General features: G+C 40.8%; 2 protein-coding genes across 6 annotated transcripts; one reads left to right on the top strand and one right to left on the bottom strand.

The window, feature by feature from the left end:
• The first annotated feature begins 54,650 nt into the window (after nucleotides 1-54,650).
• Nucleotides 54,651-128,584, top strand: KIAA0930 (KIAA0930 ortholog). 4 transcript variants are annotated; one of them, XR_010999174.1, is made up of 11 exons: nucleotides 54,655-54,952; nucleotides 80,479-80,627; nucleotides 98,518-98,625; nucleotides 100,581-100,658; nucleotides 107,148-107,249; nucleotides 107,678-107,818; nucleotides 109,900-110,094; nucleotides 112,190-112,352; nucleotides 115,017-115,172; nucleotides 116,842-117,785; nucleotides 117,823-128,584. XR_010999174.1 is itself a non-coding variant. In XM_068190444.1 (10 exons), the coding sequence occupies exons 1-10, from the start codon at nucleotides 54,829-54,831 to the stop codon at nucleotides 116,880-116,882; spliced, it is 1,254 nt and encodes a 417-aa protein (XP_068046545.1). In that variant the 5' UTR covers nucleotides 54,651-54,828; the 3' UTR covers nucleotides 116,883-128,584. The 4 variants fall into 4 exon arrangements, 2 of the variants coding, with proteins under 2 accessions (XP_068046545.1, XP_068046543.1); XR_010999173.1 differs by having other exon boundaries at nucleotides 116,842-123,760; nucleotides 124,415-128,584; XM_068190444.1 differs by having other exon boundaries at nucleotides 54,651-54,952; nucleotides 98,521-98,625; nucleotides 116,842-128,584.
• Nucleotides 126,803-142,767, bottom strand: NUP50 (nucleoporin 50). Of its 2 annotated transcripts, none has more exons than XM_068190440.1 (8): nucleotides 142,546-142,767; nucleotides 139,890-139,968; nucleotides 138,745-138,828; nucleotides 135,908-136,100; nucleotides 133,786-134,445; nucleotides 132,484-132,562; nucleotides 131,343-131,461; nucleotides 126,803-130,626 (listed from the first exon to the last, which is right to left on the bottom strand). In XM_068190440.1, exons 2-8 carry the CDS (start codon nucleotides 139,956-139,958, stop codon nucleotides 130,424-130,426), a joined length of 1,407 nt encoding a protein of 468 aa, XP_068046541.1. In that variant the 5' UTR covers nucleotides 139,959-139,968; nucleotides 142,546-142,767; the 3' UTR covers nucleotides 126,803-130,423. The 2 variants fall into 2 exon arrangements, with proteins under 2 accessions (XP_068046541.1, XP_068046542.1); XM_068190441.1 differs by having other exon boundaries at nucleotides 142,554-142,767.
• Nucleotides 142,768-144,179: the final 1,412 nt, after the last annotated feature.

The following is a 144,179-nucleotide window of genomic DNA, read 5'->3' as shown; positions in this document are numbered from 1 at the left end:
TCTTTATTTCACATTAGAATGTGAAATAAATTCAAAAGAAATGTGAGAGGAAATTTTTGTGAAGAAAGGCTTTTGAAAGCATTTCCATTTTTCAGTCTGAATCAATTAATCTGGTGTTATTACCTTTTCCTGTAAGCCTTGCTCCTTTCATATCTTTAAACTACACTATTATTTTAAAACCCCAACAATACTCACAACAACAGTACATTTCATAAGCTCTGGATTCCCCTGCAAGGAGTTGGAAAGTTATTAAGGACAGAGAATACCAATACTTTCCAACCAAACACAGTACAAAAGTAACTACATAAAGTAAAATAAAAGGGGCTTAGATACTTTTCCAAATGTACAATAAGAAGTAACAATGTATTATTATCCATTAATTTCCATGTTATTATTTTAAAATGGGAGCAATTAAATATGACATTGACAGGCCAACGCCATTATGAGAAAAGTGGCAGAAAGTTCAGGAGCAAAATTCACAGTGAAAAAAGAATTTTGAAGTGAATTGAAACCTGTGAACTTTGAAAAATAAAGGAATTTATTTCAAGAAGCAACAAAGAAAGGCAATCAAGGATGTCTGAGAGGTAAAACACACTTAAAAGAAACAACTACACCAGTTCAACACTTGATTCAACCTCAGGTTTATCTCTCATAGTAAATCTGTTTGTCTAAGTGCACTAAACTACACATTAAGTCAGTTGCTTATTTGGGGGTTTGTTGCCAACTTTGGAAATAACACTTGAAAGTATGTAATCAGGCTAAGAAATGCAGATGGCTGTTTTTGGCTGCAAGAAGCAATGCATCTGATTATTCAGCAGTGGTTCTATGAACTGAGATGTAGTGTTGATTACATGACATGTTTGACATCTTGCTCTTTGAGAAGTTACAATAAAGTAAATTCAAGCCTACATTATGCCAGAACCTGCTGGTTTGGAAGAAACCACGCAAAACTCACAATGAAAGCTTATTGAGCTTGCTAAAAAGTACCTTTAAGACACCAACTAACTTGTGCCTTATGTTTTCCACAGCAGGAATCCAATCTGTCCCTGTTGATTGAGATAAAATTCCTTGCACAATGGAACTGCCAGTTCCTCCTCATTAGGGGATTACTCTTTCCTAACTTGGAGCTGACTGGATTTTACTAGAATAGTAAAATAGTAAATTCTAGGTTTTTTAGAATAGTTTATAAAATACTGTGAAGAAGAAAAATACTTTCAGAAATTCAAAGTATGTTTTCAAAAGCCAGTGTCAGTTCAGTTAGTTTACCCATGTCTGAATGTAAAGATTAATTTTCAAAGATAACCTTTGACTTGCAGCACTATCTGTGTGTATGCCCTGCAGCGTGATCTGTAAAATAACTCTGGATGTAACTGCAGGTATATTTTTAAATCTGCCAAGTGTTAAGCACATCTGCACCAACCAGGTCTCCCTACAGTAAACCCTTACATAACAGAGTGTAATTGCCATCAAGTTTTGAGTTACTTTGTGCCTGCCTCTCTCACACCTGCCTTCTTTTAGCAACGCTGAAAGTGTGATCTTTTCAGTACAGTCACATGCAAAAAAAAATACATGTTAAAAGAGTAAATGAGAGGGGAAACATGCTCCTTAACTGCCCTCTTTCTGACCTTGACTTTAGTTTGAACTTGTTTATAAAAAAGTTTGAATACACAAGTTTGCTTTGAAAAACTAGTAAGTGTAACTAAGTGGGGTGTCCTTCGATTAAAGAGTTTGTATTGTGCATTTTCTGACCAAAAAAAAAACCCAAAACAAAACAACAAATAAGCTCTGTCACAAGATCCTAATGTGTTCTGAACACATTGCTGAGCAGCAATGTGTGCAGCAGTAGGAAAGAAAGGAAAACCATTCTGGAGAGGCAGAACTGTAATGGAAAAAGGGAACAAAAAAAAAAAAAAAAAAAAAAAAAAAAAAAAAAAAAAAAACCAAAGAGAAAGAGGGGGAGAGAGAGAGAGAAGGTAAAAGGAAATAAAACATTCAGAAGCCTGGAAGGAATGTATTTAAACCAAACATACTACTGTTAAGAATGGGGAGCGAGAAAGCCAGACAGCAAGTTGCAAATACTCAAATTCTGCTTGAAAAAGTTGCTGTTGTTAAAGAACTTAACTAGGTCAGGGAAATGAACCTTGGGAATATTATTATATGAACTTGCTGGTGAACTGGCAAAAAGCTCTTTTTTGTTTGTCAGAAATCAGAAATTTTAAATGCTGGCCAAAATAATTCCATAAATAAAATCTGTATAAATGAGGGACAAAAGCAGAGACGTTACTCTGTTCTGTTAGAACAGATCAGCTGTTGTATTAAATAATATGATGGATTTTTTCCTGCTTGGTGGGTTTTTGTGGTGCAGTGACTCCTTCTTCTACCTAGGCATGAATTTAACAAGCTTAGAACACAGCTACAGATCAGCACACGGAGAGCTTATAGGGGTGGGAACCAGCACATGAGTGCAGAATGCAGTGCAGAGACAGAGGTTAAAATCTTGGAAATCTCTGAAACTGCAGCCCAAGGAAGCCCTGAGAACAGGAACCTGTGACCCTACTCAGTGATGGTCAGTCAGTCTGGCTGTGTGACTCAGTGTGTCGATGGTCACTGTGCAACTGCAGAATAAAGCTATCGAAGGCCAAGTCTCATCCGTTTTCCAGTAAACAAACCTTTTTTTGCCAAAACACAGTTTGCTAATGTGAGTTCTCCTGTAGCTTAAATAGATCTGCAAACTCCTGATCTGGGGTGTAGCTGTCTTTGTAATTCCTGTGAAGTCAGCATCTAGCCTACCAGGGAAGCTGTGAGTGTAACCCTGGAGCCCAGGGATGTTATTCAAAAGAAATTTTACTTCAGAAGGAAACTTCTCTGTATCCAGCCAGCTGCTGTGCCCTGTGCCTCCTAGCATGCATTAAGAGAAATGAAGCATTGTACCATGTTTACATCATGCTTGCTTGGATTAACATTACCAACAGCTGAGAACCAGAATATGTATTGTTCATGATTTTTGGTGTGAGATCTCGGTTACAATCTCTCTTTTAATGCATGTTGTAACAAAGTGGTTTGCTGTAACATATCCTGTCATTCCAATAAATATTACAGATTCCTGCCCAGACATAATTGGACACCCGCCTTCTGTTTTACATTTAAAAATCTGGGCCTTCATTCTGAACCATCTATATCTTGTATCACTGAAAGAAGGTTTTGGACAAAATTATCACGGCAATGTCTTCAGACCTCAGCTTTAACTACTTTAACACTATGTAACCCATAAAAACTAAAACAGTTATAATATGAAGGTCTTGCATTCTACAAAAGAAAGAAAATAGTCGTAAGGATATTTTTAAATTTTAATGTTTTTCTAGAATATATGACAATAAGAAATTTCTGTGAGAAATTTTTAGTCTGTTATTTCATTAACTGTCTCTAAGTCTTTTGAACTAGATAAAGTATAAAAGGCTTTGTAATCTCCAGTTTTACTGTATTTATTGAGCAAGTTATCTACTCCAATATTGACTCATATTGCAATATGGGTCTCTCCAGTATTCCCCATTCCTGATAAGAAACAATAAAAATAAAATTTGATTTATTCTACTAATGCAATCTTGTTTATAGAAAATGCTAGTGAGTTTGTGGGTAGCTTTTTAAAAGTTAGCTTTCTAATACATTGCTGCCTCCTCCTGCTATATCCCTTACAGTGACTCATAGCAGCAGAGATGAAACCAAGTAAAAAAAAAAACAACCAATTTTGTAACACACTGTGGCCTGGGTGAAAAATTTCCTTTGAAGAAAATTCAGATACCTATAGGTAGTTTCACCTAAGTGTTAGTCCTGATTTTTGTGGAAAGATAGGATAGTAAAATGGTTTGACTAACAGGTATTTCCAAGGTTTCAATCTCTTTGTAGCTAATTGTTCCTTTTCATTCAGTTTCTCCTCACCTGTTAGCTGTAACACATACAAGCACTGCCACCACAGGATGCCAGAGTCAGAAGAATTCCTGTGCAGGTTAAGAAAGAATCCCTTGTATTTACAAGTCCAGTTCTATATTTTAGCTATACTGTTAAACAGCAAGGAGCTGAATTTAATATATCAGTCACTATCTGATTTAAATGCCTCTGAATGAGAGCATTTATGTAAATATACTCAAGATTAATATAAAAAAGGTAATTTATTGTAAGTTACTGAATGGGAGTGAGAATAAATGGTTTAACTAGAGGATGAAGAACACAGACTGTCTTGGAGAAATCTACTGCAAGGTTTCTATCTTAATGTAAGTAAATTTAAATAAATCCATTGCAAGGTTTACAAGAACATTACAGTGAGGCTCCAGCTCAGATACTAAGAAGACAGGAAATATAAAAGTCAGCATTATCTGTTCATCCCTGATTTGCTTCACCACAGATTTGCACTATGATATGACTTTATAGGAACATATATGGCAATAAACTCTCTCAGCACGACCTGTGCTTGCAGATGTGTCCTAAATTAGGACCAGATTTCATCCTTACTTACATTTGTGTAAATCCACATAAACTCCACAGAAGTCAAGGGAGCTTGTCTGGATTTAAAGGATGTGAACAAACATATAATCAGTGTAATTACAGTGTTCCTGAAGAAAGTGCAAGAGAAGAGATCAGTGTCAATTCCTGTATCTTCAGTTAAGTAACAAGGACAATTTTCTTGCTCTGTGTTGCCTCGTGGGCAATCTGTGGTAATTTATAGAAGCCTCTAGAGTCAGTTTGGATTTATTGCTCCATGAGAACAAAACTTGCCTATAGCCTTGGCTTTCCAGGCCTGTGAGAAGCCCATGAGTGTTTGGGAAGGATAAGGTCTGAAGTCACAAAAGGTTGTGAAATGTGGAGCTTTCCAGGGCCTAAAGTCCAACCCTTCTCTCCATTCTCATCTGGAGACATAATGAACACAGCTGTCCATGCCCTGCTGTAGTCCATCTTTTCAGTACACTGTATGGGCTAAAATGTACGGCCCTTGCAAGCCCAACTCCATGTTGGTTATGCATATTAAACACCTAAAATGTACAGCCCTTGCAAGCCCAGCTCCGTGTTGGTTATGCATATTAAACACCCTAAAGTGTTTAATATAGAGATTAAAAAGCAAGTTGATGACATCTGCCAGTGAGAGATAATCTAATCCGAAGAGTGAGCACAGAATCCATTTTAAAGTATTTGGAAGATCCTCACTAGTTTTTTGCATAGCCATGTTCTAATTCACTTAACTGAAAGTTCTTGTAATAAAATTCCTCTTAACCTTTGCAACAGTTAATCAACTGCAAGTTCTTTTAATAACATTCAAACAGGGTGCCTCATTTCTAAAATACAGCCATTTCCAAAGTTTCTGTTGGGGGCAGTTCAAAACTTTAACTTTCAAGCCTCAGTCTCTGAAGAGGCAATGCAGAAACATTCCTTGTATTTTGCTCATTCACTCGTTTGCTCATCACAAGATATGATTAGCTTGTAAGTTCCTGCAGATATCCTGGTAGATGTAGGCCTTGGGGAATACACTGAAAGAGGACTAATGCCTTTGTGAATTAATTTTCTAAAAAGTATCCATGAATATGGAAGTGAAAGCAGATATATTTTTTAAAAGTGAAATCAAACAGGCAATCAAGGTTTGGGAGAGTGGTGGAAAGCAGGGACAGCTAAAAGTAGTGAAGGACAGAGTTGCAGCATTATAATATTGTGAAAGTGGCCAAGGTGTTATGTCAAACAGTGGAAAAGTTTTCTCTTCTGTCCAGTCAGCATTCTTCAGACATAGTTCCCTGATGGGAACTACAGCCACCTCTGCTGCTCAGTCTCCTGTACCATCTGTTCTGAAGAGGTTAATGGGAAAGGAAGCAGGTCTTGTGCTGCTGTTGGTGTGAAAACATTTGACCATTTGAGAGCAGCACTGAAACCAATGGGTTTATTCAAAGAGGTTATCAATCAGCTACTATAGATTTCAGAAGGGCTTGTCCTGGTGGCTGGTATTAGTAATACAGTGTCACAAGGCAGTGTCTGTAAGTCTGAGCAGTGGAGCTTTTCATTTAGTGGTGAATAACTCTCAGTCACTATTGCACTGTATTTATATCATAAGGCTGCAGGAATTATTTTCAGGGTATTTTTTCCTCCCTTCGTGATGAAGTCCCTTTGTGTGTTCTCATTACGACAGTGCACAAGAGCTTTGCAAACCACTCTGTTCCCAAGGGATTGATGTCATGGGAATAACCTCCATCCTCCATTCCCTCAGCACACGAACACCTGTGTGCTGAGTGTGGCGGTCCCAGCTGTGTATGGGTTGGAGCATCATGACTCACTGAGCCATTGATCTCCTTACATTAGAGATTTTTTATGTGTCCATATGGAAACACAAAGGCTCAGGAAAATGAGAACTTCAAACTTACTTTATCATCTGGTTACAATCAATTTTCTGCAAAACTGAAAGAACAAGCAGTGGAAACATCAGGATGGGGAAAAACAACTTTCTGCTTAAGAAATCAGGGCCACATCATTGCTTAATATAAATTGGCCTAGCTCCATTGAGGTATATTTCTTACAGACACAAGAACTGGTTCCTTCCTTCCTTCCTTCCTTCCTTCCTTCCTTCCTTCCTTCCTTCCTTCCTTCCTTCCTTCCTTCCTTCCTTCCTTCCTTCCTTCCTTCCTTCCTTCCTTCCTTCCTTCCTTCCTTCCTTCCTTCCTTCCTTCCTTCCTTCCTTCCTTCCTTCCTCTTTTACTATTAAATAAAATATATTATTTTTTTGCACCAACATGTAACCTCATTTGGTTTTAATCTCATTTTTGGGTATATTTTGAACCTTCAAAGTTCTTTCCGGTTCATACGCAGAGGACTTAGCTTTCTTTGCTCTTCTGGTTTTAAACTGGATCCTAACAGCAGGATAAAGAACTGCTGACTACAAATGATGTTCTAATTAATTTGTAAGAACAGGAAATTTAAACTATGTTGCTATTGCATGAGGAATGATGCAACATAATTTTAATAGAATAAATTGCTAGTGATGACTAAGTGCTTTTGGTGTGCTATTTATCATTTCATTGATCCAGACTCCCCCCACCACACTTGGTCTTACCACAAACTAAACTACAGTCAACTTTGAACAGTTTGTTTGAGCAAAAGCTAAGGAAATGGAGCTGTGTGTTTTGCTGTCCACCCTATAGCAAAGCTTTCTTTGTATCACAGAATATACACAGGGACATTAGGATGGAATTTTGGAAGTGGAATCCAAATTTTGGCCATGGGCTTTTGGACAACAAAGAGAGCTCTTTCCCATCTAAAGGAAAACACACAGCCCCAGTGTTTCAGGTGCAGATGACAGATGACCCAGGACAGGTAAAGTCCAGAAATACCTGTTTTGTGTCTTACAGCAGTCTTTGGATGGACTGATTGCAACATCATCCTCTCCTGGCAGTTCTGTGAGTTATGTTTTTGTCAGATGTTTTAAAATTTGAATCTGGACTCTTTTTATTAGCACATATAATTGAGAAGGAGTTTGAATGTGGTGCAAATAGGAGTTTGTACAGAGAACGGGATGGTCAGCAAAACCTTTCTGTCCTGACACAAGTTTTTTGAGGACAGTGACTAGACATCTCCACCTTTGGAGCCACACTTAGGGGTTTTTGGTGTGTACACAGCACTGTCTAGTGGAGCTGTTGAATGGTGACAGTGAGAAGGTCCACTTGATGGTGGTGTGTACTTGGCAGAGACGTAAATGCACCATGGTTAACTCCAAACCATCAAATGTGAAAATCCTAAGTCCATTTCTCTCAATGAAAATATGCCAGAATAGAAAGATTTCAATTACTTTCCTTTCTATTTGAAAACATGTATTCACAGTTACTTTTCCTTGCTGCCTGTCAACCACAAACACAAGTGTGATGGACTGCACTTCCAGGCTCAACTATATGTAGCATCACACAGTTTCAGTCTCTGAAGAGTCAGAAATGTCGATCTACTTCTTGCTGAGGAAATGCATCAGTACTGAATTGGTCCATCAAATTGCTTCTGACAAAACATGCTGATGTTATGCACTTTCCTTCTCAGCTACTTCTACAGCTATTCTGTCACTCTTGCAGTCTGAATCTAAACTAAAAAGTTTCCATCTGCATCTTACATAGACAAATATGCCAGTGTATTGGGTTTGCATGGCCAGGCTTTGGTAGTGGGGGGATTACAGGGGTGGTTTCTGTGAGAAACTGCTGGAATCTTCCTCCACATCCCGCAGAGCCAATCCCTGGCAGCTCCAAAGATGGACATGCTTCAGGATAGGCTGGGACAATTAGAAATGGTGGTAATGCCTCTGTGAGAATGTATTTCAGGAAAAAATGTGAAGGTGTTTGCACAGTTGTAATTGTGGCCAGAGAAGAGTGGGGTGAGAATATGTGAGACAAACAACTCTGCAGAAACCAAGGTCAGTGAAGAAGCAGGGGAGGAGGTGTTCCAGGCACTGGAGCTGGGATTCCTCTGCAGCCCATGGCACAGCGCATGGTGAGGCAGCTGTGCCCCTGCAGCCCATGGAGATCCATGGGGGATGCAAAGATCCACCTGCAGCCTGTGGAGGAGACCCCTGCCAGAGCAGGGGGATGCCTGAGAGGAGGCTGTGACCCTGTGGGAGACCCTTGGAGAGAGCAGCCCATGCTGGAGCAGCCTGTCCCTCAAGGACTGCACCTCATGGAAGAGTGGCCCACACTGCTGCAGTTAGAGGGGGACTGTTGCCCATGGGATAGACTCACACTGCAGCAGTTCACAGGGATCTGTTGCCTGTGAGATGGACTCATGCTGGAGAAGTTCATGGAGAACGGTCTCCTGTGGGAGGGACCCCATGGTGCAGCAGGGGAATGACTCCTTTCCTTGAGTAGCAGGAGAAACAGTGGGTGATGAACTGAGCATAATCCCCACTGCCTGTCTCCTTGTGCCACTGGGGTAGGAGGTAACGCTGGGAAGGAGGGAGGTGGCACAAAGGTGTTTTTAAGGTTTTATTTTGCTGTCATTATTCCACTCTGATTTTGTTAGTAATACATTTATGTTATATCTCTAATTTCAAGCCTGTTTTGCCTGTGAAGGTATTTGATGAGGGATCTTTCCTGGTCCTTATCTCAACTCATGAATCCTTCATTATATTTTCTCTCCCCTGTCCAGCTGTGGAAGCGAGTGAGAGAGGAGCTTTGGTGGGTGCCTGGCATCCAGCCAGGGTCAACCCACTATACAGAAAAAAAAGTTATTTCAGGCCTTGCCCCCTACATTTGGAAACCTGTATTCAATCCACAATCAAATGACAGTTTTCTTCCCTTTACAAGCTGTAAACCTCACACACACCATGGTGATCTCTGCACAGCTTTCTCAGTTATGTACCAACACTTTCAGTGTCGCAGTCTGACACACTTCTCACACAGAAAAATGTGCCAGCATACACAGTTGCTCAGTTTCCCCTTTGACTTGCAGCCTTTCATGAGCACACCACACACTGGAGCGCTATGCACCTTCTTTCTCAGCTGTGTGTACCATCACATTTTTTCACTGTCAGATCCCAGTTTCAAACCATACAACATCCCTGCAAGTGTTCTCATTAAAAAAGAGGTACTACAACAAAAAACCTTCTTTTTCCTTCCCCTGCTGCTATGAACTACATGAAACACACTGCTGCTTTGCACTTCCCTTCTCAGGTTCTCATGCAGTAAGACTTTTGCAGTCTGAATCTAAGCTGCAAAGTTTTCATCTATAACTCACACAGATAAAAGCACCTGGAGAGAGAGGTCACTTGGACCTTGCACCTTAGGTTGAGAAGTTTTTATTCACATCACAATAAAGTGACAGTCACTTTCTCTTTGCAGCTAGTGGAATTGCCCTTACACTACGTTGCTCTGCACTTTCCTACTCATCAATATGCACCATCATCACTTTCAGTTAAGCAGAGATCAACATTTTAATGTAACTGAACAAAAAATTGTGCCACAATAGAAGCAATAGCAGGATAATTCCTTCTCAAGGCAGCAATTCACACACATAACACACTCTGGGCCTATGCACATTCCTCCTCAGCTATAGGTACTGTCTCGTCTTTTCACCCTTGCAGAGCCCAGTTTCAAACCTTAAAACATCCAGCTGCTGCTCCCATGGGAATAGTCTAAGAACAAAATCCCAGAGCTGGCCTGCACATTCCCCTCATAGCATATAAACACCAACAAAACTGCTGTTACGTATTTTTCTTCTCAGCAATCACATCATGGTCAATCACATAGATTTAAAGCTAAACTGAATTGTTTCCTGTTAGAGCTCTATTAGGAAAATGTGCCAGCACAGAAAGCTTTGCTGGTCTTACCCCTTACAATGCCATTGTGCATTTGGACTGCATTCAGGGGACAGTCATGCTCCTCTTGCAGCCTGAACTGTGTACAGCCCATGATGTTCTGCATGTTCTTTGTCACCTCTAAGTACCACCTCATTTTCAGTCAACCAGAGTTTAAAGTGTCAGTGTCTTGCAGACAAATGTGCCAGGACAAAAGCACTTACTGGATTACCCCTTCTCATGGCAGCATTTCAACTGCACATTTGGGGCTAGGTATGTTCCCTTTGAGCTGTATGTACCATCACATTTTTCACTCTCATGGAGCCAAATTTCAAACGTTAAAGCCTCCAGCAGCTGCTCCCATACAACAGGGCTAAGAACAGGAGCTCACTGATGGCATTCACCTTTCCCTTTGTAGTGTGTATTCTGCACTCACCCCAATGTGTTCTTCTCTTTTTCCTCAGCTATGTGTGCCATAATACACTTTCACAGAGTCCAAAGTGTTCAGCTACCTGTTGCTCTGAGAAAAGTGTCAGGACAGAAGCAGTTGCTGGATTATTGCTTCTATCTCCAAGCTTTTCAAAATACCACCACAAGTTGAACCTGTGCAAGATTGAAAGTGCATAAAAGTGCAGGCCATCACAGTGTATGTGCAGTGTACAGGTTGTAAGGAGAAAGTGAATGGCACATGATTGTGGTGAAAAGGAAGTTTTTAAATGTCAGGAGGAAGAAGGTCAGTGTGAGCTGTAGCTGGATCCTTGATTTAGATTCAGACATCCGAACATGATAGTGTCAGAAAGTGATAGTACATGGAGCTGAGAAGAAAATAACATAGCACCAGTGTGTTTGCTGTGGTTTTATCCTAGGGTAACCCAAAATGTAATTGTATTCCATATGTATCATTGCCCAAGAAATGCTATTGTCTCTTTAAGACTGAAACGAGGAAGCTCCGGAGAGGCAGGGTGCTGTCATTTCGGCTCTTTGTTTTTATTTGGCGTTGGTTTCACTGGCTGCTTGGTCTTTGCTTAAGCAGAAGCTTTTTTCCCTGTTTGAGTTCTCTTTCCGTTGGTTTTTTTTGGTTTTGGTTGGGGTTTTTTTTTTTGTTTTTTTTTGGGGGGGGGGGGGTTTTGTGGTTTGGTTTTTTTTTTTTTTTTTTTTTTTTGGTTTGGGGTTTTTTTTGTTTTGTTTGTTTGTTTGTTTGTTTGTTTTTCCCTGTCTCAGAGAGACTGCAGTCAGCAATTTTGAGCTGCCTTAGGGTGAATTGCTCAGGTGCCTGTCTGTTGCCACAGGCGGCCCCACTCCCGAGAGCCAGCTCAGGTCTCTCCCTGCACCAGGAGAGAAGACCAGGGAAGCAGAAGTTTTCCTTTTCCTGGCCACTTTCGCTGAGGGCAGGAGCTCAGCTTCGAAGGTGGTTGTTTTGGGTTTGCAACTGTAGCCACACATAATGACTGGCGCTTGCAGTTAGAAACCGTTCCAAGCGAAATTTGCAAACTGTGAGAAACAACCACTCCCTTTAAAAGTGTTAAAAGGTTTATTAAACCTTAACAAAAAATACAACAAAAGGACTAAACAAGGAAAAATGGCAGCACTGGATGCTTCCCTCGTGGCAGCCTACCACATGGCTGGCTCATCTCCAGGATGGATGCTTCACCTTTTATACACTGTGGGGGGGGTTGCATCAGCCAACCCTGGGCCCACCCAAAGTCAGTCAACTCTTCTTGCTGTTTATATGTAGAGTCGGCTTTCTTGCAACTTGATTGGAGGGTCAGGTGTTGCCAAGCTGCACCACCCTAGCAACAAGCTTTTCCATTCCCAATTGCCCCATGTAAGGGGCACCTGGACACACCTTCTTTCTACCTGTCCTAGACAACCCAGGCTGTCTGATGGCAACAATGCAGAGAGGGGGGAAAGGGAACTATGGGAAGAACAGAGGACATTTAAACTACAATAATGTAGTAGGCCACATGGAAGATGGAGAGGCAGGAATGCCCTGGGAAGATATATTTGTTTAAGTTATGTTGAGGACTTGAAACCTTTTCCCATGATTCACTGTTCTTTATGTAAAACTGTGATGCCATTCAATTGTGGTCCACTCCCCCATTCTAGAAAGTTCAGTGTTCTGTGTTTCCCCATTGGTTCCTATTATATGTCACTCCTCTGTGTCCCCATTGGTCATCATCCCATCACTCCATCCTCACCCCTCCTCTTGTCCTCTCTCCCATTGGTTCCCTGGTTTCCATGCCCTGCCTACCCTGCCCCTGTTATATACCCTGGATCCTCACCAGTTTGGGGCTCTCTGTCACTGAGACCCTTTGACTTGCTGCCCTGAGCCTCGCTCCTACCCTTGTATCCTGCTATCCCTGGAGCCTCCTACCCTTCAGAGAATAAACAGCAGTTGGAACCTTATACAGAGAGTCTCTCTCATTCCTCTGGGTCATGCTACTACACTACACCTGGCTGCCTGAGCCTCTGGTGGTTCATGGAGCTATCTGTCCTTTCCAGTAGACGCTCTTGGGAAGGCGGCCACCTCCATCGACATCTGCCGGAGCAGCCACACAATAACATAATTATACATCTATAAAGCTTCTCTTAATGTTCATACAGGATTCATCCCTTAATTGCAAGAGCCAATCATCTCATTATCCGTCTATAACAGAACTTTCCCTGCAGGGACAGAAAAAGGGAGTGAGTTTGGGGGGGGCTAGGCCATCCTGTGCCAGTGCCCACAGGCCGGTCCTTTCCCCCACCCCACAGCCAGGTGCAGAGCCCACCAACAGCAGGAGGAAGAGGCTGCAGCAGCATGGACCCCACACAGGCCGGTGAGTTTCCAACTGCCTCTAAAACTGCTCTGTGGGCTCCTGCGTTCCTCGTAGGGGTTGCCACTGTCTTCTCACTTTGTTCCTGTGGGGTTCATGAGATCTGGCAAGCTTATGTCTGCCAATTATTTACCCGATGCTGTCGCATTTGTTAGTAAACTTATTTTTTCACTTATCTCTACTTGTCTTTCATTCCTTGTTAGTGGATAAGGGGTTGGTGGAAATCAAGAGGAGGTTATTGATTTCAGAGTACCCACCTCTTTAAAATGCCTCAAACCAAGAAAGGTTTTTATGCTCCAAGTAGAACGTTAAGGCAGGAGCTGGGCTTTAGTTCTATGACCTTTTGTATGGGATCGGCTCCTGGAGACACAAATGTTTGAAACTGGGATCTATGAGAGCAAAAACCATAATGTTTCATGTACCTTTAAAAGGAAGGTGCATAGCCCCAGGGTGTATTGTGTACTTGAAAGGCTACAAGAAGGGCTAATCCAGCAACTGCTTTTGTCCTGGCATTTTTGTTTGTTTGTTTGGGGGTTTTTGTGGTGGTTTTTTTGGTTGGTTGGTTAGAGGTTTTATGTTTGGATGTTTTGGTTTTTCTTGCAAAAAAATATCAGGCTCTTCAGACATTGTGAGGCTGACAGTATGCAATGGTACTTAAGTCTGAGAAAGAGTGTGCAGAGAACCACAGTGTTAAAAGTGAGTAATGTAGTAATTGGGTCTCACAATTAAGAGATAGATATCATGTAGATGTTAAAATGTATAGTAATGTTTGTTGCACTACAACACGAAATAACTTACACACTCTAAGATTTGAAAGAAGAAACAGAGGAAGTTTTATTTTTGACTTTGCAATATATAGAATTCTAAAAGTGACAGTGGATTGGAGGATTAAATTGTCACTTCTCCAACCACACTGCCCAAACCAACAGTTTATCAATTTTCTCTTCTCACAAAGAAGAATGTAAAACAGTCATTATTTACATGAATAGTGCGTGAGAAACTTTAGTAGAAATATGTAAACATCAGATGGCATAGAACACTTTTAAAAGAACTTTAAAACTTTTAAAAGAACAGGGTGACAAATGTTATGGCAATATGTCCTGCCATAGTCATCTTTTGCCTCCCCCTTGTAATAACCTTAGCAGTCAGAGCATTTGGAGAAGTCCAGATTATTACCAGGAGGCGCAGCATTAAGAACGCCTGACCTCCAATCAGGATGTAAGAAAGTGATCTCCACCAATGGATGGCAGAGAAGGAGCTGACTGACAAAACTTTGGGAGGGACTAAGGGTACAAAAGGCAGAGCATCTGTTTTGTAAATGAGCACATGGCTGATACTCACGGGGCCTCCCAGTGCTGCAATTTTTCCTTATTTAGTATTTTTGTTGTATTTTTTTCAGATTTAATAAACCTTTAAAATTTAAAAGTGAGCAGTCATTTCTCACAGTAGTGTGACTGCAGTTTACATGCTGAAAAGGCAAGAGGACTGTCACATGATTGTGGTACAAATAGAAATTTCTAAATACAGGGGGCACAGTAAGAGGAAGATTTTTGTTTTGGGGCCCATACCCACAGTGACTCAGGTGCAGATGAGACATGGCCCAGAAGCCAGAAAGACTCCTCTGTCCTGGCCACTTTCTTCTGGGAGCAATCCTTGGATATATTGAATTTTGGAGGTGGAATGCAAATTTAGGCCATTGGCTCCTGGACCAGAATGAGAGTTCTTTTCCATAGGAAAGAAAGCATATAGACCTGGTGTTTCAACTGCAGATGAGACGCAGCCCAGGGGAGGTCAAGGCCATCCAGACCCATTTGTCCTAGTATTGTCTGGGAGCAGTCTGTTGATGTATTAAATTTTAGAGGTCCAATCCAAACATCAGCTGTTAGGTTTTGGAAGTACAAGGCAGCTCTTTTCCATTGGAAGGAAAGTTTGTCCCAGGTGTTTCGGGTGCAGATGCGAGGTGGCCCACAGGAGGTCAAGACCAGCCAGACTTGTCTGTCCTGGATGCTTTTGTGTGGGAGCAATCTTGGATGTATAGAATTTTGGAAGTAGATTCTAAATTTCCTCCATGAGCTGCTGGAAAAGAGTGACAGGTCTTTTCCATATGAAGGAAAGCAAATAGCCCCAGTGTTTCAGATGCACATGTTTCCACAGGGAGGAAAACTTTCCACCCCAGTGTCCTGGGAGCTGCCTGGGAAGCCAAGGCGAGCCAGAGCCATGAGTGTTATCAGAGAGCAATAACATCAGTGGTATCATCAGACATTTGCAATTTTAGGAGACAGAATCTCACTTTTGAGCAGGGGTTCCTGGCTGCAAAGGACGTCTCTCTTCCACAGGAAGGAAAGCCCAGCACCTCAGTGTCTCAAAGGCAGCTGAGAGGTTGCCCTCGAAGAGGACATGGCCAGCCAGACCTGCCAGTCCTGACAATGTCCCATGCCTGCGTAATGTGAAACAATGTTCCTGTCTCTCATTAGGCTCAGCAGAACACTTTTTTAGCTGTTAGGTTCCTGATAGGAACTGAGTTTTCTTTCACTTTCATATTTCTCAAAGTGAATTTAATTATTTTTACTGTATTTTAGCCAATTCTAACTATGCGTGACTACATTAAGTACTCCAAATGTGGAAAGACCTTGTGCTCATTCTTTCTTTGTGCCGGGAAAGAGTATCTGGGCTGTTTGTGGCGTTCTTGTCCCTGCCCTGCAATATCTGAATAGAGTGTCAGGCTTCCAATGGCATTGCTAAACTGGGGAGCTCAGCTCAGTAAATGGTCAGTAGGATGACAGGAGCATCCTTTCTCCTGGTTCAGGGTGAGGAGTGGAACAGGACTGGTGCCAAGGAAATTGCCTCCTTAGAAACATGGGTGTGATGATTTGATTATTACTGAGCTCAAATTTGATGTCATGATCTAAAAGAAAGGCTAATTTTTACACTTGTAAGTATTTCAGGGTAGAATTTTTACATGAAATAGGGCTGGAAAAATTAGGTCTTTTTCATGCAAAAGCTGATTAGGATTATACTGATATTCTGTAGACCTGCTATGCCATGTAAGCTATCACTTCATTGTGGACGTATTACAAATTCACATTACTATGCATGCTTTAAAGAGGTCTTATCACTGTGACTTTTAATATTTCTTATGTATGCCACTGTGAAAAAGCAACAATGATGTCTAAATCTGTATAAAAATTACCAAACCATAGAGTGTGGGAAATCAGATCAATTTTCCCTATATATGTTTTGCGTAACTGTTTTATGTGTTACACACAGTGCACAACTTATCCTCAGAACTGCTTGCTTACATGTTGTAGCCATTTATGTATCTGTTAATTAATGTAGGCTATAACTCCACTACCCTTGAGTTGCTTAGTTTATAGGTCTCTAGAATAAAAATTAATAAAGTAGAACTTTTTATAGTGTCAATAATATTTTTTCCTTACATCGTTCCAATGTTTACATTTCATGCTGCTAAGTTAGAAGATCTTTATCTTGGTTTATCTGCAAGAAAGAAAATTAGGTCAGTGCAAAAATGTGTGACACAGGGTCATAAATACAAATGTGTTGACCTCCTGAAAAAATGCAAGACTTGCATAAAATCTTCCATAAAATAGTGCTTCTAAATTTTCACAACAGCAAAGTGTCTGTAACTTCAGGCCCTTCAGTGGTAAGCTGCAATTGGGAGTCTTCATTTGGGAAGCCCTAAAAAAGTGAAAGTACTAAACAGGGAAGTCTGTGTTTACATGAGGAGATAAAGCCTTTCTTGTTGTCTATGTATATACACTATACTTAAAGTGTGTCTGTGATGGAACCCCTGATCCTCAAAGCAATCCCTTCATCTTGAAGTTCTCAAGTGTGAGAAAGTGTTTGCAGAGGAAAATATCCATCACTTGGCTGCTGGTAAGAACTGACATCTAAAAAGGCAGCTGAGCAGCAATGGGCAGGGGATTCAAGGTTAAAAGAGCACAGAGCTCTCTCAGGCTTCAGAGAAAAGCTGAAGAATGAAGAGCAACCAAACAGTTCTTGTCTGATAATAGTAGATTCTTTTGACATGGACCTTCCAAAAACATGAGAATTGGCAATTTATTATGTTGTGCTACAGGTCACTGTTTAATAGTCATATAGAATTACAGGGAACTGATACAGATTTCAGATGGTAGTGGTGGATCCAACTTGATTTTCTTTTTACCTTTACTGCTGAGAAAATGAGCAATACCAAAAATTGTTCCTCCACCCAGGAGGTAAGTTATTCTTTCCTGTACTTTTACCCATAATGATTCCCTAGACTGTAGAGGTGCAGATCCTCTTATGGAGGTCCTGGTTATATAAGCTGTGCCTGGGCCCATCTGCATTTTAACAATTTTGAACCTGTAAAATCTACCAGGTTGTGTTTATTCTCCTGCTAATAAACTTACATGTGTGGAATTCCAGGGAATTGCATTGGTCTTCTGAACAGTATTTCATAGTGACAGAGTTTTTTCATTTGTTGAGGTCTTTGCCAATATTCATTAACGTTAAAGGTAGTGCATGCTGGATGCAGATTTATTTGGCTGTGGCAAAAATTCCTGGTGCAAACCAATTCTTCAGCATTGTCTCCTCCTAAGGTGCTGATAGTGATTCAGGATGACAGCCTTCCTTCCTCTCCTTCCACACAGATCTGGATCTTATAGAAGCCGATGATGTACAGCATGCTCAGTCATCCCACTCTGCCAACAGACCAGCTCTCCCTGTGAAATACTTGGGGCAAAGAGAGGTGGACTACACAGAGGCCAGGAAACTAACCCTAGACAGCCAGAGCCCTGAAGAAAAGCAAGACAAACCCATTCTAGAGAGGCTGACAAGGATCTTCCATCCAGAAGACAACTGACAGCCCAACAATGTGACTAGACAGGCTGGATGACCCAAAGAGTCTTTTCCAACCTAACTGATTCTGTTCTGTTCTTTGTAGCTCTCTAGTTTTGCCCTTTTAGCAACTGACACTGAAAGGCAGACTGAGGGACAGAGTTTCAGAATTTTAATACTGCATTTCTAGGATTCTCCTTTCAATTTGTAAGCTTGAGAAGTACAAGACAAAGCCAAATTGTGTCTGCCTCTGCCTCCCAAACCTTGTAAGTTGTAGCTGTTATACCTGAGAGAATGATGAATGACTGTGTTTGCCTTCAACTGGTTTTCAATGCTGGACTCATCTGTGTAGGGTAGAAACAGTTTTATCTTGTTTGTTTAACATGCAATTAAGTGTCTACATGCATGTGTGCATCCTGTGGAAGGAAATCCAAAGAGAAGGTGGTGGTTGTGTATGAAAATAGAGAACACTGCTGTTGTTTTTTTGTTTGTTTTGTTGCTCTTGCTGTTGTTGGTGATCTTTTTGTTTTTGGTGGTTTTTTTTGTTTGTTTGTTTTTTGTTTGTTTGGTTTTTTTTGCAGAGCACTGTGTGTTAATGGAAGCAATAAGAAAAATTGCTGCCTGGGAGAGACAGTGATAAACTGCCACATGAACAAGTTTCTAATATTAAATTGCTGAAGTCCAACTGCACTCAAAATACGAAGACTGAGGACTGCACAAGGAAGACTAAAAACTTATTTTCTGGCTCATATTTTTCATGTAGGTAGCACATCTGCCCAGCAAAGGAACCAGAAAACCAAATGCACTGGGGAGAAACAAACTGGAGGCACTGTGGCCTTATGTGTCAGAAAAAGAAATTTCCCTAACAGAGCAGGAAGTGTGATTCTCGATGTAGCTGAGGTTTGTTAACAGGCCAAACTTGTACCCATACCACAGCCTTCCCTGTGCCTCAATGAGCATGCAAAAAATACCCATTCATCTCTGAGAGACTGATGACACACTTGCTAAAATTAAATTAATTTAATATCTTAAAAATGTATACACAATGTAAGCTCCACCTGTGCTCACAGGATGTTCTGATCCTTTCACTTTTGTTTATTTATCAATTATGTCAGTAGCTTACGTAGAAAAATAAGATAAAAAATAATTAACCAGCCAAGCCACAAACACTATATCTTTCTGCCTGGTAATAAGAGCTAATTCCAGCAGTAGTTACTAATTTTCACTCAACTTACTGATTCCTTTTAGGCATTTTTCTGTCTGTTTTTCGGTAAATACTGCATCCTTCACCTGCTGGAATCAAAGAAGGGTAGGCAGCATCATGTGGCATGTCAGATTATTAAAGCCTTCAACCAAACTTTAAAAAATTAATGATGGAAGGTAACATCTTTTTTGCAAAACTTGTGTTCTTCTTAGGCAAGTTAAAAAATAAATTTAGTAATTGAAACATCAATTTAAAAAAAAAAATCCCTCAATTTTAGGATTAATTATGTCAGTCTTCATGAAAATTTACCACAACCTGAAGAACATACACAACAGGAACAAATTGTAATGTACATTTACAATTCACAAATTTCAGTGTTTTCTGCTGAAATTGAACTGCTGGAATGGTGTGTAACAACTTTTTACAAGTACAGTAATGAGAGAGGAAACTGAAAATATTATGCTGAAAAGAAATTTAAAAGTAGAAGAGGAAATTCTTGTTAAAAGGGTAGGGGTTTACGTGTGTGAGAATGTGCCTATCAAAGAGAACATGATATGTAGAATCTGGTAAAAGACTATTGGAAATTGCCATACAGCTATGATCTCTAAAAAATAATCTCAGTCCACCTAAACAAATTTGATAAGTTGTCACTGAAAATAATCTTTTGTGAACTATTTATTAATATAAGCTGCAGCCATACATACACACACACACACACACACACTCTCACACACACATATATATATATATGTATATATTATAAAATTACTTTTGTTTACAGGTCTCCTGAAAAGCCACAGAGGGATGAAGTGTAAAACATGTCCCTCTACTATTACCTGAATAAGATACTTTAAAAACTGCTGGGATTGATTTCTGAATAAGCAGCTGCTGCTTGAAATCCAGACTAATATAAAAACACCTAAAATTGTTTTATGCAGTTAGGACCTGTTTCATGTGTTAGGATTAGATAAGGTTGATCCTCACTTTTCCTGTGGGAATTGACAGTTCTATTGTTGGAAGATGCACTGGAGAAATCTTTCATCGGGCATTCTCAAACCAAGCCAGTATCAAATTTGGTGTTCTTATGGGTCATATGAAGCAAGGATAGCTCCAAGAAATCATCTTTTACTGAAGAAATGTGCTGTGACTGCGGAAACATAAGACAATCCCACCTTCTACATGTAGTAAGAGTGCTTTACATGGTAAATTCCATTGGAAAAATTACTCAGATGGCAGTTTCCTAGTGTAATCACTGTAACTTGCATGAGTATGGAGGATGCACAAGGTCTAGTGGTTGGAACAGGAGACCAGAGAGTTCCTTATCTTGCTTGGTATGTGAACCTGAGATGTTGTTTTTACAACCTTTACAGTTTAGGTATCCCTGCCAAGTGAGAGTAAGGCTGTTTATGCACAGCCAAACAAAATTACTGACTTACTGTAGAAAAGCTGTGCTGGGTATATTGCCTTACCTCTTATCTCTTGTTTTCCCTCATTCTCATAGCACATGAGAAAATCTTCCAGAAAGGAACAAAAATGACATTGTTAATTTAAGCGATTAACGCTTTTACACACACACACACACACACACACACGCACACTAGAGTTCTTATAAAATATAGTTGTTACAGTTGTTATCATCTCAATTCACATGTAATCTTTTGAAGCTCAATATAAGGCTGTTGTAAAATGTGATGCAGAAATGTTACAAAGGAAAAGAACAAATTTCAAAAATAACAAAGCCTAAGTACTACTGCTGGAAGGAAAGGAGGTAAGGAGTCCTATTCTGTTTTTCTGCTGAGACAGAATAGAAATGGAAATATACCAAGATAAAGAGGTGGCAGCATATGGCACTTGGCAGAGACTCTTGTCCCTGCCCAGGGTGACTCAGAAGCCAAGCAGGTGGCTACTTCAGCAGAGGGCACCAGAGCAACAAGGATGAGGATTGGTACTGGCTCTGCCTTGCTCAGCCTAGTGCATATAAAGACTTGCTATTCTGTGAATTCTTGTACTTTATATTGCTTCAACATTTTTTCACACCATGGGAGAGGTGCTGAGTAACACTGGAAACTCTGGGATGGAAGCGAAGCAGTCAATGACACGTAAGCAAAAAGGCAGTAAGGAGCACCATGAGAATCTGGGGCACATGCACCTGAGTCAGCATTCTGCATCTCACATCACCAATAAGACCAGGAGGATGATGAGATGTGACCATTTAGTAAGCAAAACTTCTAATGAGAAACCATCAAAGCAAAGTTTCTTATCTTCCTTATATTTTTTTCTTTTTTCACATCAGATGCAGCCAAAGAATATATTTACTCAGATCTTTTGCATTCCAAGTAGCCTGAAAACACAAACATGAATAACTGGTCTGATATTCTGCAACTTCATTATATACAGCATCAAAGAACTGCAGAAGGTTTTTAAACAAATCTGATGTTTGATGGGTTATATAGTATTATTTGCAGAAATTGAATGGTTGGGAGAGAAGCATTCATGGTGGAACATTGATTTTACACATATGCACTTCACATTCCCTTAGATCCTTCGGGCATTTCTTGCACAAATAAAATCTAAACCTTGTGTATTATGGTGGAGGTACTGAGCATGTCCTTCCACAGTGGAAGGCTCTATTCTGCTGTCATCCTTCTATTATTTTAAAAGAAGCATATATTACTAGCTCTAATAGTTGCCTCTGTATCCCATGGGCTTGGATCATATTCAACACACTCTTTAATGAATACTGGAAGTTTTTGCAATGATTATTTTGGATTGATACAGTCTTCTGCTTTTGTCAGTGGAATTTTATAAAAGGAAATTAGGTTTTATTAGTATGATGGTCAAGCACATACAGGTACTAAAGTTTTTATTTTTTACTATCTGACATTTACATGAAAGAATCTTGGTGGTATTAAATAACAAGATTTTTTTACACATGTTTGCAGCCACCTGGAAAAATATTTAATTCTGATATCACAGGTTTCAAAACAGATTTTTTCAATTATTATCAGTTTTACAGGTCATGTTGATAGCTAAAATATCAAACTGAAGCACTGCCTACACATTTGAATATATATATATATATATATATATATATATATATATATATATATATAATGATGGCTATTCTGGTACCTTGGTTTTATATCAGTTGTGTATGGAAAGTGGGATATAAAAATTGAATGGTGAGATAATGCCATTTGACATTTACTATGGTATTTTACCTATTTCTCTCAGTCATACAAGCTAAAATGGGGAGACAGTTTTAATGTATAATCTGAGAAACATTGTTAAGGTGGCCACAAATGTCAAATCCTAGAATCATGCCTACATATTATCCCCTCTTGGACGGAAAAAGAAAATAAAAAAGGAATTGAAAATTGAGACTATATGTGGTAGAATCAAAAGTAATTATTGTGGGTTTTTAAGAAGATAAAGAAAGAGCAATGTGAACAAGTGGAGATAAATTATAGCAGATTTAATGATAAACTGAAAATTAGATCTGAAAACAGTAATCATAAAGGCAGATACTGTTTTCTGTTTCAAATGCTGAAGCAGTGTGTCATGCAGGAAGAAATGCTGTGTAACTGGGGAAAGCAGATATTAAAAGCAATCGGATTCTACTATTATCTAGTAGGATCAGTTCCCAAGGAGAAAAGGAGTTCATCTACCAATTTTTGAACTTTTAAAAAACAGAATTAAAAATAAGCATTATAAAAGTGACTCTGATGGAAGTCTAAAGTGGGGTTTGAGAATTTAAGGGCTCATCTTTGCTGTCTTATATAATAAGAACCATAGGTCATTTCAGATCCCACTTCTTTAAATTTCATCAATGTAGTACTGTAGCAATCTATGTTATAATATTCAAAATCGGTGTTAGTATGTTACTACTGGTAATGGAATTAGATTCTGAGGGAAAGCACAAGCTACCTGAACACAATACAGGAACCTAGGAAAACTAGGAAGTACAAGGACATCCTCAGGCCCTGACCATTTCCAGCTTCTGTGAGTTTAAACCAAGGTTGCAAAGAACATCTACCGTTTTAGCTCCTAGTACCATGTTCTGCTTCTGATCAGGACACTGAGAACTCCAACAATGTCCACATTTCTAGTGTGACATTTAGGAGAGGATTCTGCAAAAGATGGCAATTGCTGATTGAAATTTTTCTGTGGTATAGAATCCCAGAATGGTTTGGGTTGAAAGAACTGTAAAGCTCATCCAGCCCACCTACTGCCATGGGCAGGGACACCAACTAGATCAAGTTGCTCCAAGCGCTGTCCAACCTGGCCTAAAATACTTCCAAATTACACTTCTTTTGCAATTCATAGTAAGGCTCTTGCTAAGTTAAAGGTGAATGTTGTAGACCTCTTAGTCTTCTGTGTTTCTACAATCTTAAAGGTCTGTGACTACAACAAGGAAACCCTGCTTCAGAAATTAATTACTGTTCCTAATATTATTCTGTTCCTAATATTGTTCTGTTTAACCACTGATCCTTGATAAGCATTAAACTTGTTTTGGTGGAAAAGTATAAATAATAGAGATTATTTCTTTAATAAAATGGATAGAAATGACACTTATTTACTACCACTACATTTCTTGTAAAGGCAATGTTACTTCATATTTATGTAAATGAAATGTTATTCTTTCTAAAACAAGAATTATTTTTCTAAAACTGAAAAGGTCTCAGAGGGATGTCTGGGTACTCTAACTTAAGTTTTTGTACATGGTGTTAGGAATCTTCATCAGTATTGTTAAGATGTTAAATAATTTAAAGTTTTATTAATAGTCATTATTGCATTTTAATGTCTTCTCAGTATGTATATAAATTTTATGTTGTTGCAAGCAAGGATTTGGGATGTTTGTGTTTTCTTTATGTTTGCCACAGCAGATGGAAAAGGTTCCTCCCTGAACTTAGTTTTGGAGCTTGCACAGGATTTCATATGATTATGAAATCAGATCTGTTACTGTGCTGAAGGAAGAGGATGTAGTAATAGCAAGTGATGTGTAAAGCATGATTGTGCAGAAGGGGATAACAGAGGAGGTGGCAGCTGGAGAGTTTTCTCTGGCTGTAGGCGCAAGAAGGCAAGGCATAAGTTAAATTGACAGAACAGAAGAGAACATTTCATGTTTGGAAAACAAATAAAGAGTTTAGTGAAGTATTTGGTCCCAACTGTTACAATCCGCTTTAATCACAGAGGAGCAAGTGAGCTGTCTGTGGATTAACAAATCCTGAGGTTTGAATATTCCCCAGAACATGACTGAAACCAAACAAGGTTAAATGTCAATACCAAAAAATATTTTTTTTAACACAAAAAGAAGCAAAGAGAAAGAAAGAGAAAATAGGAAAAAAAAAAGGGGGGGTGCGAGGAAGGGAGAGTGACAGAGACAGATTAAGTAGAAACATGTCATCACTCTGTGGGTCCCAATGTCTTGTTGCTTCCCTCCATCTGGTCTTCTTGGTGGTGAGGGTCCCCCGCCAAAAAATATAGACTCCAATGGATTAATATACATTTGGGCAGGTGGGAATGCCAAGGTGCCTCCCCTGGGGAGGGCAAGTTTGATATTGTCTCTTGCAAGGGTCTGTGTCATTTGCATCATTTTGCATCACATGCAGTGCTCTGATGCAGGGTCTGGGGACCTCTTTGGGGGGCCTTTGATGGGCCATGTCACCCCCTTGCTGCCCCCCATGTGGTTGTCCCATGGTTGTGACTTGCCCAGGGTGGGAGGCCCTACAGCTGGGCCAGTCTGAGCAAGGGAGGATGGGCGTTCACTGCACATGGCCAGAGGCTGTGCCACACACCCAAAACCTCTCCTCCTCCTGCCTATGGTGGTGTGGGTGTCTGTGCAAGCCTGGCAGCTGATAAGCCTGGGGCTGTAGCCTCCACTCCGAAGGTGCTGGGCTTAATCCTCCTGTGGAAATACTCTTCTTTTCTTCTATTCTTTTCAGGGTGCCATGGTCTTCTGTGCAGCTTTTGTAGCACAGTTTTGCTATAGTAGGCAAAACTCCTTCATAAAAATGTTTAAGCTACAAACCATAACATTTCAGTCTCCAACATCTGACTGGAATAATATGTGAGTTTTGTTATATCTTTGCTCCCCCTGAGGCAACTAGACTCATAATATGTAGTAGAATTTTTACTGAATGGCACTTTCCCATGGTATATCCTGACATTCCCCCTTTCTCTGGATGTGTCTATACCATTGTAATAAGGCCCATTGGATTCATGGGGTGGGCAACATCCTGATTTACTTGTTTGGATGGTTCCCAGCCTCAGCAGAAATTCTGAATTTAATGTTATAACCCATTCTTATAATATTGGTGCCACTGTGTGTATATATGTATAATGGTGTGGTACCTAACACAACAAACAAGGATACTAACCTTTCCAGACATACATAAATGGAAATATTAGCAATTTTTCTTTCCAGAATCAATACCCAATTCAATATTATGCTCTGTTTAATATTGTTAACTAAATTCTGACTGATTTTTATAACAATTTTGTACATAAAAGTATAATGTATGATTGTAATATAGCTAACACTTTTTCAAATTCTAGAAGTTAAGTTAAAATAGTAAAACCTGGGAGATTGATGTATCTGAACATATTTAAGGGTAATGTATGTGAGTTTGTGGGCCCCAAGTTGGGCAACTCCCTGGGGGCTCCCCTGGCAGGGGAGACCCTCCCGGAGCAGTTCTGTGTCAGGAACGAGAGACACATTGCCTTTTTTGTTCCTCAGCTTCTGTTTATTGTTATCTTATCAAAACTTCAGCACGCTGCCTGCACCAGACTCTGTGTGCAGGAAAAACAGCACAAAAATGGCTAATGACCTCGTGTTGCAAGGCCTTTTAAGTCTAATCAAAAACTAAGCTACCCAATTAAGAAGTGACACCTAAATTATTTTCCTTTCTAACCCAATAACTGACCCCTAAAGACCGGCAATGCAGATTTTTCTACCCAATTACAAGATCCCATCTAAACCCAAGAAAAAAGAGGAAGAAGAAGAAAGAAGAAGGGAACTCAAGACAACACCCAGTATCCTCCATCTTGAACCCATCTATAACATATAAAAATTCTAAAACCTAAATTTCTCACCCATGTGACATACTACACTACTCCCTACAATCTCTACAATCTATTTCACACTTTTGTGGTTTCTCGTTTACCGTGAGGCTTTGGAAGTTTTCTCCATGAATGAGGGTCAAAGTCAGTGCTCCCCTGGGGGTCAGGACACCCCACAGCAGACAGAGAAATATTCCCGGTGCCCTGGGTTTCCACAAGGTACACCTATGCAGTGGATGCTTTAATAGCATGGAGACACAAGGTACCTGCTTCACCGCTTCATGACATAAAGATGGTTGACTGCTCTCCTGGGTGGAGTATAGCAGGATGCTCTGCCCTAGCACGTGGTAAAGCAACTCCAACAATGCCGTACTTGCAAGGTTATCAGTAGTAGACATGAGAGGGGAATCCTGTGCTGGTTTTTGGTGTCTAATTACACTGAAACCTGTCTGGCACACAAACCTCAAATCAACCTCCTGATAGTGAGGCAAAGATTTGGCAGATAAGCTGCTAAACTGACCCAGAGGCATATGACTGGCAGTCAACCCCTTTACACTATCAAACTCCTGCCCACTTTCCACAGGGTAGGTTCTTCAAATATATTCCTTCTTTGAGGATGACTGCCTTTGGTTTTGGCGACAGCCAACAAGGATATACCATGAGGTTAAGAAAAAGAGATTTGCCCACAGTCATTGGTATGGGTGAATTAAATCAATTTCTAATAATTGCTTCTTTTTGCTAGCTTTAATGTAATTGCTTTAATATTGCTTTGATATAGTGCACTATGTTATACCGTAATAGTAGTTTTAGCTTTTATACTGTATAGTAAATGATCTTGATTGAGTTATTTTTTGTCTAATTTTTATTGTCTAATATTCAGCATAATAAATCATTAACTTTTATATAAGTATATCTGATTTGATATCATTAAAATGTATGGAACAAAATTCTAAAACTTAAAGCATTTACGAAGTTCAGGGCTAGGACTGGATCCTGGTCTTCTCTTTCTGAGTAGGAGTTTAGAAAGCAAGGGCGTCCTTTTACCCATCTTGTGACTCAACAGGAGGGCTTTTTGAATAAACTTTTTTTGGTGCTTCCTCTCCACCCTTGACAATGTCTGTAAGGGTCATGGGGGCAGAATGGGCTCTGGGGGCTGTGAAGGCTGTGAGTTCTGTTAGGGCTCTGGAGGCTGTGAAGGTTCTGAAGTCCATGAGTACCCTGGGGGGTGTTAGGTCTTTGAAGGTTATGAGTGCCCCAGCTGTGCAGAGCAAGACCTGCGCACTCAAGGGAACGTCAGGCATGGCCAACATGGCCACAGCAGCACAGTGGTGGCACCTGCGGGCAAGTGAGGTGCCAGTCTGGGCTCTGGCTCACAAGAACGTCCCCAGTTTAAGGAGGCTGAGAGGTCTGTGAGGGTTGTGGAGGCTGTAAAGGGCTGAAGAGGCTGGGAGAGTCATACAGTCTCCCAGGGCTGTGATGGCCAAGAAATGAACATGAGTTAATGTATGTAATGAATTGTTAGTAAGTGTGGAGTGTCACATAACTCACCAGCTTTCTCTGGAGGTGGGTGACTATATGAGACACAAAGAAGCAAAGCCCGAGTACCTGCTGTGACAATCATGTCTCTGAGCAGTCTAAGCATCAAAAGAAAAAAGTCAGTCAAAAGAATCCCACTGTTGAACAATACTGAGGAAGGGAAACTGTATTGATTTAATCTGGAAAATATCTAAAGCATGGCCTAGGAGTAATGATGACGGAATAATTTTGATTTTGAATTAAGACTTCATTATCTTGGAAATAATTTTCCAGTAGGAATGACTAGAGGTAATATAGTTTGAGGAAGACTAGCTGTTCATTAAGATTCATCTTCGAAGTAATCTTGAATGCTTTCTCTAGAGCTTGCTGGTGCAGTTCATCCTGCAAAAAGCAGCAGCTCAAACCATTTCCACAGTAGGCAGTGCCAGAGGAAATTATTAATGGCTGTATTGCTTTTGCAAAGAGCTGTGCACAGCTTGGTTGCTCCTGGATGAACAGTTATGGACGTAGGTGTTTTGCACATGAGAAAAATTTCACATATATTCATCTTCTGTAGCCTAAGCAGTTGTAGTTTTTGACTAGCGCTTTAGCTGATGCAACTATATCAAGTTTTACAACCAAAACTGTTTGTAATATGGTTGACTTGCAGATCATGGTGAATTTTTGGTCATTATTGTATTACTTTGCATTTTATTTCTTTGTGATTAAGAAGACGGAGTATTTTTTTCTTATTTGTGAGTGTTTTCTATTTTTTTTTCCCTCCTAGTTTTCTTCCTCTTCTGCTTTATTTTTAGCCCTTTGTTTTCACATATTCTTACTCTGCCCTGACACTTACCAAGCCGTTTCTCCCAGAAGTCACATGATAATGTGAAGCATCTGGGTTAGGACAAAATACACATTTTACTGTAATTTCACCTAATGAAATGATCAGGAGTATTTCAGAAAAATGCAAAAAGACTGTTCAATTATGTCTGAAAAGTTGTAGTCCTATTTCTGACATCAAGAAATTTTTTAATAGCAAAACACAGAATAAACTAACAGAAGTGAATACAGTGTCCAGATTTTTTCCCCATGACAAGCAAAATCTATTAATGCAAGTCAAGCTTGGTAGATTTCTGAAACAAATCATCTATTTGTGTGTGCCATGGTTGCTTGGAGGGCTGAAGAAGAAACAGAACAGTCAGATTTTACATGGTGATGTTTTGTAGTCCTGGTTATGCTCTCCTAACTTTCTGTGTATGTGAAGATAATTTTTGCCCTTCACTTTCCAAGAACCTATTTTAATTATCATCTCTTTCAAGATGAAGAATCTGTTTTAATGCACAGTTTGAACTGAGATTGCAGAGAGAAGGTGGTGGAAGAAAGTGTCTCAGTAAGACCTAAAAAGTAAAACAAAATCCCAACAGACAAAGGAAGTCAGTAGAAGAGTCAAATCCTGGAATTGCAGGCCCTCCAGCAAAGTATCCTCTGCGCTGCACTACTCTGGATAGCTTTTAAAAATGGAATATTTTGTCCTATTTTCATATAGAAAGCAAATATAATTAATGAAAAAAAAAACAGGAAATGGCTTTTGCTAAGTGATCTGCCCTAGGGAATTGTACTCTGGCAGACAGAGAAAAGGTTCATCTTCCAAGTTGTATTTGTCACTTTGTAGTTTACAGAGAATTTAGGAAGATGTACTGGAGAACAGTAGAATGATAGTATTGTGCAATACCACAGGGATATCACTCATGGCTTTCAACCCTCAGACTGAATACATAAATGAAGACATAATTTGAAGTATCAGTCAAAACCTAACAGCTAGTGCTTTGCAGGTCTCAAAAAACCCCCATATATACCTCTTAAAATAGCTCTAATAGCTTCTAGAACAGGTAGGCATGTGTCAAAGTATGCCATGATTTCAGGTGAATAAAGAATAGGTATTGAGGAATTGAATAACAAACTAAAACATCACATTTCTAATGATTTCTCAAAGCTTAATTGGGATGCATACCAATAAACATGAAATATTTCTCAATGGTAATGGCACATTCAGAAGATTCAGTGCATGTCTATGAAACATCACATGGTTCAACAGTTAAACACATATGTTGAACACAGGAAGAGCTCAAAGATATTGCTGTGTACACTGTATATGTTCTCATGTACAAAAACCTGTAATAAGCAGCTAAGGGATATTTTGAAAAGGGAGATTTCTAATATGTTCGATATGAAGAGACTGTTTTGTCAGGCTACAAATTCTATTCTTTTTCCCCCCTCTCAAACTGTACAGTGAAACTGCAGCAGCTGTTGAGAGGTGAAAGATACAAAGTGATCCTTAACTAGCTGATTTAGAGAGAAAGTCTTACAATTGACAGGGTTTTTTGTAATTTTTTCAATGGGCTTTTCTCAGTTCTTTCAGGCTCATCCAGTAAAGCCAGACTAAATAACTAAGGTGACTCATGGTGTGAACTGAGTGGACAATTCCAGTTAAGTGAGTTCATAACCACAGTGAGCTAGCTACAAAAAGAAGAGGTCACATGCCTAGATTTCTAGGAAAATGCAAATTAAAAGATTTTGCTGCTGGTATGTAAGAAATATCTTTATGTGTGTTAATTGTTGTTAGTCTTGGCTTTGATGGGTAAATCACTGTGAATTCTCAACACACAAGTGACTGACAAAAAAGAGAGAAGCAAAAATAGAAATTAAATTATGTATGTCAACCAGCTCTTGATCAGCTTCTCTGGATGCATCTTCTGAATTGGCTCATCCGCAGGCTGCCGCAAGTGCATAGCTGAGAACATGCTTGAAATGATTACTAGTCTGGCATTTAAATTTAAAGACTGTTGATTGAATCAGCTTAAGTATTAACCTATTTTGTCCCCATTTTAAGCTAGTTGGAATCTCAGTTATGGACCATCCCAGCCCTTTAATGTCTTGTTGTGGAGACATTGGTCATGGCACAGACCAAAATATCTGTGTGGTGGCAAGGTCAGTGCTCAGGGGTACACCTGTCTGTCTCCAGATCCTGACTGCCAGTGCTGCCTAGACGACCATCTCCTCACACTGGAGCTCCACAAACATTCCAGGCTGGCCTGCACAAGTGCTGTAACTTGGAGAGGTGTTCCCACTCTCTGTGATGCTGCTTCTGTCCCTTGTCACTTCTGTCACTTGTCGTTTCTTGGGACTACACAAGCAGCTGTGAAGGTGAACAGCCAATTGCTTCATATTAAAGTCAGCCCCCTGAAAACAGACAGCTGTAATTAAACCAGAGAACTTCACTGAAGTTTCACTACAGAAGATCTCCAGGAATGTTTAAGCATATACAAGGGCTGAGGAGAAAGCAGAACTCATTAATGTATTGTAATTTTGAGATTAAATATAAAAAAATACATAAATCCTCAAAGCTCAAATATTTTACAGAGGGCTAAAAAGTTAACAAAGAAGCATAACAAAAGGAGTATAAAGTTGAACCAAAGAATAACTTTGGAGATGGTTAGCTCAGTCCAATTAATAGGCAATTAGCCTTGGATTTTTGTTGTGTTCATACTGAGGAAGCTTTAAGAATTGCAACATTTTTATGGAAAAACAAATCTGAAGTTTGATGAGTGAAGGCAGAGAAAGTTCTGTGGAAGAAGAGGTGCAAGCTGAACCTAATATCCAACTCTCAAAAATATTTTCTGGGAAAATAAGCAATAAAACATATATCACATATATGGTATACATATGTGTGTGTATATATATATATATATATATATATATATATATATATATATATTTATATATGTATAACATATATTGGGGGAAAAATTGTGAGGAAACAAGTAAATACATGAGTCAGCCCTATCACAGAAACTGAAAAGGCTTCTGAAAACCACAATAAAAATCACTTAATTGAGAAAAGCAAAATTCTGAGGGACAAGTTTATATCAACAAATAAACAGAAGAAAAATTTAGAAATAAAAAAAAAAAGCCTGTGGACAAATCATGCTTAAGAGATGGAACAATAGCAAGCAGCATGGAAAACCAGTAATGCTGTCAGTCAGCAGTTGTAGTCAAAGCCCAAATAATTTCACATTACTAACAGAGCTATGAAAAAGCTTTGTACAATGTAAAATCACTGTCGTTTCAGGCAAAGAGGAAAAGCTCTAAAAAAAAACAGTCACAAAAAGCTGGAATTGGTGAGATTATCAGTAAAATCACAGACCTTATGAGGTTGAAAACCCTATGAGACAGGGAAGGTTTCTCATCAACCTGAAAGCAGCACTTCATTCAAAATGATAAGGATGACCTAGGCATGTGCACAAGCTATGAAGGCTTTGGGATCCCTTCAATCTTCTCCAAAGACAGAACTGACTTAAAAAGAATTAATGAACTAAGGCAAAAGTAAAGAAAGATCCAGAAAACCAAGGCCCCACACAGATTTTTACTCTAAGAATAGTCATCAAAGAGATAATTGAATAGCAAAAGCCACCAAATTTCACATATTTAAAGAAAGCTTTTGACAGCCTTTAGTATCAATGTCATCTTGAAGTATTATGAAATCCAAGAAAAATAATAGACATGAAAACTCTTCTAGCAAGGCATAGTTTCATATTTTAGGTAAACATAGCTTCAAGGAACAGTTCAACAGAACTGAGTGTCAAATGAAAAAGTCTTGTTTCACCTTTATGTCACTGCCTGCTTCATTATGAGAAGGGATAATGAGAATTATATGAGAAAGTATTTATCATTTGGCTTATATAGCACAAGACAGCTTAACAACAGCAAGCATGATTTGGATTTTGTTAATGATACTGTGATTACCCTACCAACAGGATTATGAAATACCTTCTCCAATATGAACCAAAAAGCTTTAATATTTAGCAATTACCAAAATCAAGACAGAACTCACCAACTTGCAGTTCAAATTGTCTGCAAAATATCAAGAGTAATAAAGGTGAAACCAGAAGAGGCTTGATTAGGCAACACAACAAGAGCTTTCCCCAGCTTAAACACTTGCAGTTTTTCACTGCTTGGACTTGCAGGCATATTAAAGGCTGTATCCAGTCAGAGCTCTATCTGCTCATAAATCCTGTTAATCCCTGGGCAACACTTAGGATACATTGTGTCCTGCATGATGAACTTGTATTTCATATTCATCACAGTGAAATAATTATTACAGGCTTGAGAAACACAATCCACCTCAAGAGTCATCCCTTGATTAAATAATCTGAGCTAAATGTAACTGAGAAATGGCTAGAGGAGGACCTGGGTGGTGAGGTTGTTTTGCATCTGATTACCTTAGGAATGTCCTTTAATTTGGTGAGCAACTATTATTCACTTGCTTAATAATGCATTCTATACACACTGCCATAGGTAAATCTACAATATACATGAAAAACAAGATTTTAGCTGTTCCCTTGATATTTCTATGAATTTACAAACACAACTGTTGAGACTACGAGAAGGAGAGATTAAACCCCCAGGAGGAGCTAAACATCCTTGGACTCCTCCTTGCAAACAGTATGGGTAACAGGAGAGTTGGATTAAGTACAGCTTTGGGCTTCACGTTTAAGTGTCAGACTCATGGTACTCTCCACTTCTTCTGATTTTAACACATAATAAACATGGACTACTATTTTTTCTAGGTCAACATCACTATGTGATGAGTGTAGACTTCAGTTTTGCAGCAGTAGAAAGTAAGCAAAAGACTTGATTTCATCTTTCAATAAAGGTTTTCCCCTTGTTTCTCCCTGGAATACAAACTCAGAATGATTTCTAATCCTGCTTGCCATCCAAGGTGAAGTCAGCCAGTTCATGAAGAGGGAATGGGTTTGGGGGATCCGTGGAACTGATTCATCACTATCAGTCAGGGAGCTGGAAGTGCAAAAGTATACATTTTAAAACTTTATCTTCAACACTAACCCAGACTCAGGAAATGGTTGAAGTGGCAGGGACGTCTGGAAATAATTTTTTCCAGTACCTCTGCTCAAGACAGGTCACCTGGAGCTGGTTACCCAGGATTGTACCCATTTGGGTTTTTTTAATGTCTCCAAGGATGGAGATTCCACAGCTCCTCTGGGCAACCTGTGCCCACTGCTCAGTCACTCACACAGCAAAAAAACATTTCCTGATGTTCAGAGGGACCCTCTTTTGTTTCAGTGTGTGCCCCTGGCCTCTGCTGGGCACTGCTGAGAAGAGCCTGCTTCCATCCTGTTTTCACTCTCCCTTCAGGTATTTAAACACATTGGTGAGATCCCCCCAAGCCATCTCTTCTCTAGGATGAACAGTCCCAGCTCTCAGCCTTTCCACACATGTGAGGGGCTCTGGTGTCTTCATCAGCCTTGTGGCCCTTCACTGAACTTGTCCATTATGTTCATGTCTCTCCTGTACCAAGGAGCCTGGAACTGGACACAGTGCTCCATGTGTGGACTCACCAGCACTGAGAAAGAGGCAAGATCCAGGATCACCTCCCTCTGCCTGCTGGCTATGTTCTGTCTAATGCAGTCCAGGATGCCACTGGCCTACTCTGCAGGAAGAGCACAGTGCAGGCACAGGTTCAGCATGGTGCTCACAGGGATACACAGGGGGTCCTTGTCTAGAAGGTGTCCTTCTTCATGTCAGCTGCTTTGTGCACATAATGTTGCCTAGGGGTGTCCCTCCCCAGGGGCAGAATTTTGCATTTTTTGTTGAACTTCCTGAGGTTCCTGTTGGTACATTTCTCCAGCCTGTCGAGGTCCCTCTGGAAGGCAGCATGAGACTCTGGTGCATCGCCACTCCTGCCAGTTTGGTGTCATCTACAAACCTGCCAAGCATTCACTCTTTCCCCTATGCTGAGCATTAATGCATTAAACATTAAAGAGCATTAAGCATTAAACAGAAAGACACTAGACTTACCGCTGTAATGAATGTATTCTTTTATTTGTCAAATTTCTGACTGTAGTCTACTTTCATAAAATCAAAACAAAATATTTGCAAATGCCATTTTTATAATGGTGTCCTTGGGTGATGCTTGTATCCCCATTTGTCTGTTTATCCCAGAAATAAGTTTTACACCTTTAAGACTGGTTCTGAGAGCAAAGGGGGAGAGAAGAAGCGTGCGGTTTGTTTTCAGAAGCTGCACTCACTCCTCCACATTCTGCTCCTGGACTCTGTTGCCTGCAGCACAGACAGACAGCAGGACAGGGCTCTCCTTTTCTTTTAGTTAGTTTTTAGCTATCTGAGGCAGAGAAGTTCCCTGGGCGGTGGTTTTTCTTTTTCTTGGACCTGTTCAAACCTGCTCGGGGCTGAACACCAGCAGAGCACTGGCAGCTCACACCTGTGGCCCACCGGGCTGAGCCTGGGCCGTGGCATTTCCAGCACTGGAGGGACTGAGAACAGACTGGGTGAGCTGAGCTACAGCCCACCAAGGGGACTTTCTGAGTTTGTCATCTCTTCAGATTGGCAAGAGGTTGTATTGTTTAATATTGTGGTGGTCTTTTGTGCTGGTGAATGCTTTGCCTGTTAAATAAACAGTTTTTTGCACTTTTCTCCAAGGAAATATTTTCCCAAACCAGATGGGGAAGGGACTACTTGAATTTGCTTTCTAGAGGAACCTCTTTGGAGGTTTTCTTCCAAATGTGCCCTAAACCATGATAAATTGATTGCTTTTGATAAGCACAAGAAGGCTAAGAACTAATTCCTGGAAGTGTGGGGTATTTTCAGTTAATATAAGTGAGAGCTCATGACCACTTAAAACTGCACTCCTCATGGATACTAAACAGCTCTTTCTCTTTAAAATTCAGGTGTCCTTTACACCATTTCATGCATCCCTGACCATTTCATGCTCAATGTAACAATGTATTCTAGAGATTCTGCAATTAGAGAAAACTGCTGTCACTAAAGTGTCATTTGAATAGCTCTGTATTGGTGTCTTTTACTTCATTTCATTGATCCTTAGGCTGTGTACTTAAGGAGTCTCAGGGATTCTGACTTACTAGCTAATAACAACTTTCAAAATGCATCATTGATGTAATTCTTACTTTATGATAAAGGAGGAAAAGATGTGAAAAACAGAGGGAAATAACCTAGTTTTTTCTTGTGGTCATGGCAAACAAATATTGCAGGTAATAGTATTGCTGATTCAGAGTCAACTGCAAGCTGCATTAAATAAGCTGAGATTTTGTGCAGTGGTTGATTGTCTTTCTCCTAATTCTTTAGGATGGTTTCTGCCCTCTGGCACTTGACAATACCTGTTCACACTGGCATTTCAGTTTTGGAGAAGATAAACCCCCATTCCCTTAACACCCGCCTGCTTTATCTACAGCACTGCTTTGGCTTTGAATATATACCTCCAGAAAAATTGATGGCATCCCTAATTTTCAGGCTCCGTGGAATTAATTTTAAATGGAAAAAAATCCCTCAAAATTAAAAGAACATGTTTTAATCAAACAGAGTTACACTTTCATTTAAAATGGAAATAAAAGCAAGAACCATGGACTTAGAATATGCATAACCTTAGGCTTTAGTAGTGCCCAAGGCTACCTTCCCATCTCTATTTATATCCAAGTTTTCCAATTTTTCTTGAATGTCAAAGAAGCTTCTAAGTTGACCACAAAAATCCCTTATTTTCAGAGGATCTCTCCTAAGGTCCTGCCTTAAGCATCTCAGAGATCTCTTAAGCTTACCTGTGACTGACTGCCTTGAAGGGTAGAGGGATAACCCATTCAGGAAACCCATTCCTCTTCTCATATTTACCTTTTCTTTTAATAAGTCTTTTGAGTGATTGACTTACTCTGTTTTACAAATCACATGATAAACAGGGGGCAGGGGAGACCTTTTATTGTGTACCTGATTTACTGTCATTTTGGGCTGCAGAGCATTTCATTTGCACAGTAAAATGGGATGCAAATTTTAAGAGGCATCCTGTCTCAAGATTTCTTTATCCAGGTTTTCAACAATCCATAAATGCCAAGTTCTCTGAAGAGAGGTTTTGCCTTTAGCATAAAAGGAGAGGTCCTAGTTCTTCATAGGTTAAAATGTAGACAAAAAAACATTCAACGAGTGACATTCAGCAGTACAGAATTCTAACTTGGGCACTCTATTGGAAATTGAACTTTTGGTTATTCTTTGGTTCTTTCACTTCTTTCTATATTTTTTTTTCCAAATTGAAGGAAGTTTGCTGCTTCAAAGTTTGTTTCTTTGTAATTTCTTTTTGCCAGCAATCCCCAAAACAAGCTACCTCAGATGTGGGGAGTGGGGTAATTGGTGGAGGGTAAGAATCCACTTTTAGTTAAGATTTCAGTGCTTGTAGCAAAAGTAAAACATCCATATTTCAGGCCCAAAAGTAAGATCAAGTAATGAGTTTATTTGCCATGAACATACTTTTTTTTTTTTTTTTTTTTTTTTTTTTTTTTTTTTTTTTAGCAAAAGGAAACATTTAGCAACATTATACAAGGAGAATGGTTTTTAATTGACTGAAAGTAGGTTTAGGTTAGATGTTAGCAAGAAATCCTTCCCTGTAAGAATGACACAGGTGTTGCCCAGAGAAGCTGTGGCTGCCCAAATCCTAGAAATGTTCAAAGCCAGGTTGGACAGGGCCTGGAGCAACCTGGGATAGTGGAAGGTGTTCCTGCCCATGGCAGGGGGGTGGAGCAGGTTCATCTTTAAGGTCTCTTCCAATCCAAACCATTCTGTGATTTGTGATTTTAATAAAGCAGCTGTGCCCTGCTGGTATCATTCTTAGAAAGGGGTCAGTAGGATTGACTTGGAATCTGAGGGGATCTATTGTTTTATTGCAGTGTTTGCAACACTCCAGCTTGTCTGCAACACAGAATGTTCCTGCCTGCTGTGAAACACAAAGTTGTGTTTCGTGTCAAGTAAATAAAGGCAACCTGTGTAGTTGTGGTTATGAAATGTGTGGAACACGGCCATGGGACAGTTATAAAGATGCGTTCTAATAAACAACTGAGGAAAACATGGAAGAAGGCTTTTGAACCAATCTTTTGTTTGTAAATAACAATTATAAGACTTAAGCTCTTTTGCAATAAGAACTTTTGAATTATAACTTTAGAATGTTGCTTAGTACTAAGGATTTTAAGCTGTAGCTTTAGAATATATAAAGGATTTAAACAGAAAGGGAAGTGACCCTATCCCAAGCTCCTCGAGAAGGAAGATGGACATCAAGTTTGCTGATTAATGATTTTGAAAGGGGAAGCTGGACATCACTACCATAGATTAATGATCCTAGAAAATAGAAGCTGGACCCCACCACCTGGACATACATCCTGGGATGTACACAGTAGGGTATAGAAATTGGAAAGGAACCAGACATCACCATCGTAGATTTACGATCCTAAAGTATAGAATTGTGACGTCAAAAGGTAGAAATGGAAACTGCCAAAAGCTCTCAGAGACACTGAGAAAAGCTTAGGAATATGCATGAATATGCAAGCCCAACAATCGGTGTGCAGTTGGAGGGGAAAACCCCCACCACTGTACCCAGCGCTGTCTTTGCTCATACGTTACCATATTCATTAATAAATTGAATTGCTGCTTGATATATTGGCTGAGTCAAGCGTCTCATTTCTAACACTGCTAACCCTTGTCAGTCACTGAAGACCTCTCAGAGCTGTAATTTGTCAAGCTCTGACCAACTCTGAGCTGATATCATTCAGAGTTTTACTCCCAGCACTTCAGCCTGTGTTTTAACTTGCAGAATCCTCATGGCTTCCTTTGTAAACTGTAATTTTACAGGAACATCCTGCACAGCTGGGTTTTTCACCCTGACAGCAGCTGTATTTTGCCAATAAATCCTGTATGGGGAACACTGTTCATCTTCCTTTAAGAAATATTTGAGATCTTGTTAATGCTAAAAAAAGGTTTTTGGAAAGATTTTGTTTAAAGACATTTTTCACATGTCAAGTATTTTTTATTTGTAATTATAATTTCAGTACCTTTTAATTGCTCTGCTTATTTTTCTACTATGAAATCCCATCATTTAGGGAGTGCTTGTAAAGCTTCTGAACTCTGTGAGGAATGAGAAATGAGAAACCTAAGGGAAAACAGGCCTTGTGCAAAAGTGATCCACAGCTTCTCTCCGAATAAAACCATAACATCAGCATTTACTTATCACAGTACAAAATAATTACTTTTGACATCACTCTTCCATGTCAGGTTTCTCTTCTGATGTAATACATAAACCGTGATACCCCTAATGAGAAGTGCGGCACCTGGCAGCAAGAACTGAGCCTGAGATTAAAGGCAGAAGAAAATTAATTTTGATACAGAGCAACCTTTCCAATCATAATGCTGGCTGAGATAATTGAGATGCCTAAACTGCTTTGATTAGAATCAGTCTGAAAGATTAATGTTTTTTTTTTAATAAAACAAAAACAACAAAACCAAAGGAAAAAAAAAAAAAAAACAGAAGACTGTCCCTGCCCCCTGCCATAACAGGGGTTTGAAACTAGATGATCTTTAAGGTCCCTTCCAACCCAAACAATTCTGTAATACCATTCTTTAAGGCACTGGAAGGATTTTGAAACATTTTTTTCTTGTTAGGACACCTACTGTGTTCAGTAACATGTCATCTGTTATAGCTTATTTTAAAACTACTGGATGAAGTTAAGGAGTTTCTTAGAAGAAATGCAATAGAAGGGATTGAAATGTAAATACAGGACTGGATTGCGTTTTGAGGTGTGTGCTGTCAGTGGTAGGCAGGAACAAAGCAGTGGTAAGATAGAAAGAGCTGAATATTTAGCTATGAAAAGCTGTAAATACAGCACTGTTGACCATTTCTGCATTCCAGTCCAACTCCTCTCAGGCTTGGGCTTAATGAGAAACCTTTGAGGAATACACAAAGACCAATACATCAAATGCACCATTCTGCACTTTTTTTTTTTTCTCAACACAGTATGTGTCCCTTCTACGGTTTAAAAAAACATTTATTTGGGATTAGACTAGGTTTACTAAATGACCATGCAAAAAACCACTGTTGTGTCATGAAAATGCAAGCTAAAGTAAGGTAGCTAAAGTGAAACAGATTATCACCAATCTGCCTTGTTGCATACACATAGACAAAACAAAAGAACCTCAGGGCAAATGCTTTGAGTTTAATTCTGAAATCCTAAAACTAAATTTAGCAACCAGAAGTTTCTGGAGCCTAAATAACTTTTAGTATTTGGCCCCAAATGAATAGTTTGACCTGAAGCATTTCTTGCAGATTTAGATACGTGCTTTTGAAAATCGAATCCTAATGAGCATGCCAAAATGTAACTTCAGGGTTCAAACTCCACTTTTCTAACGGCAAATATGCTGATAAATGCCTCAAATATTTCTCCCTTCTGTGAGGCTACCACGTCTCTCACAGTCTAACCAGGGAATGCATGGGGTAGTCTGTCTCCATCTCTTTTCCTAGAGCTGAGCATGCACACACTATCTGCCCCCAGGTAATGCCACAAATGATTCCCGAGCTCAGAGGGAATGCAGCCTCTCTGCTGCACCACACATGCCCTGCATGGACCTCAATTCCCAGCTGCTCTCGATGTCAGGGCACAAGCCTGGACAGGCTGGAATTGAAGGGGTTAACATTAATGCCTTTGTCAGTCAGGTCAGTCCTTTAATAGCCACTTTAGGCTTCATAAATTCTAATTACCCTTTGTGCTGGGCCAAGGGAAAAGATAGGGTGATGCATCTTTAAGTAGTGAAGGTGAGATCACCTCCTTTTTATAGAAACTGAAATCATCCAAAAGCTGCACAGCAGTAGGCTGGGCATGTTTCTCAAGCTGCATAAAAACAGCATTATCTGGGAATTTCTTTCCAAATAAAAAGGGAGCACATACCCAGCCAGCTCTTATCTCAAAATACGACTCTCAGACACTGCTTTTATTTCTTGTCGGGAACTGGGGGATTTGACTGGTTTTATGTTATTATTTCTCCAGTCATTTAACTCCATCTTAATGGTTGTGAAAGTGAAAATCAGATCCTTCATTTTCCACTAGATATGATGAGAAATCATTATAGCACTTTGAATCTCATCTAGACGGGAACAAGCTGAGGCAGTGATAGAGCAATCAATATTTTTAAAGATAGAGCAATAAATCCCACATAAAAAATCATCCTAATCATGTGCAGTATCATACAGGCACTTAAGAGAAGGAGTGTATATGTTAATAAAATAGACCTTGCCCCCATGCAAGCACACATGCAAACTCCTGCACACACAGAGAGACATGCAGTCTGAATCATTAGTGGGTTGAACACGGCCAGGCAGAGGCCAGAACCAGGATTCCTGCAGGAGTGATGACAGCATCACAGGACATGTTTGCAGCCATGGTTTGCCCCCTGTAACAATCCCAAGAACATACTCTAAATTTAGAGTCCAGCAGGTACATCCATAAATCAGTGCAGTGCCTACATTTAACCACACATTGTGCAAGCTGAGTAACATCACTTTGTTCTGACTGTTCTGTACCTTGCACTACTTACATAAGTCACACAACAATCAGCTCTTCTTGCGTCTTCTAGTTTTAGAAAAGGCTTAGTAGTTTCATGCAAGGACTGGATATGTTTTGAAATTTGTCGTTGACTGGTTTCATACACTGTAGCTTTGTCTAGCAGAGGAGAAGCTCACAGAGGGTGGGATTATTTGACCATGTTCCTTCAGTGCTGGCCAGAGTTCAAGTCAGCAGTCTGTTCACTGGAGCCTTGTGCTCCTCATGCCAGTTCAAAGGACAGGGTTCAAAGAGGATTTTTACACTTGGTGTAAGCAGTCGAAGGGGGGTGAGGAGTGAGGTGTTTTGAAGGTCTGAAAGCTTTTACTCATGGAGTAAAGGGGTGGGAAGATGAAGCACTGCTGTGGTGCTAAGTGCCATCTCTTTCAGTTACAGATTCCCTGAGCCACAAAGAGCCACGCAGGGTGACAACTCTAAGGAAGCATTTCTCTTGGTCATCAATGAACCAGGACTGTAACAACAAGCAAGCACAGCACAGGGACAGCGCTGGGCTGCAGGGACCTCGCACAGACCAGAGGAATCTGTGCAGCTCTCTAATCACCAGCCATTTCAGGCCCAAACCTCTCCCTGCTTACAGGCCCCATTCCTGTGTCCATTCAGCTGTGCCCTGCGAATGAATAACCAGTGGGACAAGCTGCCCTGGGGAGCTGGCTGTCCTGGGCCCTCTGCAGCATGGAGCACACAGCTTCCCACACAGAACGCAGCAGCCTGTGTGAAGGCAGAGTTATACAGACCACTTTGCTAATTGGAAAGTGCCAAGTCCTGCATCATCTTTTAGAGAGAATGTAAAGCAAGGAAGAAGCTGAAAGAAATGAGCTCACCTGTTTTTCGAAACGTGTGTGTGTGTGTGTGTGTGTGTGTGTACAGATGTGGACTCCACAGTTTAGGTTATTTTGATTTATTAATGTATTTTCTGAGTTTAACTTTGGTACAGACAGACCTCTTCTGTCTGTGTTACAGTGCAGTGGGTCCTGCTAGGATTGAGATAAATTAGAGAATCCCACAATGAAAATGAGAATACAATAGAATGCGAATTTCATTTCAGAAATATTGTGTTGTTCTATAGTTGTCCTTTCAGGTTTCACTTTCATAAGCTTCCTAGAAATTCAGCTGTGAAATTTCACTCCACCTTCATTAACAGCCAAAACCCAAGAACACTGCATGCTGTGAAAAGCAAATAGTGTATGACTATCTAATATATCTATACAAGGTAGTTATATTAAAGATTTATTATATTTACTAATATATGGCCAAATCCTTAGCACTTTAGGCTTGCAGAGCTCCATTGGTACATAGCCAATACACCCCGGCTGGGAACACAGCCTTCAAAACCTTTAGTCATTCGATTGTTGAAAGGCTGAGGCACAGAAAGTGTCACCAAAAAATTTGCACTCATCTGGAATATCTGTGTTATAAAGCAAGAACTATATATTTTTCACATCTATTGTATTTTTTGTCATTTGTCCAGGCACAAAAAGTCGAGACTTGTTTCAGCTGAATTTTTTTCCTGGAAGATGTTTCTAAACCAGGGATATCTATTTACTAAACTAGAGATATTCTTTCAAGTTAGTTCTCTGCACAATCCTAAATCAAGTGAATAATAAAAAGGCATGAGTGTGCATGTGTATGCCTGAATGTTCAGAAGATTTTTGTATCTTTTCACTGACTTTTCCTAAAAACCAGTCACTCTACAAGCGCTTTATAACTTTGAAGAAATAATTTCGAAGATATGGTGGCACTGCATTTTTTGCTAAGATGTTGATTTAAACCAAATGTCAATAAACAAGAAGGTCTCAACACTGAAAGAGTGTAATACCTCTAAAATTAAAAGCTCTGGCTTTTTTGTTATGGTTCATTTTGTTTCACACACAGAAATTAAAAAGATGAACACAAAACCAAAGGCCAGCAAGACTGGTTTTCTGCCTTAATTGTGGTAGGCCAGTGGTAGCTGAGCTGCTGCAGAGCCATGAGCTGTAATTCCTTTCCAGCCATGCTTGGAGTGCACTGTGCCTGTCATTAGGCACACTGCTGCTGCCCTGTCTGCTTATCATAAGAGGAATATCAGAGCAGGAAAAAGCATTTCCTGTGCTGCCCACAGGCTGGGCATATAATACCCTGCAAAGATGTGAGGCAAGTGCTGAGCCATTCCTGGAATGCAGCCACATCTGGAAGCTGGATAGAGAGGAAGAGCTGGCATTCCCATTTCAGTGTTAATACCAAGACAGCACCTCAACTTCAGCTTGCTTTGATATTTACAGAATAGAAGAAGATTTAAATTCTCCTTTTTTAAATGTACTTACCCACATAATAACTTTGGCCAAGTCCTGATCTCAGTTCTTGGTGATGTTGTAAATTCTGGATTTATAAGCAGCTAATATGACAAAATGTGGAGAGCCATTATTCTCTTCAGCAAAATAAATACTGTCCAAGCCTGAGCAGTTCTCAGTTGCACAAGCTGAGCTAAATTTTCCAGTGAAACATATGTAGAGCAGCTTCCAGCCAAGCATAAGTTTAGCTGAACTAGCATAGGTAGAGTTTCCTGTAGTGCCATCAAATCTGAACCAGCTTACTTTGAGGTACTTGGGGTATTTCTACATATTATACTCTGTAGACATAGGAACTCTTGGAGATAGAATTATTAAGCCAGGTCCAGCACTGTTCTTATGCAGTTACTTGACCAGTGCAGAATAAATATTGCAGCCATTTTTGTTTGTTGCTATTTTCTGTCAGCCTTTCTTAACAAAAAACATGTACAAAGATGAAAAATTATGCTGTAATTTATTTCACTTGTTTGGAAACCACAAAGTAATATACATTTGTCTCTCAGCATAGAGGAAATGATTGTCTCCCAAATAGCCAAAATTCAGAGTTGTGGGTTTATTTCTATTTGACTCAAATACTGATGTCATAAGGAATATATATATCTTTTAAGGAATTTTGTTTATTCATAAAAATGCACCTAAAGGTCTGAAAGGAACAATAGTTGACTATTTCTGTGATGAAGAAGAACATCAAATGTGCCTCTCCATGTATTCTCATGCTCTTATCAATATTTCCCCAAGCTTCCTGCTGACTTTGATTAGCTATTTTCTATAGATTTTGCTATAAAGTACCTTAACATTCTGTACAATGCACCCAACCAGTCTGCAGCAGAGTTTTCACTACACACAGCTGTCTACTATGCAGAAGGAAACATTTTTCTTTTATTTTGCCTCTTATTATATCCATTTAATTTTATTAGATTTGCTATAATTCACATAAGATTCACCTACTGGCAACCTTTAGCAATTCTCTGATTTATTTTATAATTCTAATGAAATAGTAGTGTATATTACAGCATAGAGACCAAGAAAAACATATCCCACTGTAGAACTGAAAATAAGTCACTTCATAGTTTTGCACACAAGTTACTTACTTTTGTGCAGAAAGGATCTTATCCCTATGAATCCATAGACGTCTCAGTCTGCCAAAAATTTAACAAGATTTTCAATAATGCTGAAGACCATTAAGCAATGACCAACATTTTTCAGAGTTCAGCTACCACAGCTAACACAATACTTAGCACATTTTTTTCAAAAGAAATAATTTGTAAAGAAATATTTTTGAACCCAGACCTATCTGTGGGCACTGAATGGTTTAAAACATCCTGGCCAAACAATGCCACAGGGTTCTGTAGTGGAGTGAACTTCATGTACAAGCCACAATAAGTCAGAGACTTGATTTTTTTCTAAGTTTAGGAAGCTGATTGTCCTACCTAATTCTTACTTCTCCTTCTACACTTCCTATTTTCACAGGAACATACTGAACAGGCACAGAAATCCTGTAAGTCTTTGTATATAGAGAAATTAAGGGGAGAATAAGCTCTAAACTGTCACAGCCCAGATTCACAATTTTGGATGTTTCTCCTGGCTGTTGAACCATCTTTGCTGAAGCCCACCGGAACCCGGGCTAGCTCCGAACACTCCGGTAGCCACGACAGGAGTGGGGAACAGCGGGGGACTGGGGTTTGCCCACAGCTGAAGCTGAAGTGCTGCAAGCTCTACAGTGCACGCTGTTACAGCCAGGGAAAGCATCAGGCAAAGGAGGAGGCTCTTTGTCTTGAGGTTCCACAGGGAAATCGGAGCCAGTCTCAGGTGTACTTGATTTGCTTGCAAAGATGTGGTATAAACATTGCAAAGGTCAGCAGTCTGAGCTGTAAACAGGGTTCCTTTTCCTAATGGATTACAGGATTCATCTAGTTTTGAAGAAAGGTTGGAGGATGGGAAAAAAAGGGAAAAAAGAAACAAAATAAGGAATGAGACTTGCAACCAGCTATAGAGAAAACAGATTTTTATGATGATGAAATGTGGGGTGACATCCAAGTTAAAGAAAAGGCCTGACAGTTCAGGATGTTTTTGTTATAATAATTTCTTTATCTGACTGATGCCATATGTGATTTTTGAAAGACTTCTGACATCTAATTTCTCACGCTTTGTTCATAAGCAATAACTAGTGTGTTTAATCTCTTAGAGGACTCTCTTCTTTTGTCCATGCACAACAATTAGACCTAGCATAATTTAGAGCCTCTAGATATTGTATGTGTGGGATACTGTAGCATTCAAAGCTAAATGCATGGCATTTTTCCTTTAGTTTAATTTGAAAATACTAGCTTTATTTTTTTCATACTGCCCAACAAAAGAAAATGATTTTCACTAGTGGAATTTTCCCTTTCCACCCTCTGCAAAACCTTACAGGTGTATTTCCCCTGAACATGCAGTACACGCAAGCCTTTGAAACAAAGCATGACATCAAACCAGCTCATCAAGAGAAAGTCTGGCAGTTGTCCATGACACCACTGAATAAAAGCTCTTGTCAGGGCTAACACACAGCCAAGCATCCATGGACAGACAGGGATGCACTCACCAATTACTTCCCAAGCCTTCCCATTTTCTTGATTGTGCCTGGCTCAGAGATATAGCCTGTGAAATCCCTGCTCTGCAGAGATTTGGTGGTTGCATGTAGGGACTTTAGATCTTCCTGAGAGGAGATTGCTTTTCTCCCTTAATGTTTCCACAAAGAACTGGTAAGATGCAGGAAATAATGATGAGAATTTGTCATCTGATGTGCGTAAAGCTCCAATAGTACCCGTAAGCAGGCAGGACTAGGTGTGTGTATTGGTGTGCGCTTCAGCTCAGAGCAGGCAAGGCAGCACCCCTTGGCACTCCTGGCATGCAACAATGACTAGAGAAAGGATTTTCCTGACAACCACACTTTGGGTGTACTGACAGAGACAAGTGTGAAGAAGGAAGAGATGTTTGCAATACAGCATTTTTTTGGCCTTAGCAACCAAATTCGTTTTTCAAGAGTGAAAAGTTTTTCTTAAATTCATGGAATCAAGTAATCCTCTGTGTTCTATAAGCCATTAGAACTGTGAAATTCAAATGTATGTTCTTTAGCTTATTTATCTTAAATATGCTAATAAGCCTTTCTTCAGAGGAAAGACACTTCCCACCTCCTTAGCTGCCTCTTCTTTATTGAATTACTTGAGGAAAGGAAATCTCACAGCCTTCTGCCTGAAACAAGCACATAATAAGCTCCCTAAATCTAACAGGTGTCTATATTTTTTAAGATCATCTGGGGAGCACTTTTTATAATCTATAATCTAAAATATTTGGCTAAAGAAGAACAGCACTACATGAAGGAGTGCTGTGCCTGGGGAGACCCAGAAACTGACTGGCTTGACTCCATCTCCTCCTGCTCTGCCTGCACCAGTGCGATCAACATTCCTCAGGACAGTGTGGGAGCATGCAGCTGGCCAGGGAACTACCTGCCACTAACAGGAAGAGCACTGAATACCTCAAGCCTTCAAATGTCTTACTTTTTCCTTCTAGTGAAACACAAACGCCTTACAACACAGAGTAAGCTTGTCTACAAACAGTACAGAAACTTTTACTTCTAACACACACAGTCCCTCTAAAGTACCATTTGGGGAAATCTTTAGGCATTGTTAAGGGATACCACAAGCCCAGTTAAGATTTACATGTATATAAATAGTCTTTAACAGGAGACAATGTCACAATACAGGAAAGCACACAACACCCTTCCAGGACGTCTGGAAATATCCAGGCCTTACCAGGATTTAAGTCAGACTTATCTATTTCTTATGTTTTATCTTGTCACTATGAAATTGCTCAATTTTAGTAAATATATGTTCATTGTCAGAGGCACAGTTGATTCAGATATGAGACATATTCTCCAGGCATTGCTGTACATAAAACACTGTAAAATATACAAAAAGTGCAATGTGTGTCTGCCAAGGTGTATGGTCTGAAACTTAGGAGGCAATTGTTTGCAATTCAACTGGATATGAAAAAGGATTATTTGAAGTGGTCATAAATTGTTGTGAACTCATTAGATGGGTACCTGTTTTATACATACAGGTTTAACTTTTGCCTTTTTGCGAGAATAGCATGTCACATGATTTATAAAAGCATTTGTTGAAAGTGTAATAATCACTTTGGGTACTAATAAATGCTTTACAAACCATAAAATAATTGAGACCATTTTCACAGTTTAAGCTACCCTAGCTAGTTGTATTTACTCAGTTCACCACTGGTGGAAAAGGAAGATCTCATGGAGACAACTGTCTGGGCTTATTGCCTCAGCTTGTGTGCAGAAAGACTGGCTACCTCACCCTGAGCTAGTGCGCAGAAAAGTGCATGTCATCACAACTCAGATCCTCCAAATCAAAACACTGTAAAATTTAGAGAATCATCCTCAGAATAAAATTCCTGTTTCACAGGTTTTCTTTCTTCCCCCCTCTGACCAAATGAGATCATTGTGTTCTTACTTGAGAGAAAAAAACAACATTTCATATGCTTTAATTTAAACATAAATAGTACGTTAAGCCTTCAACTTCTTTTGTTTGCTTTACCGCTTGAACGCAACCTCTCTTCCAAAATTAGAGATTGAATTTCTTGCACAAGCAAATGACTTGATGTCTTCATAAGATACATTTACTGTCTATATTCTACACAGACAGAAAAAAATACTGAGTTAATAAAACAAACCCTTTAAGATGACCTCCTGACCTTATTGACACTCACTAACCCCTTCCTTTAACATGATTGAGTCAGTAAGGCCAAATTCCATTCAAAATCATCCTGAAAATAAAATTGGGTTATTTATGTCAGAAAGCATTTCTCTCATCAGAAACTTGACTTCCCTAATTTTTGTATTTATTATATATATTGGTATGAGCACCAAAATATTTTGCAAAGGTGAAAAAGTATTTTTATTATATGAGAGAGTATGTCAGAGCAGAGTTCAGCCAGGTAATCTGTAGAGAAAAATCTTAAAGGTAAATTGTTGACAATCACATAATCACAGACTGGTTTGACTTGGAAGGACCTTAAAACTCATCTTGTTTCAAACCCATGCCATGGGCAGGGACACCTTCCACTACACCAGGTTGCTCAGAACTCCAAAGATTACCTGAATTGAGAGTAGTTGACCTGCTGAATATTTGCTTAAGTAAATATGGATCTAATAAAACCTGCCACATCGAGTTCTTTCTCTGGAGCTGCTGCTTGAGTCTTTTATTAAAGTAACCCAGTTTATAACAGATCTTCTGGAAAGTGCAATTTCTTTTGCTCTCTGCTTGCAGATTCGTTATCCTGCCTCTTATTAAAAATATTAACAGATGTTCACTAATACTGAAATACTAACACAGTTATACTATATAGTGTAATTAATATAGCATAAAAACCAGTAAAATAAAATCACACTATTACCAAAAATGTAATCTTTTCAAACACCCTTTTTGTTACATATTTCTAAAATATCCAGGTATTTCTATTGTATAGACATTTCTAAGAAGAAGAAAAAAATACTACATCATTACTAGTTGCATTTATAGAATTGTAATTCATACTCAGATTTGATTTCCCCCCTATACTCCTGGAGGTGTACACACTAATTCAGGAGTTGAAAAAAAATCTCATTTCCAAATTCCAAGTTAATTATTTAGAAATTACTTCTGAAAAGTCAGTTTATTTTTAGAAAGTAATCACGTACCTTTCCCCCAAAATAATTAAAGACTTAATCACTGCATTCTTTATAAACTTTACATGAAATGATCGCTTCTCTGGAGAAGTGGGTGTTTTTATATCGTCTGTTGCTGCCTGTTGGGATTTAATTTTCTCTTTAAAGCAGGCTGAAACCTGTTCTTTGTGGTTACAAACAGGTCTTGCACAAGCCTTGAGCACCACCTGAAATGGATGGCAAACACGCACTTTCCTGGCAGCTGCAGCTCAGTGTGACACAAGGTCAGCTCCCAGCCCTGGCTCGCCTCACTAAGCCCCTGTGTCCTCACCACCCAATTGTCTTACACCAGATTTGTCCTCTCAAAGGACTCAGGCAATACTTAAGCAGACTTACACATTCACAGTTCTGAAATCCTGTGCCCAAGAAATGGTGAACATTTCTTTAGCAACTGCTGCCTATGAACTCAAAGCCTGTAACACACAGAGGCTCAAAGGTAACATGTCAAGGAATTTAGCAATAGACTGGCATCAAGTAAGATTCCCGTGGAAAGAATTGCTGTGTCACTCCCCAGGACAGACTTGTCAGCAGATACTTGGTCTGTGCTAAGTCCTGATTACCTCTGCCCTCTGAGGTGGCTTCCAGCCAGTTCAGTTTTTTCAGCAGAATCCCATGCCCTCAATGAAAAGCCCTACTTAGCCTGGCAGGGGCTTCTTTCCTGAAAGGAACTTGACTTTGTCAAGGGACTTCCCACTTCCTCTTATCCAAGAGCTTAGCAATGTGAAAAAATAGTTCCTACATGAATTTCAGACTTGCTGAGCTGGTGAAGAGCTTGGGGTGGGTTCATAAGTGATGAAGGGTTTCTGAGTACAAGTACAGCTCAAGAAAAACAATGAGACATGGATTCTGTGTAAGAGGATTATTAATCTCAGAAGTCTGTTAACACAAAGTCTATGGTTCATATGTCACTCCTATTGAGATAATTATCCTCTCAGGAACAGCACAGGAATAACCTGGGATAAAAGGCTCAGATGCAGAAGGCTCAGTGGTTTTGGCTGAAGAGAAGAGGGATCAGTCTGGGCTGAAAGCTCTACATTCAAGTTCAGATGTGTTTCTACTCCTACAGTGCAAGCCTGAGTGTTTCTGGCTTCCATTCAGTATAATCTATGGCAGTTAACAGATGAAAGTAGGAGCAGGAGTAACAAGACTGGAACAAAGAAAGGGGGAAGAGCAAAAGAAAACTAGACACATAGAACATCTCTAACTTCAAAATTGCATGACCTTAAGTATTCTGCTGTGCATTCAGAGATCTAACTTCAAATAATTATTTTAGCTGAAAAAAGATCTTGTAACATTCTGTACATAAAACTTTCAGTAACTTGCATGTTTAATCTTGGAAGCAAAATCAGGCCTGTGCTGAACACAAGGAATTTCTAGAAGTAACTTTGAGTTATCTTTCAAGCTGGCCAACTTATCACAGTTTATAATGGGAGGCCTCAAACTGCCATGTCCTAAGTCAGAATGCTTTGATGCAGTTAGGGAGGCAATTAAGTAAAGATTACAGAATTGTTCTTTGCATATAAACTGCCTGGATGACCACTGACCCATAGGCAAGCCCTCAGCAGAGCAGCAGACTGCCAAATATGGCAATATCACAATTTGAGACTAAAATAAGATTTGAATTTTTAAATTGCTCAATCTCTTCCTTGAAAAACTGCATTTCATGCCCTGTGTCTTCAAGCAAGATACAACATTCATTTGCTACATACAGCTGCTATTAATCTTAGTTTCGTATTATCAGTAAAGAACATATGAGAAAAATGGGGGTACTTTGCATGTTTCTAACAGGTTGAATAGAACTTCCAAAGCTTCAGAGTTACAAAGTCTGTTCCTGCAATAGTTTATGCACATAGAGAGCTTGAAGTGCTCAAGTAATGCTGGTCTCTGACAGGTTGCAAGTAGCCACACAGGTTTGCCAGGGTCAGGACTATCAGGTATGTGTAATCTAGGACTCAGCCATTAGACAGACACTCAAAGGCATTCAATAAGCTCATATTTTCTAACTTGCAAACTCATTTCACCATTAGATATTCACACCTCATGTGGTCTTGTTAGCACATACTTCAGGCTATCACTATTAGCAACTAATAAAATAAATATAGTAAGAAAAATATAGCCTCATATGAATAACTTGCATGACTTTCACACAGCAAAGGTGACTGTTATTGACTGGTGCAAAAAGTATACATTAAGCTAGCTAGATATTTTTAATAAGCCTTAATAAGCCTTGTATTTATCCTTCTGCTGTATAGAACACACATCCTAAGGTACAAAGAAGAATTCAGCCCAGCCTCTGCATTTTTTGTGCATGGGTATGTTTTGATGGAAGCCAGAAAAAGTAGAAGGTAGAGTGGGGAGCTAAGAAGGGGCAGGAATAACTTTTCATTTTATAAAAGGCCTGGACAGGGCAGCAGCAGATTTCCTTGGTTGTTTTTTAAAACCAGGGTGGCTGGGACTTTATGGATAGTGTTCAGGGCACAGCAGAGAGGCTGAACTCCTGAAGATTCTAGTGAAACTGCTGTAAGGTTGGCTACTGGCTAGTGACACAAGTGTTCCTGTGTGCCTCCAACATGACAGTGCTGTTGGGATCCAGAAGCAATCTGCAGAGGAAAGACATCCAATCCTTAGCGGGTACAGCATGATGTGAGGAAAGTGAGACTGTCACTCCTCCGACAGCAGAGAGAGTCGTTCCTCCTGACAATCTGCAGGGGAAAGATATCCAATCCTTAGCGGGTACAACATGATGTGAGGGAAGTGAGACTGTCACTCCTCCGACAGCAGAGAGAGTCGTTCCTCCTGACAATGTCAGGAACAACTTGGAGGGTAAGGTACAGGACAGTTTTCTGCTACTGTTCCCCATGGGATAAATAACTCTAATAACTGCATTTACAGGGCTAACATGTGACTGCAAACTTCATTCTCTCCAAGAAAAAGAGCTATCAGATTTAACAAGGGAAGAGGTGCTTAAATCCTGAGATTGTATTTCCCTGTTTTCTATTGCTTTATGAAAGAACAAGATATTTTACTAGCAAAATGCTACATCAACTTCGAATTTCTCTCCTCTATCCAATTCAGCAGAAGGGCCTTCCACAGAAAATACACATCTATATTGGTGTCATGGGAAACAAATGTGTGACTGTAAGTTGCATTGTCTTAGGTAGGAAACGCAAGATGTGGCTGGGGGTGTGTAATCTATTGCCATTTGTTAGAGGTGGGGCAGTTATCTTCTGTTAATTAGATCACCTGTTAAAACCAGGTAGAGCAGTTTTCTTTATCTATTCCACAACCAATCTTCACTCCAGAAAATGTCTTCTGTTAATGGGCCATTGAGTGTCACTGCATGACTGATAAAAATTACATCATCCCATTGTGAGATGCTCTGTGATATTCACATTCTCTGGACAGAGACACATAATTCTGTCTCTCAGGAGAAACACAGAGAGAAGTAGAGAAAACAATCTTTATCTCTACTCCTTTGTTTCCCCCATGTGGAATGTGGTATGGGGATTGTTTACCTGAAGTGATTGCTGGATTGGATTCTGGTGAAGGTTGTTTGGGTTCAATGACCAATCGGATCCAGCTGTGGCTCGGACTCTCAGCAGAGAGTCACGAGTTTGTAGTTAGGTAAGTAAGAAGTAAGTATGTAGAAGAGTATAGTATCTCTTTAAATAGTATATTAATGCAATATAGTATAGTTTTAATAAAGCTGTCCTTTAGCCTTCTGGAGCCAGACATCATCATTTCTTCCCCTTGGGGGTCGCCTGATTTCTGATAATGCTCCACCCAGGGAGAAGAGCCAAAATATTCCTGCCTGGATATAATCTGATATTTGGAACACCAGAAACAGCCTTTTCCACTAGATTCCCAGAGAAGCAGCTTTCTTTTCCACTAGATTCCCAGAAGAAGACTGGGCCCATCTACACCACCACTGGACCTTCAGAAGGAAACTCCACCCTTCTACAGGATCACTGCTCCAACAGAACCACACCTGACACTGCAAGAGGACTGCAGCCACCATTGAATGAGACTGCTACCAACACCCTGACCAACAGAGTGTCAGGTTGTATTCTGACTCTGTCAGTGTTTTATATTACTGCATTTTTATATTATTTTTATTTTTTCCCTAATAAAGAACTGCTATTCCTACTCCTATATCTTTGCCTGAGAGCTCCTTAATTTCAATATTATAATAATTCAGAGGGAGGAGGTTTACATTCTCCATTTCAAGGGATGCTCCTGCCTTCCTTAGCAGACACCTGTCTTTTCAAACCAAGACATGCATTCAGCAGGTGAGTGATTGTTAACTTACTGGTGTCAAAAGCTGGCAAGAAAGTGAAATTGGCAACGTGGGCTAAATGTATGCCATTGCAGAGAATGGACTTGCAGTATTTGATAACTTTTCTTTCTTATTATGCTGTACCAAGAAGCCCGACTCTCAAATGCTGTCAACTCACGTTTGAAGTCTTCTGACCCTTTTGCTTCTCCCCACCACCACTTACAAGGCCTGCGAACTTTCAATTTGGGCTTCAGAGAGAAGAATAGTCAGCCTAAGCCTTTTATTTTTAGCAACTAAGGAGAGGCTAAAGAAATATTATAAACAAAAAATGTTGAACAAATTGTTTGCAGGAGAACTGAGAAGGTGGTGGTATTGCTCTCCAATGGTGGCATAGAAAATCATAAAGTTCTGAGGAAATTTTGGCCATTGTTGGAATCTGCTGCGGACAACCACCACCAGCTGCAGGAGGATGTGGAATCCAATCTCTGCATCCCAAGCTGGGTTATTCCCTGAGATCATCAATTCCTGATTTTCACAAGAGGTGCTAATGCTCAGGAAGAGGTGACAGATCTTGGTAGAGACTTCAGCAGACACCTTAGGTTGGGTTTTGTCCCCACAGAGACACGGGAACAGGAAAGCTAGAAGGAAGCAGCAGCTCATCTATGACATCAGTGGCGTAGCCAGGAGAGACCTGCCTGCAGTGACAGATCTATGGAACACAGTGAGAAGGAAGGATAGCGAAGAAGGTGTCCAGAAAGCCTGACCAGAAACAGTCATTACATGTCAGGGATGCAGAACTATGTGAGTTGCCCGGGATGCTGGCTGATGTCCGGGATGCAGGATGGGTTTCCCAGGAAGCAAGATGGATTGTCAGAGATGGAGGATGGGTTTCCCAGGGTGCTGGACTGATGTCAGGGATGCAGGATGGGTTTCCCAGGGTGCTGGCTGATGTCAGAGATGCAGGATGGGTTGCCCGAGATGACGGTCGGTGGCAGATCCGCCCCGTGGGCGTGTCCGGGCTGGTCCCGGCCCTGCCGGTCCCGCCCGGCGGCCGCAGCAGCAGGAAGCGGCGGAGCGCGGCCGGGCAGCGTCGGTGGGAGCGATCGCGGTGTCCCGGGGAGGGGCCGGCGCCGACGCCCGGTAAACGTCCCAAGGGGGAAGTGGCCGGGGCAGCGGGACCAGGAAGGCTCCCGGTTATTGCCGTGCCGGGAGCACCGGGTGCCGCCTCCGCGGCGGCCTGACATGAGCTCATCGGCGGCGGCGGCAGCATGGCCTGTGCCCGGAGGGACGGGGAGGCGGACAGCGAGCCCGACCGCTCCCTGCGGCACATGTTGCGGGCGATAGCGGAGGAGCGGAGCCGCGCCGGCCTCCGGCACGACATCAGCGGCCTCGGTGAGTCGGGCGGGGCGGGCGGGGAGCGGCCCCAGAGCCCGGAGCCCCCGGCGGGAGCGGCAGCCCCGGCGCGGCACCGCGCCCGCTTCGTTGTCAACAACGGCACCTGTTGTGTTCCATGGGCACGGCTCCCCTGCCTTCCCCAGGCGGCTCTCTGGCTCATCCCCTGCTCCATTGTCTGAAATACTCTTGGAGAAAAATGGTCAGGCAGCACCGCGCACATCAGCCCCTATTGTATTTTTAAGTGTAAACTACGCATCGTGTGTTTTGGGATGGAAACAACGGATTTTTAGTGCCTCTTGCCCGCTCTTGTGCGCCTCTCAGACGCTCTCTAGAGATTCTGAGCCTAACACCTCCCTTCTCTGTTTAAATTACTTCACTGTGCTTGCCACGGTCTAGTAAGCACAGGATATTGTGGCTCTTGCAGGTCAGTTATTTTTTTTAACCGTGGAGGATTTCTTAAGCTTTCTGTCTTGTTTATTTTCATCTCGGTTGATGCAAATTTCACACAACAAGTCTTTATTTAGCTTTTGGCAAAGCTTATGCAGTGCAAAACAGAAGTTTCAGGTTGAAATTCGGTCGACTGTAGGCAACAGAATGGTATGGCAGCTCATTAACCAAAATTGTTCACATCAGGAAGCTCTTCTGACCAGACTAATGAATAGAAATTACTCATTTTTATATGCAGCAGTAGAGATCATGGAAATTGTTCTTCACATCCAAAATTTCTGTCTACCTTATTCAAAGATTTTGTATGGCCAGGACTGGGCCTGTGTTCTAAGGGGGTGAATATCCAGAAGTTCTTGCAGGGGCAGTGCTTCAAATGATGAAAACTGATATACAACGCTTGTTTCTTTTGTGGTGCCTCTATTAATGACTCCTCCCTCCTCAGCTTGTTTATAAGGCCCCAAAAGTCTCATCCATTTTGAGTCTTTGTTAAAAGCTCAGAATAAGTTTTTATTCAGGTTTTATAGGCTGTGAGGTTTGGATGAACATGGGGAATCTCTGGTTCTCTGCCTTTATGTATCAGTTTGGCTGCCAGTGCTTGCTGTGGTCTCCCTGGGAAGGAATGGGCTCTCTATTCTTTCCTTTTGCTTGCCACAGAGTGAAATCTTGTATGAACAAAGAGAATTCTTGGTTCTTTATGCCTTTTTCTGATAGAATTGGCTCTCTGGGATGTAATGTAGTGTTGAAATGTTACAGGGCCTAATAAAGTAGTAAAATGTTGTGGCAAAAAATTGTAAACAAAACGGGGAAAAGTCCACAAAATTTAAATGCCTATGAGATTTCATTCATTGGAAAGCTTCTGTCAGGTCCTGTTTGGCCATCTTGTGTTTGAATGTGCGATAAAGACTGCCAGGAAGAGAAATATCACCATCTCTTTCTTTTGCTGAAATTAGGAAAGGGAAAAACTGTGGTAGCTGGTAAGACCATGCAGATACTTCTTCTCTGCTTGTGTTTGAGCACACATCCACAATAGCCCATCATGGGAAGTCCTGCTGAGTGACTTTGGGATAGTCACACAAGGAATAGGACAGTGTACCTCTTTTCGACCAGGTGAAGATTTGAATGGTAAATTTCAGGAGAGCTGCTTAGCTAGTGCCACTGAGGGACTGCTTGTGGCTCTGGAGACTTGCCCCGTAAGTCTGTCCCTGTGTGGAGATGTGCATTTTGCAGTGTGTTCCCTGATCTTCAACACTGTCATTCCCAGCTAATGAGAGCTCTTTCCTCTATGCTGTGATTTGTTGCCAGGTTCGTAAATTATTTAAATCCCTCCTTTAGGAAAAACACTGAGCTTTTGGAGTGGTGCTTGTAGAAACTGTAGATGAACCCAAGGTATGATTCTGTGGCTTAAATTTATGCCTGTCTGTGCTGCAATAATGAATGCTGTTGCAAGGCAGGCAACACAGTTGGAATAGCCTGGGCTGTTCTAGAGTATGCTGGGCTCTGGCAGCACAGCAAATGTAAAGGATTTTCCTCAAGTTCAGAAGTCATGAAAATAGTCACAGTCCTGTCTGGGTTCAGGTTGTTAACACAAAGATTTTGTCTTCCTTTTGTGCCTGGGTGGGATTTTGGGACCTGCACAATCACAGCTGGTTTTATATTCGTGGTGGGATTTCTTGTAGTGGCCATATCCTTCTGAGCTGTATCAGCAGGTAAAACCTGTTGTTTTTCAGTTCCCTTCAAATCAGCTGGCAAAGACTCCAACAGTGGCTTTTCCCTGAGTACTGCTGGTCCCCTAACTATGAAATGGGACTCAGTGGTCATAACTTGGCCATCCTCTCTCCTCTTGTGTATTTCCTAGAAGTGAGCCCAAGGAGGAAGAAATTGTTGTTTTTGCTGATGCTGAGGTTTGATGAGAGAAATTGCTTTGTTTCAAGAATGTCACATAAGCATTTGGACAGGCTTTGTTCAAAAATGTAAATCCCCTTGTGTGGTGGGATTTTCTGTAATGTCCTTTTTGTGTAATGTACAAAATGTAGCACTTCAAAATAATGACTCATGTCATCATTTACCAAGCTGGGAAGTGTGAGGTCTCTCCGAGAATTCTTGGCCGTGTCACCCAGTTGGACAGCTCTGGTGTTGCGCATTAATGCCCCTCTGAAATGCTGTTGGTTGCAACATTTCTGTGGAAAAATATTTCTCCTCCTGAGGGAATGACATGTGCTGTGTGTCTCCTCAGCCAGGCTGCCTGTAAGGCTCTGAAGTTATCTTTTGGCCAAATCCCTGAACTGGGGAGTGTTTTATTTTTGGTGGTTCATGATACTACTGTGTAACATTTTCAGATACTTAATTTCTTTGTCCTTCTGTCATTCAGTGACAATTTGCCCTGCTTTTAGAGTAGTAGAGTGGATTTGGGTGGAGCGTGACTTTATTTGTGCAGGAATTTAGAATGAGTAAGAAAAAATAAGTAGGTAGATCCGAACAATCCCTTCAACTGTGGCTAGTCTGTAATGGGGACATGTAATGGGTGAAAAATTGAGAAGTCATAAAGATTCTGAAAAGAAGGTGACTGCCCTGTGGAGTGCAGCACATGGGGCTTTAACAAGCAGCTGAAAACTGAGGTGTGCAGCAGGAACCTGTTCCAGGTGCCAGCAGAGAGACTCTTACCTGTCAGGAAGAGTTTCTTGTGCTCGCTTTCCTGGTGGTCCTGGGGGTGTTCTGGGACTTGAACAGCTGTTGAGGAGAGGAGGGTGTACTTGGCACAGGGGCAACAGAAGCAGCAATGCTCAGCCAGAGGGTTGCCTGGACTTGTTTGTGTGGCAGTGGCTGCAAACAAACCTCAGGGCTCATCATGTGAGAAAAGACCATGTGTGATTCATGGGCCACACTGCCTTGACGAGTAAGACCTGGAAAGAATTCTTTAGCCTTTCTGACAGAAGGGAAGTGGCACACAGTAAGTGCTGGTCACTGTGATGGAAGCACAATGTGGGTAAAGGGATAAAGAAGAGGGGAAGAAAGTCTTTGGAAAGAGAAAGAGGTTAAAATGAAAAATTAAAAGGAGAATTCATTTGGATTTGAAAGTACAAGATTCAGGCCTTACCTTTTTCATAGTGTAGTAACTTTTAATTAAATTATAATATTCAAGAAGGATATAATTGTGTCTGTAACTTTGAAGAAAGTATATCCACAGAGTAGGTGGAAGTGTCTGCAGAGAATTTACTGCAGCACAGAACTGATTTGACAGGAGTCACTTTCCAGCAGACACAAAACATTCTTCATTCATGGTTCTTGGAGTTAGTTCAGGGAGTTGTGGAGTCAAAGGTGAGAAACGACAAAAGCTGTAAAGCTTTCTCTTCTTTTGATCTGTCAATAACAAGAAGGTATGAAAATCACATCTATCCTAACAAAACTTGAGGCATGTATACAACCAAATTCACCAATGAGTTTTATTTAGAACAATTTGATTTCAGTTTAAAAAGACACTTTTTATTACTTTTACCTTATTATTTACACAATTTCTTTTACCCTATTTATAAAGTGTTTTGCAGCTAATGAATATGAAATGTTTACTAAAAAATGTGTAGTCAAATACTGAGGAGAAAAAAAAGATACTAATGTAAGAAACTTAAAAATAGTAAAATAAAAAAGTGTTTATAGAGTAGCTTCCTAATCAGTCAAAACCAAAAATACCTCCCCACAACATTCCAGCCAGGAGGAATCTGTATTTCTTTTCAGGAAGAGTTCTAGAAAGTGCACATACAATGCAAGATCAGAACAAATTATTTAAATTAGAGTTTAAGGAGATACTTTGAAATAAAAATTATTTAACCAGTTTACCATTAGATAAATACCCTGAGGTATTGAACCTCGGATTTGTAGCTGGATAAAGATGAGCAAATAGCAAAGATATTCCAGTATGAAAGATAGATAGAGATAGATGATTTTAAAACTGCTTTTTTTTTTTTTTCTGGCATTGAAAAATGTCTGGAAGACATTTCTGCAATCAGATACATGCAGACATTTGATGTGTATGAGCGCTTGGATGGGGTGGTGTGGGAGAAACCACAGGTGGAGCAAACTCTTAGATCCAGTGGCTTTGCACAGGGGATGGGAATGCACTTCTGCTTGTCCAAGGGTTTTGTGTCCTGGGATCCCATCCTGTCACTTCTACAGTCAAGTTTAGGAGTGTCCCTGTAGGATCAGACCATGGAGAATAGCAATCTGGGGCTAAACTCTAGGGCTGCAGCTCTCTGGGGTTAATGCCTTTTTCTGTGAGGGTTTTTGTGGTTTTTTTTTTTTTTTTTTTTTTTTTTTTTTTTTTTTTTTGTTTTTGTTTTTTTTTGTTTGGTTTTGTTTAAAGGTGATTAATTTAAAATTCAGCTTTTGATTGTTCCTTAGAACCTTGTTCATGCTGTTGTCACTAATGGCCTGTCAGGCTTTCCCTCACTCACTGGTGTATTCAGGGATTTGCTGTGTGGCTGTTGAAGGTTAGCTTCTGTCTGCATTGTGACAGATATTCCATGCCACATGGATAATATAGCAGACTCTCTTTTATTAGAGCTTTCATATCTTTTTTTAACAGTTGGGTTATTAGTTGGTTCTTTCATTTTAATAGAGATGAAACCTCATGGGATTTTTCATGTCCTGATTGGGAGTGTACATGCTCAAATTATCAAAATAAGACTGGAGATGCTGAAGTAGAAAGGCAAGATTTTTTTAAAAACTAGGAAAAAATCCAACACCACCACCCAAAAAAAAAAAAGCCCACAAAATACCTTCCAGAACATTGTTGCCTTACTAAAATGAGCAGTTAAGCTTCTAAGGTGTGGCATGCTGCCGTTCATTTTTGGATGCTAACAGAAGTTGCTGGATTCCCCCTCCCTTTTTTTTTTATTTTTAAGTTTTTTTTTTTTTATTTTATTATTAGTGGCCCTCTGGGCAGAATTATGAATCCATAAGACTGATAATGGGAACAGTCACAGTATTTGTGAACATTTGGGATGTAATGTAGTGTTGAAATGTTACAGGGCCTCATAACCCATCTCTTATTTATATAATACTGTAGCTCTAGTAACCTTAGCTGCTTAGTTTTGTTGTCCTAGTAGTGTGCTCTAAATCTTTAGTAAGTTGTAAATCCATTTGGAAGTCTTGAGTTCTGTTTTGGAATTTAAGATGGATGGGAAGTTTGTCTTAGGGATTAGGACACATCTTACCTATAAGGTTCAGGATGGATCTTTTAAAGATTTAACATTCTGTCTGTTTGGATTCTTTCCAAGGAACGAAAACTGGAATTTCCTGAAGAATTAAGTGTGTTGGTCTCCCCTCTCAGTGTTAGTGTTCAGCGTGCTGATTAACAGCATCTTGTTTCATCCTCCTTGATCAACAGAAAAAGCTCAGAGGATGCAGGCTTTTCAATAGCTGAAGTACACAGTGTCTTATGTCCAGCTGCATTTCTGGAAAACTAAAACCCTGCAGTTAAATAGTTAGGGATGATTGTTGCATCTACTTATCCTTGTAAACTGACTCGGTAGGATCAGGTAGCAGCTCACTGATGTTTTAAGTATTACCTGGAAGTGAACAATAAGGTAGAAAGTCTGCACAAGATCAATTCATGGTGCCAGAAGCCCACTGAATTATGAAGCTGCTTTTTACAGAGAGCTTTCAAAAGTATGTGAAACAAGCTGGTTTTGGTCTTTCTGCAGTCCCTTGGGCTAAGCAGGATGAATTTCAGGGAATCAAGGTTGCTCTCTTTTGGGGTGTGTGGTTGTAAAGAGGGTTTGGATTACCTTTCTCTATGCAGGAAATAAAATGCAGTCAGGATACAGGAACAGCAATGAGTATCATGCTGCTGCTGTTGTGGAGTTGTGGTCACCTGGGCACACTGCAGCACTAGTACTGTTGGCTGAAGTTAATCAGATGCAGCAACAGTCCTAAGTAATTTTTTCCCCGAATTCTTACTGTTTAAGGCACAAATTGTATGTGTGAAGATTTACAGGGTTTTCTGCAATTTCAAGGCTTTAAAACTGAATTTTTTGTCATTTTGGTTTGGCTGGTCTCTAGTATAGTGTGCTAGTATTATGCAGAAATTGAACCTTGAAAACAGTAATATTCTTTATCTTCTTACTGTGGTGGTTCCCTAGATGTATTTCCTTAGGGGCCACAAGTTAAGTCCCTTTAGGTGAATGTAGTATTTTGCACCCAGGTAATGTGTTGTGATGTGAAGAGCAGTTCATTTTGGAGCCATATCTGTCCTGCCCCAGCAGTGAGGAAACAGCTACTGGTGCTGGTATTGAGGCTGCATTTGGTGTTTCAGAATATTTTTTTAGCATAATTCTCTTTCTTATCTCAGAAGGCAGAGCAAATGTCAGGCAATCATCAGTCCTTCACATTTGAAGAATTCTGGGTTGTTTCCAGGTACAACAGTGTGGTGGATGTGCAGAGTTGCATTTGAGTTGGCCTGATCTGTTGAACTTTGTCATGTTTCCCTCTGGAAAATGACATCATTGGACTTTTTGTTCCTCCTTTTTAGGCAAGATGTGCTCAGTGAGTCAGGCTGCTGTTTGTGTTGAAAATCTTTATGGCTCAATAGTGACCCAGGTTTTCATAAGCTCCCATGTGAAGGCCCCATGTCAGGAATTGCCCTGTCACCATACCCAGAGTGATTTCAAGTGTCAGGAATATTGTGTAAGGTGTTGCTCCCATTTTATCAATCTGTTGGTACTGCATCGTGTCAGGTCTTCTGTAGGAATATGGGTGAACACTTAGGTGGGGTTTCCTTTGAGCACATGGAGGTGGAAGATAGATTACTTCTGATTAGTTGTGTCTGGAAGTAACATAGGTTGTTTTAGCTTCAAACTCTGTTTGCATGTCTGAGCTGCCAAGCTTGGATAAAATACAGAATTGTATTGGGACTTCTTGGTCCTACCTTGCAGGACTTGGTGTGATAAGCAGGAACTTGAGAAATGGATTTAAATGCCAGTGAAGCTTTAGCTGTCTTTGCACTATGAAGAGCTTGATTTTATTGCCCAGAGATGCCGAAACACCATCAAAATGAGGGAAGTGTTTTGAAATGGATTTATAACATTCTGCTAAGAGCTGTGAAGGATTTCACTGGAAATTTATTCCTCTGTGTTGTTGGAGAGCAGATACAGGAGATGTTGAATGTCTAGCAGTGCTACATTTCCAATAAGGGATTTGTTTACTTACCTGCCTTAAAAGACCCTGAGAGGTGAGTTTCAAATTTCCATAAAACTCAGTGTTTTGTAATATATAGTAATAAAATAATAATACACAGGGTGTTCAGTATAAGTGAAATAATCTGTCTTGAGGAGATGAGTTTATTGCCTCAGGGGGGTCACTCCTGCTTAGTGATTGCCTGATCTCATCCTTTCAGAAGGAAAGCAGCAAGTTCATGGCAGTGCAACTTGGAGATAAAGGTCTGTAAACTCAGGTGTCTTTCTGAATAATGATGATCCAGCTTTTTATATACTTTGTAGGAATGTTGAAGTACCTTGTTTGTTTGTAATGAGTAGTTTAATTCTGCCTAAATAATGAAGGTCTGAACAGATGATCCTCATTTTTCATAACAAGTGTGACTAAACTCTACTCAAAGCATCGTTTGAATTGTTAGTAGTCCATATTTTACATTATTAAAGGGGAAATTATTTCATCCTCTTTGATCTTTGAAATTAAAAGCATAGATTACGTTATGCTGAATTCTTTGACTTTTCAGATTCTTTCTGGATTGTTCTTCATCAGTGGCTTTTTTTATTTTCTTTCAGTTAACAAAGGAACAACAATATAAATGTTTGCATTAGGTGCTTTAAGAATGACCAGAATAGAATTATGAGATTTTTCACTTTCTTCTGTTTAACAACTGTCAGTCTAACGCATTTGGTGATAGGTATCTAAGTGGTCATATGTGTGTGTATATTTAATATGATGTATTAATCCTGTGACACAACGGAAGTATTTTTAAAAGGAAGAATGATCCTTTTGCACTTGTTCTACACTTGAGTAGCATCCAGTTGCTCCTAGAAGCCAATAGGGAAAATGTGCTTCTGAGTCTCAAATGGAAAAGTGGAAAGGCAGGCAAAGTGTGAGATCCCAAGTACTCTGCCACTTTTACAATCTTGCTGTCTTGAATTAATTTCTAAAGTGACATTTATAGGTATCTTCAAAATAAAGAGACTAAAAATTTAGACTTGCTGTGTAGAAGCTCACTCTGATATTTTGCTCTGAGGCTGCTGTAGCTGGTGCCAGCAGAGTTGCACTAGTGAACTAGAGTAGGCTAGTGTCCTGGAAACTGTGCTGTCTTCTGTTCCTTCCTGTGACATGGCCAGGAGCACCACCTTGCCTGTAAATAACATAAATTCTGCTTTATTAACAAGAAATGTAAACACAGAGTTGTCTGTGATTTTTTGCAGCAAAACTTGAATTCTGAGTTCCTTTCCAATTTGAATTATTTTCTACAACTGCCAGAAATGAAGAAAACTCCAGGTTCGAACTTTTTAGCCTATATTGTTCTGAATGGGTCAAAAGGGGAAAATGAAGTGTAGACGTGTCTTTCCTCTGTCTCCTTTCCTGGTAAGAAACTTTGAAGGGAATCACAAATATTTCTTCAGCAAAATGGTGTGAAGAATGCAGCAAGTAAAAATGTAATGCTTACCTTGTACTTGCTTGTCATTATCTATGAAACCTGAGGTTGAGGGCATTTCCTAAAATTTACAGAGAACAAAAGGATAGGGAGAAATTGGGATTACTGTGGCTGTATCTAAAGCCTTGGTGTGTCTCTTCAAATGCAGGATCTATGCTTCAGTGCTGTAATGATTGAATAGAAGAATATTAAGATTTATATTCTTTACTTCTAAACTAGTAGTTGCAACATCAAAAGGCAGTAAACTGTGTAATCAAAATCTCAGGGGAAGATGTTTGTAAGCCCAGTGGTGGGCAAAGGCAGTAAAAGACATTGCCTTGTGGTGCTTGTGCTGAGGAATTCTCTGAGGAAGACTTTTCTCACATGCTCCCACTTGAGACCTTGTAACTGTCATGAGATAGAAGAAGTGATTTCTCAGTAGATAAAGGTTGTGACTTTCTCTGATTGTTTATAAACCATTTTTGTAACTCCTTTTAGCCTGGAGACAGTGCCTGTTGAGGGTGATGTGGTGGGTGGGAGAGACCCAGGGAGGGGAAGAAGGGCAGAAGAAGCAGAGCTGAAGTGCTGAACAATAGACATGTTGCAGGATGGAGGCAAAAAGCTTCAAAGTCTCTTAACTCTTTAGCCCAGGATTCTGTTCCCTTGGCCAGGTTGCTGTAATACACCCATGTACAAAGCCTTCCAGGTCTGTAGGGATTTGTAGCTGTGCAAGTCTCCCCTTTGGATGAGAAAGTGGAGCAGTGATGCTGGTTACCAATGGAAAGGGATGGCATGTTTTCAGTAGCTAAAATATTAATTGAAGACTAAACCTCTGTTTATGAAATAGACAGCAGCTTTGTAGTAGTTGCTCTCCCCTAAGGAGTAGGGTGCTGGCTTTAGGGCAGTTTTTCGAGTTCTGTCTGACTGAAGGTAGTATGTCACATCTGTTAATAAAATTCCCTATCCTCTCCCTGTCCCTTTCCGTCTCCCTCCCTTCCCCTCTTCTCTCCCAATAATGACCATTTCCACAGGGAGCCAGTTTTTTTCTTGTTTCCAGTTGTTTGGTTGTGGGCTAAATGAAATTCTTGTGCCTTACTTGGGACTGTCAAGAACTATCCCTCTCCTCACATGTATGGGGTGCCTGCAGCATGAAAAACCTGGAGTGCTGATGAGGGGATCAATGGTCTCCAACCCTGCAGTGCCTGCAGGACAGCCTGGGCATGCTTCCTTGACAATGTGATGGTTTCTCAGGAAAGTGATCAGCTGTTACGGGAAACATTTTTCTTCCATGCACAACTGTGGTTTGTTTAAAGAGATGGCCTGCATTTGCCGTAAGAGGAGATTTCACTGGGATGTAGGTGAGTGGGCAGGCAGTTCACTTTTATTTCTATCTAAACAGCAGTATTTGTTGTCTTAGAAACCTGCATTAACAGTAATTTCAATGCTGAAGGGAATGCTGCCTTGCTACTGTGCTCCCTCTGAAGCCCCCTGGCTTTGCCTGCCCGGCAGAGGCACAGTCAGCAGTGGGGGACACTCCCCTATCTCTCGTGGCAGATTCGGGGAGCGGCTAAGAGCGCTTCGCTGTGGAGGAGAGGTGGCATCCAAGAAGGTAATGAGGGAGTTGACTCACAGCAGGGGAAAGTCTCAGGTTTTATGTAAGCTCCAAGGAGCTCCGAGTTCCATGTCCCTGCGGCAGAAAGTGTCCACATGGCTTTCGTAATTACCTTAAGTATTGGGGCGGAGACAAGGGGGAAGGATGCCTGAAGCAGGGACCAAAAATAAAAAGGTGAGCTGGACAGGAACAAACGCAGATCCAAACCAATATGGTTAATCCAACGTTCTCCCTTTATTGTTTACAGACAGTAGCTTTTATACACTTCTAGATAGTTTACAATCGTGAGCACACTCTCATTGGCAAGCAAGCATTCTTTGTTCTTGTCTTAAGGTGGCTGAAGTTTCACACCGCAGACCTATACTAATTCACACCTAGATAGCTCAGTACATTGTGTTATACCTTAACATAATTTCTGACTGCGCCACAAACTTATTCTTAACTGCGCCACAGGCTCCAAGGCCTCACCAGTGCCCACATCTGAGGACGAGGCTGGGGTAGCTCAACCTTCACTCTAAACATATAAATCACGCACATCCAGATCGTGACCCATTTCTCTCAGAAATTGCTCTACGGATGCCCACCGCCCAATGGGGGAATTCGGGGGAGTGGAAGGCAGAAGGACAGACAGAAACACAAGCCAATGGAGGGAGGGACCCCTGGCCTTTGTCCACTCACTCGGTACCCAAGGTGGAAGATTTTGGGAGAGTGGGATTAGGAGCTGCGTGATGGACAAGGCACTGGGGAGGGGTGGGAGAGCTCAGGGTGGAACCATTGGGAGAAAATGGAGGGTGAAGGGGCAAACCATTACAGAACTGTTACAAAGATATAAAAACACCATACAACACTGCCTAATTAGATGAAATATCCAGTCTGTTGCCACAGACACTCAGTTTGTTGGACAACCCAACCCTAGCAACCCTAAGTGGGATTTTTAAAGGGCTTTTTTTTTTTTTTTTTTTTTTTTTTTTTTTTTTTTTAGAAATACATTCTTCTTTAGGTTGGTTTTCTTATGTGTGCATATCAGGCTGGGCACCCAGATAAGAGATGGCAGTGTCAAACAAATTTTTTTTTAAATCTTGGCTGCAAGATAGGTGAAAGTATTGGTTGTCAGCTTCTAAAAGTGAGTGGGTTTGTGGTGTAGAAGGTAAGTGAGAATTATGGCTTCCACTGTGAAGTTGCCAAGTCCTCACTCAGAAAGATGCTGCTGATGTTTCTAACCAGAAAAGAAACTGAATTTGGAAAATACCAGTCTGTGACAGTAAGTATGGATAGGAAATAATTCTGCTTCTCTGCCATCTGGTGTTGTGATAACTGCTCCTTCCTTCTGCCTTGACAGCAAGTTGCTAACTAGCAGCCTGGGGGAGGTACATACATGAAATTATCAGTAATAACCACAGTCTTGGTAGTTTTGTAAGGCTGGAATACTTCTAAAATACAATTTGCTGGTTTTACCTGATCAACCACAGTAGTCTCTCAAGGCTTTGACAGTGGTATTTATTAAGTGTGAAAATAGGGACCTATATTTACAGATCTAAATTTACAGAAGCAGCAGTCTTTGATCAGAGGGATTGCTTTGGCAGAGAATAAAAATAGCATGTATTTTAGCAGTGAAAACACATGTTTATGCTGTTATATACAAGTTTCTGCACTCCAGCAGGGCCAGCATGCTTTCTAAGTTGCCAAGTAACTTTTCCAGGTTGGATCTAGGTCTTGGTAAGTTTGAGACTGTTGCTGGGTAATGCTGAAAGCAGCAGTAGGAAATGTGTAACCATTTGTCCCTCTTTCACTGGATTTAAAGTGTCTGCATCCAGTAGAGTTGCCTCTGTTGAAGGAGAATATGTACATCTGTACTAAATCACCAATTAGGGCAGCTCTCAAACACAGCAGCTTTTCTGCGGTAGTTTCTTATGAAAGGCATAACAAGGTGATTCCTCTGGTGCTTCCCTAATGAGTAAATAAAATCTGTGGAAGTGATGCTGCAGTCCTTTGGGAATTGCACATAGTTTGAGAGTTTGGTGCCGTTTCCAGGGAACTGAACTACCACATGCTTTGAGAGGCTGAAGTACAGCAAAGGAGCTGACAACTGTTGGATGAAAATGGATTTATTATTTCTGTCCACTGCAGTTCAGTTGCAGATAACCATATCCTTTCAGTTGTGTTGACCCTTGCTAGGATTAATACTAAAAGTAAACTGCCAGATGCCTGTAAAGTCCTGTCTTGGTGTTTCATACTGACCTGTCATATTTGATGATTTTTCTCTAAATTTATCTTCTAGGGTTACTCTTGTTGGAAGATATTTCTCATGTTATTATGGTTCCATTTGAATTCTACTTTTTCTAAGTGGAGATCTGTAGAAGGTGCACAGTAGTTTATACTTTTAAATTATCCAGGCATTGATTCAATGTTGAGTGTTAACTGAAATGATGGTTTCCTCAGCATATGATGTAATAGTAAAGAAGAGACCTGCAGGAAGATGTATGAACTTTAGGAGAACATTTTACAAATCTTTTTTCTAGAGGAGATTGTGTTTGTCTTCTCAGCAATGGTGCTATGAGGCAATTTTCTGCAGTGGAAGAAGTGCAGGTGAAAATGGAAATGGAGAATTGAAACAAATGTGGATAAAAGAAATTAATCTCTCTCCCACCTTCCACTTCTGAGTAACACAGAAACCATCCCAAGGAGAATAAAGCAGAAAACTGCAATGCCCAGAGTCCAAACAGCGAGACTTCTTGATGCTTTTGTGCAAGTGAACACTTCTTTTCCTTCAGTATTCTCACTCCTTTCATGAAATGAAGTGACAAATAAGCAGTACTGTTTTTTTTTCCAGGATGTGAGGAATCAAAGGGTCCAAATTTGAAGAAGCTCTGAAACCCCAGCCAAACTTTGCGGCCAGTGTTTAACCTCAGTCATGTTCAGTTATACTTTTTCTCTCTCACTTTTAGTGGACTTTCAAAATACCACAGAAAAATTTGTGTGTCCTTTGCATTTTGGTGGCCAGCATCAAGTACTGTAATATATGACACTGCATGGCTGTTGTGTAAACCTTAGCATGAGTTGCAGGATCAGGTGCGTTGTTTTCTTCAAGTGTCTTCAATTTAAATAATACATGAACTTGTGCTGGACTTCCACAAGGTCATTCTATGCTCCTCTGCATGAGAAAAAACAAAGGGAAGACAAGCATCTTAAATTTAATCAAAGTGGCAGATTATATGTGAAGTTCAGAAAGTGGAATTAAAAGTGTTCCAGAAACTGAAGTTTTCTGAAGTGACCACAAGTACTTTAGAAAGCAGTTGATGATGTAGATATGTTATTGATATCTAGAATGGTGAGATGAGTACTGGGCAGAAAATCTTAGTTTGGTAAGAAAATAGGAAGAGAAAAACCCCAAAACCAAAATAAAACCCCAAAGCTGAAAGAGAATGCTTGTTAACTCTGGTAGTTGAACCATGGTGTACCTTCTCTCATAAGGTAACAGCTCTCTGTGGGAATTGTTCTACTGGCCTTTAGCTGGTTTCTATATAAGGAGGTGCTCAATTGCCATAGAAAAAGTAATTAACAGAACCCCTTTGTGTTGTGTATTGTTCTGCTTTCGTTGTGCATTGCAGATGTGCCTAAAGCCACATTCAAGTTTACTTCTGTGAATCCCTTCTCTCTTGGGTGAAATTCAGTAAAACAGAAAATAGCAGAAAAGAGTTCTTTGGATTCAGAAACAGCTGTACAAGATCTTAAGGGCAAGTGAGGCAACGGAGAAACTTGTTGTGTTGGTCAATTGCTCTTCAGTGTCAAGGTTTTTTTCTCAGGTGGATGGAATTGTTTCCACTGCTGATGCAGTGGGTTTTTATACATTTAGTCTTGGAAAATTAAAGGACACTGAATATTGAGCTTTCCTGCGTAAGGCAGTGGTGATAAAGGTGTATTAAAAATGAAGAGCTCTGGGATGAATTTTCTTAATGCAAAGCTGTGCAGTTTCACACATGGTTGTGAAACTGGTTTAAAGTGTTGCCTGCAGATGCTCTAATGTACCCTCCTCTGGGCCTGGTAATGTGTCCACTTGTGCACAAGCACATGTGAAATCTGCACTTTTGTTCTACCTGTGCATAAGGGTTCTTCCTTTTAGTTGTGCTACAGCTCTGCAATGAGGTATGAAGAGCAGGGAAAAAGATGAAATAGTTTTGTGGAAAGGCATGTTTGCACCCCAAAACTTGTTGCTTTAGAAGCTCTGCCCCTGGGTTTAACTGATTAGCAAATATCATCTTCACAGAGCAAGTTGATATTGCCTAGTTTGGGAGATGTAATTGTTCCTGTATTCAGTGCAGTCAAAAGTGCAGAAAATTTTGTGGCATTTGCTCATTTTTAATATTGTAGACTTGAAAATATTCAGAGAAGGGCAGTAGAGGTGCTATGGGGATGACTTTTTTACAGGGGATACTTATCTAGTAGGGTAGGACTTGTCAGCTTGGCAAATGGATGCTTCAGGTCCTGTGTGATACAAGATACTTGTGAAGTAGATGGTGTGTATACTGTGTGTAGGCAGCAATTGCTCACTATGCCTTTCTGTGAATAAAACCATTGCTTAAAGTTGGAAATTGGTAGGAAAGAAAACCCCTGCTGGCAATGAAGAGAGATGGGGAAGACTGATTCGGTGATCACAATCCGAATTTGCTGTGGACTACCAATGCTTATATACTTTTTTAGGAAGATTAGTAATGTTTACTACATTGATTAGGTTAAAATCGCATACACAAACTTGTGCATATTACAACATCTCTTGCTTGCAGAGTTTATTGAAATTTTCTGTTCTGGTAAACCAGTCTGATTGAATCTTCTTTTAATCCTCAAAGTTCTGTTTGCTCTTGCCAAGGCATCCTGTTATCAAACATCTTATGCTAACCAGGTCCAAAGTCCATCATCTGCCTTGTGTCCCAGTATCTCAACAAACCCCCAAGTCCCTAAAAACTCCCAAACCAAACAAAACCAGCTCCTATATGATAACAGCTGTGGGTTTCATGATCACAAACAATTGAAGGTTGTGAAAGTCTAGGTGTGTCCAAGGAGATGATGAACAGGTGACTAGAATGGCCATCCAGCAGGAGCTGCCACATTCGCTGGTCTCTGGCACAGAAACACTGGGGGCTGTGAGGGTACTGAGGAGAAAGGTAATGCGCTCCTGCATCATCCTCTGCTCCTTCCTGTCCATCTCCAGGGCCGGCTGTTCAAGGCACAATACTGAAGTAAACAACCTTTGGGCTTGACTCACTGTTCTTACATGATGGGTCTGTATTCCTTGGAATTAAAAGGAAAGTATTCTTCAAGGGATTTCCTCATCAGGAATGCCCAGTAGTAGTGTTTCTCTATGAGGTGTAATACAGAGAGAATTTGAAATATTTCTTGTTTGATTTTGTCAGGCAGGGCTGCTAAGTGACTTACTAAAACCAAAAGAGTTGGTGATGGGGGCAGACAACCCTCTTCTGGTGGTTTTTTGACTTGAATGTCATGTCTTCTGTACAACCTGGATAATTTATGAATGCTTCTTTTTGAATTCAGTGTCTAAATATGTCAAAGAATGCCTTCAAAATGGGTGGGTACTATGGTTAGCGCTGTCTGACTCTGCTGTCCCTGTTTTATCTCCTTCTGATTAGACTCTCTTTCTCTGATGATTTAAGTTTGCAGAAATGTTGTGCCTCATGCCTCTTGCACCTCCCCCCTCCCCAACTCCCCTTTGTTGCTGAGGAAGTAATTAAACTTTTGGGCCCTAAAATAAATGTTGAAAAAGACCCTTCAGGTGATGAGTTTTTAAGCCCTACTCTCTGTGCTTTGCCCTCCACTTTGTGTTCTCCAGCTGGGGAGCCTTGCAAGACCAGAAGCTCTTTTGGCTGCTTTTTTATTCCTTAGGGCCTTTCCTAGGTGAGCTAGAGCCACCTCTTACACCTTTTTTTATCTCAAAGTACTGTATTTTCTTTTGAAAACCAGCTGAGACCTTCCTTTTCCTAAACTTTTTCTGCAAATTGTAGAATTGGTAGTTGTGTTTGAGGATTCTCTTCAGCCTGAGCCCTCCTCTCCCCATTCCAAAAGTCTATAAGTGCTACTGGGGCCAAGTTAAGTCCTTAAATACATGAGACATGCATTAAGTGTTTGTAACTTTGACTGGCAGTGCTGTCTGTGCTCTTAGGCACAGCAGTAATGACCAGTACCAAAAAGGACTGCATGGTGTTATATTCATTAATCTAGCTGTGGTCTGGCTTTAATTCTGGGTAGATGCATAGAGAAGAGGCAGTTTCTGTCAGGAGGGGGAGTGGTTAAAACAGTAGGAGCTGCAGGAAAAGGGAGGGAAACAGACTGTAGGTTTCAGAGATTGGTGTAGGATAGCAAGGCCAATTTCGTTGAGTTTGGTAAAAGCATGATTTAAATGAAAAAAGCAAAGTAACTCAAAAGACACCACCAGATGGATTAGATCTAGGAAATACTTCTCTAGTGATACTTCTCTAGTGATAAATTTTTAAATAGGATAATTATAGTAATCTCTTAAAAAACATGCTTTAGAAGTCAGGACAATATGTAGTTGCCCCTAGTAAGAGTTATGTATATTTAGATGCCTGGACCATATGGACTTTTACACAAAATCAGCAGGTGGTGGAATAAATGTACTGCCACTTTTTGGTACAAAGTTCGGACTTTTTGCAAAAGTTTGCAGAGATCAGTCCTTTGTCTCTATTGGATAGGTCATTACAGATACTGTTAATAAAGCAGAAGTAACTGACAGATCAACAATCTAAAGGTCTGCTCTGTTCTGCTGTCCTCAGTCAAATGCGAGCAGCTTTGTGGAGGAGCCTTGCTCTGATCTCTAGGCACTGACTGTGTCTGCATTCTTCCTCTTGCTAGCCAGGGGCTAATTAGAAGGTGGAAAACCCCAAAAGGCATTATAGAAATACCACAATTATGTTTATTAGGAAGTCTGTGCAACGTGTTAGATTGGCACCAGCTATCCTTACCTTTAATTATTTGATTTTGGTAGTTCAGTTCAACAGCCAAACTTCTTGCTAAACAGGGCAGATTTACACAAACCCCGGGTGCAGTGCTTGAGTACAGGAAGGCAACCAGGGAACTCTGCTGTTCCTACATCCTTCCTGTGGCTGTTTTGGGAAGGGGATTGGAGGCAATAAGTTTGTGTGGCTGTTGAGCTGCTGGAGAGCAGTGCCTTGGCAGTTCTCCTACAGGAGCTGCAGTGGAGTCGCTTGTCATACTTGGGTGGCCATGCTGGTTGTTGCCATGCCCCAGTCGCTTCCAAGGGCTTTTCCAAAGGCTTGGAGCAAGAGCCAGCAATGTCTTTGTAGCAGACAGGATATGCTGGGGGATGGCAGCTTAGGGAGATTTGTGTGGTAAAATACCATGTGGCCCTGCCTGAAAGGGGAAAGTAATGCTGCTTGAACAAATCACAGAATCACACAGAATCACAGAATAATGAGGTTGGAAGAGACCTCTAAGATCATCAAGTCCAACCTATGCTCTAACACCTCAACTAGACTATAGCACCAATGCCATGTCCAGTCTTTTTTTAAACACATCCAGAGATGGTGATTCCACCACCTCCCTGGGAAGACAATTCCAGTACTTTATTATTCTTATGGTGAAATTTTTTTTCCTAATATCCAATCTGTACCTTCCTTGACGTAGCTTGAGACTGTGTCCTCTTGTTCTGTCAGTGCTGCCTGGTGGAAGAGACCGACCCCCAGCTGTCTACAACTTCCCTTCAGGAAGTTGTAGAGAGCAATAAGGTCACCTCTGACCCTCCTCTTCTCCAGGCTAAACAACCCCAGTTCCTTCAAACGTTCCTCATAGGGCTTGTGTTCCAATCTCTCATCAGCTTTATTTTCTGCACCTGTGGGATAGTGCCAGTGGCATGAAGGTGGAGGTGGGCATCACCAGTGTCTGACACAGGGAAAGGGAGGACACCTGTCAAGTCCTTGCCTTGGCTTATGGCTGGCAAGGAAGGACAAGATTATGGGCATTTGGGCTCCTGGGTTCTTTGGGTTTGTTTTATCCCATGGATTCTGTGTTTTGTAAAGTGGAGCTTGGGTTTCCCCTGTGCCCTGTGCCAGAGATGTTGAGCAGGTGTTCCATGGTCATGCCTCTGTTTCTTGCCATTTATGGGGATCTGTTGTCTGTGAGACTTCCCTTGCCCGGGTGGGCATGGTTGGAGGTGACCAGGGGTTCAGAAGGCATTGGGGTTGTTCTGGTGAGAGATGTGTGTTCTTGGGAGCCTTTGCAGGGGCCTGGGAAGCAGAAACTTCTGCAAGAAGAGGCCATGTGGAAGGGGCCAGCTAGTGACCTCGGGGTTCTGTGCCTGGGACCTGAGGCCATGGCAGTGGCCAGTATCACTTACATGGGAAGCCCATGTGGAAGCAGCATTTCCCAAAAGTCTTTGCTCCATAGCACATTGTCGTTGGGGCTGGTGAAGATGAAGAGAGCTATCCTGAGGTGACCTCTCCCAGGGGGTGTTCACCCCCCCAGGATGAAACAGCCCCATGGGTGGAGGAAACGCCTTATGCAGAGCCTGTTCAATGTTGCTTTGGTCTAGATTTATTATATGTGGGAATTTAATGGATTTAAGTTTACCTTCTCTTTGCTGTATATCTGATAAAAGACATTTATCAGCCCAAAGTCAGGCCAGATAAATCTTTTCAGTCATACTGGAGGGGAGGTGGCAGCACATGTGCTGAAGGCAGAGCAGAACTTTTCCAGGTGCCTCTTGGGAAGGAGCTGGGAGAAGCAAGTGGTGGGACCAAGCCCAGCCTGGATTTGAAGGGACGTGCCTGTAAAAATGAGTCTTGAGAAGATCTGGTCCTACTGGTGGCAATTCAGCCCCTGTCACATTGAACAGCACTTTCTGGGGCATCCCCTGAGTGTCAGGGTGTTACCAAGGGGCAGTTTTGGGAAGCACACTGGGCCCTGGCTGGGGGCAGTAGGAGTGGAGAACTGGCTGCTGGAGGAGGAAAGGAATCACGGGAGAGCAAAGAGCAGCAATTGGGGACTGTTCCAGCAAGCTCAGGGGGTTCCCATGGCTCTTTTGGACTTTTTTCCAGAGCACTGGGATGTTTCCCCCATCGGAGGCTCTGCCAGGTGCTGGGAGGAGCCAGTGATAGAGCCAAAGAAGCTGTCAGTGGCATCATATAGCACTATCATTCCTGTCTAATGAAGCAGAACACTGGCCTATCTGTGATGGCAGGTGGGGGCCTGGATCTGAAATGAGGTGCTTGTTCAGTTCCTGGCCAGTGGAGCTTTGGGAGGCTGGAGGGACCTGGCAGGGCTTCTTATCTTGGGAAGAAGGAGATGGGGGTAGGTGGAGGTTGTGTTTATGTTGAAAATGACTTGAAGGCTGAAGAAAAGACAATCGATACCTGTTTTTGTTGATGGTGTTTCTTCTTTTTCAGTCAGTTTGGGTTTTTTTCTGCTGCTGGGTGGAACAGCATCAGAAACGCTTTAGGGTTTTCAATGTCTTCTTCTCTGTAGTAGTGCTTTCAGCTACTCACCTTTCTGTTCATCTTAATGGGCTTCTTCAGTCTCTGAAGCTGGAGAGGAAAGAGAGAAGCATCTCATTTTCCCAGACTCAAGTGGAGGAAGGGAGGCTGAGACCTTCCTCAGTTTAGCTAGGACAAGGGGGAGAACTTCTTCCATTCTAGTTATCTCCAGACCATTTGATTGGATCCCACCAAAAAATTGGTGAGATGGCACAGGCGCTATGAGACTTCCTGAATTTGTAACTGCACAGCTGGGGAGCCTGGTGTGCAGGTGCAAATTTCCTTGAAATCAGTCCTTGCCTCCCTGCAGCCAGGTTCCACACCCTTCTATTGATTTCTTGGCTCATCTCCAGTTGTTTTCTGGATAAACATATAAGTTAGAGATTTCAAGTTTTTCTAACTGGGGTAATACTGCGTCTTCATCATCTTAGATGGATAGATGTGTGCACTCTACACTTGGTGGGGTAGAATAGTTTACTTTAGGGTGTTATAGATGAATAATGTGATGGTTGGCTCTCACAATTAAGAGATTCATATTATGTGTATGTTAAAAGAAGTTTTGTAGATATGTAGTAATGTTATTGTAATATGTCCTCCCATAGTCTTCTTTCCTCTCCCCCTTGTAATAGCCTCTGTAGTCGGGGCATTTGGGGAGGGTCAGCTTATTACTAGGAGGCACAACATGACAACACCTGACCTCCAATCAAGATGTAAGAAAGTGATCTCCACCAATGGATGGCAGAGAAGGAGCTGACTGACAAAAATTTGGGAGGGGCTAAGGATATAAAAGGCAGAGCATCGGTTTTGCAGGCGAGCACGTGGCTGCTGGTCACAGGGACTCCTAGTGCTGTAATTTTTCCTTGTTCAGTCCTTTGTTGTATTTTTGTTAAAGTTTAATAAACCTTTGAAATTTTAGAAGTGAGCGTTGTTTCTCACAAGGGTAAGGCGGAGGGTTTTGTCTGTGACATCTGTCTTGCCCCTGCTGCTGCTGTTACCATGATGCCTTCCTTTTTTAGCCAAAGTTCTGCCGGTAAAATTTTTTCCTTCTGTATCACCTGCCTTCCAACTATTGCTTGCCACTGAACTTCGGGAAGTTCACTGGAGTCCTGTTTTTATAAGGTCAAGCTTGAAGGGATTAAGTGGTGTCCCTGTATGTAGTCTTGGGAAGAAGCCTGAACTTTAGATTTCTGATATCTGGTTAGCTGGCAACTATCTCTAGAGAGGGAACATCCATTCTGATTTTATGTAGTCATAATTACAACCTTATAACATCAAAGGTAGCGTTAATATATGTGAAGCACTTCTTATATTGTCCTTGCAGAATACTTGGCTAAACTCAGAACAAAAATTAAGTACAGTGTGAATTGCTTAGAACTCTCATTTCGTCACCATGCTGAGGTTGTAAAGATCTTCATTAGTGTTTCATTAATTCCTAAACATCTAAGGATAGTTATTTTACAGATGATCACTGTGGCAGTGTTGGATGAAATGAGTTTTATAATGTTTCACAATGAGGAGTATCTCCTGGTGGACTAAAGGAATAAAAGCAGAGCAAGAAACCTTGTCTACCTGAAATTATTGTTTCTAAGCTCTGAGTGGTACATGCTAAAAAAATTATTATCCACTGAATGAGAAGTCTTTTATTCTATTCTTTTGAAGCAAAATAATAACCTGACACTTCCTTTTATCCAGTGATTTTTTAGGAAGCATTAAAAAAATAAATTCACTATTTCCTACGTGGATATGAAGTCAGTTCCCTGAAATGAATGTTCAGTATAAAAACCTAATAGGTAAGAAGAAAGACATTTAGTGTAAAGCAGGTAGCATAAATTTTACTTCTAATGAGGATAAAATACATGTAAATTAATAGTTACAGTAATCGCTGTAGTTAGGATTTGTTAATGACAAAGGTCTCATAATTATATAACCAACTTTGGGTTTATTAAGACTTATAGTCTGAACTCTTAATTCCATTTTATTCCTTTAGAAGTGGAATTTGCTAGGGGAGGAGCATTTTCAAGAAGCTGACTTGCTACATGCTCTCAGCTATAGATGTTTCCTATTTTCTTCTTTGCAAAGCTGGAAGGCTTCCCATGAGAAGCTGTAAATGACCAAAATGACTGTAATGTGGGGATCTAATAGTTGAAGGCATTCCTGAGTGGACATACTGGATCTGACAGTTTCTGGCTTTAAATTGTAATAGATTTTCTCCTTCTCCCTCTCAAGTTTTAAGAAGTTCTGGTTACAAATAAAAATGATTTGTCTCCTTTGCAAGTCAGTGCATTTTAATAGCAGATTTTAAAGGCTATTTCTTCTTGTGTGCTGTTGCACATCCTCTCTGCTTCTCCTAGAATTGAATAAAAGCAGCTCTTTTGCTGTGGTTTGGCTCTTTTTGGCTTCAAGATGAGTCCTTTAGCCACTGCAGTCACAACAGTCACAGCATCCTTAGGCTGGTTTTAATTACAACAGAATCTGCAAGCATCTCTGAAGCATGGAGAAGAGTTTTACATCTCATCAGCTGTAGGTGGGGTTGAAATTGACAGTGATCCAATGTGGCTCTAAGGGTTTCCAGGGTTTTTCCCCTGCATTGTGCTGCAGTGCTGAGATAGGTTCAGTGCTGCAGTGCTTTTGTCTCCAGGTTTTCTGTTTAGACTAAGGTTGAATCCGGGGAATCACTTTGTTCTGTGGTCCCCAGTAAGGGTAAAAGCGCACACAAAGTCCTGGTATTCTACCCAGTTCTGTTCTCCTACAGGTATAACCACCCAGAAATGTATATGCTAAATATATATACTATAACGACCCCTAAATACTTAGGTGAGCACAGTAAATTCCTGTGGTTTATAGCCTGAAACACACCTGATGGTGTCAGCATCTCAAGGGCAGTTTCTCAGAGTTTTGCATGTACTGTAAGAATCTAGAAGTGATTAATAAACCCTTTTTCATAATGCTGGATTTAGGTAACTTGATTTTGCATTATAAATCTAGGAGTGCCTTGCCTAGACTAATTTTGTTTCCTTGTCTATGGTGCAAACCAAAGCAATGTATTTCTGAGCACTAGAGCACTTTCAGAGATGGTTCTTACAGAATGTACATTCATTTTTTAGTTTTTCCTTTGTCTTTATTAGAACTTCGGGGGAACTCAGGGCAATCCTCTTTCCTCATCTTTCCCCATCTAATTAGGGTTGAGAATTCAGGTACTCTAACCCCATGAGATTTAAAAAGTTTGTTTGAGGCTATTAGTTAATCATGATGAACGTGTGCCATTTTCTGCTCTTTGCTAAATATAGAGGCGGGACTGGGTCATGGTGTCCTCGGCTGTCACGGGTACCACAGGAACTTTCTTAACCAAGCTGAGCTTTTGTCTTAGCTGCAGTGATTTTGCCTTCACTATTCCAGCTGAGAGTGCTGCTCCTGAACTTCGTGGCTTGAACTCTTAGGAATCAGCTTTGAATTTCCAGCTTGCATATGTGTCAGTGGCTAGTTTAGAGCCATTTGGCCTTGTGTCAGTGAGGTTTATCCTTAAACCTGAGGAGTTCTTTTTCTCTTTTTGATATGCCTGTGTGAATATACAGACCAGTGATAATCCTATCCTTTTTCAGACTGGTTTTGTGAGTCTGAACACACTGGAATCCACTCTTGCATGCTCTCAGGTGTAATTATTTGCTGTACACAGTCCTGTTAATCTGTGCCCTAAGGAGACATTCCCATGATGAAGATGCCCAGGATCCCGTATCTGCTGTCTCCAGCACTTGATTCCATTTGCCCACTGGAAAAAAATGGATAGTCCTTAAGTACTCAAGTATTTAGTGCAGATTTTATTCAGGATTGCACATTATGTTCCCTGCTGCCTTAAGTAATTGAAACTACTTCACTACAGTCATGCAAATAAAGTAATTGCAGTGTGGCCTGGAATTAACCTGCACTGGGAACTAACTACCTTGGCCTTGTTCTCCCTCAGCCTTTCCTTTTTTCTTTTTTTTTTTTTTTTAATCAACTATATACATATTTTCAACTACTGTCCTGCTTGATGTTGATTAGCATATTCTACACATATTCTAAGTGGATTTTTATTGTGGTTTCAGTATTGCTTTTTTATTTAGTTTGGAGACACTTATTCTTTTTCTTTGTCACACATTTATCTCCTAAAATTTTGAAAGTCTAATCTCCTGCCCACCCCAGTAATTAAAGATTGGAAGAAAGATTTGTCTGGCAAATACTGCACATGGAGTGAAGTTGGAAAATGTGCTGAGGATGTCCTGTAAAGAATAGATGTTCTGGAGGAGGGGTTGGCAGTTGCATGTGTGTACATAGACCTCCACCTGTCTTGTACATAATAACCATCCATTATGCCCACTATCTGTTTTAGGTTTTTTTCTGTTTGTCAGCAATATAATTATTTGTATTTTTTTAGTGTTTCTCTCCTCACATGTTTAAAACAGCTTGATTATGACAGCCAGTTATCACTCAGTAGTGCTTTGGGGAGGGGATGCAATCACTCCATGGAGTAGTAATCAGCTCCCCTATCACCAGGCACAGGACTGCGTTCTCTTCTTATCTTTAGCAATACAAAAGGTGCAGCACCCTTTGCTGTTTTATTACAGCTAAAAGCTTTGAAGAGTTTCACAAAAGGAGATGTCACCTCTACTGTGCCTCCTTTTCTTGGGGAGAGGCCAACTGCAGTGCTATTGCTGATGCTGATGTCATTCATCTCCTAGAATAAGACTTTGTGGCATCTTCCTCTTCCCATTTTTGTCCTTCTCCTGCCACTTTTTATTGTGTAACTGGGATTCAAGGCTTGTGAACTCATCGTTTCCTTGAGTTGGATTTTGTTTCTTTGTCAGAGAGAGGGTGAATTACAGTCACAGGTACATTCTTGTTTCTGTGTATTGGTTTAAGGAAGGCATCAGCTGCTAGTTCCTGAAGGACTGGCTGTAATCCCCAAGACCCCATAAGAAACCTGTAGGCACCTTGTGGCTTCAGATCAATAACTGTAGCATGTACTGTCACCACATGTCTTTGAAAGTGCTCGAGTGTGGTTCTTCCTCAGTGCATTGGCCCTGCACTTCTTCACAGCAGAGCCAGAGCCAGGGTCTGCTCCTGGGCCCTGGCCAGTGCTTGTGGGGCAGAGGGGCAGATTGGTTGCTGGAATGTGCTTAACAATGTCCCAAGATAGCCTGTGGGCTCAGACCAAGTGACAGCTCCAGGTCTGTGCACCACAGAAGAACTTAGAGCTACAGTTCTGGTGTTGTGTTAAGCACAAGCAAAAGTGACATCCTCATTCACAACTCTTATATTTCCTTTCTTCTGTGCCTCTCAGGGTGTTTCAAAGATGACCGTATTGTGTTCTGGACTTGGATGTTTTCAACATATTTCATGGAGAAGTGGGCCCCCCGGCAGGACGACATGCTCTTCTATGTCCGTCGGAAACTGTCCTATGTCAGTGGGGAGAGTACAGAGGGTAAAAAGGTGAGTAATGATGTATTTTAACTTGGCAAGCTTAAGGTAGCATGGGATTTGGTGTTGTGTGGTAGCTGACACATCTGAAGAATTGCAAACCAAGGATAAGGAATTTCCAGCTCTGCTCACCACAAGATGTTTTACAAAATTGATCCATAAGGAAATACCATGGTTAAGGTTGTGAATGCCAGGTGACCCTGCCTTGGCAGGGGGGTTGGACTGGATGATCTCCAGAGGTCTCTTCCAACCCTAACAATTCTGTGATTCTGTAACAGCAGCAGTGTAAATGAGATGTGCTGTTATAGACTTGAGAAAATCAGAAAGTTTGCCTGCCTTTTTGGGAAGCTGATTTTTGTTCTGCCTTTCAGTGATGATGCTTTATGAACTCAAAGCACAAGTCTGTAGGAAGAGAGAAGAAAAGGAGAGGAGAGATGGTCACACTGGTATTTCTAGAAGAAAACTGGCTGAGATTACCAGAGTATCAGGAATGAACATCTGTTGGGTGTACTCAGTAGCAGAACATGGAGCTGGGATACAGTAATGAAAAACAGCAGAGAAACTACTGTATTCTCATAGTCTTCATTTAAGACAATGTGCCCCTCATAAAGAACTATTGTTCTGTTCCTTGCAAACACAGTCAGGTATCCTAGTGCTGCTGCACAGGTATTTTCCCATGAGAGATCTGAGAAACTTCTTAGCATTCCATGACAGTTTTCATCTTAGGTGGGGGAAACAGAAGCAAGAGGAAGAATGGTTTTATTGGGAATTAAGGTTGGTGGCTGTAGGAAAATAAATGGAGGAGGAAAAGACCGAGATTGATTTCCTGACACATGTAAATAATTGGCACTGTTGTTGAATCACAGGTATTTGTGCATGGTGTCTGTGAAAGTGTTTGTAACCAGCTATACAAGAGTTCTCTGGGTTCCTATGTGGTGGTGTAAAGACCCACAGTTGTCAGCTCCCTTGAGAAAAAGATTCCAGTAAGTTTTCCCACACTTTTGATGAAGATACAGAAAATTGACAGAATTATCTTCTCTCTTCTCTCTGGCCCTTCAATTTCCATCATGACAACCATTAAGGAGAAGATGGAAAAATATGGTTCTTTCTCAATCAGATGAGTGGTTTAGTCTTCAGCTAGTGTATTTGGAGCTTTACCACTTGTGGGGGAAACTTCCATCCTGATTGTTGTTTCAGTGACTATAAAAGCATCCCTGTTTCACATCAAATTATATTATGGCTTTATTCAGCCTGGTAATAGCATGGGTTGCTTAACCTCTTGCCCTTCTCAACAAGGAAAGTGAATCTCAGAGACATCCTAGTTGCTTAAATCCATTCACAGATTGCTGATCAATCTGTTTAACTGATTTATTAGCTTAAAGTGTCTGAACCTCTTGTGGATAGGTGACAGTGACATAAACCCTTGTATTTGCTCTCAGAGCATTATTTAAGCTTTTTTAAAACACCATAAATAATTTTTATTTGTGAGGAGGTTTCATAAGTGGTGGCTACCACAAAATCATCATTAGTGAATCATGTGTGGTAACAGCTGGGATGGGGAGTGGGCCTTTATGGCACACACAGCATTTTGTAACTCTCCTGTGGCTGACTGTATTTTGCATGGTTTCTGAGAATTTAACCTTTCCTGTGGCTTTGAAGTACTTTGATTGCTTTGTGAAACTTGATAGTTTGTGATTCATTGGTACTTGTTCAGCTGTCCTCCCGTTTGATTTCATTTGACTGCTTTGTAGTTCCTACTCCTCTTTTATCGGATTTTTGAGCCTGCCCAGTGCAGTGAGACAAACAACTACTCCTACACATCAAATTATGACTACATGGGTTTTTAATTTACTCTGTAGTTTTGGACATTCTTCCATGAAAAATGATGCCAAAATGCCAGTCATATTGTTAAAGGGGATGGAGATGGAGACTGGTATCTGTAGGAGTTGGATAGAAGTGCAAGCCTCCCTGCCACCCACCAAGCTGTGCTCTCATTTAGATTTCCAGGGGTAGACTGAAAAGGCAAATGAAAGGGAGAGTTCAGAGTTGTTTGGGGACATTTAGGACTAGAACTGGAGCTGGGCTGTTGGCTCCTGCTTTATGCCAGGCTGAGCCAAATGGTCTGGTGATGATTCCTTCATGGACCACATTGAGGATGACTTTGTAGTCTGGGTGTACAGTGAGGCAAGTTCTTCCACAAACACTACTACATATGTGCTCTGTGCTTAACTAGCTGCTGCAGGTTTTGGCTGAAGAATGCTGGCAGAGGTGACTCGATGCCATGTCAGCTCAGAACATTAGTTTATGTTCATGAAAATAAGATCTCTGCAGCTTTGAGGATAGCAATCATCATACTGATGGCAATGACAAAACGGGTTGAGTGGGGAGATGCTGTTTGTCTGAATGCTGACAGTGGTGGTGTTTGTGTCATTTCCATGCCCTGGTGTGATGGTATGTGTCAGTGGGAAACAAGTGTCAATGAATCCAGTGGTTCCCAAGCTTTAATGCCTGAACTGTGTGATTAAAAGTAGCTCCTGCTTGTGGGTTTGGGTTTTTCTGTGCTTACTGGAGGTGGAAGAGTGTTGGCAATAACATTTGATTTTAAATTGAAGTGTAATAGAGGATAAGCAGAAAAAAAACTTGATAGGATCAAGATCAGACATTCTGCTCAGTTTTAAGACTGAATGAGAAGGGCTTTGGATGGAGCATAGTCACAACAGCTTGAAGTATTAAATTGTACCATTTGGTATGTCCAGTAGGTGCTGGTGGAAAACTTCTCTACCATCATAAATTTTATTTTTAAAGGCCTTTTAAATTATCTGCTTTGTACTCTGCCTGGTCTAAGTGACTTTCCATTTGCTTCTCCTTTCCTTCCCACCAATTTCTAAACTGAGCATAGATGAATGAAACAGCAATTAAGCTGCTAATATGTGAATACCAGGGCAGAACTTCCATATTGAATTCTGGGCTATATCCACTACACAGACTCTTAGATCCTAGAGAAGTGCATTTAATTCTGTCTTTTCTTGGCATGTCAGAGTAACACTCTTGCAATTTTTCTTGCCAAGTTTTCAAGATAAGTCTTCTCTTGGTGTTTTAAGCAAAACCACAGACCCCCTTGTATAAGGTTCTTTGCAGACCAAGGCACTGTGTAGTGTAGCTTTTCACAAGGTTAAGGAATTTAGCCGTGTTTTATAAAGTGGAATCCCTTTGATTTGTCATTCTTTATTAAGTCAAGACTCAAAAACAGCTTTGCTGCTGCGTCTCATGCCAGCTGATGTGACCTACTGGAAAATGTAAGCCCTGATCCTCACTTCCAAAGGGTCTTGGACATTGCAGGTTTGAAAGGTTAACATGGTTGGACTTAGGATTATGATTTTAAAATGCTCTTAGGTCAAGACTGAGTATCTCTGATCTTTCTGTAGAGAGCAGCTTTACTTTCTCCTGTGAATCCAAAAGATGCAAGCATGCAGTGTTACACAGACAGCTGGGAAAGAAAGATAAAACTTCAGTGATAGACCAGCAAGTTGTATTCTGCCTTTCATTGTGTCTTGTCACTTGAAAAGGTGCCATATCTATAGAGCAAAGCAATAAAAAAGATAAATGTAAGATACCCTGGGCATATGTTCTGAGCTTGCCTGGATATTGGAGTAGTTCCTATTTTCTTCAGCATCCTATGAATGTGGAGGAGTAGAGTTGCTGTCAAATGCACAGGATAGTCATAAGGCCTGTTAAGTCTCCAAAAAGCTTAAGCTATTGATGTTGAGACTGCAGCTTCAGAGACAGAGCTGAACAGAGCCATGGTTTACATGTTATGTTCATCTGGACCTGTGACTCAACAAATACTGCTTGTAGTGTGACCAGTCAGTTTCCAAACCTAAATTATTTCAGGCACATGACTTGCACAGAAAATCACAGGATTTTCCTAACTGAATCCATAAGTCACTGTCACTGTCTGGCTGCCTGGAAGATTCAACAACCTGAACTCAGCATATAATAAAAAAACAAGTTCTAATTATCTTTCTTTGCTGGCTCAGTTCCAGTGTTAGGGTTTTTTCAGCACTACAAGCAAACAGGATGTCTCAAGAAGAGCTCTATGGTATACTTCATGACAGTTCCATGCCACCACCCAAATGCTGAAGAGAAAACAAATGGCCAAAAATTGAATCTTTTTTGCTGAATAAATTCTCTCCTTGTTCATGGGTAGTATGAGGGAACAATGAGGGAACAATTATTCCAACATATCCAAGTTGATACAGAATCAGCTGTTGTGCCTCAGCTCTTCCATTGTGCTGAACTTGCAGAGGTGTTGCAATGAGCAGGAACACTGGCTCCTGCAGAGCTCAACATCCGCACAATGCTTTTATTTTGGAACATGAAAAAGGAACCCTGGCATTAGCAGATTGATACTCTGATTTTTTTTTTTTTTTTTGTAAGATGCTCAACATCTTCAGTGTAAAGACCTTTCTTTTGCAGTTCCCCCTGCCAGAAATCCCTGTGCTTTCTTGTGCTACTTTGTCTAAATGTGTGAGCAAGTGTACAGCTGAAATACTTTCACAGTATGACTCACAAAATTCCAGACTCAGGAAGGGGTGTGGGCTGCAAGGGCATTTTCAATCAATTGCTTTATATTGCTTCCAGTCTCTGAAGAACTCTTCTTAAGCAGTCAAATAAGGTGACAATAAAGCCAGAATCAGATGTGATTTTAATATGAATGGCACTGAAATGTGGCAGCCACAAAGATGCTCTGTTCTCTGCTATAGAGAGCAACTTCACTGGGAAGGGAAGAAGCCCAGACTCAGTTTTCCTGTCTGATGAATTGTGCTGAATAATTCAGTATCAGAAATGCATCATATCTATCTGAGTCACTGGGGATTTGAGGGACAGAAGGGCACTGCTAGGCTGGGCTTGCATCCTGGAAAAGCTAAAAGCATCTGCCTAGAGCTCCCCAAAAGCCACATGAAGCCACTGGTTCATCAGAGCACTTAGTGGATTTGATCTGTGGGTTACAGGCTGGTCAACTTGCTTATTAGAGGTATGTGAAGGTCTGGGTTCAGTGTTGAAATTAATATGCAATTGAATTTGAGCTCTGGAATATCGTCATCATGTTTGTAGTAATAATGGTAATTAGAACTTGAATGATTTGATGTCTGCACCAGGGTTTCACCCACCCTGTCTTCTGGTCACTAATCCAGTTTATGCATTTCTGTAATCAACAGAGATGGTTTCAAACACACTGATTTATTACCATTCTGTAATAGTCCTTCTCCCATGACTGTGTCTGCTGCCTATGGATGTAACCCATCTTCCTGAAGCCTGCTGACTAGGTACTGCAGAAGGCACTCACACTGTGTTTTGCTTCAGGTACTTGTGCTTCTCAAGGAGCCTCAGAAAGGCTGGAAAATGATACAAGAATAAGGTAACAGTGAGCAGCTTGTTTCAGCACCGGAAAATGCAGGTTACTCTATGGTCTGGGACCACATTTGATAATGCTTAAATGGTCACATGTGTATCTCTTAGTTTATTTTGGAAAGCTGATTTTGCAGATCCATGGAGCATTGGGGGAATGAAAGTTGGTGGGATTCACATAGTGCAAGTGTGAGGCAGCAGCAAAGATGACTTTGTCAGAATCCCAAAACCAAGTCATTCTTGCCTCGCTGATACTGCTGAGCATATTTGAACTCCCAGCCCTGTCTTACTTAGCCACTGTTAACCATTGTCCTGATGTCACAACCAGGCTAGGGATTAACAGTTTCCACACCCATGTGACTTATGGTTTACACATTTTTGCTTTCCCCTCATTTGTTTGATGAGCATTTTTGAGCATTCAGACCACTGCTGTAATTTGAACAACTTGCACTTCTGTTTTTCATCTTTTATACCTCTTCTGCTAATTCTGGAGTTACAAAGGCAGAACTTGATTTTTTGGGTCTTATGGTTGAAGCCAACTTTTAATTCTATGAGTCCTGTTAGCATTTCTCAGTTGTATAATTTACTCATTCTTATAATTTCAGAAACTTTTTCATATACAATGTGCAGATATTGAAAGCAGATGTGTAGTCTTGTTAAATCTTTTGTTTTCTATGGTTGTGACTTGCCAGTCAGAAGGAATGTCTTGTGCTTCTTGAAAAGAAGAAAACACAGTACATTCAGTAGGTATTCCTTGTGATGTACTTTTGCATGAGCTATAATTAACTTTAAGGTGATTTCTTTAATATTGAGCGATAAATGTATGTAAGAGTGGGAAAAAAGTGAAAATTCAGTGAGTAAAAACACAGTCTCAAGGCAATTGCAGGATCTAAAAAAGTTGGTTGATGTGTGCCCTCAGATGGGGAGGACAAGCAGTTTTTTGTTCTAGAGTGATGAAGAACAAAGGTTACAGGAGAGTTTTCTGTCTTTGAAGATGGAGGAAGCTGCTGTTTCTAGCTGCTTTGCCCTGCATGCCTTTTACTCTTGTTCTCATTAAGAGCTAAGTGGGATGTGGCTTTTGAACTTCACCATTCAGTTCAGAGCTACTCATAGACCAATGTCTGTTCTTCCCCCAGAAGGGCACTTGGGTGGGAGGAGAGGGTGCCAGCAAATCAGATTTGGGAGATGTTTCCAGTGGTAGCTCATCTTCTCTAAAAGAGTTAGGATAATGAGCAGTGTAATTAACCCTAAATTTCAGGGGCTGGACTTGACAAATCAGAGCACTTCTCATTCTAAGGTAAACTAAATTTTTAACTCCAGGGTAGTCTTAGGTCATAAAGCCACTACCTGCAACCAGATCCATAAATGACAGGAGAAAGATTAGGTTGTAAGGAATTAGGGGAATTGCAGCAGCACTAAAACCCATGTGAGTAGTGGGAATAGTTTTGCAGGATTGAATATCAAGAGGAATAAAGGCTACATGTGAGTTGACTATTGTTCTGGTTTGAAAAGTAAAACCAGTGAGAGACTTCAAGTCAGAAATACAATTTATTAGGAAGAGAAAAAAGCTAAATACATGCAATAATACAAAAGGAAAGAAAACAACCACTGACAGAGTCAGAATACAACCTGACACTCTGGTAGCGGTGGGAGTCCAGACTGGAATGGCTTCAGTCTTCCTAAAGTGGCAGATGTGGTTCTGTCAGATCTTGTAAAAGAGTGTAATCTTCCTCTGATGGTGCAGTGGAGAAACCCCAGCTGTTCCCAGTGGGAAGCTGCCCAGATTATATTCAGTCAGGAAATGCTTGTCTCCCTCTGGGCGGAGCATCCCACAATGGGATGATGTAATTTCAACAGTCAGGCAGTGACATTGAATGTGCCATTAACAACAGATATCTTCCCGGGGTGGGGGAAGATAAGAAGATAAGAGATAAGGAGGAGGTAGAAAAGATAAGAAGAAACTGCTCACAGATGGGAAATGAATAACATCTTGCATTTCAGCCTGGGACAACTTTATTGTTTCAAGCTGAGACTGCAACTGCAGTTGTTCAGTGGAGGCAGTGAGGGATCCACTGTGTGGGTGCAGCTCCCTCGGAGAGCCCCAGGCCGAGTACCATCAGTACCTAGAAGGTACCGGGGTGGAATAATAAAGGGCTGAAAGATCTAGCATATCTTACTCAGAGTTTTGTTCAAGGAAAAAAGCTCAGCTTTGCTCTCCTTCACAACTGTGTGAGGCTTTCTCCCTAAGAGCTTTTGGCTAGTTGCCTGGAGGTGGTTTTCTATTCCCTGATTGTCTGCCCTATGCCCAGAAAAGGTTGCTGTAGCTGTAAGGTGGGGATGGGGACAGGGAGCCCTGGGGCTCTTGCAAGGGCTTTTTTCAAAGCCTCACTCCCTGGCAATGGCATTACTTTGTTCCCTAGCTAGCTTGGGTTTTTGTTAGCCTAGGCAAGAAGGTTTTTTTTCCCTTTCCCTGGCCTTGTAGACTGCGACAGCAATCCATCCTCAGCCTTTGTTTTTTTCCTGAACTGGTTTGATTTTGGTCCAAGATGGGAGATTTGACAGGGACAAATTAGCTGGGGGATGGGCAGGAAGCTGAGGGACCGCTCCATCTTGCCTCTCGATCTCAGAACAGCCGACCCAGCGAAAGAAAGCATATGGAAAATCACGCTATGAAAAGCCATAAAGCAGACAGAAGAGTCCTGCAACTTTATTCGAATAAAGGGAGAGAGTGTCCACTGGGACATGCCTGTGGGGTTTTCCCCTCTCAAGATTTTGGAGGGCACAGCCTCCTTGTATCCTACACTCCTAGCTGCATGTTGCCCTCTTCTTTTCCCCATTGGCTGAGGTATTCCGAAGGTGCAGCCTTCCCAAACCTCTTGTCTCTATCAGGAATCAGACTGTCTGGGTTCTGCAACAAAACTGTTGCTTGAAGTTAATAGACACATTAAGACACATTTCAAAGATGGTAATATCCATACCTTCAGCCATCGCATTGTTTGTAAAGACATCTTCCCTATCAAAAGGACCCTAAATACACCAGTTTCATCTGCTGTGAAGAGGAGACCAACATCAGAGATTCACCAGGTTCCGATTTGGTTTTGATATAAAATTTTCATAGCCAAACCGAATTTTATTGCTATATCTTTTATTTTAAAGCAAGCAAGCAAGCAGCACTGGGTGGCTGGGGAGTCACCGCTCCACTAACGGCACACACCACTTACAAGTTTGGCAAGGTATATCTACTGTTTTTAAGCCTACAAAGAATTTTCCAATGCGCTTGTGTTAGTCTGAATCAGCAAATATCAATAAGCTGGGATCAGCAATTTCATAATGTTTCCAGGTAGTCGTTGGCTTCCTGTCCTTTGGTTGTCTGGAGGGAGGCCTTACTGGTGTCGGCTACATGATTTTTGTCAAGTGTGTCAAGCTTTTTATTAAACGTAAGCATTTAGTTGCTCTGTTGCAATATCCCTTTAGCTGTACCCCACAACTTCCTCTATTTTATTCTATTTTATTGATCAGTTATTTTGCTACCTCATCTCTTTACTATATTTCTTCTATTTCAATGCTTTATTTGGCTATTTGGTCAGAAAGTTTCAATTGCTGATTCCACTGCCAATTGACACGAATCACAAAAACATTTTTCACAGTTTTGCCCGAGCTGCTGCGTGAACCCTTTTTTTTTTTTTTTTTTCCTTCTCTGAGACAAAAGCCAACCACCTTTTTTTTTTTCCTCTGTCCCTGGCATTTTGGGTTTTTTTTATTCCAGTGGGGCAGGGTGGGCAAGGTCTGACAGTTCAGTATCTAGCATTTATTCACCATTTTTTCCCATCCCGTATTAGCACTCTGTTTGTCAATAAACAGTTGGTTTTTTTTCACTTTCATCCATTGGTGTTAATCTCTCATTGGCAAAAAGGGATTGATGAAACCCTTATTTGTTCCAGAGTGGTCTTCTCCTAAATTTTCCTCTAAACTGAGACACTAGCACAGTTCCCAAAGTTTGTGATCTCTTGGTTGTACAGAGGGGTTGTGGGCAAAGAATTCAAGTTATTGGCACAAAAGCAAATTTTTCAAAATGGTCAGTTTTTCTGCAACTGAACTTTGCTTCTTGCACAGTTTGCAGTTGCTTTATTGCAGTGGGCTTTGTTTCAGCTTTATAGCTATTGTGGGTGTCGAGTTGCCATAGCTACTGGGCATTATGCTGCCTTTATGTGGGCTCCAGAGTGTTCCAGGAGGATCAGGTGCAACTTCTGAATAATTGATAGTATCCAGAAACAGAGAATAGGAATTTTGTCTTGGAGGGCATTCTTTACACTGTGCTCTGCTGTTACCACCAGTGAAAATTTCAGTAGCCATAATCCAAAGAAAGCTTCTCCATATGACATCTGAAAGAAAATTTCTTTTTCATTTTAGGACATTGTTGCATTGTTGAATACTGTTGTCCCCTTTGAAGTATTAACTTGGGTATAAATATTCCAGTGGAGGTTTGTAACATCAGTTTCCCCGAGTGACAGGACTGGGAGTGCACCCTTCCCACAGTGCTTCTCTGCATGCTCCAGAAAATAGCAGGCTCCTTTGATTTCTTTCTCATTTAGCAGAGACAGGGATGTCACTGGTGAACAGATGCATGAGCAGATGGATTTTGATGGCCAACTGGCCAGCCCAGCCTGTGTCCTGGTGAGTATCTGTTCTCCAGCACTGCTGGGTACCGAATGTGGCTCTGCACGTGTGGGGCTTCCCAGCTTGTTGAAACACAGTAAGCACAAGTCCTGGGATATTTGACATGCTGTTTGTTGGGGTTTCTTGGTGTGAGAAAATGCCCTTTTCCTGTGCCAAAGGTCCAGACAGCTCCTGAGATAGTCTTTTTTTTTTTCCTGAATTGCTTTTGATGTGTATGAAGAGGGAAGCCAGGAGTGACCAGTGTCTCCATGTCTGGAGGTGTGGGGGGTTTCGCAAAAGAGCTTTGTGCTGCAGGGAAGGTTTGGACATGTTTTGGTGACTTTTGGCAGGTCATAGAAAAGTGGGTTTGGTTTAATGTTCTGCCCAGCTTAGGAATGTGTAATTAGAAATTAACTGTAACTGCAGTGTTAATGTATTTTTTTTTGTCCTGCTGTGGCTTGATGGCTGATGTTTAGCATTTAACACCACTTTTTTGTTGTACCTTGCATATTTTTTATGATTTTTTCTTTGTAAGATCTCTGTCTATTTAACCAACCTTGCTGGAGCTGAAGGAAGTGCTACAACTAGAGAGAGACATTGCAAAGATTGCGGTGTTTGTCACACAGACCCGCATTGCTGCTGGTTTCAGGCACTCTTACGTGCAGTGTCTCCTTTTTTTAATAAATTACCTGAACCTTCTCCTCAAGAGCCAGATGAGCAGTAATCACTGCACACAAACCCAGCTAAAGCTGGGTAGCTTTTGCTCAGACTGAATCTACCTTCTGCAAATCCCAAACTAGGCATCTGCTGGTAAAAACACCATGAAATGTTCAACCTAGAAAGAGTGCTCTGCATTAAATCAGGGTCACATGGCTTACTAATTTTTTAACATTTTTTTAATTGCAGAAATTAATATAACCCATCCTTTCCCCATTACTAATGTATTAAATTAGCTTTATAACATTTGTGAGGCTGATTCAAACCTTAGGGTCTCCACATCTTTATCTGTGCTCAGATCTATTATCAAAATAATATTTTGAAAGTTATAAGGGTGTGTATATGTATTTTATTTTTTTAGTTCACTTCGTTAGGAGCAAGCCTACTTGGATTTGAAGACTCTTTTTTAGGACTCTTCTAAGCATTTCAGTAACATATTACAGCTTGAAGCACCTCCAAAGCACTTTCTATCAGTGATAGACATGGTGATGTTAGTCATGGAGATGCTGCAGAAATGCCTAAGTGTTGAGAATCCATTGGAGATACTACATTATAAGGGTACTGGAGAGGTGAGGTTTGGGGTGAGAATTGATGTCTGTGTACAGTGGGGAAAAATAGATTAAGTTTTGTTGCGGGAGGTGCCAAATATGACTGCTTATGCCCCAAAGTTTGTTCTTGCTGTCTAACCAGGTGATTTGAATAAAAGGCTGCTTTAGTCACAGATTCTCTCTCCTTCACATCCATAAACTGCCTTATTACAGTAGGACCTCTGGTGCTATATAAAATGTTTCAAAAGTTACTTGAAATGTGTGTGTTGAAAGGATACAAATACAAAAGTGGGTTTAATGTTCTGCCCAGCTTAGGAATGTGTAATTAGAAATCAACTCTAACTGCAGTGTTAATGTAAATACTTTTTTTTTGTCCTGCTGTGGCTTGATGGCTGGTGTTTAGCATTTAACAGCACTTTTTTGTTATACTTTTTTTTAATGCATATTTTTCATTATTTTTTTCTTGTAAGATATCTTTTATTCCCCTAAGAGAAAAAAAATTGCCAGTGCTTATGCTGGTAAAAATGCTATCTTATAAGTTCAAATTTATAACTAAATAGCTTGTGCTGTGTGAAGCGTGATCTGTATTAGTTATATAGGAGACTGCTATGGAAGCAACTGAGTATCCAGCTGTCTAGGGAGGCTTTCCTGATGCCTTGGAGACTGGAAAACCAAAACTGCTGCTCAGAGAGGGGATGGATGAGGATGTGTATCAGTGCCTGCAAACTCTAAAACAACTTCACACTGTGGTGGTGCTGCTGTTTTATGGGAAACTCCTTAGGTGGAACAGGAAAGCCACACAGCTCCAGCTGCTGTCTTCTGCCAGGCTCGTGCTGTGGCAATCCATAGGTACCGGTATGTCTTGGTTTGAAAAAACAGGTGTCTGCTAAGGAAGGCAGGAGCCTCCCCAAAATGGAGAAAGTAAACCCCCTCCCTCCGAATTGTTGTAATTTTGAAATTAAGGGGGCTCTCAGGCAAAGATATGGGAGCAGGAATAACAGTTCTTTATTAGGGAAGAAAATAAAAAAAAAATAATGCAGTAATACAAAACAACACTGACAGAATAAGAATACAACCTGACACCCTGTGGGTCAGGGTGTTGGTAGCAGTCCCATTAAATGGTGGCTGCAGTCCTCCTGGAGTGACAGATGTGGTTCTGTTGGAGCAGTGATCCTGTAGAAGGGATCCTGTTGTCTTCTTCTGAAGATCCAGTGGTGGTGTAGATGTGCCTTGTCTCCCTCAGAATCCAGTGGAAAAGGGCTGCTCCTCTGGGAATCCAGTGGAGAAGGCTGTTTCTGGTGTCCCAAAATCTCAGATTATATCTAGGTAGGAATGCTTGGCTCCTCCCCCTGGGCGGAGCATCTCCCAATGGGATGATGGAATTTTATCAGTCATGTAGTGACACTCAATGGCCCATTAGGAGAAAACATTTCCTGGAGGGAGGATTGGTTTGTGGAAGAGATAAAGAAAACTGCCCCATTAACAGAAGATATAACTGCCATACCTAACAGATGGCAAATAGAATACACATTTGTCTTGCAATCTAGAAACACAGTATCGAAGGGATCTGGTTTCCTGCTGCTGTAAGTTGAGTTGCTGGAGTGAAGTGACAAGATGTCACATAGAAATCCCAGCTATGTGATGAGGTGCTTAATTAAATGTCTGTGGAGCTACAAAGTATTGGCTATCCAAGAGAAGAGTTGTCTGGAAATGGAGATTATTCTCTGCAGTGGTAATAGCAGTTTGCACTGTTAATGTCCACCCAGGTTACACCATTCAAAGTACTTAGTATGAAAGGAGGTTTTTAAAGTGTGAGGAAATAAAACAAGTGGCTGATGGATGATGCACAAGAAAAGAGCATAAGAAACTAGAGCTGCTTGGGAGTGGATCTGAAGAATGGAAGAGAAGACTTTAATTCCTTTGTTCAGTGAATTTAGAAAGACCATTTAATTTGATTTGAATTCAAGATATCATTTTGAAATTACACCTTTCTGCTCCAGAAAAGACAGGTAAAAGGAAGTACCTAGATAAAATGTGAGTAAGATGCCTCTAATGATGCAGCCACAAGAGCTGGACTTGCAGTGTGATGGGGCTTTTCAAACCTGAGCACATGCTGCATCATCATTCTGATTTCATAGTAGATGGATCCATTTAAAATAAGCTTTTTATTTTTGTGGATTTTTTTCCTGATGTTTTGAAGCAAGCCTTCAATGTCAATGTAAGTTCCTAGAAATCATATTTTGGTCTCTGTGTTGCAGCTGGCTCTGGGGACAATAGAAGTATTTTCTTGTTGAACTTTTGTTTGTGGAAAAAGACTTGAATTTTGTTCCCTGTGTCTATTTCCTCTCCCTTTTCATGTTCAACCCTCTCTCCTTTACTCTATTTTAGTGAATGTGGTCTGAAAAAATGGTTCTACTTACAAATAGACCTGTAATTCCATTAGACTTCTATTTAGAAGAAAACCAGGATCTGCTTTTTGCCTGTCTTCTCACTTGTGAGAAAAGACCGCTCACTTTTTAAAATTTTAAAGGTTTCTTAAACTTTAACAAAAAAATACAACAAAAGGACTAAATAACGAAAAATTACAGCGCTCTGAGCCCCTCCCTGTGGCTCCCTGTGGCCTCTCCCTGTGGCCTCTCACATGGCTCCTCTTCAAAATGGGTGCTTCACCTTTTATAGCCCTAGCCCGTCCTAGATCCTTGTCAGTCAAGTCCTTCCTTGCCATCCAGTGGTGGAGGTCACTTTCTTACATTCATATAGGAGGTCAGGTGTTACCATAGTAACAAGCCAACCTTCCCGAATGCCCAGATCCCATGATAACCATACTGGGGGGGGGGGGGACACATTGTAGTAACATAACTGTACATTTATAAAACTTCTCTTAACATACATATAATGTTCACCCCTTAATTGTGAGAACCAACCATCTCATTACTCATCTACAACATCACTGCCAGCAAAATACTGCTTCTTCTTGTAAACCCTATCACAAAGAGTTCAAACCTAGACTGGGGTCTTAAATGGATTTTTCCATGTTTTGTGATTAAAATGTTCCAGCTGTCTGAAAGTGGATTACTTAGAATGTGCATTAGTCAACACCAAGTGGGTGGCAAAGTAGCATAAGTTCTGTGGCAGTGCCTAATGAGAGGCTCAGAGGTGTCCTAAAAGTATTTTGTCTGTTTTATTTAAAAGATTAGCAAAGATTAACACATGACAGAAACAACCCTAAAAGCCCAAGCACAAAACCAAAAAACCCAAAACTGAGTATTCAAGATCTTCTTCATATATATATAAATACGTAAATTGGTATGACAAGATCCAGAGGCTGGCAAAAGGAAAGCAGCTGAATTAATGAAGTTGCACACTTGGAGCCAAAAGGATGATTAATCACTGGAATGAGTTCTCAAAGCAGGGTTGTGGTACTTAACACACAAGGTATTTTCCCAGGTACTGCCTAGCCAAAGGTCATTTAACTGGGGTTTGTGATGAAGTAACATGGTAAAATATCCATGGCATGTGGAAGGTCAGCCTGGCTGAGGTCCTTCGCCTTTACAGCTGTAGCTCAGGAACCCTGTGAAAACTTGATACAAAGGTGGCATCATGGATTTCAGCTTCAGAAGGGTCACTGATTTGAATGAGCAAATATATAGCTTGGATTTTGGATTTCACTGGGAATAAGTTGTTAGTATTTATGTAGTTGTTTCTATTTTCACACTTGCAGGAGGGCGCGTCTGGTCTAGAGCCAGGTAAAGCACAAAGAGAAGGCATGGTCAGGTGAGTCAGCAGCAGACCTGGAAAAGGCCCAGTGTCTCCTGGATGCCTGGCTGGGACAGTTTTGTTTTCCTGGGAGTACTCAGCTGTCTGAAGTCCAGCATGTTCTCCAGTCCATGGAGAGCTATGATTCATGGAGATCCACTCTGCCCTGACCCACAGGTTGTACACCAAGGAATCCTACCCTGAATTAGTGCACAGGGAAGAAATGGTTAAACAAAGCCCTCTTCCTGTCAATATCTGTGGAAGACTTGCAAGGCATTCCATGAAAGAGTTGTTGAGCACTGGCATTGTAATTCCAGGGGAGAAGTTGTTCCTGTGTGTAAGTGAATTTCACCAGCAGAAAGAATTAGTGGCTGACTTCTGCAGAGGGAGGTTTAAACTTCAGTGTTATGAGGTGATTAACTGCTTCTTGGCTTAAAGTAAAGGCTCCAAGGATACAGAGACATGAGAGACTGAAACGGCATCTGCTGTGCACTTGGTTTTGCTTTCCCTGCTGTTACTTAGAGCTGGAGTTTTACCCTGCCATTGCTCAGTCCTGCCTTCACCCTGTTTTCTCACCACTTCTTTCCTTCAGAGACAGGATGGCTGTTGTTCCACAGGATATTTCTGGAATTTTGTTCATGTCATGTTTCTGTGTTTTTAGGCGCAGAACTGCAAATATTACCTTTGTTTGGAGATGAATCTAAATTAGATTGTTTCCCTCATCTACTCACATCTTTAGTTTTTTGCAGTAACTGTCATTAGTTTGTGTCATGTAAGTTTGTGGCAATATAACCAATAAAAAATCATGTATGGGAATGAATAAAAACAAGCCAAAAGAAGAATGATGTCTACAAACCTTTAAAAAAATATTTCTACATTTAGAAATTAATGGTTAAGAACAGTGTGTTCAACTTTCATGGTATCTGATGATAGTGCCAATCCTGAAATTTTACTTTTTCCCCGTTCTTCACTATATTTTGGAATTCCAGCTTTATTTATTTATTTTTATTCTAGTTTGTATTGGAAGTGTGAAACCTTTAGAAGAAGTTGCAGGATGATGCTGGCAGGTGCCCAGGGACACCTCTCCATCGTTGGACAGGGCAGAGAAAATACAACGAAAGGCTCGTGGGTCAGAATAAGGGCAGGGAGAGATTCCTCACCAGTTACTGTCACAGGCAAAACAGACTTAATTTAGGGAATTTAATTTAATTTATTACCAATGAAAAATAAAACTAAATCTTAAAAACACCTTCTCCCCACCCCTCCCTTCTTCCTGGCCTTCTTTCCTGGTTTTCTCTACCTATTCACCCCTCTGGCAACACAGGGTCATGCGGAGTGGAAGTTATGGTAAGTTCCTCACACATTGCCTCCACCTTTTTGTCCTTAGTGTAAGGGCTCATCACACTCTTTCCCTGATCTCAGCGTCCCTGATTGGGGTCCTTCCCATGGGAGAGTCCCTTCCACAGGGTCAGTCCTTCAGACACAGGCTGTTCCAGTGTGGGTGCCCTGCAGGGTCACAAGTCCTGCCAGCAAACCTGCTCCAGCCTCGGCTTTTCTCTCTCAGATACTGCCTGGAACCTGCTGCATTGTGGATTCTCCATAGGGTCACAGCCTCTCTCAGGCATCTGCCTGTCCCTTCTTAAACCTGTTATTCCTGAGGTGCTGCCATTCTCATGGACAGGCTCAGCCTTGGTCAGAAGTGGAGCTGCCTGGCATTGGCTCTGCTGCATATAAGGGAAAGTTCTGACAGCTGCTCACAGGAGCTGCCTCTGTAGCTCCCTTGCTACCAAAACCTGGCCATGCAAGCCCAGTACAAAGAGGTTTCCAAAATATCCTCTGTGGGAGTGCACAGGACCATCCCCAAGGGACATGTGATGTGACTCTTGGGTATGGTCCTGTACAGGGCCAAGAGTAGGACTGGATGATCTTTGTGGCTCTTTTCTAAGTTGGCATATTCTATGATTTAATGATTGGATTTTGTCTTCCCAGAGACTCCCATGCCAATGGAAAACAAGCAATAGCTATGGTCTGAACTGTGTAGAGCATTAGTGTAGTGATATGCTTGATTCTGAGGGATTTTGTTAAGAGAAATACAGTTTTGTGTGCATCCCTGATTTTATTAATTTCATTTTTTGCTGAAACATACCTGTTACAAGAAATAAATTAAGCTCCTGTCCAAAAGTGAGATGTGTAGCAGAATTTCTGAGGGAAAGAGGACGCGATTTGTATGTTTAGAGTGAAGGTTGAGCTACCCCAGCCTAGGCCTCAGACTCGGTGAGGCCTTGAAGCCTATGGCGCAGTTGGAAATAAGCCTGTGGCGCAGTCAGAAATTATGTTAAGGGGTAACACAGTATAATGAGCTTTCGGGGTGTGAATTAGTATAGGTCTGCAGTGTGAAACTTTTACCACTTTAAGACAAAGACAAACAATGTTTGCTTGCCAATGAGAGTGTGCTCATGATTGTAAACTATCTGGAAGTGTATATAAACTGCCATCGTATAAACAATAAACGGAGAACGTATGATTAACCACATTGGTTCGGATCTGCGTTTGGTCCTGTGCAGCACCCTCTTTTTATCAAGTCCCTGTTCAGAGCTGCTCCTGCACAGAGAGATTCTCTTGCCTTTCTTCCCTGTTTGCCTACACATCCCATGATTTCCCAGTACATTTCAACACAAAGCCTTGTATCGTCAGCAAATTCTGATCCTGACAGAAAACTAGGAAGCTATGTGATGTACAACTTCTGATTCCAGTTTTATGTTTGGAAATAGGTACCCCTAAGTAATAGTTTTCAAAGAGATGTGGTATTTTCTTAGCAGGTTGAAGTTGAAGTTTACCGGAGAGATTCTAAGAAGCTTCCTGGCCTGGGAGACCCTGACATTGACTGGGAAGAGAGTGTCTACTTGAACCTCATCCTGCAGAAGGTAACAGTGATGCTTATCTAATTTTCATTATTTATGCAGTTTGGCCTTTCAGAATCTAAATGAATCTAAACTGAGATGTTTATTATTTTTCAGTGGAGTCCTAATAGCTTTATACAAAAAACTTTAACTGAATGCAGTGAAGCTAGGCTGAGTTTTGTGCTCTGTAACAAAGTTTTGTAAAAGGAAGGCTTCATCCAATTTAATGTTTTTTGAGAATGAATGAGACATAGATAAGCAGCATTTCCATTAGAGTTCACTGGTACAGCTAAGAGAGAAGAATGTAAATGCAGTGTCATAAATTATGCTAAGGGGTTACTGCTCTTCACAACAGAACTTTGATAAAATATTTGGGGGTAGGAACATGAAGCTAGAACTAATTATTTCTTTAATTGACTTACAGGTTGTTGGTTATTATGTGTGTTACATTATGGCTTAGGAAAGCTGACTATTACTGTAATTTTTTGAGAACCCTTAAAGGTTTTGCTCATTATTGTTATAAATGAAAAATGATCCAGCCAAATTAAAAAAAATAAAAAGAATTTATTTTAACAATAGAGATCTAACTTAGCCAGCCACACGGAAAAGGACAGTGCCGAGCCCGGGATTGGCGCTGGGTGCAAGACACAGAGATCAGCCTCAGCAGAGGTTTCACTCTATGCCCCCACACCACCATCCTGGTACAAGCGATTTTTATAGGGAAAATTTTGCCTGAGGCCAGGATTTCGGCATTCAGTCCTTTGTTTCATTTAAAGTCCCATAAGTTGATGAGATTTCCTTCTCGGCGACAAGGTAGAGAAATTCAAAGTCTGGTGTCCTGGAAACTCTTGATGAAATTTAAGGGAACAGAGTATTCACATGTATCGGCCCGGGGGGATGTTCCTGATATCCATCTCGGGTCGTTCACGCGATGATCAGCGCCTGGGTGTCTCCATATCGCCTCAGATAAGGCCCATCTCCTGGCTAGCCACATCCCCTTGCTTGTAAATCAGGTTTCAACACACACTTAGTTTTGCCTGAGAAGGGGGGGCTTCTAATGCCAAGAGGTACATCCTAACAACTATTTAACATTATATATATATGAAGCAAGAAAATGGCGCGAATTATACCTGTTACATATAACATTATGATCTCAGAATGGGAAACTGTTGGCTCAGGCACACATCCTGGAAAACAAATTGTTTTCATTCTCTCTCCTTCCTCCCAGAAGTCTCTTTGCAGAGCTTCTTTGCAGAGAGCAGTTTTTGCCTTTATTTGATGCCCAATAAAACCAGGATACATTTGCCACAGTCAGAATTCAGAGATGTTATTACAGCTGGGTACTGCTGTCCAGAGCTATTGCACTTGCTCCTTAAAAGTTTTTTCAGGTTGTTTGGAAGGCTGTGCTAGTGTTTTCTGACCTCTCTAACATGTCACTGGTGTTCATTACTGTCTCTTTTTCCTATTCAAAGCGAGGAAATATTTTCCATTTCTATCCTAAAGTGTGCTTAGGGCTTTGTGGGGATGGATGGGTGGGTGGGTGCGTGTGCTGCTTATTCCCCCAGCTGAAATTAAGCTCGTGTTAAACAATATTGGCAGGACTTTCCTTACCCATCAGTTGTGCATTTCAACAAGCAGCTGTACAAGCGATTTTGGTGTCACTGAGTTAATGAACAAACACCGGTTCCAACCAATTGGTTCCAAACCCCTTGGTTCCAAACAATTCCTTTCCCCCAAAAAAGAATGAATTACTAATGGGTTTAGGTGAAAAAAAAAAAACATTTTATTATGAAATTAATAAAAAAATTGTAGGTTGTTCAGTATAGTAAAGAGAGTAAAGAAAATGGCAACAACAAAATACCTTACTTTTTAGACAGACAGCTAAACACATTAGACAGAATGTGTTCTGCTTCACGCACATGAATGTTTTGTTTTCTGGACTCTAAATGTTAATTTCTGTGTCTGCTGCCCTGTTCCAGCTCGATTATGTGGTGACCTGTGCTGTGTGCACACGCTCTAATGGAGGAGATATTCATATTCACAAAAAGAAATCTCAGGTGAGTTTCCCCTTTTATTGCTTTGGATCAGAGGCTGGTATCCAGTACTACCTAATCCTAAAAACTGCTCCAAAACTGGGGCAGTGGTTCTCAGGCTGTGGTCTGACAGATTCATCCTCCTGAAGCATCTCAAGTCTTTATATAGTGGTATTTCTTGCCAGTTATCTAGATTTGAGATCTAAATGTCCTTTATAGCCCCTCTCAAAGAATTGTGAAGACCCCTGCATGCTTCAAGGTGTATATCTTTGCCTGCTGGATTTAGGGAGAGAGGGAAGGTGCCAGGGGGAGGAAGGAATATGATGCCCAACTGTTCCGCAGGCTGAGACTAAACCTGAAATTGTATGAGATCTGGAATATGAGGAGCCTTCAGGGTAAGTTTCTAATGTAGAGCTGCTAAATGGCAGACAATTTACTGATTACCATTTTTTAAAATTATTATTTTACAAGATTTTTAGTCTCTTAAACTGCTCATTCCTTCCATATGCTTTTTATCTTTTGTGTGCAGTTACTCCAGGGTTTAGCATAGATGAAGAGACTGAATAACAAGCATAAAGGGGATAGGAACAAAAAAACCTGAAGCTTCCCCACTCAGTTTCAATTTGCAATGTAGATCTTGAAGCAACTTCTGCTAGCTAGAAGAAATTCTTCTTTTAAAAGGCTCCTCTTGGATTTAAATGGCTGTTTCTCCCAGGTGTTTCCATTCCCTTAGTTCATGCAGCTGCTTGCCTGGCATTACTTAAATAAACCAATGCTCTTTAGTTTTTAATTAAGTTCAACCACTTTAAAAGAACTTTTTCTTTGCCTACAAACAGAACTAGCAATGCTGATTATTATCTCTGTGATTTACATTGATTACACATAATTTCTTCTTTAGGGGCTGTTGAGATGCCACTTTGCACTGCTGATTTAAGCCTGTTATTTCTCATTGTTTTTTTCTCTGTTGGCTAGTCCAAAATTCACCACAAGTTAACTTCTGCAAATGTTTTTGAGAAAAATCTGTAAATATTATTTGCAGATTTGAAAACTAGGAAGGAGATGAGGGATATGCCCTTATTGCGTGTGAGCAGTATTTGGAATGAAGAGGAAGTTTTTGTTCCTTCTTTCTAGCTCCTACTGTGGGACTGCTTATAAATTGTTGTCTTCCCTTTTCCACATTAAACTTGCCAGTCCATACCAGAAACATTTCAGCATCATCACGTTGATCTATAGAGAGACAAAGACAATGCCATATGCTGTGAAAGCATGTTTGCAGTTGGGCATTTCATTGTCACATCCACTATTGAGGGTGTTGGTTTTGAATGAAGAAAATCCAGCTGGTTTGGATCTGCATTTCTGCACTGATGGTTCTTGATTTAGAAAATGTGTCTTCTCCTGCCCATATGCAGCCAGATGTTGATGGCCTAAGATTTACTGTCCTACTCAAGACCTATGACAAATCTACTCTGTTCGCACAAGTGAGTGCCTGTGGCATGAAGCCAGTGTGAAAAAGGCTGACTTTATTTTGCAAACTGCTGGCTTGACAATAAGATCTCCACAAATTGTATTTTCCTCAGGTGTGCCTGACTGGAGATGAATTTGGGAGGGTGTTTTGTTCATTGGCTGGTGTGAGAGCCAGGATGCCTGGAAAAGGTCCTTGTTTCAGGCATTGGTTCAGGTAGCATTTTTGAAAAGTCTAATTGCTTTCTAATGATGTTTCTGGTCTTAAACCTTCCCTCTCATGAATATCTAATATCCAATCCTTAATTATGTTTTGTGTTGAGTGGTTTGTAGCAAGAATGTCAGAGCTTGACAGCCTGGTCAGATCTATAGCTTTTGGCATGTTCACAGTGGGATAAGATTTGACAGTTTCTTTAAGACTTTGCTTGTAAACAAATGTGGAAGCAAAGAAATCTGCTTGGTATTAATTTCTTCTCCCTCCTTACCTACTCACTTATCTTTTGGAATGATAAAATCTAAAGCCTTTAGCTATTTAAACAAAGTCACAAGCAAAGTCACTTAAAGGAGTTCAGGAACTGCTTGGGAGGGAGAAATGTGCAAGAGGAAGCATAGTGATAGGGAAAGAAACAGAAGTACAAGATGCAGATGAGAAACCAAGTGCTTGTCCTCCTGTGAGCCAAAACTGCCAGAAAAGCAAAAACTCTCAAAAACCTTTTTAGTGTTAGAGAATCAAAGCATTACTTTATTCTGGCCAGGATGTGCAACAGAAATCATTTCACCCACACATTGCCTGTACTGTGCAGAGAAAATCATCACACATAATTTTTATTAGATATTTCACATACTTATACAGTCAAAAACCATAGAAATTAATTGGTTCAATGTTCATTGGTCACACATTACACAGTTCTTAGTATTTGGTTCCCTGTTGGTTATCAATCTCCTCCCCTTAGATGTTAATTAGGTTTTCATTCTTCATTCTCTTATCTCTCTTTTCCCAGGCCAGGTGTCTCCTGCCAGGGGTGATGGTTGGAGTTGATGTTCATGAATGGTTGTTGTCTTTTGTGCATCTCCCCAGTCTGTTGAGATGTTAAGCTCATCAGGCCTTGAGTGATGAAACAGGCCCCTGAAAAGAAACTTCAGTTCCCTTCCCCCACCCCCACCCCACCCAGGGCAAAGGAAAACAAAACCCCTGACTAAACTTATATTAAAAAAATTTAAACTTGGTATAATTTCCAACAGTTTGAGACAGTCTAAAAAGAGGTGGGCACTCTGAAATGAGTAAACTCCCCATGGTTCCAACCAATTCCTTTTCCCCAGTAAGGAATTAAATACTGTGAAAAACACCAATCACTGGGATTTTAAAATTTTAAAAGTTTATTAGTAATAAAATAGTTACTAAAAATAGTAATAAAATTAGAGTAATAAAAATTTGGACAATGAGGATTAAAACACTACGAGAAAATAAAAAGCAAAGAATTACGGACGTTCGGATGTTTTTGGACACTAAGCTGCCAAAAACATGCTTTGTGAACAAAGGAATAACTCTTAAAAGCAACAGCCTGTTGCATATTCATATATCTCATATGTGATGCATAAATTCTTTGCAAATTAAGATTTTTTCTGGTTTTTGTCAACTTCTTCCCCTTAATCCTGGTGGTACCATAAAGACTGAGAAGAAGTGGATGAATGTTTGTCTTTTCCGATAAGGAGGCTGTAACTCTTCAGGTTTCGTGTCACTGTTATCTCTGTGCGAAGAGTTTTTTGTTTATTTTATCCCTTTTCCTGAGCTAGTAAAAAATATCTTACATCACAGAGTTTCTGTTTAAACATTATGTTATAACCTAAACCTATATTTAACACACTACTTAAGAGAATTAATACAGCATAACTTTCTAACATTACACATATAATATTCATTGTAATAATTGCAAAAAGCCAATCATAAAATATGCATTTTCCACAAATACTAATAGGTTTAAGTGAAAAAATAACATTTTATTATGAAACAGACACCAACAGTTGGGGGAAAAAGTAAATAACTACTAGATACCAAACTGCTATAACTCAAAACCCCATGGGAGTGAAGAGAGACCCAAAATGCCAGAAACACCTGTTCCCAAAATGCATGAGGCTCATGCAGGAGGCAGCCATGTGGCCAAGGGACAAAGGGAAGGTGGTGTCACACTGTTCCCTGACAAGATGTGAAAAACGCCAATCACTTGTTTTAAAATTTTAACAGTTTAATGGTAATAAAATAGTTTAAAATGGTAATAAAAATTAGAGCAATAAGAATTTGGACAATCAGAGTTAGGACAATAAAGGACAATAAAAAGCAAAGAATTACGGACGTCTGGATGGTTTCCTCAAGAAAGCATGGCTCGCTAACCCCTTAAAAGCAATAGCCTGTTGCATATTCTTATGTCTCATACATGATGCAAACATTCTTTTCAAACAAAGGATATCTTCTGCTCAGTTTCTGCCCCCCCTCCCCCTTCATCTTGTAAATAAATTTCTTGGCTCCTAGAAGTCTGGAAGAAGTCTGAACAGTCCCAATAAGGAGGTCGTAATTCTTCTCTTGGAATTTTTGGTGTCAGTATGCGAAGGATTTCTTGGTTATCTTGTCCATTTCTTGAGCTAGTTACAAAAAGTGTCTTACATCACATAGTTTCTATTTTAGTGTTATGCTGTAGCTTAAAAACTATATTTACCACACTACTTAAAAGAGATTAATACAGCATAACTTTCCAACATAACACATAGTTTTCATTTTAATATTTGTGAAAAGCCAATCATATAATATGCATCTATAACAAGATGGCCCCTCCCAGGTGACCGTGTGTCCCAAGGAACAAAGTGACAAGATGGTGGTGTTATAAAAGGGAGCACACTCCTGGAGCTAAAGTGATTTCAGCTTTTATTATAAGGCCTAAAGCTTGGAGGGCCCGCGGGTCGAGCAGGAGCATTCCTGACAAGCAAGAATGCTGCAGAACTGGTGCTGGATCTTCTTCCTTTCTTGAGCAGGGATGTCCCCGATGTTCCAGGTGGAGCAGCACAGTCTCACCGACTCGGATGCCCCTTTTTTACTGTTTTTTGTTCCTTTGGATTGGTTTCTGTTGGGATCCTTCATTTGCATGAAGGTTTAAGGTGCTTCATTGGCCCAGTACAGTTCTGTCCAGGCTGGCTCGTTTCGCTTGGGGGGTTGGTGCACTTTACTTAGGTGTGATACAGTATGTTGAGTACCATGTTTCTTATAACTACCCTTTTAGCCACTTTTACAATGTAATAACTAAACTTTTTAACAGTACATGCTTAACAATTATTAACTATTTTACGACAGTTTCTAACCTATTTTTGACAGTGGCAACTCCTACGAGGAAGACAGGAGCCCACAGAGCAGTTTTAGAGGCAGATGGAAATTCGCCAGCTTGTGCAGGGTCCGCACTGCTGCAGTTGCTTCCTCCTGCTGTTGGTGGGCTCTGCACCCGGTTGTGGGGTGGGGGAAAGCCTGGCCTGTGGGCATTTCTTACGGCCTGGGGCCCGGGGCCTGTCCGACCCTGGATGCCATAGGTGTCCCGGATAGCACTGGGCTGATAAGTACAACCTGTCCAGGTCCCTTAGGCAAGCTCCCAGCCACAGGCAATCTTAGCAAGCAGCTCAGCTCTTAAGAGAGATCAGCTCTTTGGTGAATTCAGCTCTTCCGTGATTTCAGCTCTTTGCTTGCCAAGTGCTTCGCAGACACAGGGATGAGAGAGGAGAAGGCTATATGAGGTTCCACAGCGGTGTCTTTATTGGCAGCTCCTGTGAAGGGTTTAGTGACAGCTCTTCTGCCAAACTGGACAGAGATGGGGTTTTATATAGTGTACAGGGATGTTGGAAATTGTCCAATAGCCAGGATCAGGGCGAATATGACCTATGGTCTTACAGAGAGATAACAAGGGTCCGAAGGCGGAAGAGGGGCTACTTTGGTCCAGTCATCATGACTAAACATTTCTTATCTTAGGCTAGTGACCACCAGGGAGGCCTTGCAGGGCCTCTGGCTGCTACAGGCACTGGCACAGGATGGCCTGGCCCCATAAACTCCCTCCCTTTTTTGTCCCTGCAGGGAGAGTTCTCAAAGTTCACTTCGAATTCTTTCTAGTTTGCAAAATACAATTTCTACAAGTGGCTACAGTTGCAAACCTAAAGCTGCCACAAAAGAGAGTGATTCTCCAGTCTGCTCTCCTGGCATGGCCTGGACTGGAGTGAGGGCTGCTACACGTGGGCACCTGTGGAATTTGCCCCCAGATAACCCAGTATTGCTAATTGCAGTCTCCCCTAGACAAGGAAAAAAAAAAAAAAAAAAAAAAAAAAGAACGAAAAACAGGAACAGGAAGGGAAGTCTTTGCCTGAACAAAGCCTAGTAGTCTGCGAAGTGAATACTGCACAGCCAAGAGCCGGGAACCTGCCTTGGCACTGATCTCAAAAATGCCCAATAGTCCCCCACACACACAGGGTCTACAGCTGTAGGGTTGTAAAGACACAGTAACAAGTTTTGGGTGCAGATGGATGTGGAATAGAGTAACATTATGAATCACCCCAGGATAGCCATGCTACCCTTACTGAGGGAGGTTGATCTTAGTGTGTTACTAAGTAAACAACAAATTAAAGTAAAGGTGTTGGGTCAGCTGCTTCATGGTAACTTTCTTGCGCTGTGCCATTTACTTTGCAGTGCATTGCAGCAATTTAAAGGCACCTGAAAGTGGTGATGAAAAAGTACAATAGTGTACTGTAGTATGGTGAGAGGTCATGTACACACAGGGACATTTACTGTGAAGCAATGTGGTTTTGATTACTTGCATGTGAAAACCAAGGATTTCTCAAGTGCCATTATTGCAAATCTACCTTTAGTCAGAAACCAGCTCAGCTGTGCTTGCAGAATGTCCAGCATCTCTAGTGTAAGTGAGCAGTGCCAGCCTGAGGTGTTTTGTAATTACTTGCCTTGTGTTTTATTGTGTCTGTTCCCAAACACATTTAACTGAGAAGTGATATCTTCTTCTGCATCTTTCTCAGCAAGTGTTTGCCTCTCCAAGCAAGCACCCAATGGACAGTAAAGGAGAGGAGTCAAAGATCAGCTACCCCAATATATTCTTCATGATTGACAGTTTTGAGGAGGTGAGTTCCTTGTTGCAGCAGCAAAGTTTTATCCTATTTTAGTCTTATGTCGTGATTAGCAGTTTTCTTGTACCTTTTGATCAAATATTTTTGGCCATTTGAGCTACTTTCTACTAGATCTTATTTTACTTTTATTTAACCTTCCTCTCTCTTTAATGTTTGAAATCTGATCTTAAAGCTGGATTTTGGCATCAGTGTTGATGATGGGCTAAAGCATGACAGGCTGATGTGAGAGCTGCTCATCTCACCAAGTGATTTGCTGTGTGCACTGCCTGGACTCTGTTTTTTTGAAAGGCTGGGGTGGAGCATTTTGCTCCCTTTCAATTTACATTGAAATTTCCTTGGGCGTAAAGACAGCCATGGGAGTCTGAATGTATTTTGTTTTGAACAACTTTGCATCAAAGTGTTTAATCTTGCATCTTTGGCAGGTTTTCAGTGACATGACTGTGGGAGAAGGAGAAATGGTCTGTGTGGAGCTCGTGGCCAGTGATAAAAGCAACACCTTCCAAGGGGTGATTTTCCAGGGGTCCATCCGCTATGAAGCACTCAAGAAGGTCTATGACAACAGGGTAAGGAGCTTCTGAAAGACAATGTCCTTTGTAGCAGTGGTGCTCTGACTAGAATTTCTTTGTGGCTGAGGCTGTCAGCTTTTTGTCCTGTTAGATCAGCTACACCATAGTCTGTCTTTTTTGGCTTTGAAAGTTAGCTGAAAGCTACTGGTTTTGGCTCAGATAAATGAGAGTATTCAGACTGGGGTATATTCCTCTGCTGTTTGCCAGAAGGAGGGAAGGTAGGGATACATAGTCAAGAGCGTGACACGGGAATGGACCTGAACAACAGTTCTTGGAACCCCTTAATTTCCTTGAAAAGTCATAGATATTTCTGTTTTCAGAGAAGGTATGATTTCATGGGAGATTTTAAACTCTGGTAACTACCTTGTGGAAAAGTGTATTTTTTTCATTGTATTTTGCATTTGGCTGTATTAAAAAAAACCGTGTAGTCTCACTGCCACTGAGAGAAGCTTTCTTTGCTTTCTACAGAGACATGAAATACCAGCACTTTCACCTTCAAATTCAGTACTTAGTGCTGAAATCAAGAGTCAATAAACTTCTCAAATGGTTTATTATGAAGACAATCCTGAGAAATTTTTAGAAACAAACAAAAGAAATTCTCACAGTATCTACTGTGTCTCTAAATTTCTCTTTGTTTCTACCCTTGTTCAGGAGAGTTCCTGAATAGTTTCTCATCTCCCTGTCTTAAATGTGAGCCATTACACTCTTCCAGCAGATTTCTGAGAGAGCATGAAACAAAAGTTGTTTCTCTCTCACCATCATCTTGTGACCTTACACCATCAGCAGCTGGGTTATTAAAATAAGTGGGAATGCTGAGTCACTGAAGACAACATAAAAAGAAAGCCCTGCAGTGGAAAGATAAGATTTGATGTGGTAAAGTCACCTCATAGCCTAGGAATGTCCTGATTGACCACACAGCTACTTTACATTATTTTGTTAGATTAAGTAAAATTGTTAACTCTTCAAATATTTCATCATGGCCAGAGGCAAAACTCGAAATGTTACCATTCTTTTTACAGAACAGGAGTAATCTCTATGCTTTTGAAGATTACTTGATATCAGTTGTTTCAGGGAAGATTTAGATTAAATACTAGGAAAAAATCCATTACTGTAAGAGTTGTCAAACACTGGAACAGGCTGCCCAGGGAAGCGGGGGAGTCCTCAGCCCCTGAGATATTTAACAGATGTGTAGATGTGACACTTAAGGACATGATTTAGTGGTGGGCTTGGCAGTGTTTGGTTAATGATTGGACTTAATGATCTTAAAGGTTGTTTCTAACCTAAATTATTCTAGGATTCTCTAATTCTCACTACAATACTTGTATGAGCATCTTGGCCTTTTCATAACCTGATGAAAATTGCATTAAATCACTTAAACTTATGGATAAAAGCCGAAAACTTAAGGCATCATTTTCACGTAGCAAAACCTTGACTGTTTTCCTGTTGGTCTGTTCCTTTTTTCATTTCTCAGTTCAATTTTCAGTTCAGTTGTGCTGACTGGAAATTGAGACCCTCTGTCTGTTTAGGGGATTTAAAGCTGTCAGGGTGTCTTGGTGAGCTATGTGGTGCAGGTTAGTTGTGCGTGGGGCTGGTTCCTTATTTTTTGGACTTGACAGTGGGAACATAAAAATGTCAGAAATTACTTGGGACAAAGTAGAGACCCAGTTGTGGGGTGTGCTTTGCAGGTTTGAGGAATCTTGTGTGTATGTCTTTTGGTTTTTGGACTCAAATGAGTGTCTCAAAACAGGCTGCATTGAGTTGAGCATGTGCCTGCCTTTGCTCTCATGTGCCACAGTGTGTGGACCTGAATAAAAACCTTTGGTTTTCTCTCATTGTGCCACTGCTAGCTCTGCCTTTTGGGTGGCTGAAGTTGTTGTTTCTTCTCAGAACCTGTTTTTGTCTCTGTAAAATTACTTTATTTTTGGAGATCGCTTCAGATTGTGGCTTAAAATATTTCTTAGGAATTATTATTCATTATGGTTCTGACTTTTTCTTAGATAACTGCTTTCAGAAGATGTAATTTTCAAGTCGTAGAGCTGTCATTACATGTTTTTCTCTCCTGTCTTCATGCTTGGTAGGTGAGTGTTGCAGCTAAGATGGCTCAAAGAATGTCTTTTGGCTTTTATAAATACAACAACATGGAGTTTGTCCGAATGAAAGGACCACAAGGAAAAGGACATGCAGAGATGGCAGTGAGTAGAGTTTCCACTGGTGACACTTCACCATATGGGACAGAAGAAGATTCAAATCCAGACTCCCCAGTGCATGAGAGAGTAAGTAGCAGACAGAATTACTCTCTTAAGGTGAAGCATGAGCATGCTTTGTTCCAAAGACAGGAGGCTAACTCCCATGGAGGTTCTGCACTTAAGTTTGCCTGTGTGTAATTTGGTTGTACTCAGTATGTGAGATGGATTCTTTAACACAGTTTCCCCTGAGCAAATGCTGAATACAGAGATGACTGAATGATTCATACTTCTGGAGGAGTGTTTTTTTTTTTTTTTTTGAAACAACAGCAGTCTTGATGCCAAGGGAAACCGATGATTCTGCCTGTTTTCTAGGAAAAAAAGTAGATTCCACTTCTGTGCAAAGTGGGATTTGCCTAGAAATGTGGATTTTGTGTATTATATAGGTTGTTTGCTAAACCTCATAGGAAAGTGGTGCTTTTAGGTTGTGCCACTGAGGAATACTGTCAACACGCAGCCTGTGTAAAGCTAAAGCAAAGATCACAGATCCAGACGCAGCATCATATTGATACATATGCTTAATTTTAATGCAAGTGCAGTAAAATGCCAATAGAATCAGACCACAGATGCTGATTTGGCCTTTATTCAAGTCTGAGCCTTTTTTTCCATTAAGACATTTTACCTGGTTAATGGGGATTAGGCAACATGTCTTCAAAATACCTGCACAGACCTGAGCTGGGTCAGTACCTGATGGAGTCTAGCATGGTTTTCTGTGTAGTGCAGCTAACCTGTATCATTTACAGATCTGCAGAGCAGCTTCTAGAGGTCTTCATGCAGCACAGAACTCATTAACTGGATGTTCTTGCTCTCTACCACAGAAACATAGCCAGAAGAAATCAGGCCAGGAGGAACAACATTATTTTTTTGTCTCCAAGGCTTTCAGTGTCAGCTGGAAAATGTAAAATTAGATTTGATAATGTGTTTGCTTTTTGCTAATGGCTTTAATGCTGATATGTATGTTTCTGGTTCTCCCCACAGTGTGATATGAAATGACTTCCAAATTAAATACAGAGGCAAGCACAAATTAGAAATGAAGTGTGCTGGGAAGAGGATCAGTTGGGTGTTACAATGTCCTTCTTTTATTTTTTTAGCATTAGGGATAGAGGTGCAACATGGAGTGAGTTGTGATTCTGCACTCAACCTGGTTTGGCTGCCATCATCACTCCATGTCACCTCTCTCTCATTTCTTTGGACAGATATGAGCAGTGTCATTTGCCAGCTCAGGGAGGTTATGGGATAGTTAAATTGACTGTGTGAAGAAAGAAGGACAAGATCAAAGTTACTCACATACATTAGTAGTGAGTGGTAGCTATCCCTATTTTCTTCCCTTTGAAATGAAACTATTAAAATACTGCAGTCACAGCCAGTACATCAGAACTGTGTTTCAATTCTCTCCAAAACAAGTGTACTTGACTTTAATTGTAGTTTACTTAATGGCAACTAATGCTCTGAAGGAAGGGTGTCTCCATAGTTTTGTCCCTAACTTGACTTTCACCACAGATGGTTCCATCCCTTTATTTGTCATCACTTGGACTAACCAAATCTTCTGAGGCAATGCAGCTTCACTCTCTCCTTCCAGTACTGAAACATGATACACATAAATGAGAACATTGACTTCTGCTTCAGTGTGCTGGGCTCAGGAATTTGTGACCCTGCTCCCCAGGGACATTGACCTTCCACAAGGATCCCATGGGACAGCCTTTCCAGTAGGGAAACTGCTGCCTTGTGCATGCTAAAGAAATGAAGATGCACGTGTTGAGTGTGTTCAACACAGTACATTCTTATTAAGTCTTATGCATTTCAACATGCAAAAAATAAGATTGACATTCTTGGTGCCTAAATTACTAATTTTCTGTCTTTATGGCTGTAGATCCTTGTTAGAAGTGATCATCTGAAGAGAGGTTTTTCTTTATTCATGTAACAGTTGAGAGTGTGCTGTATCAAAATATTTTCCCCTGGATGAGCATCTTGAGGTGATTGTTCAGTTTAAATTCTCTAGCCACTTTGATAAAATGTGATACCAGTCATCATTATGTTTTTTACACATGTGATTGCCTTGTGGCACATGGAGGGAAAGCCAAGACTTTCTCCATCATTTCTTTCATTTCTTTCATTTCCCTTTCAGGTTACTTCTTTCAGCACACCACCAACTCCAGAACGTAACAACCGCCCATCCTTCTTCTCCCCATCCCTCAAGAGAAAAGTGCCCCGAAATCGAATTGCTGAGATGAAAAAGTCCCATTCAGCAAACGACAGTGAGGAGTTCTTCAGAGATGATGATGGTGGAGGTGAGAGAAGTATTGTTAGCTAAACAGACTTGTCTAGAGAAGGTACAGAGCTGTGGAAACGGATCCCTGTGCAGGGTTTTCAAGAAGGGTGGAAAAATACGAGCTCCACATACAGCCAGTTCCTCTCTGAAAATGAGATTTTTCATAGGCATCTCTTTGAAGGTTGGAGCCCACAACTCCTGAATATATTAAAACTTATATCTTTTATGTGGACCCATTTGAGAGAAGCTGGAGCAGCTGAAATTCTCCCCCTTTCCCAGATGCCACAGTCTTTGGGGGCACTTCTCCAGGAATAGTGGGGTTGGACATGTTCTTAGGAACAAGTTCTTCGAATTCTGATTTGATCCAGAGTTGATTCAAGCTGGTGAAAAGGCATTTACTTCAACTGGCTTTGAATCAGTTCTGAACTTTATAGAGAAAACGTAATGAGTTTGTCTGCATAATAGTTTAATGCCTCGTGGAACTCTTCCTTTAAATCCTAGTTACTCAGCAGGAAACAACTGGCAAGGCGGAGCCTGATTCAGGATATAGTATATCAATCCCAATCACATCACAGTGTCTGTCGTGAGTCAGGAAACTCAAAAATGTCCATGTCCAAATTGCTTTCCATATGTTTAAAAACAAATATGCTAACTAATCTGTCTGTTAGCATTCTAACAGATAAACCCAAAGGTAATTTCCGGATTGCAAGTTCTATTTGAAATAGCAAAGATATTGCCTATCAGCAGCACTGGACCACCTTAGCTAATAAAGAATTGCACGTTAAAAAAAAAAATGAAGTGACAGTGTTCAATGCAAATTCTGTGGCAGCTTAAACTGATGGTAGCTAATTCAGGGTTCTATCAATAAAAACCTTCGCTCATCTCTTTTTCCTTAATTTGTCTAATCAGAATGTATGTTATTTCAAATGAGATGTGTTTTAGTGTATTTTACTAGGCACAGGGTAGTGTGGGCAGAAAGGCAGCTTTCCCCACATGTAGTTCTGCTTCTGGTATCTTTATTTTGGAGGTTGCCCAGGATAGAACAGAGTTTAAAGTGTTTCTCTGGCAGCCCTCATGGGTTGTTCAGTGCCTGCTCAGGGTTGTCTTGCAGGGTCTGATCCTAGAGTATTTAATTATAATGATGGACATTCTTTTTCTTTTAATATCCTTTTCCTTCTAATATCTTTATGGAAGTTAAAAAATTCTAGGTTTTTCAGATATTTTATAGCATTCATATAAAATACCAAGAAATGGTTTCTAAGTGTTTTGACCTTATTGTTCCTCATCTGAAAAATCAAAGAGGAATATTTTAACAGCTTATGCTAGGAAATGTAATTTATTCAAAAATTAGTTTTCTACAAGGAATAGTAACTAAATTGCTATTTTTGTACACATTTCAGAAACCTGAGTGTCCTACCAGTGCTCCTCAGGAGCTGCAGTGGCGAAACTCTTTATTTTGGCATGAAAAAGCCAGATGCAGAAGATGCAGAGATAGGAGCAGAGATTTGGCTTCATCTTGGCTTTGTGGGTGGAGGAAAAGATGTGGATTGTGTAAAGATCGGCGGTGTCCTTGGTACAGCCAGAGATGCTGCAGAGTTGCCCCAGTGCAGACAGACCTGTGGTGAACAGGAACAGCCCCTCAAGGCCCACTTCAGTGCCTTTGCTGTGTGCAAGCATGATATACCAGGAGGGTTGTGCTTTATTGCAGCTTCCAGAGTCAGAGCCTTCTGCCCTGATCACCACAGTGCTCCTGGCATAGTGGTCATGCATAAGAAGAGCTAATAGACAGCTTGGCTATACCCTTATATAGGGAAGGAAGGAAAGATTTTTCACTGTTTTTTTCTTCCCACATTGTTATGCATCTTTTAGAGCAGCTGCCACCACATATTTTTCTCTCTTGGATCATGATCTGCTTTCAGTCCCAGAGCTTGGATCACTCTGGTTGAGAATCGATCTGTTGTCTTCAAGATCTGATTTTAGCACTGTGGGACAGGGCTGAATTTTATGGGGAAATTTAAAAATCTTTGCTCGTAAATTTAAATTTACGAGCAAAGATTTAAAAACAGTCCAAAAATGCAGCATGTGGCTGTGGGAGAGACATGCATCTATGAAAAACTCCTCTGGCCTACAGAGTACTCAGAATCTTTTTGTTTTAAAAGTTGCTTGGGGACATCTAAACTAATTCTGAGAACAATGGCTCAGCTGAAGGGTCCTAGGTGTAGCTCAGGGTGTGCATAGAGGTGTGGAGGAAACTGAGTTATTAGTGTTGAATCTCCCTGTGTCTGCTAGATGGCAATTTTCTTCAAAAGAAGCAATTTCTGTTTTGTTACCCAGGTGGATTTCTGCATGAATAAGTACTTAATTTTAGGGCTATTCTATGATTTTGTGTATGAGGGAAGGCTGAGTTAATGTTCTGCTGGTGCAGAGTGGTAACACAAGCCCTCTCCTGTCTGTCTGTCTGTTGTTTTCAGCTGCTGCTGCTGCCATTTTTTAGTTTCAGTGTAAATTATGAACTCTGTGCTAGGCAATGTCTGTCTGGTTTTTAAAAAGCAGTTATCATAGTGTCCTGCATGTGATTTATCTCTAAACAATGAGTAGGAGGCTTTCCTCTTGTTTTGAGTTTAAGAAGTGTTCCAGTGAGGTACAATCCCTTGAGGCTTGCTGTCTCTTCCTGCCTTTACAGATCTGCACAACGCGACAAATCTCCGGTCGCGGTCCCTGTCTGGAACAGGACGCTCGCTGGTCGGCTCGTGGCTGAAGCTGAACAGAACAGATGAAAACTTTCTACTCTATGCACACTTAACATACATCACTTTGCCAGTGCATCGAATTTTAACAGGTGAATTTTAATATCCATTGTGCTCAGCCTACGATGTTAAGGGATTCTGATATTAAGACAGAGGAACAAGTATTTATCTGTAATGCTATTGTAAATGGGAATTTATTTCAATTTAGAAGAAATTACAGATTCCAGTAAAAAAATTGGTTTTTTGTTATTAAGGATAGATTTTGAACAGTGTTTCAGCAAAATACATAATTATTCCTTATGATCATTGTGTTGATAGTCTTACAACAAGTTAGCTGGAGCTGCCAAGCTTACTCACTCTCTCACCACAGGCATTTTGGAATTCACAGAAGATGTATTGTTTCTACTGGCATTTAGTATCTGCTCAAGAGGGTGGCACAAATGCTTCCATGCTCAAATACTGGCTTTGAGCATGAACATCCTTTCTGAGACTTAATTTGCTGAACATACAGTTTCAGGAATTAGGGTATATATTGAGACACACAGAAACAGGGCATGAAATTTCTGGACTCTAAGGCAGAATTTTCATCTGCAGTTTTTCCCTACTTACATTTGTTTTAGCTTGACATGTTGTGTAGGCCTTGTTTCCAAGGCCTTTTTGTAATCAATGTATTTGTGCCCGTGGCAGCTTTCCAGGTAGCAGGAGCATTACATGTGGGGCAGGGTGAAGTGGGAAAGGTGTTCATTTCTGTTGGGTAGTTAGGATACCTGTACTAAGATATTAAAATCCCACTGTTAGTGATCAAAGTACTTTTTAAAATGTCTTGAGTTTATTGATAAGATTTCACTCTGACCCTTCTGTCCATGTTGGATAATCACACTTCTGTCACCTTCTCCTCATATGTCAGATGATCCAGTTCCTTAGTCATCTCTGTGGCCCTTCAGTGGCCTCCCTCCACCATGTTTAATTCTTTACAGGTCTGGCTGGAGCCATCTGGAGCTAGGGATCATTTTTTGCTCATGTCATCTTCTTTGTGCAGTTGCGTTTGATCAGCCTTTTCATTGTGTGCTCCCTTTTCCCATGTTCCTTGTTCTTTGTGTAGCCTTGAAAGGGACATCACAACTCATTTTCCAGATGTTTCTGCACAGTGCCCTGCCATGTTGGTTTTACTGCATATATTTAGGAAGATGCCCATGATTACAACAGAAGTTTTAAGGTTCATATTCTGTCCCACTTGGACAATATGGAGTTAAGGAGCCGAAAAGATGATTTTTTTTTTTATGGCAGCTTTTTGAGTGCAGAAATGTAGGCTTTGGGCTATAGCATGAAGGAAAGACTTTAATTATTTGTACCCAGTGAAGTCTCCCTAATGGACTTTGGGATGTTGCATTTGTCCCTTCAAGAATGGGAAACCCCTTGGCATCTCTTGGTAATGGCACTTAAACTTGTTTCCTTGGAAAATATTGCCACTCCCTGTCTAATGTATTTTGCTTCATCCCAGTATAAATTATATTAGATCAGCTCTCCTCTCTAGATGATGGGATATATTTGCAGTTTGTCATCTTCCAGTTCCTCCCAGTTGCATCCTGGTTAACTCAGATTTTAACAGCCAAAGCCATGCACTTGTCATGTTTTAGATTCCTGGTGGGCTGTGCCGCAGCCCATCCTTATGTCTCCAGTTCTTCATGCTTCCTGGTACTGTGGCTGCTCTCAGGAGCCTCTTAAGTTGGCTGTGTCTCTTTGTTTCTCTCCCATGCCCAGATATCCTGGAAGTGCGGCAGAAACCAATCCTGATGACATAGCAGAGACCGGGCACTGCCTTGGAGCCTTGTTGCCAAGTGCCTATCCACAGCGGTTTTCCGTGCTAACACTACCATCTAGTGTCAGGAACGTAGACCTCCACAGGAAAAAGGGAAGTCCAGGAATACCAGCCAATTAAAAGTGCCTCTTTCTTCCTTCCTCTGCTGTCACACCGAATGCCCACGTGACTGGAGTGTTTCTGACTGGAAGAGGACTTTCAGCAAGATAAAATAAGAAGGGGCTGTGTTTAAACTGAGTCAACACTTTATGGACAGTTTGCTACTGTGTTTACTTTATAACTAAGAAGCCAACAATATGTACAGAATGTGCTAAACTTTATATTCTTTGGGAGAAACATTCTAAGAATTTCATAATGATGTGCTATCGGACATCCCTTCATAGACTCTGGCCATACCCTCTCCTCATCTGATCAGCCATTTGTGAGTGTTTGTGTGTGTGTGTGTGTGTGTGTGTGTCTGTCTGTGTGGAGCAGAGCAGGGAGAGAGCAGCTTCCTGCTAAGGGAAGAAAAGGAAAAAGATGCATTGCTGTTTTAGTACGTGCAGAAGGTCAGGTCAGAGCTTAAAAGAGGCTGAAAGTGTTCCCATTTTTCATGCGTCAGTGTTAGGACAGGTGAACTCTGCTGACAGATTTCCATATCTACCAAAGAACAGCAACATTTTCATCCTCAAGAACTGGCTAAGAAAATGAGCCAGTGAAAAGAAGGCTAAAATGTGTTGCTATAGTAAAGCTGAGGTTCATCTCCAGTACTAACGCTGCTTATCTTCCTCTTAGTTGAGTCAATACCAGTTTGAGTCTAAAGTGAAAAAATAGGAAACTATAATCAGTCTCCAAAGGCCTAAAACCTTACCAGTAACCCATCCTCCTGCATGCACTGGACTTGAGAGTTTGTAGTCATTCTTGCGGTACCCTTTGTAGCCAAGGACGGCATGGGAGCTGCTTTATGGTTAGGCAGCCTGCCCGGATTTTCCATCTTTGGTTGTTACATGCTGAAGCACAGAAAGCTTACTTGAAATACAAAAGATGGAAACATAATTCTGTTCTGAAAAGTGACTAAAAATTGCATAGTGGGAGGTCTGAAAATGGTGTGTCGGGAGCTCTCAGGAAAACAGCCTTATGTTTACACATGAAGTTCAGCTCTCTCTAAACAGCAAAACTGCTGGCCTTGACATTTGAAAACAGAATTATTGAATGCTGAGGTTACTGTGCTCTGGCTGACTATTTTGATGAGAGCCAGTACATACTTGGGTCTTTTTAGGACCACACAGCAGTGGGAGGGATGGCGTGTCCCTTGGGACACGCAAGACTCCAGTGCATGCACAAAGGGAGAGTGAAGATGCCATTTTTGTCACTTTTCAGACTCTGAGCACCTAAACCTGATGCTGTGGCATGTGCTCTGAGCCTGGACCTTTTGTCTCCCTCCTACCTGGTCTTTCCAAAGTGCTTTGTTGTTACTCTCACAGTAGCATCTAATGACTTAACCTCTCAAATAGGGCTTACTGCTTTTTTTCCTCAGGCTAGATTCCATGGAAATAGCACCACTTAAGCATAAAGGCAGACCAAATTTGCCCTTCAGCCTAACCTGATGACTCCAGCATGGTAAGGAGGTCTGTCTGTATTTGAGACCAGGCCTGGAAGCTGTCACCTTAGCACAACATGGTGGCCTTTCTTACACTGGCAGCATGAGTGTATGACAGGGACAGCTGACCAGTTTTCAGTTGGCTTCAAATGTGTTGCAAGAAAATGTTAGAAAAATGTTCCCTTTGTCATTACCAGCACACCCACTTTTCATGCTGCAACCTTGGAATGTTGCCTGTGGTCTGTGTGGATGTGAGGGTGTTTCTATCATCTGACCTGGTTGCCCCAGGCTTTCTCCCTGAGCACGGGGAGAGGTGGAGTCCTCACACAGCAACTGAAGTGCCCTCTCAAGGAACTTGCCAGGCAGCCTGGGTGGGTACCTGAGATCCCTACAGGTAGTGTGCCTGGCATCAGTCAGTACAAATACTCTCTCTTTGCCCATGCTGAGAATTAAACCACCTCTCAGTGTGCTCCTTACTCTGCACTTTCATACTGCTGGACTGGGCAAATCAGAACTTGGTTTTTCCTTTGAATGTTCATTGCAGAGGGAAGGGAGAGAGGGTTCACATTTGTACTAATCATGACAATTAATACCTTTCAGTCGGGCAGTCAGAGGAACATTGTAAAAAGGAAGTGTATTCAGATAGGACCCTCAGTTGTAGGGGCCTGAACACTTCTCTCACTTCTTCTGGACAAGAATTTGTAATGCTCCCTTGGTGTTGTGTATTATGTTTAGGTGGCTTAACTTTGTGTGATTTGAAAGACTGAGAAAATCTTGCCGTATAAGATTTCAAAGCAAATGAGGAATGATTCTAAGCTAGTGCATTAGTTTAAAAGCAGTGCTATGGAAGGTACAGTTTAGATCCTACATCTGTGTTTCAGGAGGTATCATCTGCTTTGTTACATGTATGTGCTTGGATTTTGATGTCTAGTGTTTGAAGGGCTGTAATGTCCTAAAAAAAAGTGAATTTATTTCTTGTATCTTGCTAGTGGGATATGCTATAGGTACATTGACGAGTCACCTTTTCTAGTAGAAAAGGACTACAAGTATGCCCTCATGGACATCCATGGAAAATAGAGGTCAAAAAGTCTACTGAATGTCAATAGTGCTTTTTGGAAGCAAATCTGTTCCAGATTCTCAGTTATTCCTTCTTTAAACAACTGTCTTGGACTTCTTATGTATAGCCAGCAGTTCCCACTTTTTGTTACCAAATTCCACATTTTGTTCTGCTTTTAAACAAACCCTGAAAATTGTCCTTATGTGGACATATTGGCAGGGAATTTGATCAAAATTTTGTTTGGGTCAGGATGGCACAGCTGGACCCTTAGCATGCTATTGCACTACATCAAAAAAGAAAAGTGAATCTTAGTAAGAACCTCTCACTCTATTAATTTGGAGGGGGTTTAATTCTGTAGCTCCTAAGCAGTAAACTGGATTCTGCTCCTGTTGGCCATTGAAGTAATTGCTGCAGATGGAGCTGGCATGTCCTGCCGTGCCATGAAGGCTCTTTGGCTGTCATTGTCTTAATGGTTGCAGCACAGTGTGTCTCATTAGTTATGCTGATGTTTGAAGATGCAGCTCTGTTAACAAATTCGGGAAACTTTGCAGAACAGCTATCTCTCTTTTTGGAATTCCACCATACCTCATTGCTCAGTTAACTCCTTCCATCCTTCTGCCCATTCACTCCCTCTGGACATCAAGGCTTACCACTTGAGCTCTCCATAGATGTCAAATACAAGGATGTTAATCTTTTCACCCATAACAAGTTTTTCACTACTATTGATTTAACCAGTATAAAAAGCTTGGGATTTTTTGTTTTGTTTTGGTTGGTTGGGAGGGTTTTTTTGGGTTGTTGTTTGTTTTGTGGGTTTTTTTTAAAGAAAGCTCTTAAATCAATTATTCTATGCTAGCTGATTATTGCTCTGCCTTAGAGACCACCATGTATGTGAAATTGTGTTCTCTTGCTGCCAGCCAGGACAAGGTGGATTCCAAATCTCCTTTTAAAAGAATAAGCTTTTAGAAACTCTATGAGTCTTTCAGCTGTCTTGGCTAATCCAGTTTGTGTTGGTCCCTGTTCCTTCTCTTTTTATTCTCCTGGTCTTCATTGTTTACAGGGCTTGGGCATGTTGGGCTCTGGATTGCTCTGGATTTTTTATAGTCTTCTATTTCTGGGCTCTGGATTTTTTATAGTTTTCTATTTCTGGGCATGGTGTGCTTTCCAGAAGAGAATTGTTTGCACAGGTGGCTTTTAACAGTAATATGTTTTTCCCAAAGTATGTTCATTATTTAGACAGTGAAGTCCTTGGCTCTGCAGACATATTCCTTTCAGCAGACCCTCATGTACAGAATCCCATCTGATCACTGAAATTCTGTATGGATGTGGAATCCAGGGAAATAGACTACACTGTTAGACTGTTGACCTGTTTCTTGCCAGTCATTAATTGTTCCTTTTAGAGATGATTTCTTGTTCTGTATTTTGTAGTCTGAAGCTTCCATATTAAAGACAGATGTAAGATAAAATCTTCAGAAGTGCCTAAGCCCTGTTGTTACTCAGTGGGGTTTAAGAACAAATTTTTATTTAAGAAAATAATTTATTAATCTCAAATTCTATATGTGTTGTATGTAGCAGTGTCAAGAAATGTCAAGTTTATAGTTCTTGGATTAACAGTGTCTCTCATATGAATTCAGTCTTTGTATTTGAAAGACTCTCATGGTTTCCAAAGGTCATGGCTGAAAGCTCTGGAAAGTAGATTTCCTGTGGTCACAGCAATCAAATGTCTGCAAATGCCTTACACATTCTGCAAGGTATGACTGCAAGTGTGTGGTGCTGGTGTGTAGAAATTCTGTGTCAAAAATAGGTACGGTTATCCAGTTAAAGGCATTGTGAAGTAAGTAGCTTTTATACAAAACCTTAAACAAAAGAGTATTTTACACCAGAATGTAGCTGTTTGGATACTTGGTCAAGATAATACAAGTCTGCAAGCAGGTTCCAATGTTGAATGTTCTCTATGTAAATATATAAATATTCTCAGCCTAATTTTATCAGCCTAACACATGTTGCATGGTTTGGGTTTTATTTGCCTCATTCATCATTGGTGTTGCTTAAAGGGTGATGGGTTGAAAATTGTGCTGGCACTGTACTGAGCCATTTGTACAAAGAGCAAGGAGAGCGTTGTGCACCAAAAATCAAGTTGACTGTGCTTATGGCAGCAGTGAAGAAAGTGTTGGACCCTGCAGCAAATAAACGACCTCTTTAACGACCATGAACTCTGTTAGTGGTGTTTTCTCTCTACTGTGCCTGTTGGTGTTGGAGTTTGGATGTATTCCTTCCTGGTGGCAGGCACCAGTGGTGGAATAGTGTTCCATGGCACTTGTGTAGGCATTGCCAGATGGATATTCATGTGGTAGAGTGGCTTCATTGATCTTCATTCTGATTGCACTTGGAGCAAATCCCAACTTCTTCTGCTATGGAACCTCTGAGTGATCAGTTCCTGACTGCTTGACATTGGATAAAGGGGAAGAAGGTAAAAGTCAGTGTAGTCCTGAATTTGTTTACAAAAGATTTTCATTCTTGCCTTTAGAACAGCCCTTCTAAAATGATCAGCTGTTTGTTCTAAACTTCATTATGTAGTCATGAATGTTTATGTTTGTGCTATTATTATTATTATTATTATTATTATTATTATTATTATTGTGAGGACTGATGGCTGTTATGGTTTCTTCCTGGTTAATTCAGGAAGAACTTCAATATGGATTTGTGCATTGTTACCAAATGTTACCAGCTATGTCCATGAGTTGATGTGCTGATGATTTCATTTCAAAGAATCCCAGACCAGGATGTTTTATGAATCCATGTGGTAGGTAAAAACTTTTATCCTAAGCCATGTGTGATAGCTCAGAGACATGTGGGATATTAGGGAGAAATAAAACACAAAGCTTAAGAAGAACAGGATGTCTCAGTTCTTTACATGGATATTTGAGCAGATTGTTGGCAGTGTTGATTTGTGACTGCTCATGCAACTGGGCAGGAATCTTAGCTAGCTGAAAAATACTAAAATATTGCTTTGAAACAAACTGTGATTTTTTTTTTCCTTGAATGGTTCAAGTGTAAAGGTTTTGGAAACAGCCATAATGGAGAAGCATTATTTAAATCATTACAAAAGGTAAAGAGCATTAGAACCTCACAAGTGGTGGTAATAAACCTCCCCTGCTTGTAGTCATTCAAGAAGTTTGGACAGGAAAAGGTTTGCTGGTTTTGGGTTTAGTTTTTAATCCAAATGCTGAGGGAAAACAAGACTGCCATGTACATGTTTGAAAAGCTTTCCCATCTTTATGGAATTAATTTCTTGAATATACCAAAAGACAAATACAGAATTAACAATGTGGCAGTACATCTTTCTCTGTGGTGTCCCTCCTCTGAGCAGCTAAGTTAGCTCATGTTCTTTTGTCCTGGAATGTTGTGTCCTGCCTGGCCACCCTGGAGAGATCCTCCCAAGAAATACCGTAATATTGCTTGGCACACAAGTTTATCGTTGAGGTCAGATTATACATAGTAAAATCACATTTTGGAGATTAAAGGAAAACTAGGCATCTGTGTTAGCAAACAGTTACTTGTGTACTCTTCTCAGAAATGTGTTGTTCCTGAAACTTGTAATGAAACTTTGCAGAAAGCAAAGGAATAAAATAAAGGAATAATACAGGTCTGATTTTCAATTAACATTGTAGATGAGAATCTGGGAGGAGCTAATGCTCCTCAGTTAAGAAAACATTAAAATACATCAAGGAAAATACGAGTTAATTCAAACTCTGTCCCCAGCTTGGGTCCTCACAGATATAAGTATGAGATCTAGTGATTTCATTGTTGGAAATAAGTAATTTATGCTTGGTTATGCCAGGAAACTCTTCCACAAGACAAGCTAGTTGGCTTTTCCTAGTAAGGTTAATGTTGATTGAGGTGCGGGCATGAAAACCAAGTTAGATGATCCACTCTCTTGTTCAGAAGGGTTTGTGTACACAAACAGGATTTACTTATGTGAGGCACATGCTCTTCCACTGCAGAAGATAAAGTTGACCTGCCACACAGCTGTCCTTGGACCTTCACACAATGTGTACTTCATGCACAGAAAGATCTTAAGGCAAAACCTCCTGGTCAGAATACATGAGTGTGAGGGGTGGGAGAGGGCGAGCATGTGCATGTTCAGCAAAGAAGATGGGGCTGCTACTGCTCCTGGGCAGTGTGAGCATTCTGCTGAAGCTGCTGCTGTTACATGGATGAGCTTGAGGTAATGACATAAATGTGTGAATAATAGGTGTGCAGATAGTTCCTACTACAGAATTCAGAAACTACATGTTCCTGAATTCACTTCAAATAAACTGTTCAAAGGAAAATAGGAATAAACAATTTTAAATCCTTGTTGAAATGAATGGAGCTGGCTGATAATTTTCCGAAATACCAAGTCTTCCTGAACAGCTCAGTGGAGAGCACCTACACTGCAAAAGAGCTTTGTCTCAAAATGTTAGTTACAGCTGCACTAATGTTTTCCATGTTACTTGTTGATGCCAACATTCGGATGATTCTGGTGACGCATGAATGAGTATTTCACAAAGTGTGCTGACTCACCCCATGCTCTTCTACCTCCCATCTCCCCCAGACGTTAAAATATGGTTATCATTGCAGTTCTGCATTTCCTGCTGGAGCAGTATTGCTATGGAGATTGAGCAAAAGCAGTTTACAAGTCTAGAGACTTTTTGAAGTCCCTCAGCCTTTAATTCTGATGCAATCATTGTGTTCATCTAAACCCTACTGGATATAGTGAATGCCTTAAGCCTGCACTGAGTCTAGATGCTCTCCTTTGCTCCTGAAGGACAAGAGAGTTCCCAGAACCTACTCTTTCATCACTGCAAGTGTCAGACTTAAGTTCTCCTTTGAAAAATAGATCATCAGGGAGCAAGAAGAGTTCTTACTCAAGCTTGCTTCTCAGCAACAGGTGGGTATGCCATGCTTCCTGCTAAGGTGCCTGTGGTTACCATGCCCAGCACAGGAGATCAGCACAGGTGTAATCTCTGACTTCACTGTAAAGGTAAGGAAACACAGATTTCATAAACTGCCAAAGTAAGTTTGCTAGGTAAACCACCACTTTCTTTTCAGTGTTAGAAATTTCTTTTTACAATGAACCATCTGCAAGTTTTCCCTGGAATTGCCATCAACAGAATTGCTATCTGCAGGTGAGAAGAATGCCCCTAAGTGCCCATCAGTCCAGGAAGGGCTCCAGATACAGCATCAACCATAGTTCAGACAAAAAATGTTGTAGTGTATTATGTCATCCATGCTAAACCTCTGCAGACTTCCAGAGATTATTAATTTCTTTGTTACCTCTCAGTACAGGTTATGATGTCCCTAACAGTAATACCCACTAAACTGATTATTATGGGTATTTATTCTGATTATAATCCATTTTGATTGCAATCAAAATAAATATCCATATGCAGCATGCTCATATGCAAGTAAGAATTTCTAAACAAGTGTTTCAAGCCTGAAAAAATGAGCAATACACAAACCTAGCAGAAACTGGGATAAGTGTATTGACTACTTCAAACAGTGTAAATTCTGCTGCTGCTTCTTTATTCATCTTGTACAGCCTTTGGTTCCTTGGTGCAACTGCTGTATTTCATGCAACTCACTCAGCTTCATGTGCTCACAGTAGTATACTGTAACTTGTGCAGAGGTTTGCCTTCCAGCCATCTTCCCCTGAATATTCAGGGCAGGTTGTTGCTTTTCTCCAACTCAGCTTTAGTTGTCTTTCTTACAAACTTCCTATGAAGCAAGTATTTTGCTAAAGCTGTTGCCCAAACTTTGAACTTGTTCACAACTTCCCATGTCCTGCCTCATGCAAAGATGGTACCCAAAGTTACTCGGCTGGCTCTTGCTCTGCATTTGCCTTTCAGTTTTGTCTTTAGCATGAGGTATATTATTGCAAGTATATCTGTTGGGGCATTATTTGGATCATGATTAAAGTGTACTTTCTTACTGTCAGTATTTACTAGTCAGTGACACACACACAACCTTCTCATGGTTTAGCCCCAGGCAGCAGCTCAGCCTCCCCCTGGTGAGATGGGGAGGGGGTTAGAAGGATGAGAGTGGGCAAATTGGTAGGTTGAGATAAAGGCATCAGATGTTCTAGGTTACCCCAGCCCAAAAAGAAAAATAATTCTGCCATTCAGAGCTGTTACTTTGCTTTTTCTTTATGGCTGCCAAAAGTTTGGAAGACTCTTAACAGTGATGCCAGTCTTTTTAAATAGAAAGAAGAAAGAAGAAAGAAGTGTCCAAAATGTGGAATAATGCCAACATGCATCCAAAGTGCATGAAGTTGGACTATACTTGGCATGACAAATCTCTGGCAATTTCATTCAGTAGGGGTTTTGGGTTTTTTTCCTTGTGTTTGCAGACTGTCACGAACCAATGAAGAAAATAATTGTCGGAACCCAGAATGTCCCTTGGACACTCTTGGATGTTCCGGGCCCAGGTCAGAAGCATTTGAGACCCTGGAATGCAGCCACAGACCCCTGTGGCTTTGAACTCGATCCATGGAACAATTTACCAACCTTGCAGGAAGAACAAGAAATCACAAAAGTTTAGATATTATAGTAGAAGTAGTCACAAAATGAGAGGAAGAGTTTTTGAGTGCTGTACAGGGGGGTTTTAGGCCTTGTACAGAGGGGTCTGAGTTTTGTACATGGGGGTCAGAGGTTCTAAGATGGAGGGACTTGGGTGTGCCCTGTCCTCCTTCCTTCTTCTTCCTAACCTCCATGTTCTTGGTGATGTTGGCACTCACAGATTGGTTTAGAGTAGAAAGTCACTGTTCAATATCGGTGATGGGCATTGGGGGAAAACTGTAAACATCTAATACGTAATATAAGATATAAAAGAGGGCACCAGCCCCCTGGGCGTCAGAGTGTGCCCTTGCCTGACTGCTGAACGGACCGCAGCAGCTCAGGGAGAAATCTTTTAGATAACATACAATAAGCTACCTTGAGACCGGACAACAGAAGACTACTGAGTCTTTCTTTGGAGACACGGGTTGGAGGAGAGACTTTACCACCATCCCGGGCTCACCCCAACCGGGGGCAAGTTCCGCCTTGCAAGGAGGAAGCATTTTGCTGAACTGGCTCCAGGTTTCCAAGTCAGGAATGGGCAGGGCAGGACATTCTTTCTTTTAGTAGCAGAATTTTCCAGGCAGGAGTTCACCTGCAAGCAACTGGTTGTACAATTCATTTTATTATTCCATCTTATACACTCAAAATGAAAGTGATTCACACAAGACAAATGAATCTTCCATTCATTTATTCACATTTTCCATGGATTTTTGTACACGTCCTCAGTGTATCAGAACTATGAAAACATTAACATACGCATTAAGTAAAACTTAAGTATCCACTGAAAAATTCAGAGCATTTTGAAATCTACTAACAATAAATCATCACATTCAGCATCTTCATTGGATTTAGACTAGCTCGTGCCACTTTAAATTGTTTAATGTCAGTTAATTTCTGCACACAGGCACCAGCTACAAAATTTTATCAAATGCAAATAAGTTAAGGCATTAGAAAGTCAATCTTTAATGACAGTTTAAATGTTACAGTGCTGCAAAGGGAGCTGAACTTCAGTTTCAACAGCACAGCAAACCTCCTGATTGGTTTATGTTCTACAGTATGTTCATTTGAACTGTAAATTTAATATAAACTTGCACATCCATCAACCTGAAGGGCTTAGAGGAACACAGTGTTGCCCTCCCAACTTAAACCTTGTATACTGCAATTTAATATTTTAAAATAAAACCCAAGCCAACTGTAATAATCTCCCTTAGAAATTACTCTGATAATTAAAAGAAGCAGAGATGTTTCTTTTCCAGCTGAAACTTCAAAATTAGAGGAGGAGGAATGGATAAGACACTCCAACATCGACATACACCTGCAACAATGAAGGCATTAACGCAAACTGGGGCAGAAACTTGCATCTTTAACATCAGGTATCTGATATCCAGCTGTTTAAATACATTACCAACCAAGACACAGGAATGCCTCCTTGAGTTGGAATTCTGATCAAAATTCTTTCCTTGGATAGCATGTGCCAATTTGTTATGAAGGCAATAGTACACTGATGTCTGTGGTCTCCATGAAATTTGCTTTTTCATTTAAGGCCTTTATTTCTATTTAACAATCTCTGGCCTTTTACAGCATTTCTGTATCTTAGTATTCCTTAAATAAAAACTGAAGCATCATCAAAACTTTCTAAAGTGCTGGAAAAGGCTGTGCTTTATACCAGAGCACCAAGTTTGTCAGTGTATGACTATCTTTTCCTGCTTCATAGTCCACATAATGGTAAGGTCACCATGAATTGATGTTGATTAAAATCTGCTTTGCAGGGAAATTCTTCTCTGTCCTTTCAGAGGCAATTTTCCCCATGTAAAATACTAAAAATTGTATGTTTATGCATATATTTGACATTCTAATGAAGGTGACATCAAAATTTTTTACCTTCCCCTGGCTTTACTGATTACTGACTGGCTTTACGTGCACAGAAGAATTCAGGTGTTACTTGCTATGATGGCTAGGGTAAGGTTTAATTCTTTCCAACACAATTTATTATTCTTCTACTTATTTTTCCATTCACTCTGTGCCCTCTGCTTGGCCAGAGGTGTACTGTCAGAATTGGGCCACATCCATGTGTGCAAAACCTAACAACTGCCCCTCTTTAGAGGGAAGCATAAGAAAAGTTTAAAGTTCAGTTTGGTGGTCCACGTTTCTAAGGATGAAAGAACAGTTCCAAATCCATGAGCTTTTGGAAGCAAGCAAAGAAAAGGCCAAGCTTTTATAGACAAAACTTTTCTTTATGGAATGTACAACCAGAGCTCTGTCTATAAACCTTTCTGTACAGAGACAGGGTTAAGACACTACAGTCAAAAGACAAATGCAAAATTAACTGAGCCCTTGGACCAGAGCGTGGACTAAACTGTTAGGCAGCATTCTTTTTTTCATTCATACACATTTAGACACACCCTGTCAGCTTTGGGCCTCCAATTTAGGTAGCAGGAAGAGTTTTTTTTTTTTTTAAATCTTACTTTGAGGAAAGCAATGTCACTGACTTTTAATGGTTTAAGTACCATTTGCCAGATGCAAAAAGAAACCCCCAAAGGCACCAGTTAATTTTTCAAATATCTCAAATGGCATCTAAGCTCCCTTCACACTGCAGTGTAAAAAATGCAATTCTTGTACACTATGCGTGGCTGAAATGTGAGTGAAGGCCTTTCTTTTGGAACTTTGGTCAAAAGGACTATAGCTAAAATAAATATTTTCCTCCTTTTAATGAAGAGGGGGAAAAAGGCCATAACCTGAATTGTGCAGTGAATTAGGCCAAAGGCAGCCATTTGCTCTCCCCCAGTGCAGGGGTACAGGTGAGATGTGCTGCACCTCATCAAATGGTGTTATTCTTTGTTCCCTGCCCACAGGATGCCACTGTGCTGGATTTGCCAGGTCCCCTGTATGAATTGTGTCACACTGACTTTTTTTAAGGAAAGGGGTTTTCCTCTGTGTCACATTAGCCAGAGGTAAAAAGCATGTTTGTTCCATATTGCCAGGGCTGGTCAGTGCAACACATCTGAGAGCAGTTCAAGTTTCACATTATCATCAAGCTCTTGGAGAAGTCCCAGAGTTGGAAGCAAAGTAGAAAAAGTTATTAGGGAAGGAGTTTCCAGCAAACATTTGAAAAAAAGAAAAGGATTAAACCACCAAACAAAGTTGAGAGCAAAACCAAGACCAGAATGAATGTTCTGATCCCCAAATTATTGCCACCTGGTTACTTTTATCACAGCTGAAAACTAAGTTTACAAATTACCCCATGCTCCCCACATGCAACAGAAAGCTTTTGGCAAAGCTGCACTCTGCTGCTTAATGCAGTGCAGCATAGCATTTTTATCACATGGAAAAATACATACTGACAGGCACCCTTGTGTCTGTGTCTCCTGGCAAGGGCAACGGGCAACAGAAAAGTCTTTAGAAGTCCTGAAGTTTGTTGGTGAGAAGACCTCTCTTCAGCAAAGTACCAGCAGCAGGACCAATGCAGCACATCCAGCTCTGCCTCAGCTGGATTTCTGGACTAAGGACAAACACCTCAGAAGGACCATGTGGAAGTGCAACCCATTGCCTCTGACCTGTCAGAAGCCAGGGGCTGCCAGTGGGTCCAAGATAAAACTGTCTTCCAGTTGTCTGCTTGTACAATATTTGCACATCATTTGCTTGTTGCTACAGTAAGAACAGAACTGACAGTTCCTCTGGAGGAACCACTACTGTCAATAAGACTACACAAGCAAATTCTCTTTTAAGTATCTGCAGTCTTTGAGTCCTGAAAGCACATAGGTCTGTCTGCAAGGGTACAGACCCAGCACAATGGACATCATCACTGGTAGGGTGCTGTACTGTCACTGAGTCTAAAAAGTCAGTTTCACCAGAATACAACAGACCAATTAAAAATCTGCAGTCTAGAAACAGTTACAATAGGTAAGCTTGAACAACCTCCCTTCCCAAAACAGGAGGTGGTTGCATTGTATTACAGTCTGTAAGGAAGCTCTGGTACCATGTTTTTGTTCTCAGATTTCTGTCCATTTGGTCGACTGGTGCTAAAAACATATGCTTGGATTTACATCCATGTGCTTTATCCAGAAGAGGTCCTGCATTTAGATACTGAAAATGAGGGAGCACAGTCCAACACTTGCGTTCTATTAAAGCTTTTATTAGCTAGTTTAGCTTTTCCTCATATCATTTTTCCAGAATTCCTATAACAGTTCTTAATATCAGAGTAAAGAATTAAATGTTCAAGTGAAGTTACGGAAGAAAAAAAAAGAGCAGCAGCAGTTTGGCAATAATTCCTCACATTATGGACTGCAACTTATTTAAGCCTCCTTTTTCTCTAGTAAGATTTTGTGCAACTCATCTGCATCCTCACTTGTTTTCACTCTTATTAGCATAGTGACAGGAACAGCTGGATCCTTCTCATCGATCGGTGGATTAGGAACACAAACTATAAGAACATTGTTTTTTCCGGTTCTTGTACATGGCATCTTAGGTGGAATTAGAACATTCAACAGTATGTTTCCTGCATTTGAGGAGGGGAAAAAATTATAATTAGCCATTTTCTAGCTTTTACGGCAACACAGTGTTAGTATAGATACTAACTAGAGATTTAGGGTGGTGTTTGGAAGGAAGGCAATTCACAAACATCATGTATGTTTGTCTTCTTCTTTCCTAAGCATCTATTCATGGCCATTGTTCTCAGATTTCTTTCCTCACTAGAAATGAGAAAATCTCTGCAAATACTGCATCCTCCTTTTTTAAATGGAGGAACCTGAATATCAAATGATAGTAGGGGGGACACAGGAGAAAGGGAAGGGGACAAGGGAGAAGCAGCAAATGAGGAATCCAGTCACAGTGCTTAGTTTATGCCAAGTTACTCTTCTGACCACCAGATGCAGTTCATAAACAAAAGCAAAATGTTCTGATACAGACAGACATGTTAATCTGGACAAACCAGGGTAAAACAGGTATTTTGTGTCCCCAAACATACACCATAGCCTTTTACTCCTTGCACTGCTTTGTGTGCTCTCTTTTGTAATGCTCACTAGAGGCATCCAAGTGTTTGTCAGTATTGTAAATGATTTAGGAAAAAAAAGTAGAAAGGTTTTCATTAATTGTATCTGTTAAATATTAATTTCATTATTGTTTTGTTATGCTGTGTAAAAAAGACCAAAAAAATCCTAATGCTTAGCAAGGAATTTTGACATCAAAACTTGTTCCTGGGATAAATGTACTTACCTAAATTGGTATCTGCTCGTACTAAGAGTTGAGTTTTTTCATTTCCTGCTGGTTTTAAATGTAATGTTCCTACACCTTTTTCTTTAAATTCATTATCTTTTTTGTAGAACAGTTTGCACCTGTGGAGAAAAAAAAAAATAAAACCCAAATCATTGTTTGTGCAGCCATGTAGAGATGAAATAAAAAGATATCACCCAGATACTTGTATCCATCTGACTCACAGTAACAGTAATCAGGATTTAACATGCTGTGAATAACCTAAATCTTTATTACTCTTGACCTTGTTTCACGTGCTAACGGACAGCATTTGAAGATCAAAGAGAAAGTGAATTATTTCTTTCAGTATTGAAATGATAAATGTATTACTTTCAGGAAAAAGTAAAAGGCACAGCAACCTGTACTCAGGGCCTGTGAGGAGCAATAAATGTAAGCTATTTTTAAAAAAACTAATTAGAAACTCATAAGAACTGGCTGTATCATTCTGAAGTATTAATAGGACTTTAATGTACAATTTATAAACATTTTTAAGTGAGGCTCTAATAAACCTAAAGCCATTTTAACAGAGTAACACACACTTTTCAGATACAGCTACTGACTTTTTGTGGCAGGACAAATTCTGTGCTGCATGTCAAGCAGACACGCAGTTACTTGGACTACTGAACATGCTTTGAAAAAACTGTTTCTAGTGGAGCCAGTTTCATTTTGAGCTCAAAAGCACAACTTGTTCACTCCTTTATATAATAATAATCAACATTTTCCAACTGAAGAGTCATCTTTTAGGCTATGCAAATCCACCTAGTGGATTTTCCAGCAGTACTGTATAAGGTTTCTGTGGTAAAGGCCCAAGCTCCAGCAACTGTACAAAAACCTGATGAAGGCAGAAACATCTTCACTTGTTAAAAAGCTGATCACATGTACAACACAAATTATTAGAGTTGTGTCCAAGATACAGAAGAATTTTAATAAGATCTTATACACTCCTGCCTGTAATTAAAATTTTTTACAAGTTCATATTCTGTGTGGATTCCTAACAAGCTTTTTTTATTAGGAAGTCAGGGACATGTCATAAATTATGCACTGCAGTGCTGAAGAATAGCAATACACAGGTATTAATTTTATTTTCCAAGTTAAAGTCACTTACTTCTTTGAGTAGAAAGCATCATCTTCTTTTATTTCATTAACAATGACTTTTGGTGGCTCTTCTTCCTCCTCTTCCCCTCCTTTAAATAGAAAGTTTTAATATGTTAATGTTGTGAGCACAGATTTTGGCACTGTATTGGAAGTCCCTTATGCCCACCATGGTTGACATGGACATGTGGCTGGTCAGTGACAGCCAGAACACCTTTCAGTCCATGTGTACTCTGCAGCAGCTTTAGCTACAAAAAAAAGTGTTACTTGCTTTTCATTCAGCTTTTAAAGCAACTTCATCCTCACCTTCAGTTTAAGTGGGATGAAAATACCCAATCTATACCAAACAATCAAACACCAACAATATAAAGCTTAGTAAGTCAAAAGCTTCTGTTTAAACAGAAACAGTTTTCACATTTCAAAGAGTATGCTCCACAAATGGGTTCAAGTAAAGCACAATAAATACTTCCAAGATCCAGGTTTAATTCGGGGGATGGAAATTAGTTGCAGAATGACAGCTAAGAAAGATTGGCAGATGATGCCTTTCCAGCCCCTCTGCTACTGGAATTTCTATCAGCCTACTGATAGACTGACAGACCAGAGAAAAGCTGTCAGGTACTATGTAACTTTGTTGGCCTCCTTACAATCTATCAAGTAAAATGGACTAAACCATTCTGTATGTGATGCTTTTTACTGCAGGGATCGCTTGATAAACCTACTAGTAAAGTAGTGGGATTGAGAAGTCCAGCAGGCTCAAAAGTGAACATACCAGCTGCTTTAAATTTCATCAATTCCTGTCTTCAGATATAGGATTATATTATGTTATGTTACATTATATTATATACAAATCTGAAAGACGTATGTAAGTCTTGATAAGCACATACTTTTGGTGTTGCTTACATAAGGCTGGGTTCTCCCAATTTGGGGTGTAATTCTATACTTTCAAATTTAAGAATGATGATGATCACAGAATACAGAATTTCCTGAGTTGGAAAGGACCCTCCAGGATTATCAAGTCCAGCTCCTGACCCTGCCCAGAACACCCCAACAATCCCACCCTGTGCCTGAGAGCTTTGTCCAAATGCTCCCGGAGCTCTGGCAGCCTTGAGACCAGGACCATTCCCTGGGGAGCCTGTTCAGTGCCCGACACCCTCTGGCAGAAGAACCTTTCCCTGATATCCAGCCTAAATCTCCTCAGACACAACATCATGCCATCATCTCAGTGAACTTAATATTGCATTTTTTTTAGTATTAAGTCACATACACTCACAGCTGACCATTAAAATCACTATAAATAGAAATACATAGAATTTACCTTTGTCATCACTATTGCCACTGTCTGTCTGAGCTTCCAATAAACTGGTGGATGGTGCACTGACAGACTTGGCCTGGTTTGCATCTTTTCCAAACAAACCTGAATTCCCAGGAGAAAATGAGAAACTACTAAGTGTTCCTGAACCAAGGGAACACAAAACAGAACTGTCAACACTCTTGCCAAAATTAAACGAGACAGTTGATGTAGCTCCTAACAACGGGTCTCTTTTTTCTGATAAAGCCTCAGGTTTTTTGTCTGAGGTGTCCTCAGTTTTGTTGTTAAACAAAAATGTGGAGCCTTGCTGGAGCTTTGAACTCCCAAACACAGGAACAGCCTGAAGGCCAGGGGTCTTGCTGCTTTCGTTCTTGGAGCTGCTGTCACTGCTGCCTCCATGCTGCTGCTCAATGCTGGCCAAATAGCGCTCATAGTCCCTGAAGATGGGGGTCAGGTCGCACAGGGGGTTGGTGTTAACATGCTTCACTATCCAGTCACGCACGGAGCAGTTGAGAGCAGCCAGCTGTTTGTGGTAGGTGCCGGAGCCGTGTGCCATGCTCAAGGCGCTGCCAGACGAGCAGGGCTGGCTGCCACCATTGGCTGTCGGGCTGACAGCCTTTTTCTCAGCAAACACGGCAGCACTGGGACCATTTGACATTGGGGATCCTGTTACAAGAAAAATCACAGAATTATACAATATCCTGAGCTGGGAGAGACCCACCAGGATCACTGAGTCCAGTTCTTGGCCTTGCCCAGGACACCCCAACAATCCCACCCTGTGCATCACTGAGAGCATTGTCCAAAAGCTCCTGGAGCTCTGGCAGCCTTGGGGCCGTGACCATTCCCTGGGGAGCCTGGGCAGTGCCCCAGCACCCTCTGGGAGAAGAACCTTTTCCCAATATCCAACTTAACTCATTTGGTTAATAAGCTCTGGTTTAAAAAAATAACACAACAAAACAAAACAGATGCTTTGCTGACCTAGTGAGAAATGTGGCTTAGAACCTTTTTTTTTAACCCAGCAAGCACACCTCTCTTAAAAACCTAACATGCACAATATTTCTTAATCAAATCACTCATCCTTACTCAGCTGAGCTCGTTCTTTTGGGTCACCACACTGTGCCCCAGGTACTACCATGCCAGTGAGCAGACCCAGGTTTTCATTTAGACAAGTAAGTTAGGGATAGGCAAAGTAGATAGAGCACACTGGTGTATAAAAAAATCAAAGCCCTCTTGTACAGAACAAGTATTTCAAAAAAAATACATGTTTTATATATTGCCAAAACCTTCAAAATCTTACAAAAATCTAACAACTTCAGTAAACTGTAACACTTATTAAATCAAAAAACACTCAACTTATCTCTTGCCATTTGCACTTTAAACCACCCTGAGTGAACTAGCCCATAATTTGACAAGCTTTTGAGCATTTCTGTATAAAAAACCCTAAGAAGCAAACTAGAAAAATTCTCATTGAATATTTCAGTTTCCCTTAATTTATTCAAGCTCACTGAAATCCAAGTTACTCTAAAGTTCAAACTCCACCATTTCTATTCTATGGCATGGTGACTCCAAAATTCTGTGGTGGCAGGGTTAACATTTCTGCATGTGCAGCACAAAGGGACAGAACTAATATTCCTCAGGGAATTCCAAAGCATGACAGCTCAAAGTGCCAAAGTATTTAAAAATGTCTTAAAATGTAGGTATCACTGTAACATATAAAATTCTAGTAAGACTGTCTGCAACATCAGATGTACAAGAAAAATAGATTAAGAATTTAGCTATGCAGCATGTATTTTTTATTTAAATTCAAAGAATTGGGATATGTTACCAGATGCTTTATACCTTTTACAGACTGCCTTATGCCAGTGCCTTCCATTTCCATCTGTGCCTAGAAAACTTTTACCTCCAGTATTAGAAATACTAATTTAGTTGCCACCTCTTTAAATTGCATGTGAAAACTTGTCCATCCAGCACTCTAAAATAACAATAAATCTTACAAAGAGGTATAAAGTCTCAAAACCTTAAAACACTACTATAAGATGGTCTAAATTTGTTTTTTCACTACTAAAATAACCCTACAAATTTTATGACTGAAGGTGTTGATAAATATGTATGCTTATTTAAAACTTACCAAATGCTGATTGTGTTTCAGAGGTGCTCTTCAAACTGCTGAGAGGAGTACTAGAAACACTACTGCTTCCATTAGACAGCCCTTCCAAAAACTTTATTCCTGCACCATTCCCGAATCCACTGAAGCCACCTCCTCCTTTTCCAGAAGGCAATACAAAGCCTTTAAACCCTTTAAAAGCTCCTCCACTTTCAGACTGGGGAGGAAAAAAAAAAAAAAAGAGAGACAAACAGTTACATACATCTTCTCCACACAAATCCTATCCCCACTTAATATTCCTGATGTCTTTGGTTTATTTTTCCCTAGTTCAGCATGACATTCCATGTGTTAGCTACACAAACAAAATTAACAGCTTCCTTATGACACACACTGCTACTGTTTTTAACAGACTCAGGTGTTTGGTATGCAAATAAACTGGGTCTAGGATGTGGATACATGGAAGTTGCTCAGAGCTGCGGATTTGTTTGATTACCTATTAGACATTCACAGTATCTTATTTTCTTTAAATAACTACACAGGATTATGTAATTTCAGGTTTATTTTCAACAACTTTTAGCATTTACAATGGCAGTCGAGAGCCCAATACTTTAATCCACTCATCATTCTGGAGTCACCTATAAAGCCTCTTGTGATTTACCCAAAATATTCCATTGTGACTGATGGAAGATGCAAAGACAGACTGTACTTGACCACAAAATATCTATCTCTGCAATCTTTTCATTAGCCAGTTCTGATCACTGTCTTTGCACCTGTATTATTTTATGGTATAGTTTCTTACATGTTTCTAAAAGACAAAGTACAATTAACATGCAAATAAAGCACTGCAATTTTTAGGCCTTTGGAAGTAATGAACTTTTACTACTCAAAGTGAACTTTCAGTGTCTCTGGAAAACCATCAGAGAACTGCTTCCAAGTTCCATCTGCTTTTGAAGAAATGGCAAAGCTTGTCAATTTCAGGATGTATTCCAGTATCTGACCTTGTGGTTATGGGTCTCTTTGCTTCCTTTTGTGCTAGCTTTTCCAGTGCAGTCCTCTGCTTCTCATTCCTAGGCAGGCATTTTTATTGTGCTTCTCTCTGATCAATCCCACCTTTCTGAAAATTCCAGTTAAACTGCTGTCTTTTTCACTGCAGCATTCTGCTTGCTCCATGTAGGAACATCAGTAAGTTTCATGTTTACCTTTTTGTAAATATTTCACAGGTTTCTTACACAACTTCAGCTGTCCTGTCATCTCTTCTGTGTTTTAGACTTTGTCCAGACTGTTGTCCTGGTTTTGGCTGGGATAGAGCTAATTTTCTCCCTGGTACAGTGGTGTGCTTTGAATTCAGGGTGAGAAGAATGTTGATAACACAAGGATTTTTTAGTTGGTGCTGAGCAGTGCTCACTGTAATCAAGGACCTCTCAGTGTCTCATGCCCTGCCAGCGATCAGGACACAAGGGGCTGAGAGGAAGCACTGCCAGGACAGTGACCTGAACACAGAATGTCATGGCCAGCATAGAAACTGGGATGGGGGGAGGTGGCTGGGAGCAGCTACTTGCTGCTTGGGGATGGGATGAGGTCAGTGGGTAGTGAGCAACTGTCCTGTGCATCACTGCTTTTTCTTGGGGCTTATTTCTTTCCCTTTTTTGGGTTCCCTTATCATCATGATTATATTTCAATCATTAAACTGTTCTTATCTCAACCGAGGCTTTTACTCTTTTTTTCCGACTCTCCTCCTCATTCCACTAGGAGGAAGAGTGAGGGGTTGCATGGTCCTTAGTTGTCAGCTGGGGTTAAAGTACACCAGCCCTTCTATCAGCTCTAACAGCCTGCTGCCAGTCTCCTGACTACTTCTACAACCCATCTGGTCCCCTTTCTCATTCTGCTCTATTTTTCCTATTCCATTTGCCCCTGAATCTCTCCTGCTCAAGTTGTAGTTTATGTTTTGCATCACCTCCTTCCAATACAATCCTTTATTTAACTGTATCCTCTACCACATTTGTGGCTAAAACTACTCAAGGCATTAGTGAGCTAAGACAGCTTCCTCATTTACAGTGCTTAGACTGAAGAAGGAAAATCAAAAGCATAGGAGAAGGCTGTCTACCTCCTAACTGTACCTAGTCCCATCCAGTCCTAAAGCAATCTGTGTAACACATAAAGCTCCAGGCCTATTTCTAACATGATGCATGTCCTGTTCAAAGGATGTCTGGGAAAAAATATATACAACAAAGCATTTCTCAAGGATTTCTAAAAGGACAACAATTTGGCTGGACTGGGATAATGCTTTCACATGGACTAAACCTGTAACAAAGGCCAACTTCCTTTCAATTTTCAATTTGTTAGTGCAAAGAGTAGACAGCACTAAAGCTCTTGACAGGGAGGGAGGAAAAAAAAATAGCAGCATTCTTAATGAAATACATGTTTCTCATTCTCAGAGCAGCTTAGTATTTGGGTGTTTACTAATATAGCTTCTGAGACATCCCCCAGCCCTCCAGTATTGATAACTAATAACTTTGCATTTCCATACTTCCATCTCTACAAAAAATGGAAGTAAAGCAGTAAAAATGCTGTTTTACCCATTTGCAAACAACATTGTGTCTGAAACACTCTTTATTTTTACTTCAAAAATATGCAAGAACACCCTTCTCACCCAGTCAAACTAGCATTACCCTTTTTTTACCTTAGCCTTATTCTTAGCATAGAACAGTAGAGCCAAAGGTCATGTGCACATATGACCTGCTGAGTTGAAATGATAATTTTATTCAGCATCACTACAAACCCAAGGAAGTAAAAACCTAACCGTGATGTTGTGTTTTGTAACTGAGTAAAACTCCAGCACTCATGTTCAGTGACTACATTACCTCTGACCCAACATTTCGGCGCTTTGCTTTTTTAATAGCTCTGTTCTTCAGGACCTCTTCACTTGCCACAGAGAATGTTCCCACCTTGAAGAGGAAGTTATGGAATCATTAGTGGAATATGCAAAACACACAACATGAAGGGATGGCCAAGATCAGGTTTTGAACCCAACTCTAACACTGCTACCAAAAAAACAAAGGAAGAAGTTAAAATACAGCACTGTCATTAGCTTACCAGCTACCTGAAGGTGAGCTGATAATTGGAAAACTCTTTCTGGCTCTGCATTACATTTCTCTTTGTGCCATCTCCATTTTATTACAACAAATAATGTAAGTTTTGCTTTGCTTTTTAAAAACACAGCTCTAAGATGTCTCTGCTGAAGGGAATCTGTCAATAATCCACAGTTTGGAGCAGTTATATGGAGATATGGGCTCTAAGCCAACCTCCAGCAGCCTGCTGTAGTTCAAACACTAGCAAAGACAGCTAATGGCTCAGTACCACCCTGCAACAAATGAGGAAGTTAAGTTTTCTTATATTCAACTTCCTGGAAAAGTAATTTTCTTTTTTATATTTACAGGCCTAAGCATTTAATACTTTTAGTTGGACAAAAACTAAACCAGTTTGTTTAAACATGAGCCATAAGGAAGTATGAGACATAAAAGTTGAAAATCTCTTTTTACAATCAGATGAAACATACCACTTAACTATTTGCCTAATTCCTCTGGCTGTGTGGGGAAATTCAGCTAAAATTAACATAGCTCTAAAATTAGCTATTACTGACCCTCAAAAAAATATACAGGAGGCATACAGAGCATTTATCTCCAGAAATCAAATCTGCTTTTCCTGTCAATTCAATAAATACCTATCACACATTTGAAGAGTCCAAAAGCATTTTAACAAGCCTGGCGTTCCCTCTAGAAACATGAAGTTCCTTTCTCCAGAACCACTGATGAAATTTTAACTCTTAAAAGCTGCTTTGCTATACGGCCTGCATAATTGGAAGCTTTATAAAAATAATTTTTAAAAATCCACTTCTATAAAATTATCTTTAATTGCTAAACTTTTAACCAGTTCTACTGTAGGTTTCATGCACAATATACACAGCAAATGTAAACAGCTACTAGCGGGGAACTAATTTGTATTTTACCTCTTCAGCTTCATCCTCCTGGTCCCAGTTTCGGTCAGTCAGTTCCTTTTCTGCAATTCTCTTTGCCATTTTTCCACACCTGTGTGGAAGAAACAAAAAATCCTAGAAAGAATTGCACAGAAATTAAATTCTAAGTGACAGTGATCTTCAATTTGTATTCTTAGAACAAAAAAACAGGAACTGCAATTCATATAGAAACAAGTCAAGATTGGAATGACAAGTGAAAACCAAGTGTTGTGGCAAAAACAATCAGCAGCACTTGAGATTAAAGTTGGGGTGATCAGTCATATTCAATCTTAAATTAAAGAAACAACAGAAATGTACAGTTATGGGATAAATTTTCTTTAGCAGCTGGAAAAATTCCTTTCAGAACGATAACTCATATACTCTCATTCTGAAGGGCTACAAAAACCCCAAAGCTGTGGTTAAAACATTCCATATTCCACTCCACCCTGCCACCTCAGGATACCTATGTAAGCAGCAAGAAAAAAGTGAGTTGCCTTAGAACATCTGAAATAAATACTAATGAGGACCCACTGAATCAACTGAGCAGAGAGCTTGGTTAAGACTGAAGACAAAGCTGTCCTTTAAAAAATTGGATTGGTTGGCCATTATTAATTTGAAAAAAAATTACAAATAAATGAGATTGGCTTTCCTGCAAAGGACACATAAGTCATGCCATGGATTTTAGAGCAATTACTGTAAGCAAAGAAATCATCATTTTTCTGGCTATCTCTGTGACGTAAAGCAAAATCAGCTTTGCAGAAGGAATGTCTGTAACTGTTCTGAGTCCCATTTTACTAAAGCACAATTTATGAGCTGTCTACAAAACCAAAGAAAGAAAACATGGTGGCTGGATTCAATCTAAAAAACCTGGCAAGCCATCACTGTACTGGAATTTTTTGTGAAAAAAGAGGTATTTCACTAACTATGGTTATATCTTCTGACACTAAATATGCAAACTTACCAAAGGAAATATGTAGTTTTGTTGCAATTTAAATCTCAAACAAGCACAAAAAATAAAACTCTTCCAAAACCCCTTTGGGTTTGTGATTAAGACCTGCCCAGAAAAAAAAAGACAAAAAAAATCCACAAATAGCTGAATTTCAGAGCCAGAAATTGTAACAATACATTGTTACAAGACATCTTGTTTATATATTGAAACATTTTAGAACAGTGAATCCAGCAGCACAGCAGCCTTGGAGATGAAACATCCAAGTCCTGAATTTTGTCTGACTCACATCACAAATAAGGTCAAGTTACTAGAGCTTCTGGAAGTAGAGGGACGAAGATTGGCCTGTGTACACATATTTAAATGCCCTATTCCACTCTGTCCTGAAAGTAGACATCCTTGCTTGATAACCCCTGAGAGATCATTTCAATCTAACTCATTGAAAAGCTAAAAAAGAAGTTATTTTAAAGTCACCTTTATTTATATTATTGTTTTATATAATTTTTATATAGAATGTATTAAATTATGTAATACATTTAAATTTTTAATTTATAATAAATAAAAGTGTTCTGTATATATATTCTGCATATATTCACATTATGTATATAGTATACTATAATATTATTTAAATATATCAGTTTCATTATTACATTAAATATTTGAGTTATTGAAAGAGCACATTAACTACAGAGCCTGTGCCCCACCAAAAGAGGGAAAACCTTGTCGACCTAAGCTCCAGGTTCTCTGCACCCACCTCTGTTTACACAGTTTCTCTTTAAAAGCACTGTAGAGGACCTAACATGAATCTAACAGAGAACCCGAAGTGTAGTCTATCCTGTGAAACAAGAACCAACACAAACCTACATCTGGTTGGTGTTCACAAACTTCATGAAGTTTTCGGAGCACGTGTTCTAAACAGGCTGAGATACAAGTATTTTGAGACACATATCAAAGAATCACAGAATATCCAGAGTTGGAAGGGACCCGCAAAGATCATCGAGTCCAACCCCTGGCCCTGCACAGACACTCCAACAATCCCACCCTGTGCATCCCTGAGAGCATTTGTACAAACGCTCCCGGAGCTCTGCCAGCCTTGGGGCCGTGACCATTCCCTGGGGAGCATGGGCAGTGCCCGCCACCCTCTGGGGGAAGAACCTTCTCCTGATACGCAGCCTAACTCGTGTTGGATTAACGAGCTCCTCTTCTTTAAAAACAACACAACACAGATGCTTTGCTGACCTACAGAGATACGCCCAGGAGCTTCACTGCCCTATTTAACGCAGCCGTTCGCAAGCGAGGCTTAGCTGGAGGTTTGCAGGGGGCAGCATCACCCGAATACCGCGGGCCGGAACCCCCGCGGTGCTGGAGGGAGCGGAGCCGGGCCCCGGCGGTGTCGCTGCGGATCCCGGCGGGAGGAAGCGGAAGCCGGATGCCGCCGAGACCACTCTGCGCCCCCGTCTCCGCGGAGCTGCCGTTCCGCTTTGACTCCCGGCTCCGCTCGCTCCGTCCCGGAGGCGCCGTGCGTTGCCTGCCCACCTCACAGACCGATCCGCGCCCTCCGAACCTTACGAGCCTGCACCGGCGCGATTCCCCCGAAACCCCGCTGCCTCCTCGCTCCCTCCATCCCCACCCCGCACTCCCCTGCAAGGGTCCCGCCCGTGCCCGGCCACCCCTCGCGCCCCCCACGTGTGGGACCCGCGGCACTCACTCACTCGTTCGGGCGGGCGGTCCTCTCCTGCCGCGCTACGCTGCGGGGCCGACGCTGTGGCGGGCGGGAGGCAGGGTCTCCTCACAGGCTGCACGGCACCGGGGCGCGCTCAGCATGCCCCGCCTTGCCCCCACAATACCCCGATGCCGCCCCCTCGGTATCCCGCGGCAGACGGGGCTCGGTGGGGCCCAAAGCGGGAACGCCGCGCCCGCCGCCGGCCCGCTCCCACCCGCACCGCGCGTGCGCCCGGCGGGGGCGGCGGGGCGGGGCCGGAGGCGCAAGTGCCGGGAGGTGCAGTACCCCCCGCGGCCGGGGGCGGCGCCCCAAAGGCCGCTGCGAGGGAAGGGGCCATGCGCCAGTCGCGGGTCACGTGACATCCGCCGCGAGCTGCGGTCTTACGAAATTCTCCCGCAATCGTCGGGAAAAAACAGCCCCTAACACCGTCTTTTAGTGTCGGCGAGTCGGGCACTACTTCATCCTTGGCCAGGAGCCTTTCGTGGGTGCCCGACAAAATTTCGGCCTCCACGCAGAAGCTGATAAAAAAATTTTCTCGCCTATTTATATATTTTTATCCAATTAATGTTCACTGGGTATTCTGAATTATATAATTCATCATTTTCAACACGGGAGGGAGGCGCCTCAGAGCGGCTGAGGGGGCGGCCGTGCCCTGGATTGTCACGGGCTGTCCTGCTCAGCACTGCTTCCTCTCCCTGCTTCCCTGCCTCTGGTTCACTTTTCTCGTTCATTTTTAATTAATTGTTTTAATTAATCATAACTGGGATGTTATTTATAAGCAGTGTGCTAGTGTGTGCCCTAGACCTGCAGGAAAGCATAGTCTAGAAACCTGCTAAATGGTGGCTTGTTCCGATGACCAAAGGAAATACCTTCGCGACCGGGTGACAGTCGGGAACAGGGGGGTTCTGTCCGACTCTCTTCGGCCTGGATGCTGAAAATAAAGATGCTGATTCTGTCCCAGTGAGGGACAGAGAACAGCAAAGAGCAGCTGAAGGAAGAATCCAGCGTTGTCCTACCAAGACACACTCGATTTGAGCTGAAAAGGTCACTGCCCACGATCGCATCACCTGAAGGTATGAGGCTGTGACAGGTTGTCTGCTTTTACCAGGGGTGAGGCGATTTAAGTGTAGTTTGCTGAAAAGAACCAAGAAAGTCGAATACAGATATCATGGAATGTAAGAACCAGGAAAATAAAAAGGTCTTCTTTTTTAAAATACATGTTTTCATTTAACTAAACATTTTCTCCGTTGTTTGCACATTTTGTTATTCCAGAAGTGTAGCTTTTTAAATTGCGTTATCTGTCAAGTCTTACTTATTTTAAGTAGGGCACTCACAGTGCTGAATGGAAAGGCTATTTGTAAAATGTTCTTTCAATAAGGAGTTTTCCAGGGTCACTTAATAGGATTCCAGGCATTTCCCTACTGATTTTTTTTTATGTTTGTGCAATTGCTTGGAAGGTTTCTTAGGAATTCCTGCCTAGCATTTTAACTGGAAACACGGCTGTTCTGTTGTATAAGGACTCCTGATCCACACTAAGCAAAAGAACTGGATGATTTGAAATATTCAGCTCTGCACGGTAATATGGGGTCAGTACCTCTATCTGTTGGCAGGCACC

Source organism: Anomalospiza imberbis, chromosome 5 (genome assembly GCF_031753505.1).
Source record: "Anomalospiza imberbis isolate Cuckoo-Finch-1a 21T00152 chromosome 5, ASM3175350v1, whole genome shotgun sequence".
NCBI classification, from domain to species: Eukaryota; Metazoa; Chordata; class Aves; order Passeriformes; family Viduidae; genus Anomalospiza; species Anomalospiza imberbis.
Note: the sequence above shows the minus strand (reverse complement) of the source record. Positions and strands in the feature narration are given on the sequence as shown.

Excerpts from the sequence above, each read along its gene's own strand:
- KIAA0930 (XM_068190442.1), top strand. The coding sequence starts at position 54,829 with ATGGCCTGTGCCCGGAGGGACGGGGAGGCGGACAGCGAGCCCGACCGC. Across the intron at positions 98,626-100,580 it reads TGAACCTCATCCTGCAGAAG|CTCGATTATGTGGTGACCTG; the intron begins GTAACAGTGATG and ends GCCCTGTTCCAG. Across the intron at positions 112,353-115,016 it reads CAGAGATGATGATGGTGGAG|ATCTGCACAACGCGACAAAT; the intron begins GTGAGAGAAGTA and ends CTGCCTTTACAG.
- NUP50 (XM_068190440.1), bottom strand. The coding sequence starts at position 139,958 with ATGGCAAAGAGAATTGCAGAAAAGGAACTGACTGACCGAAACTGGGAC. Across the intron at positions 134,446-135,907 it reads TGAAACACAATCAGCATTTG|GATCCCCAATGTCAAATGGT; the intron begins GTAAGTTTTAAA and ends TTCTTGTAACAG. Across the intron at positions 132,563-133,785 it reads TGGCAATAGTGATGACAAAG|GAGGGGAAGAGGAGGAAGAA; the intron begins GTAAATTCTATG and ends TTCTATTTAAAG.